Source organism: Mustelus asterias, chromosome 27 (genome assembly GCF_964213995.1).
Source record: "Mustelus asterias chromosome 27, sMusAst1.hap1.1, whole genome shotgun sequence".
NCBI classification, from domain to species: domain Eukaryota; kingdom Metazoa; phylum Chordata; class Chondrichthyes; order Carcharhiniformes; family Triakidae; genus Mustelus; species Mustelus asterias.
Window position 1 is genome coordinate 40106023 of NC_135827.1, and position 144179 is coordinate 40250201.

Below are 144179 nucleotides of genomic sequence, written 5' to 3' on the forward strand. Positions count from 1 at the left end.
CGGCCATGGTTGTGTTTGCACAGAGACTTCGCTGGACCATTCATGGCACATCTGTTCCTCATCCTGGTTGATGCACATTCAAAATGGCTGGATGTTCAGCTAATGAAGTCTACAATGGCCACAGCCACCATCAACAGGTTACGGCAGATCTTTGCCATTCATGACATCCCTGAGGTTTTAGTGTCCGACAATGGCACGGTATTTACAGCTGAGGAGTTCCACCAATTTGTCAAGTCAAATAAGATCCATCATGTTCGGTCAGTCCCTTACCACCAGCCTCCAATGGTTTGGCAGAGTGAGCCATACAAACATTTAAAGCTCTATGGAGAAGCAAGCTCAGAGCCACTGACTTTTCGTTTGACAGGTTTCTTCTTATCATCGGCCGAGGCATTGGGTATAAGAGTTGGGAAGTCATGTTGCAGCTTTATAAAACCTTGGTTAGGCCGCATTTGGAGTATTGCGTGCAGTTCTGGTCACCACACTACCAGAAGGATGTGGAAGCTTTGGAGAGAGCGCAAAGAAGGTTCACCAGGATGTTGCCTGGTCTCGAGGGTGTTGACTATGAGGATTGATTTCACTGGAAAGACAGAGGTTAAGGGGAGACCTAATAGAGATCTTCAAAATTATGAGAGGCATAGACAGGGTGAAGAGTCAGAGGCTTTTTCCCAGGGTGGAAGTGTCAATTACAAGGGGGCACAGGTTCAAGGTGAAAGGAGGAAAGTTTAAGGGAGATGTGCGGCGGAAGTTTTTCATGCAGAGAGTGGTGGGTGCCTGGAATACACTGCCAGAGGAGGTAGTGGAAGCAGGCACATTAGCAACATTTAAGAGGCATCTGGATGGGGACATGAATAGAGAGGGAATAGAGGGATACGGACTCAGTAAGGGCAGAAGGTTTTTTTTTAGTTTAGTTAGGGCATCATGATCAAGGCTTGGAGGGCCGAAGGGCCTGTCCCTGTGTTCCTGTGTTGTACTTTTCTTTGTTCTTTGTATAATACGATGCCAAATGCCAGGGTTATGCCAGCTGAATTATTCATGGGGCTTACGAACCCACTTGGATTTGGTGTTTCCAGATTTGTTGGGGAAGATGGAGGCCTCCCTGAGGAAAGGAGGCAGAGTGTTCGAAGTCGATGTCCTAGTCATGGTGAGAAACTTTGGCGGTGAACCGGCCTGGGTATTGGTAAGGATTGCGGAGAAAACAAGACCAGTTTCATACGTGTTGGAAGTGCGAGGTCGCCGTGTGAAAGAACATATGGGTCCTTTGAGGAAGAGAGGTGGGACTGATCCAGGGGATTAACTGTCCCGCTGTGGACCTATGTATGCCAGCTACGAAACCAGGAATACCTGCGACTTTTGTGGAGCCAAGGCTGCCTCTGACTTCTCTTGCATGCGTTTGGGTCTTCAGATTCTAGGAGTTCTCCGTTAAACTTGCTGTTCCCCAGGGTGAAGACTTGGAACACTATAGGCCTCTGTAATCCTTTGTGTCCACTGACTATAGCTCTGGTAGCTGTAGAAAGGCAGATTCACTGTGACTTATCTTCACAGAAGCCGATTTCACTTGTTCCACTCTACGTGGTGGCAATGTTACTGGACTAGCGATCCAGAGGCCTAGGCTAATGCTTCAGGGACACATGTTCAAATCCCACAATGGCAGTTGTTCAATTGATAAATCTGGAATTAATAGCTTACCTAATGGTGACCACAAAACCATTACTGAATGTTGTAAAAACCCATCTGGTTCACTTATGTCCCTCAGGGAAATAAATCTGCTGTCTTTGCCTAGACCTACACGTGAATCCAGACCCACAACAATTTGGTTAACTCTGGAATGGCGTAGTGAGCCGTTCCATTGTATCAAATTGCTACAAAGTCTAAAAAAGGTCAAAGTTCAATGGCAAAGCCCTGGGTAGTGATCCTCAGGTAGAGAGTTCAAAACCAACCCAAATTTCTGCCCACCATTGCTTCTTGAGCAGGGTCTTTTTCCGTTGCTGGTCCAGATGTTTGTGACTCTCTTCTTCAAAATACTACGTATTAAAGTAAAAGCAAAGTACTGTGGATACTGGAAATCTGAAATAAAAAGCTTCTGAGCTCCGAAGAAGAGTCCGACAGACTTGAAACGTTGGGCGTGATCTTACCAGCCATTCACTCCTCAGTCCCGCTGCAGTGAGGTCAGAGACCTTGGCGACCAGCTAAGTCTGCATTCACTGCAGCGGGATGGGAAAATCCCGCTGACATGAATGATGATAAGTTTCCAGCCGTTAACTCTGTTTCTCTCTCCACAGATGCTGCCAGAACTGCTGAGATTTTCCAGTATTTTCTGCCTTTATTCTTTATTAAGTCTCCTTATCATAAAAATAGTTCTGGCCATGTGACCAGCACATCTCTTTCCATTATCCTCCTAACTGGTTTTAGATGGCGAGGCCACCCACATCATAATAATTAATCCACATCCCATCTTAATAAAATATAATTTTTCACACCCATTTTCTGGATTTCAAATTGCAGGTTAAAAGTCTGTACCTGTATTGTGAAACCAATTTTTAAATTCATAGAATCACATAGAATCATAGAATCCCTACAATGCAGAAGGAGGCCATTCAGTCCATTGAGTCTGCACCGACTCTCTAACAGAGTGTCTTACTCAGGCCCTCTCCCCCACACTATCCCCATAACCCCGAACATTCACCACAGACAATCCACCTCACCTTTGGAGTGTGGGAGGAAACCGGAGCACCCGGAGGAAACCCACACAGACACGGGGAGAACGTGCAGACTCCACACAAACAGACAGTTGCCCGAGGCTGGAATCAAACCCATTAACCACAGTAAGAGTTGGTTGCACTTCAATGACTTTGTCAGGCATGTCCAGGCATGAGGATTAGCCAGGGTTCTTGCAATGCCATATGTAGTGGCAGAATAGAAAAGGCCGCCTGACCTCACAACTCCATTTTATTTTACAGAAAAGTATTTATTTCAGGTTTATACTTCAGAAGTTCAATTTTTACAGCTCAGAAGTTCGTATTGTGTAAGTGTGACAAGGGATTAAAGCTGGAAACATAAACAGAAAGAAAGAGCAAGAAACAAACGCGGAACAAGACAGTGACAGCAAAAGAGAAACAGAGGGATAGAGCGAGAGAAGGTGCATAAGAGAGTGCGGTGTTGGTAATCTTGAGTCAAACTCTGCTTTATCTTTATGAGATCCAGAGAGTGTATCCATGGTGACAAGATGGTGCTGTTTGTGTTCCTACAGTTTCTCCCCCTCCTGAGGGAGTTCTAAATGCTGTTAGATTTTTCCAGCTGTCAACACTGGCTTCACATAACTAGAGATTGTGTTTAAATGTAGTATTGTACCACATGGCTGCGTGCTTTGCTTCTGTTTGCCACATTCCAGCTCATCTGGTTCAACAGCAGTCTGGAATCCTTAATAATGTCTATCATCAACTGCACAAAACCCTCTGGTTTGATTTGTTGAGATCACTAATCAGATAAACAAGACTGTCTCTGAATACCAACTTCCAGAAAGTATTCAATAAGGTACCACTCAAATAATTATTAACAAATATAATATGAATAACATTAGAAACACAAGCACTGAGTGCATCAGAAGTGTGAGGACTGTACAACGTCTTGTTTTCAGATTCTCTCCTCTGCAGGGGCAATGGCTCAGAAATTCAATGGCACAGTGGTACGTTTTTCTCACTGTGCAAGTTTGATGCTGAAGTGGACACATTCTGTGGGATAATGACTACCCTGATCACATCATCTCGCGCTGTATAATCCACAAACTCATCAGGGTCTCAGGCTGTCACTTTTGGCCCTGGAAAGTGCCCAGTCTAACACAGGTTACGCTGGAAGGGCAAGGTCTCTCAAATGTGAGCAATGGATGAAGCTAGCTGTTTCCCGCTGGTACTGTGCAGGAGCAACGCGGGTGATATTCACCACCGACAGAATGCTGCCGTCAAGCCAAAAAGACATTCTTCCTCTAACACAAATAAATAACATGGTGCATGAACTTCAGTGCCAGTGTGCGCCTAGTTATGTCAGCTGTGGTTGTGCCAGGTAACATGCCCCTTCTGCTATTCACAAAGGGCAAGATACAGACTGTACCCAACCAGCCCCTGCTTGCAAAACGCAAAACACAAATTACACCAACAACCAATTTAATATTGTCAGTCAGGCTCACCGTGTGACACATTTGCTTCAATTAAAAGCTACATACGTTAACACACAGGGTCCTGTTCTTTGCACACAGAAAGAACATGTACACACATTGCACTGTTTCAACTAAACAATATAAGCAATAGCCAATCGCTGGATCATCCCACAGTGCAATGCCTTGACCAATCAGAGTCAAGCTGCCTGATTTAAATTTCAAACAATGCTTGGCAGTTAATTGCCAGTCGCCATCAACTGATGCATTATCCTCTACCAATCAGAGTCCACTTGCCAACCAATCAGCATCCTCTACTTGTACAATATAAAGTTGTTGTTTTCCCTGATACTGGTGTTCTTGATGTGGAGATGCCGGCGATGGACTGGGGTAAACACAGTAAGAAGTTTAACAACACCAGGTTAAAGTCCAACAGGTTTATTTGGTAGCAAAAGCCACACAAGCTTTCGGAGCTCTAAGCCTCTTCTTCAGGTGAGTGGGAATTCTGTTCACAAACAGAGCATATAAAGACACAAACTCAATTTACATGAATAATGGTTGGAATGCGAATACTTACAACTAATCAAGTCTTTAAGAAACAAAACAATGTGAGTGGAGAGAGCATCAAGACAGGCTAAAAAGATGTGTATTGTCTCCAGACAAGACAGCCAGTGAAACTCTGTGGGAGTTACAAATAGTGTGCCATGAACCCAATATCCCGGTTGAGGCCGTCCTCGTGTGTGCGGAACTTGGCTATCAGTTTCTGCTCAGCGACTCTGCGCCGTCGTGTGTCACGAAGGCCGCCTTGGAGAACGCTTACCCGAATATCAGAGGCCGAATGCCCGTGACCGCTGAAATACTCCCCAACAGGAAGAGAACAGTCTTGCCTGGTGATTGTCGAGCGGTGTTCATTGATCCGTTGTCGCAGCGTCTGCATAGTTTCCCCAATGTACCATGCCAAGCTTGTGTGGCTTTTGCTACCAAATAAACCTGTTGGACTTTAACCTGGTGTTGTTAAACTTCTTACTGGTGTTCTTGCCATCGTTCTGATGAGTGCAGGATGAAAATCTTTGACTAAATGTGTTTTTTTTTTAGCAAAATCATTTTTAGTGTACAATTGGCAAATACCAAATACTATCTTGGGAAAGTACATATACTCTAAAACCCTTATACAATTCTGATTCTGGACTCCCCTGCCATCAGGAACATCCTTCCTGCATCTACCCTGTCTAGTCCTGTTAGAATGTTATCGATTTCATGAGATTTCCCCCACCCAACCCCCTCCCCCGCCATTCTTCTAAACTCCAGCGAATATAATCCTAACCAATTTAATCTCTCCTCACATGCAAGTCCCGCCATCCCAGAAATTGGTAAACATTCACTGCACTCCCTCTATATCAAGAACATGCTTCCTCAGATAAGGAGGTCAAAACTGCACCCAATGTGGTGTGGCCTCAGCAATCCGCTGCATAATTGCAGCAAGACATCCCCGCTCCTGTACTTGAATCCTCTCGCTATGAAGGTCAGGATAACATTTGCCTTCTTTACTGCCTACCGTGCCTGCGTGCGACTGGTGTACTTCCAGCGACTGGTGTACAAGGGCACCCAGGTCTCGCTGCACAATCCACCTCTCAATCTATAATGGGCATTCAGAACCATCAAAGCACTCGGCCCCTTTGTATAGGAAAATAAGTGTCCTATGTCTGCTGGAGATTGCCACCCTAACTGTGTGAAAATAGCTGAAACAGGAAGACATAAATACAATTTCAGTACTGAACATCCCTGCAGGAGTCCCTCAGGGTAGTGCCCTCAGCCCAAACATCTTCAGCTGCTTCATCAATGGCCTGCCCTCCATCACTAAGTCAGAAGTGGGGATATCCGTGGATGATTGCACAATGTTCAGCACCATTCACAATATTTCAGAGACTGAACCAGTCCGTGTCCACCTGTAGTAAAACCTGGATAACGTTCAGGCTTGGGCTGATAAGTGGCGAGTAACATTCACACCACACAAGTGCCAGGCAATGACCAGCCCCAACAAGAGGGAATCGACCATCGCCCCTTGACATTCAATGCCAATACCACCACTGAACCCCCCATTATCATCCCGAGGGTTACCATTGACCAGAAGCCAAACTGAACAGCCAAATAATGTGGCTACAAGGGCAGGTCAGAGGCTGGAGATTATGTGATGGGTTAACTCACCTCCCGACTCCCCAAAGCCTGTCTACAATCTTCAAGGCACGAGTCAGGAGTGTGATGGAATAATCTCCACTTTCCTGGATGAGTGCAGCTCCAACAACACTAAAGAAGCTCAACACCATCCAGGACAATGTAGCTCACTGAATTGGCATCCCATCTTCAACATTCACTCCCTCCACTACCAACATACAGTGGCAGCAGTGTGTACTGTATACAAGATATACCATGGCCCTATTAACAGCATCTTCAAAACCCGCAAACTCCACCACCTAGAACAACAAGGGTGGCAGATTCAGGGGAACACCACCATGTGGAAGTTCCTCTCCAAGCCACAAACCATCCTGATTTGGAAATAGATCACTGTTCCTTCACAGTTGCTGGGTCAAAATCCTGGAACTCCCTCCCTAACAGCACTGTAGGCGTGTCTAGACCACATGGACTGCAGCAAGTTCAAGAAGGCAGATCTTCACCACTAAGTTCAAGGCGGCAGCTCACCACCACCTTCTCAAAGGCCTAGCCAGCGACTCTGGCATCCCATGAAGGAATTTTAAAAATTGCATCCAGCCTGGGCTTTTCAATTCTGCACTGACTATCCTATCACACACTCCTGTATATCAGTTGTAAACAGCATCAGGTGTGAGCTGGGAGACTAAACACTCGAATGAAACACTATCACCCCAGATAAATTTCTCCAAAATGTATTAGTGCCCAGGCCGAGAGTGATCATAGAATCCCTACAGTGCAGAAGGAGGCCATTCGGCCCATCGAGTCTGCACCGACCACAATCCCACCCAGGCCCTACCCCCACATATTTTGCCCACTAATCCCTCTAACCTACGCATCCCAGGACTCTAAGGGGCAATTTATTTTTTTTAACCTGGCCAATCCACCTAACCCGCACATCTTTGGACTGTGGGAGGAAACCGGAGCACCCGGAGGAAACCCACGCAGACACGAGGAGAATGTGCAAACTCCTCACAGACAGTGACCCGAGCCGGGAATCGAACCCGGAACCCTGGAGCTGTGAAGCAGCAGTGCTAACCACTGTGCTACCGTGCCGCCCGTGGGAGGGACATTCATTCCTTCTCTGGTTTCCACTATTTCCCAAGGTACTCATTACAGAAGCATGAGTTCTCTCAGTTGGAATGGTAGGTGAGCCACTGTATAACAGGGAAAACCATCCCTACTCACCCTACTAACTGATCCCAACTCAGCATTGATCAAGGAGAAGCCTGGGTCTGCTCCACTGTTCCAGCCATTGACTCTGCAATTCCCGCTGGTCTGTTCTATTCCCATATCCTGGTCATTGGGACCACACAACTTTCCCTAGTTTATTCCTAAGAGGGAATGAAAGCGACAGAAAATCTGAAATATAAACATAAAATGCGGGGAATACTTGTGACCTTCCTTCAGAACATAGAGAAACTAGAAATGGAGCCATAGAGTCATAGAGGTTTACAGCATGGAAACAACTTGTCCATGCCGCCCATTTTTTTAAACTACTAAGCTAGTCCTAATTGCCCGCATTTGGCCCATATCTCTCTAAATCCACCTTATCCATGTAGCTGTCTAAATGATTTTTAAAAGACAAAATTGTACCTGCCTCTACCACTACCTCTGGCAGCTTGTTCCAGACACTCACCGCCCTCTGGACCCTTTTGTATCTCTCCCCTCTCACCTGAAACCTATGCCCTCCAGTTTTACACTCCTCTACCTTTGGGAAAGATATTGACTATCTAGTGCTGACTATCCAGTCGCTGGAAGTACACCAGTCGCACGCAGGTATGGTAGGCAGTAAAGAAGGCAAATGTTATCCTGACCTTCATAGCGAGAGGATTCAAGTACAGGAGCGGGGATGTCTTGCTGCAATTATGCAGCGGATTGCTGAGGCCACACCACATTGGGTGCAGTTTTGACCTCCTTATCTGAGGAAGGATGTTCTTGATATAGAGGGAGTGCAGTCTATGTGCTGATCTATGCCTCTCATTATTTTATAGACCTCTATAAGTTCACCCCTAAATCTCCTGCGCTCCAGGGAAAAAAGTCCCAGTCTATCCAGCCTCTCCTTATCACTCAAACCATCAAGTCCCGGTAGCATCCTAATAAATCTTTTCTGCACTCTTTCTAGTTTAATAATATCCCTTCTATAATAGGGTGACCAGAATTGCACACAGTATTCCAAGTGTGGCCTTACCAATGTCTTGTACAACTTCAACAAGACGTCCCAACTCCTGTATTCAGTGTTCTGACCAATGAAACCAAGCATGCCGAATGCCTTCTTCACCATTCTGTCCACCTGTGACTCCACTTTCAAGGAGCTATGAACACGTACCCCTAGATCTCTTCGTTCTGTAACTCTTCCCAACACCCTACCATTAACTGAGTAAGTCCTGCCCTGGTTCAATCTACCAAAATGCATCACCTCACATTTATCTAAATTAAACTCCATCTGCCATTCATCGGCCTACTGGCCCAATTTATCAAGATCCCGTTGAAATCCTAGATAACCTTCTTCACTGTCTGCTATGACATCAATCTTGGTGTCATCTGCAAACTTATTAACCATGCCTCCTAAATTCTCATCCAAATCATTAATATAAGTGACAAATAACAGTGGACCCAGCACCGATCACTGAGGCATACTGCTGGTCACAGGCCTCCAGTTTGAAAAACAACCCTCTGCAACCACCTGTATTCAAGCCAGTTTTGAATCCATTTGGCTACCTCCACCCTGGATCCTGTGAGATTTAACCTCATGCAACAACCTACCATGCGGTTTTGCATAACTGGAAGGGGAGAAGCTGGGTGGGGAGAAGAATAAAAGGGATTAAGAGATGTTACTTAAGTGCATCCACTTTTGACTTGGGTGCATATTTGTTCTGTGTTTATTGCAAACATCACAAAATTGTGAATCTTTTTAAGTTCTTTGGTCAAAATAGTTTACATTGCAAATTTAAAAGGAATTTATGCAATACATCCCAGACATATGATTAAGCTTTTGAACTTCTAGTTTGCTAATGAGAAAAGTAGGAAATCTATTAGATCTACCATCAGTTAATGCATGAAATTGTAATACTGTTAGCTCGTTAATATTCTATTCAAAGTTAATTTCATGGAATAGAATTTGCTTTGTGTTATCGAGGAACGTATTGAGCTGAAATTGCAGAATCGCAGGTCGACTACAGTAGGGCAGTAATGAATATTGAATGTTTTTCCAATTCTAAAATTTCATTTGCATCTTGCGGGAAGAATCCCAATACAGCAACTTAATAAAGAATTTGCTGTGTAAAGTTATTGTCACAAAGCTAAATGCTCGAACTCAGAATACAAATTACATCAGTCTGACACACTTTGCTTTTTTCAATTCTAGAAATAGATCAGAATGGCTGTAACCCTCAGGCCCCAACTATTTATAATCTATATTGATGACTTGGATACAGGGATAGAAGGTACTAACACCAAATTTACAGATGACACTAAAATAGACGGGATAGCAAGTTGCAATGGGGAAATGAGAAATTTACAAATGGATATGGATATGTTAGGTGAGTGGGCCAAACGGTGGCAGATGGGGTTTAATGTGGATAAGCGTGAGGTTATTCATTTTGGTCGGAAACATGGAAAGGCAACTTATTATCTAAATGGAGAGAGACTTCGGGGTGCTTCCGTGCAGAGGGATCTGGATGTCCTTGTGCATGAGTCGCAGAAAACTGGTATTCAAATACAGCAGCAATAAGGAAAGCAAATGGAACTTTGGCATTTATAGCGAAAGGAATAGAGTATGAAAGTAAGAAAGTGTTGCTGCTACTGTACAAGGGGCATTGGTGAGACCACACCTGGAGTATTGTGCACAGTTTTGGTCTCCTTATTTGAGGAAAGGTGTAGTGGCATTGGAGGCAGTTCAGAGGAGGTTCACTAGATTGATTCCAGAGATGAGGGGTTTGTCGTATGTAGAAAGATTGAACAGTTTCAGCCGATGCGCTCCATAGTTTTCAAGAATGAGAGGAGATCTAATTGAGGAGAAATAATATGAGGAAGAGGATTGACATAGGAGACAGGGAGAGGATGTTTCCTCTTTTGGGGCAATCTGGAACAAGAGGATATAGTTTTCGGATGAGGGGTGGCAGATTTAAGACAGAGATGAGGAGAAATTCTTCTTTCAGAGGGTGGTGAATCTGTGCGATTCACTACCCCAGAGTGTGGTGGACCTTTGAGTAAATTTAAGGAGGGGCGAGATGGATTTTTAATGAGTAATGGGGTTGAAGGGCTATTGGGAACGGGCAGGAAAGTGGAGCTGAGGCCAAGATGAGATCAGCCATGAGCAGGCTCAAGGGGCTGAATTGCCTACTCCTGTCCTAGTTCTTATGTTCTTATGTACATAATTAACTACTGATTCCTTTCTCACAATTGTGGCTGTATGTTGTATATTGGCAAAGTGAGAAAACTCTCTGTTTGATCCTGAAACTTATTTAAAATCCAGCACAGGAGTTTCTATTTCCGATGTGATACTGAGTCAATGTAGGACAGACAACAAATCACGTCTGGTGCTGCAGGTTATCCTAATTCTAATGTTCTGAGTGAACTCCAGGCAGTGGGATTAATACATGGTTACAGGGAGAGAGTGGGGAAATGGGATTAGCTTGAGATTGATACAAGGCTAGGGAGAAGAAAATGGGATAGTGGGAAAAGTTTTGGATTGATTCAGGGCTGTCGGGGAGAAGGCTCGTCACTAAGGTCGGCACGGTAGCACAGTGGTTAGCACTGCTGCTTCACAGCTCCAGGGTCCTGGGTTCGATTCCCGGCTTGGGTCACTGTCTGTGTGGAGTTTGCACATTCTCCTCGTGTCTGCGTGGGTTTCCTCCGGGTGCTCCGGTTTCCTCCCACAGTCCAAAGATGTGCGGGTTAGGTTGATTGGCCAGGTTAAAAAATTGCCCCTTAGAGTCCTGGGATGTGTAGGTTAGAGGGATTAGCAGGTAAAATATGTGGGGATAGGGCCTGGGTGGGATGGTGGTCGGTGCAGACTCGATGGGCCGAATGGCCTCCTTCTGCACTGTAGGGTTTCTATGATTCTATGATTCTAAGGTTAGTTTGGAATTGTTCAAGCCGACAGCCGACACAGACACAACGGGCTGAATGTACTGTAAATATCTGCTTCTAACATGAATGCGTGGCAGGTCTGAGAAAATCAGGAAAACTAGATTCTCCAATGGAGCAGTGCAGGCAGTCTTGGGGGATGGAGGCTCTGCAAGGCACTGGACAGCACACGGACAAGGAGGAGCAGGCAGTGGCAACAGAAGGGGATAGGCAAAGCTGAGAGGCAATTGTATAGGACATTGGTGAGGCCACACCTGGAATGTTGTGTGCAGTTTTGGTGCCCTTATCTGAGGAAGAATGTCCTTGCTATAGAGGGGGTGCAGCAAAGGTTTACCAGGCTGATTCCAGGGATGACAGGTCTGTCATGTGAGGAGAGACTAAATCGGTTAGGATTATATTGACTAGAGTTTAGAAGAGTGAGAGGGGATCTCATAAAAGCTTATAAAATTTTAACAGGGTTAGACAGGGTAGACTCAGAAAGAATGTTCCTGATGGTGGGGGAGTCCAGAACCAGGGGTCATAGTTTGAGGATAAGGGGTAAACCTTTTAGAACTGAGGTGAGGAGAAATTTCTTCACCCAGAGAGTGGTGAATGTGTGGAATTCACTACCACAGAAAGTATTCAAGCCAAAACGTTGTCTGATTTCAAGAAGAAATTAGATATAGCTCTAGGGGCTGAAGGGATCGAGGGATATGGGGGGAAGGGGGGAATCAGGATATTGAATTCGATGATCAGCCATGATCAAAATGAATGGCAGAGTGGACTTGAAGGGCCGAATGGCCTCCTCCTGCTTCTAGTTTCTATGATACAATCAGCCCAAAAATAACAGCTCAGTGCAGGAAGCCAGACAAGGTAAGAAGATCAACCCACATCTACCAAGAATGTATATTATGCAGCATTACACACTGAACTCCCCTCGCAGGGCACTGTTAGCTGTCATTAGTGTCCAGGTGGCAGAGTGATGCCGTTTACACCATCAGCTTTCAGATAGTAATCTTCCTTCACTCAAAGCCTCGCTTGCATTGACGCCACTAAGTTTGGAAGCGACGCCCACCCCTGTCACCGTTCCGATTACAGGCTGCGTGTTGGCCCCTCAGGTTCCTTCCCATCGTGGTAAACAGAGAGAATTTTCATAAACCAGCTTCATGTCATTGACATGGACTCAGCCAGTTACAGCCTCACAACTGGTGGAAATGCCAATCCTGTGGGAGTTGGCTGGGGTGGGGGGGGAATACAGGAGTTCCTTCACAGAACCTACGCAGACACACGCCTTTCAGGGAATGGGCTAATCCCAGCAGATGGGCCTCGGGACTTCAGGCAGAGGATGGGAAGGATTCGTGCTTCTCTTGGTGCAACACAATTCAGCAGCATGGGCTGCTTTCTCCGGGTGTTTTGGGACAGTTTGGAGATTGGGGGAGAGATTCTCCGGCCTCTGACCTCCCAGCCGCGTGTTTCCCACGTGTTTCCCTGTCCTCAATTAGATCTCCTCTCATTCTTGAAAACTACAGCGTGTCTCGGCTTAAACTGTTCAATCTCTCAACATAAGACAAACCCCTCATCTCTGGAATCAATCTAGTGATCCTCCAGCCACTGTCAATGGGAATTCCCGTTGAGGTCACCCCATGCTGGCGGGAAACCCGGGGGTGGGGGTGCGCTGTCAGCAGGACCGGAGAATCCCGCTGGCGTGAATGGCAGGAGAATTCCAGCTTATTTATTAGTCTGACTGCTCAGCGCTCCATTCCACTGAGTGCAGGACCATTCTGTCTATCCATTCAGGTGGGTCTTACTCAAGCAGCAGGATTTATTAAAACTACTTTCCCAGCTGGTACCTTCATGACTCCTTTCGCTCTTTAGGAGACCCGTGTGTTGGCTCTGCTCCAAACACCCCTTTCAGCACACGATCTGCACCTGCTCTGGGTCCAGCCTTTGACCTGACAGAGCCTCCAGTTTAAGGACCAAACTTAAAGTGAATAAAATGATGGGGTCAGAACCCAATTCTGAAATCGTATTCATTCTCTAGCTGGCATTCACAAGCTGGGCGTCATGGCTCAGAGGAAACACCACACTGCCACTGCGTGCTTGAATTAGAGCCAACACACGGGTCTCCTAAAAGGTGGGTTTCGAGAGCGAAAGGAGTCACGAAGGTACCAGCTGGGAAAGTAGTTTTAATAAATCCTGCTGCTTGAGTAAGACCCACCAGAATGGATGGACAGAATGGTCCTGCACTCAGTGGAATGGAGCGCTGAGCAGTCAGATCAATAAATAGGCCGGAATTCTCTGGCTGTTCACGTCAGCAGGGTCCTCTGATCTCACCGCTGGGCAGCGTACCCTCACCCGCGGGTTTCCTGTCAGCAGGAGCAGAGAATCCCTCCTCCGGTGAACAACACACTGCCTTCCACTGCCAGAAAACACGTGGCTCGCAGGCCGAAGATTCTCTAGTTTATTTTCAACTATAATGAACACAGAGAATGCTGGGAGAAGCCCACCAGTCTGCAGCATCTGTGGAGACGGAAACAGAGTTAAAGGGTGAAACTTACCCCCAAAAATTACTTTTAGCGAGAAAACCGGTGTAGTTCGCTTGCAATTTTCCCAGACTCAGTTATTTTTTTGGGCAAGTGCTGAGTTTTGCATCGGTACGAAGGCCCAGCTTCACACCGGGGGCCGTTTTTAAAGTGTACTCCAAACACAAATAGAAATTGAGGAGTTCCCTTTTTCCCCCAACGGACATTGGGACCCCCTCCCCCCACCCTCTCCTCATTGAAGGGCTGCTTCCCCCGTCCCCCCTCCCCAGCAAAGATCACTGGCATTGCTGACTCCCCTTCAGAAATTAGCCTGACAGCGCTGGTGCTGAGGGAGAACTTGTGGAAAAGATTGAAAGGGTGCAGAGGAGATTTACAAGGATGTTGCCTGGATTGAGTGGCATGCCTTATGAGGATAGGCTGAGGGAGCTCGGTCTTTTCTCCTTGGAGAGATGGATGAGAGGAGACCTAATAGAGGTGTATAAGATGTTGAGAGGCATAGATCGGATGGACTCTCAGAGGCTTTTTCCCAGTGTGGAAATGTCTGCTATGAGAGGACACAGGTTTAAGGTGCTGGGGGGTAGATACAGGGGAGATGTTAGGGGTACGTTTTTCACACAGAGGGTGGTGGGCGAGTGGAATCGGCTGCCGTCAGTGGTGGTGGAGGTGAACTCAATAGGGTCTTTTAAGAGACTCCTGGATGAGTACATGGAGCTTAATAGGATGGAGGGTTATAGGTAGGTCTAGAAGGTAGGGATGTGTTCGGCACAACTTGTGGGGCTGAAGGGCCTGTTTGTGCTGTAGTTTTCTATGTTTCTATGTAACTTCAGTTGCAGGATTTTTTGTCTGCCCTCTCACCAAGACAGGCACAAAGAAAATGCTCTTTTCCGAGCTGGCAAAACAAGACTTTTCACAACAGATAAGAGTGTGGCATTTAGACAGGTTAGCCAACAAAGCAAAGACAAACTATTCTCTTCAATCCATTGTGGAAACCTACAAGCTGCAGGTGGTTTCTATTGGAGATAAATCTATGTTGGAGAATAGTTTTGAAAGAAGTTCACTTTATTTCTTTACAAAAGGTGCCAGGTCCCGGCGCCCGTCTGATTTTATCAAACTCAATTCATGGAAACGAAGGAGATAAATAAGCTGGAACGCAGTGAGACATGAGAAGCAATTGTATGAAATTAGTTTTCATCTATTTCTCATTATCCTTAGCTCATTTAACCTTTCAAAAAATGAATGTTCTTCACAGCAGCATCTCATTCAGAAAGCTCACTAAATATTCCAGGGTTTGTTGCTGCTTTATTTGGAGGGTGTTAATATAAAGCCTGTCTGAGCTGTTGGGGAGTCTGATGGGGTTGAGGCAGTAGAACAAAAAAAGCAAAGTAACAATGACCAGCCGAGGCTGGAGAAGCGGGAGAGAGATCACCGATCTGAACATTATTTGTCCTGCATTCTGACCAGGATGTGGAGATGCCGGCGTTGGACTGGGATAAACACAGTAAGAAGTCTAACAACACCAGGTTAAAGTCCAACAGGTTTATTTGGTAGCAAACGCCACTAGCTTTCAGAACAGGCTGTTCATTCGTCAGGTGGAGTGGGCAGATCTCCCACGCCACCTGACGAAGGAGCAGCACGCTCCGAAAGCTAGTGGCGTTTGCTACCAAATAAACCTGTTGGACTTTAACCTGGTGTTGTTAGACTTCCTACTGTTCTGACCAGGAGTCAGAGGGATGTGAGCTGAGCCTCCCAGATCTTGGGAGCAGTGTCCAGTCCATGGACAGCATTCAGTTTTAACAATTAAACTTCTTGGGTGAGAGTTCCAGCAACAAAGGAGATGTGGAGTCCTGGATTGGAAAGAAGAGTGAGGCTAAGAATGTTGCTCGGTTTTATGGGGAGGGAGAGGAGGAGAATGGTTTGGTCCTATCAGGGTTTGTGGATAAGAGCAGTGTGCTGAAGACACAGGTGTTTTGGTTGAGGTGGACTGCAGACAAGGTGTCATTGAAGTCCATGGAATTCCTGACTTCTCTCAGTATTCCCACACTCCTACAATCCACAGGCTTTCAAAACCCAAGCTTTGCATATTTTAATCGTGACTTGCTGATTTTCCTACTCATGAGGAAGTTCATTTCACATTTGGCCAAGAAAACAAAGCCAGGTGTCCCTGAGGGAATTAGAGCAGGAGACTGGGGCAAGTTTTGAAAGCTAATTTCTCAATCTATTTTCAGGGCTGCACCTGTTCCAAGGTATCGGGTCATTTCTTGTCATGCAGAATGGAAGTGCTGCTTTCCGAGTGTGCAGCTGTGAAGCTCACCAATAGGTGGGAGCACCTTAGCATCTCAAGGTGACGAAGCTCTGCCGCATTATTGTCCTGCTGCTCAAATGTCCAACCGTGAGCGTCTCTCACTCTGTTGTTGTGTCTATTGCAGCAACAAGGTTCTCATCACAATGTGCATCCCCTCACCTGAGCACTCACTGTCCCTCACTCACTGAGTGAGTGGGCTGACCTCAGAGGGTGCATGGACCCAGTATCCAGGTACAGCAGATAATAAGGAAAGCAAATGGAATTTTGGCATTTATTGCTAAAGGGATAGAATATAAAAGTAGAGAAGTGTTGCTGCTGCTGTACAAAGCATTAGTGAGGCCGCACTTGGAATATTGTGCACAGTTCCGGCTGGAGGCCTGTGACTAGTGGTGTTCCGCAGGGCTCTGTATTGGGACCTCTGCTGTTTGTGAAATAATGTAGGGAGGAGCTATACGATAAATGGCAGAACCATAAAGGGTGTAGATACGCAGAGGGACCTGGGTGTGCAAGTCCACAGATCCTTGAAGGTGACATCACAGGTGGAGAAGATGGTGAAGAAGGCATATGGCATGCTTGCCTTTATAGGACGGGGCATAGAGTATAAAAGTTGGGGTCTGATGTTGCAGATGTATAGAACGTTGGTTCGGCCGCATTTGGAATACTGCGTCCAGTTCTGGTCGCCACACTACCAGAAGGACGTGGAGGCTTTGGAGAGAGTACAGAGGAGGTTTACCAGGATGTTGCCTGGTATGGAGGGGCTTAGTTATGAGGAGAGATTGGGTAAACTGGGGTTGTTCTCCCTGGAAAGACAGAGGATGAGGGGTGACCTAATAGAGGTGTATAAAATTATGAAAGGCATAGATAGGGTGAACGGTGGGAAGCATTTCCCCAGGTCGGTGGTGACATTCACGAGGGGTCACAGGTTCAAGGTGAAGGGGGGGAGGTTTAACACGGATATCAGAAGGACGTATTTTACGCAGAGGGTGGTGGGGGCCTGGAATGCGCTGCCAGGCAAGGTGGTGGAGGCGGACACACTGGGAACGTTTAAGACTTATCTAGATAGCCACATGAACGGAGTGGGAATGGAGGGATACAAAAGAATGGTCTAGTTTGGACCAGGGAGCGGCACGGGCTTGGAGGGCCGAAGGGCCTGTTCCTGTGCTGTATTGTTCTTTGTTCTTTAAGGTCCCCTTACCTGAGGGGGGATGTAGTTGCAATGGAAGCGGTTCAGAGTAAATTTGAGTAAATTTAAGGGGGAGATAGATTTTTAATTAGAAAGGGTTTGAAGGGCAATGGAGAAGGGCAGGAAGATGAGATCAGCCATGATCATATTGGATGGTGGAGCAGACTCGAGAAGCAAAAATGCCTACTCTTGCTCCTAGTTCTTGTGTTCCGTCAGACCCTCCATGGACTGTACTGGAATACTCCGCCAGATCTGTCCAGGCATTGGAATTCAATCTTTAGGATGCCAATGGTATGTTGCAGCAATGCCAGGTCGCAGCATGAACATAACTGTATCTTCTCTGTGCAGAATCCTGTGGCTGCCACACTTCATCAGCCATGTACTTTGCGGTTACCCTTTGCTATCAAGGAGCTGACTGGATCCTGTGTGGTCACCCAAAGATGTCTGGGATCTGGGATCTACTCAAGCTATATGGATACCCCCTGGTGCAAGCCTGCATGGTATGTTTCTATTGGTCACAGACCGGCTGTACACTGGACGAGTAGTAGCCTTTCCAGTTGATATATCACAGTGCCTGTCGCCAGGGAGCCTTTATAACCACCGTGCGGTTGATGGCTCCCTGCAACTGTGGGGAATCTGGAAATCTCAGCAGAACCCAGTGTTCTGGCATCCTGGCTTGCTGGATCTCTGTTCAAGTTGGCATATCTGTCAGTCTTGGCAAAAGGGTGTCTGTGACCTCATGAATGCATTTGTGCGTGGAAGCTTGAGAGATCCCTCAGAGGTCCCGAATGGAGCGCTGGAAGGAGCCATTGACTTAGACATGCATTGTGACAGTTACTTTCATACCCACCAGTAATGGATGCCCTCCCAGCCCTGTGGCACTAATTCCTTGAGAATGTGGCAAACATGTGTCACCAGATCCCTGGACATGTGGAGCCATCACCTGTGCAGTAGAGATAAGGAGGTTGCTGATGGATATAGATAGGTTACTGTGGGAAAATGTGAACTTCTTCACTTTGGCAGGAAGAAATGTGACGTTAGTGTACCTTTAAGAAGGTTTTTTTTTAACATCATGTCCTCTTTAGCTAAAAGCCTCAGTTTACATCATTATTGCTGAGTTGTCTACGATGAGTCCTTTTATTGCTACTTCAATAGCTTAAATGGGGCTTATTTATTTTTACTCTGGGATCTTTTATGACCCTGCATTGTGAGGAGGAAGAATGATTGGCGGGTCAGCTGACAGGAGCTCTTTCGTTGAGCTGCTGTTTTAGTTTAGAAGGGACATCAAGCTGAAAAGAAGTGTTTCTCTCTCTCTCCCTGGTTTTGGAAATTCTGCTGGTTAGCTGAAAGCAAGGCTTCTTGCCTTCCTGCTGTTGGTGGCTCGACCAGAGTCTCTCCCTGGTGTTCTGGGAAGCTGTTCTGACTTCAAACTGTTCTGGGAATATCCAGAGGGATGCTGGAAGTTACAAGGCTGAGAAGTCAGGGTTTCAATTCTCCAATCGAAGGACTCAGTTCAGTATCACGTGAGCATTAGTCGTCACTGTGTTAAACCTGTGGAAAGCGTTTTGTCCATGGGAAGTTTTGTTTGATTGGAACATCTTAGATATATTTGTTAAAGGTTATACATTATTGTGGTTGTTTTGTTTTTGTTTGTAATCAATAAATGTTATTGCTAATTTTCTTTCCTTACATATTACCATATTCTTAAATAAACTTTGTTTGATAAAAGCTCCCGGGTGGGTCATTTGAATCATACCTGAGGTGAAAATATCATGCTTATCCGAGCCAAATCCAAACTGCAAAACTTATGATCCAGGTGGGCTTCATAAACATTTTGGAGTTTCTGACCTGAATTACAACAGAATAAAAAAGCAGAGTACTTAAATGGAGAACAACTGCAGAATTCTGAGGTGCAGAGGGATCTGGGTGTTCTAGTGCATGAGTAACAATAATTTAGTATGCAGGTAAAGCAAATAGTTAAGGAGGTTAATGGCATAGTATCATTTATTATGAGAGGAATTGAACATAAAGCAAGGATGTTAGGCTTCAGTTATTAAGGGTATTGTTGAGATCTCATCTTGAATACGGTGTGCAGTTTTGGTCACCTGACTTAAGAAAGGATGGGAATGTGTTACAGGCAGGTCAGAAGATGTTTGTTACACTCATACCTGGAATGAACGGGTTGACTTGTAAGGAAAGCTTGGACAGATGGGTGGGATTTTATGTCCTCTCTCATCTCAAAGCCATAAAATCCCGGCCGAGATCAATGGACCTTTCCATGGTCCGCCCCTCGCCTGCTCCGATTCCTGTGGTGGATGGAACGGGGAAGTTCCGACCACCGTGTTTATTTCCACTGGGGTTTAGACGGGTGAGGGGTAACTTGATTGAAGTATCTAAGATCCCAAATGGTCTTGTCCAAGTGGATGTGGAAAGGATGTCTCCGCTTGTGAGTGAGTCCAGTACTAGATGGCGCTGTTTTAAAATTAGGGCCCTTTTAGCACAGAGATGAGAATTTGTTGTTCTCTCAAAGGGTTGTGCAACTTTGGAACTCTCTGCCTCAGAAGGTGGTAGCGGTAGAATCACTGCGTATTTCTTGTTAGACAATGAATCAAATGTTGTTGGGATAGGTGGGAATGTGGAATTTGAAATACAAGCTGATCAGTCATGATCTCGTTGGACAGCAGAGCAGGCTTGAGGGGCCAAATGGCTTACTTCTGCCCTATTTTGTATTTTTGTATGTCTTGTTCCTCCCTTTAGCGAGCCAGGCACCTCCATTACCATCTTCACCTTCTCTCCTGCCTATAAGTGATATTGAAGCAGCGATAAACCCAGGCTCCATCTTCCCGATGGTCTCCTCTCTGCAGTGTCAATGAGAAATTAGTCTTCAAAGGTTCTCTGTCTGTCAATGTCTCAGCCGTGAATGTGGGTTCAAGGGCTTTGTTCCTGTGTCAGAAAGTCTTCATCCCTGAAATGATGGCCAGTGCGGGGTGTGTATCAAGGTCCCCAGAACATGACCGGCTGCTATGACATTGCTTTCAGCCCAGGCACTGGGATCTTTATTCTCTGCATTCAAATAATACGCCGTTTGGAATGAACATGAGAATAAATATTTAGTCAGGGTATGAGATTATTTGAAGGGGCTGAATGTTCCTCTTCTGTTAACTGTCCAACACCAACTTCCTTACAAGTTACAGAAGCTTGCCCAGTCATAAAACCGATTTTGGACTGTTGAGACTCAGGCCAGTAGATTTAGCCTACGTTTTTACATTTCACTCCAGATATGATTCAAGTGACCCACTAGAAAGCTTTTATCAAACAAAGTTTATTTAAGAACACAGGAAACTTGGCATCTCAGCTACGACTCTCACCGACTTTTACAGATGCACCATAGAAAGCACTCTTCCTGGTTGTATAACAGCTTGGTATGGGCTCTTGCTCTGCCCACGACTGCAAGGAACTACAAAAGGCCATGAATGTAGCCCAATCCATCACGCAAACCAGCTTCCCATCCATTGGCTCTGTCTACACTTACCACTGCCTCGGCAAAGCAGCCAGCATAATTAAGGACCCCACGCACCCCGGACATTCTCTCTTCCACCTTCTTCCATCGGGAAAAAGATACAAATGTCTGAGGTCACATACCAACCGACTCAAGAACAGCTTCTTCCCTGCTGCTGTCAGACTATTGAATGGACTTACCTTGCATTAAGTTGACTTTTCTCTACACCCTAGCTATGAGTGGAACACTACATTCTGCACACTCTCCTTTCCTTCTCTGTGAATGGTATGCTTTGTCTGTATAGCGTGCAAGAAACTATACTTTTCACTGTATGCTAATACATGTGACAATAATAAATCAAATCAAATCAAATCAAATCAGTTAAAATATAATAAGAAGAATTAGCATAACTTATACCAATTCAAGATTCAAATATGATATAGTATAAACCTTAACAGCTAGCTATCCCTGTTGTTCCAAGTGAAGCTGCATCCCACAGACATACTTGTGAGCAGCCCAGATAGCTGCACAAACTATAGCTAGTCTGTACTTCTTAAAGTGGAGATGCCGGCATTGGGCTGGAGTGGGCTAGACTTCTGTAGCCCAAAAGAGAAAATGCTGGAAAATCTCTGCAGGTCTGGCAAAATCTGTAAGGAGAGAAAAGAGCTGATATTTTGAGTCCAGATGACCCTTTGCCCCTTTTTTTAGACTTCTCTAGACTTGGCACAAAAACCAAGTATGCCCTCACGTGATTCTGGATTTGCAGCTTTTTAACACATGCTGTGATTTGGTCATTTGAATGTTGGATGAAATCTCTGAGGCTTCCCAATCCTGGAACTTTCAGCACCCTCTGATGAGAGAGACAGAGACACTGCCTGCCTCCACCAGCTTCTCACAGCAACTAAAGCGAAATGAAAAACTGGACTTTTCTGTGAAAACAAAACTGTCCCCAGGAATCACCTGACCTGCCAATCATCCCCAAATCAAACTCTAGTCAGCAATCCCCAGAGGACCATAAAACCCCAGAACACTGCATTAATCTAGATTAAAATCAGCAGGATGTCCATTATATTGTTTCAGTAACAATTAGAGGACACCGGTTACAGACATCACGGCACCAATAAAATGCTAGGATCTGCTTGAAAACCCTGCAGAGAAACATGATTAAAACATATTTCTTAAAGGTACAGTATCGTCACAGAACCTTCTAGCGACATAGTGCACACCCACACCATGATGCCTGCCATGAACATGAGCAGAAAGTCCTGGCCATAGAATCTGTGCTACTCAGGGCTTGTTTGGTTAATTTAGTGTTATCTCATTTGAATTTATACAGTATTTCTGTTATATTCAGTAATTTATTTTATTTTGCAAGTCATTCCAGATAGAAATGCACAGTTCTGCACATTTACAATACAGTATTTCAACTCGTACATCGTTTTTACTCGTACAAGAAATGTCTGAAGGAACTTAATTCTGGCTTTAACATTGACTCCTATGGAAACTCACAATTCCCTTAAAGTTATTTCACCTAAAGTCACAATTTTCAGGAATGCAGCCACAACTCCAAGTGAGGAGTTACTGTATTTTCGCTACCCTCAAAATAAAGAAGTTTACCAGAACCTTGGTTTATTAGTGGTTATCTTATATTTGTGACCTCTAGCTTTGGGCTCCCCCAGAAGTGAAAAGATCTTCTCTATGTCTACCCTCTCAAAACTCTGATCATTTTTAATGTCTCTATCATGTTACCCTTCAGCCTTTTCTGAGCAAAGTCAGTTTGGTCTTTTCTAATAAGTGTGACCTCTCAGTTATGGCATTATCCTTGCAAATCTTTTTTGATAAGAATTGCTTAGAAGAGTGAAACAAGCCACATTTAATTGGCCTTCAATAACATTATGCTAAAGTTGATAGTGTCAGACCCTGCTGAAATTAAACACAGTTCAACACATTCCCAGTCATTCCATGGCCGCAGGGCTTTTAATTCCACATGCAAAAAAAATATTTCATTTCCATGTAAAACTAAAATTTCTGTCTTATGAGGAAATGGTTTTTATCTGTAATTACTTTACACACAATGAGATTACTGCTAGATACTGGATAGCAAAAACCTGCTGAGCTCAAATCCTCAAATATAACTACAGGGAAATGGAATATCTATAATCATGATATCAGTACGGGAGAATTATTCCAGATCGGTGACCAGCAGATGTGAAATATGTATCCTAGCTGTAGTGACCACCACCTGACTCTCTGGACAGCTTCCAGACATAGGCACACTAGTCCAAGTTCCAGTCACCCACCATTCCTGTACTCGGTGACCTAAATTGATCATAGAATCCCTAAGGTGCAGAAGGAGGCCATTCAGCCCATGTACCGACAACAATCCCACCCAGACCATATCGCCGTAACCCCACATATTTACTCCACTAGTCCCCCTAACATTAAGGGGCAATTTATCATGGCCGATCCACCTAACCGGCACATATTTGGACTGCGGGAGGAAACTGGAGCACCCAGAGGAAACTCACACAGATACAGGGGGAACATGCAAACTCCACACAGACAGTGACCCAAGCTGGGAATCGAACCCAGGTCCCTGGCGCTGTGAGGCAGCAGTGCTAACCACTGTGCCACCGTGCAGCCCATCCAGTCCCGACTGATAAATAACCTCTATTTCAAAACAATTATCCTTAATAGCCTCACCCCTCCCTATCTCTGAAATACCTTCCAGCCCTTACATTCTTCTGGGATCTCTGTGTTCCTCCAATTCTAACTTCTCATGTATCCCTGATTTTCATTACTCCACCATTACTGGCTGTGCCTTCGGCTGTCGGGCTCTAAGCTCTGGAATCTTCCTGCTAAACCTCTCTGACTTCCTTTACCCCTTTAAGATGCTCCTTAAAAAATAGTTCTTTGTCTAAGTTATTTATTCCTCAACCAACATTGCTCATATCTGGTCATTCTCATATTGCTGTGTGCATATTGGCTGTCTTGTTTCCAACATTGTAACAGTGTCTATACTTCAAAGGAAGTACGTCATTGGTTGTAAGATCCTTTGAGATGTCCTAAAATCATAAAAGGCTCTCGATAAATGTCCTTTCATTCTTTTCTTGCAAGTTTATAATTGCTGGATTAATCAATGAATACCCCTAATGTCCTTGTCTTTGTACTTTCCAATCCTCTGATTTGTTTCTGAGCTGGATTATGCTGATACCAGGTTTCTTACTAAACCTTGCCTGACATTTTTTTCACCTGAAGGAATTGCTTCATTCATTATTTAACTTTAGAATTTGGGTTTCTGCTCTGCCCTTGGTATCCAGGCTCCATGATCTTAATGCCTACTGACAGCAATGAAATTGAGTGAGCCCGCACTCAGGTACGTGTGGGCATTTACAGTGGAAGGATTCAAAAACCCACATAGGATTCAGATAACCCCTTACTGCCCAGAACAGGCAAACAATTCTGTCTGGAGCTTTATGGGGGAGGGGTAATTATGATGCGATTAGGCAAGAATTAGGGAGCATAAGATGGGAACAGAAACTGTCAGGGAAAGGCAGAAATGAAAAGTGGAGCTTGTTCAAGGAACAAATACTGCATGTCCTTGATAGGTATGTCCCTGTCAGGCAGGAAGGAAATGGCCGAGTGAGGGAACCATGGTTCACAAAAGAGGTTGAATGTCTTGTCAAGAGGAAGAAGAAAGAGTATGTAAGGATGAGAAAACAAGGTTCAGTTGGGTCCATTGAGGGTTACAAGTTAGCAAGGTGTGAGCTGAAAAAAGGGCTTAGGAGAGTAGGAGGGGGCATGAGAAGTCCTTGGCGGGTCGGATCAAGGAAAACCCCAAGGCCTTTTACTCTTATGTGAGGAATAAAAGAATGACCAGGGTGAGGTTAGGGCCGGTCAAGGACAGTAGTGGGAACTTGTGCATGGAGTCAGAAGAGATAGGAGAGGTGATGAATGAATACTTTTCTTCAGTGTTCACCAAGGAGAGGGGCCAGGTTTTTAGAAACATAGAAACATAGAAAAACTACAGCACAAAACAGGCCCTTCGGCCCCACAAGTTGTGCCGAACATATCCTTACCTTTTAGGCCTACCTATGAACCTCCATCCTATTAAGTCCCATGTACTCATCCAGGTGTCTCTTAAAAGACCCTATTGAGTTTGCCTCCACCACCACTGACGGCAGCCCATTCCACTCGCCCACCTCCCTCTGTGTGAAAAACTTCCCCCTAACATTTCCCCTGTACCTACCCCCCAGCACCTTAAACCTGTGTCCTCTCATAGCAGATATTTCCACCCTGGGAAAAAGCCTCTGAGAGTCCATCCGATCTATGCCTCTCAACATCTTATATACCTCTATTAGGTCTCCTCTCATCCGACGTCTCTCCAAGGAGAAAAGACCGAGCTCCCTCAGCCTACCCTCATAAGGCATGCCACTCAATCCAGGCAACATCCTTGTAAATCTCCTCTGAACAAGAACAAGAACAAAGAACAGTACAGCACAGGAAACAGGCCCTTCGGCCCTCCAAGCCTGTGCCGCTCCTTGGTCCAACTAGACCAATCGTTTGTATCCCTCCATTCCCAGGCTGCTCATGTGACTATCCAGGTAAGTCTTAAACGATGTCAGCGTGCCTGCCTCCACCACCCTACTTGGCAGCGCATTCCAGGCCCCCACCACCCTCTGTGTAAAAAACGTCCCTCTGATGTCTGAGTTATACTTCGCCCCTCTCAGCTTGAGCACGTGACCCCTCGTGATCGTCACCTCCGACCTGGGAAAAAGCTTCCCACTGTTCACCCTATCTATACCCTTCATAATCTTGTACACCTCTATTAGATCTCCCCTCATTCTCCGTCTTTCCAAGGAGAACAACCCCAGTCTACCCAATCTCTCCTCATAGCTAAGACCCTCCATACCAGGCAACATCCTGGTAAACCTTCTCTGCACTCTCTCTAATGCCTCCACGTCCTTCTGGTAGTGCGGTGACCAGAACTGGACGCAGTACTCCAAATGTGGCCTAACCAGCGTTCTATACAGCTGCATCATCAGACTCCAGCTTTTATACTCTATACCCCGTCCTATAAAGGCAAGCATACCATATGCCTTCTTCACCACCTTTTCCACCTGTGTTGCCACCTTCAAGGATTTGTGGACTTGCACACCTAGGTCCCTCTGTGTTTCTATACTCCTGATGACTCTGCCATTTATTGTATAACTCCTCCCTACATTATTTCTTCCAAAATGCATCACTTCGCATTTATCCGGATTAAACTCCATCTGCCACCTCTCCGCCCAATTTTCCAGCCTATCTATATCCTGCTGTATTGCCCGACAATGCTCTTCGCTATCCGCAATTCCAGCCATCTTCGTGTCATCCGCAAACTTGCTGATTACACCAGTTACACCTTCTTCCAAATCATTTATATATATCACAAATAGCAGAGGTCCCAGTACAGAGCCCTGTGGAACACCACTGGTCACAGACCTCCAGCCGGAAAAAGACCCTTCGACCACTACCCTCTGTCTCCTATGGCCAAGCCAGTTCTCCACCCATCTAGCCACTTCTCCTTGTATCCCATGAGCCTTAACCTTCTTAACCAACCTGCCATGTGGGACTTTGTCAAATGCCTTACTGAAATCCATATAGACGACATCCACGGCCCTTCCTTCATCAACCGTTTTTGTCACTTCCTCAAAAAACTCCACCAAATTTGTAAGGCACGACCTCCCTCTTACAAAACCATGCTGTCTGTCACTAATGAGATTGTTCCGTTCTAAATGCACATACATCCTGTCTCTAAGAATCCTCTCCAACAACTTCCCTACCACGGACGTCAAGCTCACCGGCCTATAATTTCCTGGGTTATCCCTGCTACCCTTCTTAAAAAACGGGACCACATTCGCTATCCTCCAATCCTCAGGGACCTCACCCGTGTCCAAAGAAGCGACAAAGATTTCCGTCAGAGGCCCAGCAATTTCATCTCTCGTCTCCCTGAGCAGTCGAGGATAGATGCCATCAGGCCCTGGGGCTTTGTCAGTTTTAATGTTCCCTAAAAAACCTAACACTTCCTCTCTTGTAATGGAGATTTTCTCTAACGGGTCAACACCTCCCTCCGAGACACTCCCGGTTAACACGCCCCTCTCCTTCGTGAATACCGATGCAAAGTATTCATTTAGGATCTCCCCTATTCCCTTGGGTTCTAAGCATAATTCCCCTCCTTTGGCAATGAGAGGTCCGATTTTCTCCCCGACAACTCTTTTGTTCCTAACGTATGAATAGAATGCCTTAGAATTCTCCTTAATCCTGCCTGCCAAGAACATCTCGTGACCTCTTTTTGCCCTTCTAACTCCCCGTTTGAGTTCTTTCCTACTCTCTCTGTATTCCTCCAGAGCTCCATCTGTTTTCAGTTGCCTGGACTTAACGTACGCCTCCCTTTTCATTTTAATCAGATCCTCAATTTCCCTGGTTATCCACGGCTCTCGAATCCTACCTTTCCTATCTTTCCTTTTTACAGGCACATGCCTATCCTGCAGCCTTATCAATAGTTCCTTAAAAGACTCCCACATGCCAGACGCGGGCTTACCCTCGAACATCCTCTCCCAATCAACATCCACCAATTCCTGCCTAATCCGGCTATAGTCAGCCTTCCCCCAATTTAGCACCCTGCCCGTAGGACAGCACTCATCCTTGTCCATTACTATCCTAAAGTTAACAGAGTTGTGGTCACTATTTGCCACATGTTCCCCTACCGAAACTTTGACAACCTGACCGGGCTCATTTCCCAGAACTAGGTCCAGTATAGCCCCCTCTCTAGTTGGGCTATCTACATACTGTTCCAAAGAACCTTCCAGTACGCATTTTACAAATTCCTCCCCGTCCGGACCCCCAGCTCTCAGCACTTTCCAGTCTGTGCCAGGGAAATTAAAGTCCCCCACAACAACAACCCTATTTTTTCTGCACCTATCCAGAATTTCCTGACATATCCTTTCCTCCACTTCCCGTGGGCTGTTGGGTGGTCTGTAGTACACCCCCAGCAGTGACTGCACCCTTCCTGTTTCTGAGTTCCACCCACAGCGACTCAGTACATGACCCCTCTAAGTTGTCTACCCTCTGCACCGCGGTAATATGCTCCTTAACTAATATTGCTACTCCCCCACCTTTTTTAGCCCCTCCTCTGTCTCGCCTAAAACACTTATACCCCGGAATATTCAGCTGCCAGTCCTGTCCTTCTTTTAACCAAGTTTCCGTCACAGCAACCACATCCAAATTCCGCATAAGCATTAAGGCCCTAAGTTCGTCTGTTTTACCCGTTACGCTCCTCGCATTGAAGCAGATGCACTCCAGACCTCCAGGCCCAGTCAGGTCCTCCTCCTCCAGAGTGCTCCTCTTCTTAGCTAGCCTTGCCCTGGCCCCCAGCTCAACCCCAGCCTCAGTATTTACTGACCTCCTGTTTTGTTCCCCACCCCCCTGCCACTCTAGTTTAAATCCTGCCGAAACACTCTAGCAAAACTCCCAGCCAGGATATTTGCTCCCTTCCAGTTGAGGTGTAACCCATCCTTTCTGTACAGTTGCCATCCTGACTTGAAGATTTCCCAGTTATCTATGAATTTAAAACCCTCCCTCTTGCACCAGTCCTTTAGCCACGCGTTCAACTGTAGAATCTCCCTGTTCCGAGCCTCACTTGCACTAGACACCGGGAGCAGTCCAGAGATTGCTACCCTGGAGGTCTTACTTTTTAGCCTAGCACCCAACTCCCTGAATTTCTCTCGTATGACCCCCCTGCTCTTCCTACCTACATCATTTTCACCAATGTGTACAATCACATCCGTTTGACTACCTTCCTTTTTAAATATGCTTCCTACCCTCTCGGAGACATCCAGTACCCCGGCACCAGGGAGGCAGACTACCATCCTGGATTCTCGTTCAGTTCCACAGAAGCGCCTGTCCGTGCCTCTAACCATTGCGTCCCCCACAACTATCGCTCTCCTAAACCCCTTCTTTCCCTTCCGGACCCCTGAGCCTGTCTCCGTGGAGGCGATCTGGTCTGCACCCTTTCAATCTTTTCCACATCCTTCCTGTAATGAGGCGACCAGAACTGAGCACAGTACTCCAAGTGGGGACTGACGAGGGTCTTATATAGCTGCATCATTATCCCCGGACTCCTAAACTCAATCCCTCGATTGATAAAGGCCAGCACACCATACGCCTTCTTAACCACCTCCTCCACCTGCGGGGCCGATTTCAGAGTCCTATGGACCCGGACCCCAAGGTCCTTCTGATCCTCTACAGTACTAAGAGTCTTTCCCTTTATATTGTACTCCTTCATCCCATTTGACCTGCCAAAATGGACCACTACGCATTTATCTGGGTTGAAGTCCATCTGCCACTTCTCCGCCCAGTCTTTCATCCTGTCTATGTCCCTCTGTAACTTCTGACATCCCTCCAGTCTATCCAGAACCCCACCAACCTTCGTGTCATCGGCAAACTTACCAACCCATCCCTCCACTTCCTCATCCAGGTCATTTATGAAACATTTTTGAGGATGAGAGTGTGATACAGGCTGATAGGCTGGAGGAGGCGGATGTTCTGAGGAAAGATGTATTAGCAATTTTGAAAAACCTGAAGGTTAGTAAGTCCCCTGGGCCAGAAGAGATATATCCTAGGATTCTTTGGGAGGCAAGGGATGAGATTGCAGAGCCTTTGGCTTTGATCTTTGGGCCCTCACTATCCACGGGGATAGTGCCAGAGGACTGGAGAGTGGCAAATGTTGTTCCTCTGTTCAAGAAAGGAAATAGGAATGACCCTGGTAATTATAGGCCGGTTAATCTTACTTCGGTGGTCGGCAAGTTAATGGAAAAGGTCCAGAGGGATAGGATTTATGACCATTTAAAAAGATGCAGCTTAATCCGGGATAGTCAACATGGATTCGTGAAGGGTAAGTCTTGCCTCACAAATTTGATTGAATTTTTTGAGGAGGTAACTAAGTGTGCCAATGAAGGTAGAGTAGTTGATGTCATATACATGGACTTTAGTAAGGCATTTGATAAGGTCTCCCATGGTCGGCCCATGAAGAAAGTAAGGAGGTGTGGGATAGAAGGAAATTTGGCCGATTGGATAAGTAACTGGCTATCTCATAGAAGACAGATGGTGGTGGTGGATGGAAAATTTTCAGACTGGAGACCAGTTACCAGCAGTGTACCACAAGGATCAGTGCTGGGTCCTCTGCTATTTGTGATTTTTATCAATGACTTAGAGGAAGGGGCTGAAGGGTGGATCAGTAAATTTGCAGATGATACCAAGGTTGGTGGAGTCGTGGATGAGGTGGAGGGCTGTTGTAGGCTGCAAAGAGACATTGATAGGATGCAGAGCTGGGCCGAAAAATGGCAGATGGAGTTTAACCCTGATAAGTGTGAGGTGGTTCATTTTGGTAGGACAAATTTGAATGCAGATTACAGGGTCAAAGGTAGGGTTCTGAGGAATGTGGAGGGACAGAGAGATCTTGGGGTTCATATCCACAGATCTCTGAAGGTTGCCACTCAAGTGGATAGAGCCGTGAAGAAGGCCTATAGTGTGTTAGCGTTTATTAACAGGGGGTTGGGGTTTAAGAGCCGTGGGGTTATGCTGCAACTGTACAGGACCTTGGTGAGACCACATTTGGAATATTGTGTGCAGTTCTGGTCACCTCACTATAAGAAGGATGTTGAAGCACTGGAAAGAGTGCAAAGGAGATTTACCAGGATGCTGCCTGGTTTGGAGGGTAGGTCTTATGAGCAGAGGTTGAGGGAGCTAGGGCTTTTCTCTTTAGAGCGGAGGAGGTTGAGAGGCGACTTAATAGAGGGTTATAAGATGATGAGGGGGATAGATAGAGTGGACGTTCAGAGACTATTTCCTCAGGTGGATGTAGCCGTTACTAGGGGGCATAACTAAAAGATTCGTGGTGGAAGATATAGGAGGGATGTACGAGGTAGGTTCTTTACTCAGAGAGTGGTTGGGGTGTGGAATGGACTGCCTGCTGTGATAGTGGAGTCGGACACTTTAGGAACTTTCAAGCGGTTATTGGATAGGTACATGGAGCACACTAGGATGATAGGGAGTGGGATAGCTTGATCTTGGTTTCGGAAAAGGTTCGGCACAACATCGTGGGCCGAAGGGTCTGTACTGTGCTATACTGTTCTATGTTCTAGGTTCTATGTTTTATCCAAAAATCTGGGAACCAGAGAATTGGGTGAGAGGATAAGTTGGAGAAAAGGTGCAGAAAACATCGATCGTGTTAGAAAAAGTAAAAAAAGTTTTAAGTTTATTTACTAGTGTAGGCTTACATTAACACTGCAATGAAGTTATTGTGAAAATCCCCTCGTTGCCACACTCCGGCGCCTGTTTGGGTTCACTGAGGGAGATTTTAGCATGGACAATGCACCTAACCAGCACGTCTTTCGGTCTGTGGGAGGAAACCAGAGCACCCGGAGCAAACCCAAGCAGACACGGGGAGAACGTGCAGATTCCACACAGACAATGACCAAGCCGGGAATTGAACCTGTGCCACTGTGCCAGGAGAGGTAATGGTAAATTTATAGTGAGAGGAGAGGAAGACCAGGTGAGTAACATTTATTTAATATTGATTCTAATCTGTTGTTTATGTAAACTAAAACCTACTTTTGTAAATTTACTGATCATTCACTTCCAACATTCTAACTCCTGCAGATATCTCAGTAAATTCCTCACTGAACCAATTGGTCTTGTTTTAGTGTCATGGAACATCAACTGAAAAGTTACATTTTTCTGACACTTGCAAAAGCTGGTTGATCTGGATTTGTGAAAGTGCAGAGGAGGAAAATCACAGCATTGCTGCTACGAGCATAAGATAAAAATACCCTTCGAACACAAGTCTCCTCATCTCACCCAATATCCACTCTTGAAAATGTGCGAAACATGCTGCTGACTGACTGCACGTTCAACAAGGAGCCCAGGTCGCTGCACAAACTATAACTAGTCTCTACTTCTTAAAGTGGAGATGCCAGCGTTGGACTGAAGTGGGCACAGTAACAAGTCTCACAACACCAGGCTAAATTCATAAGACCTTAAGACATAGGAGCAGAATTAGGCCACTCGGCCCATCGAGGCTGCTCCGCCATTCAATCATGGCTGATATTTTTCTCATCCCCATTCTCCTGCCTTTTCCCCATAACCCCTGATCCCCTTATTAATCAAGCACCTATCTATCTCTATCTTAAAGACACTTAATGACCTGGCCTCCACAGCCTTCTGCGGCAAAGAGTTCCACAGATTCACCACTCTCTGGCTGAAGAAATTCCTCCTCATCTCTGTTTTAAAGGATCATCCCTTTAGCCTGAGGTTGTGCCCTCTGGTTCTAGTTTTTCCTACTAGTGGAAACACCATTTCCACGTCCATTCTATCCAGCCTCGCAGTATCCTGTAAGTTTCAATAAGATCCCGCCTCATCTTTCTAAACTCTAACGAGAACAGACCCAGAGTCCTCAACCGTTCCTCATACGACAAGCTCTTCATTCCACGGATCATTCTTGTGAACCTCCTCTGGACCCTTTCCAAGGCCAGCACATCCTTCCTTAGATACGGGGCCCAAAACTGCTCACAATACTCCACATCGAGTCTGACTAGAGCTTTATACAGCCTCAGAAGTACATCCCTGCTCTTGTATTCTAGACCTCTCCAAATGAACGTGAACATTGCATTTGCCTTCCTAACTGCCGACTGAACCTGCATGTTAACCAGGCTCCTTCATCAGGTGAGTGTGAGAAGTGCCACACTCACCTGAGGAAGAAGCAGCGCTCCGAAAACTCGTGATACCAAATAAACCTGTTGGACTTTAACCTGGTGTTGTGAGACTTCTTACTGTACTTCTTAAAGGCAATCTGCATCTTTAAAAGGGGACGTGGATTCTGGTTGCAGGAGGTGCTGGTCCTATAAGTGTTTCTCCGAAGGATGAAGGAGCAACAGGCCAGAGACAGTGCCGCTAGATTTTTTGATGCAATACTCCAGGAGGTGGAATAAAGAGACCATGAAGCCTGTAGGGAAGAGGATTGGAGCCGGCCAGCATGGAGGTCAATTCAAAGAATGCAGATCCCAGGACCTGCCTGCATTCCAGCAACAAGTACAATAGTGTACTGAGAATGGTGGTTAGATTGGAAATCCATGTGTATTTCTGTGAACAAAGTCTTGCAAGTGTATAAAGATTAGGCTCCATTTTCACTGTCAATTTCAATGATGGATGAATTTTAAATGGGCCTATACCCACTGGAGTTTAAAAGAATGAGAGGTGATTTTATTGAAATAAATAAAATTCTGAGGGTGTTTGACAGGGTAGATGCTGAGAGAAAGCTTCCCCTTGTGTGGAAATCCAGAATTAGAGGGCGTAACTTCAGAATACGGGGTCGCACATTTAAGATGGAGATGAGGAAACATTTATTCTCTTAGACGATTGTGAATGTTTGGAATTCTCTAACCCAGAAAGCTACGGAGAGTGTCAACTAATATATTCATCATTGAAATTGACAGATTATGGGTCACTGGCTGGCCAGCATTTATTGCCCATTCCTAGTTGCCCTTGAAACTGAGTTGTTAGGCCATTTCAAAGGGCAGTTGAGAGTCAACCACATTGCTGTGGCTCTGGAGTCACATGTAGGCCAGACCAGGTAAGGATGGCAGATTTCCTTCCCTGAAGGAAATTAGTGGAAGTTTTTCCAATAATCAGCAATGGTTTCATGATCATCAGTAAATTCTTAATTCCAGATATTTTTTTTGTTTTGAATTCAAATTCCACTATCTGCCGTGGTGGGATTTGAACTCGGGTTCCCAGAACTGAGTTTCTGGATTAATTACCGAGCGATAATACGACTAGGCCATTGCCTCCCCTGTAGCTGGTGGACATGCACCTTTTTAATTTGAGATTTCATTATTCTTTTTGTTACCAATCTTTTTTACATGGAGTGGGATTGAATCGCAGTCCCAATCGCGTGGATTTGAGATTCAGAGTGCCTGTCCTTGAATACATTATGGAACAGAAATCTCCATCTGTCGGGCACTCACTAATCCTTTCCAAACAACACCTGCTGACAGAAAAACATTCATTTCAGTCTTCGGAAAAGTTTCAAGAAAAGTGTAAAATTCAACACCAACACTTTAAATGTTACATTTTTCAAAGGTTCTGTGGAGGTTAAATTGGAAATGTCCTAATTCTACTTAAAATAAAATCCTCTAAATGTTGTATATAATTTTCTTGAAAGAACATTTTACTTTGAGATGGTTGCACTATAATTGTCTTGTCTGTCGGGATGGTGACGTGATCTATTCCTGGAAAGTGTTGAGTTATGAATATTGATAAATCTGTTGCAGGGAACATTGATTATATCCTTCCTGAACAGCTGTCATCAGCCTGAGATGGGGATTGTGAGAGCCCCCGAGCTTAGTGACAACCACACTCTAATCTGTAATGAACAAGCTAGACAAGCGCGACTACTGAAAGGCAAAGTCACAAGGCTGCGCGTCGGATCACTGAAGAAAATGATTAACAAGTCATAATGAATACAATGAATGAATTATGATAGATTATAATGAAGACATGAATAAATTATAGTGAGGCTGATTAAATTGAAGGCAAAAAATTAGGTAAAGATGTTATAGTAATGATAAGATGCTGGAAGATTTCTGATCGCTCACTTTTGTTTTCTGTTCTGCTTACCCTCTCATGTTTTCACTTTTTGAAGGTTACTTCTTGTATTTTCCTCCCCCTTCAGTCGGGTGAGTTAGGTATCTAAAGTCTTCGTGTAAAACAGAGAGCAGAACAATTGTGAAGAAGAAAACCACACATTTCTAACAACTCAGAGAAGTTGCATGCATTCACTTTCTAAGCGTTTTAGGTGAATGTAAAATAATTGAAGACATTGGCCAGAATTCTCCGGTCTCACACACCCTGCTATCACTGCTCGTGACAACAGAGAACTTGGCGCTAAGCCAAATCTCCGCTTTCAGCAGTGGGACCGAATAATCCCAGCCGCGAGCAAGGTCGGAAAACTTTGGCCATTATTTCAAAGATCTGTTCCATCCAAGTGTCCTGATCAGGATCTATCTCTCAAACAATATCTAAAAGAAAGGTCACTATCACATTGCTGTTTGTCGGAGCTTGCTGTACACATATTTGTTGCTGCATTTCCTACATATCAACAATCACAACACTCAGACTCTGCTTCGCTGGTTATAAAGTGCTTTGAACCATCCTGAGCTCATGCTAGATAAATACAAGTTTGTTTCTTTCCTGGACAATAATCTTTCCACAATCAACATGACCAAAATTGATTCACTGGTCATTCAATCCGTCAGTGTTTTGACTTTGCCTCACATTTACCAGTGGAGACTTTTATCTGCCACAGTTCTGTTCGTTTGAAAATGTTGTCCATGAATACTTCATCAAATAATACACTTGGTATATCTGAATTCTGATCACTTATTTAGATTGGGGCCCAGCACCGATTCCTGAAGCACTGCATCCCCGCAGGTCACTTCTTCTCCAAATTACTTCTTGCATGTTTTCTCAGTTTCAGTCAATGAGCAGTCAATCCACCAACTAGTTTTAACTGGGATGCCCTGAGGTTATCATAGAATAGAATCATAGAAACCCTACAGTGCAGAAACAGGCCATTCGGCCCATCAAGTCTGCACCGACCACAATCCCACCCAGGCCCTACTCCCATATCCCTACACATTTACCCGCTAATCCCTCTAACCTACGCATCTCAGGACACTAAGGGGCAATTTTAGCATGGCCAATCAACCTAACCCGCACATCTTTGGACTGTGGGAGGGAACCGGAGCACCCGGAGGAAACCCACGCAGACACGAATAGAATGTGCAAACTCCACACAGACAGTGACCCAAGCTGGGAATCGAACCCAGGTCCCTGGAGCTGTGAAGCAGCAGTGCTCACCACTGTGCTACCGTGCCGCCCCTTATTTATCAGCCTTTCATGTGGAATTTTATCAAAGGTTTTCTGGAAGTCCAGGGACATTATATTATCATCATCATGCACCCAGGCTAGCTGAGACAAAGTTAGATTAATGGTGTCAGCCCTGGCACAGTGTTAACACACTCTTGTCGCTGAGTCTGAAGATTTTGTGCTCAAGCCCCACTCCAATGATTTGAGCAATAATTTAACCCGGTACTTCAGTCCAGAGTATACACCAACTCATTTGATGAGGCATTAAACCAAAGCCTTGTCTGCCTTCTTAGGTGGATACACAAGATCGTACGGCATATTTCAAAGCAGGACAAGGGAGCTCTTCCCAGTGTCCTGGTCAACATTTACCCCTCCGCCAATGTCACTAAAAGCAGGTTTTGTGTGATTGTCAAATTGCTATTTATCGGAGCTTGCTGTGTACGCATTGGCTGCTGTATTTTCTAAATTACAATGGTGACTGCACTTCAGAAATACTTCATTGGCTGTCAAGTGCTTGAGGCATCCTAAGATTGTTGAAACCGTTGTATGAATGCATGTTTAATCAGTCTTTCTTTTCTGACTAACAATCCTTCAACAGCCAACATCACCAGATTAACTGGTCAGTGAATCCATTTGGTTTTTGGGACCTTGCCATTACAAAGTGGCTGGGGCGGTTACAGGCACATCTGTCACTGCACATTAAAAATAATTCACTTTGGGAAGCACTATAAGAAATGGAATGGCATTATTTATTTATTTATTCTCAAATATTCAGAGTAAAGTTCACAGGTATAGTGCATTTTAAAAGGAAGGGGCCAGATTTTGCTGTAAAGTAAAGTTTTAAAGTTTATTTATTAGTGTCACCAGTAGGCTTACATTAACACTGCAGTAAAGTTACTGTGAAAATCCCCTGGTTGCCACACTCCGGCGCCTGTTCGGGTACACTGAGAGAGAATTTAGCTTGGCCAATGCACTTAACCAGCACGCCTTTCGGACTGTGGGAGGAAACCGGAGCACCCGGAGGAAACCCACGCAGACACGGGGAGAACGTGCAGACTCCGCACAGACAGTGACCCAAGCCGGGAATCGAACCTGGGTCCCTGGTGCTGTGAAGCAGCAGTGCTAACCACTGTGCAACTATGTCCAAACGACGTGCTATTATTAACACATAATTTGATCAGCAACTTAAGTTGAGGCATGAATTGGAAATTGCCACAAATCATTTAACTGATTGCATCACTCCACTGTTTATTCTTGTGAAAACAACATCCCGTGTTTAAATTCCCCATGAGTTTCATGAAGGTCTGGATTTTTACATTACCCATTAAACTCACCATAAAATGTTTAATCTTATAATTAACAGCTAAAGGACCATTTAATGACATGGCAATTTTTAGTGATTGCCAAATAATCTCTCTTACCCAGAAAACGAACAATTAAAAACATGGAGTTGAATTTTTACACTGGGAGCAGGACTCCTGGTGTAGAGGTTGGGACCAGCCCATCCGCACTTGGCTGGTTCACCTTGCAGCTAGATAATGGCCATGGTGCCATTCATTGGGTTGACATGGGCCTTCCGTCCACATCAGAGAGGAAGTCCTGCTTCTGAGAGGAGCCAGCCACTCAAATGGCCAGCAACTCTCTTGACCCATTGACACCATTGGGACTGATGGCCATTCTCGGGACTTCAGTGAGTCCCCTAAAGAAGAGGAGCCATCGAGCATGGATGAAGGCAAGTTCAGGTCTTGCCAGGGTCAAGCTGGCAGGTCCTGGGCAGGGAGGTGGAGGGCAGGGTGTAATGAGGCTGCAGAGGCAGAAGTCCCTTCACCAAAATCCCTTTATTTACAAACTCTAACAGCAGTACACAGTGTGCTATCAGTCAGAGGAACTGAAACTCCCCGCTGAGTACAAGGCAAAGATTCCCTGATCGGCCCATCAATTGTATCCTTAATCAGGGAGCTCATATTACAATGGGCCAAACTCAATGGCGCCTGATTGAAGTCATTACACAGGGGTAGACCAGGCCGGGGGGGAGAGGCAGTGGGGGAGTGGAGAAGCATTTGTGGAACAAATAACTTGGGGAGGTGGTGGGCGGGTGGGCGGGGGGGGGTGGGGGGAGCTTCCTAAGGGAGCAGCAGACCCAAACAACAGGTGTTCCACCCCTCTACCTAACCACCAGTCTGCCGGCTTTCACTGGTGAGCTGGACACTTGACATTATCCTCCCCGGACCATGTGGAAAATCAGCGGTGGGAGGAGACTATTGTGTGGCCATTAATTATTCCACAGGTGTGGGGGCTCCCAATGCCTCCCCCACCGCTGATAGATTTGCAGAGTGGGGGGACAGTGGACACAGCATCACTGTCTTGGCATAAATCCCATCATCTCTAATCCTGCTGAGTTGTAAAATTACTGCCGAGGAGTCTCAATATTTCAGGTTGTGAATTCTTGTGGGATATTTTAAAATGTCAATTTAAGTTTATCTTTTTTTTTCAAACTCTTCCTTTATCTCTTTTTTTTCACTCCCTCTTAATCCAATTCACTCTCCCTCTCTTTATTTCTCCTTCTCTGCCTTGTCTGAGTCTAATTCACCTTATTCTGCTGTTTCTTTCTCAACCCATAATTCGGTGCCCCCCAAACCTTCTCCCAATCTGACCCCATTTTAATGTGAGTGACACAGAGTGAAAATGGGGGGTGGGGGAGGGATGTTTGGTGAATGCTGCTGGGGGGGTGTCCCGCTGGGGAGGGGGTGGGCAGTATTTTTTGACAAGGGACTGGTATTAAACGTTATTCAGCAGGGAGGTTTAAAATAGTCGGGTTTGGCCTAAAAAAAAGCAACAACTCACCTTTTTAGGCTGTGCTTGTAGCCGTTAGGCCTCACACAACTGGTGATGAAGCCATGGCCACCAATATAAAAAACCCACAAGAATTTAAAAGGGCCTCACAATTTAGTCTGAGCTCTCCGGTCGACATTGTTGCCTCAGAGTTCATGACTCGAAAATATTATCCTGCGACCCCACTGGGCGTTGCAAGCACAGTCTAGGAACCCCTGCCTTAACTAGAATAGAATCCCTACTGTGCAAACGGAGGTCATTTGGCCCTCGAGCTTGTACCGACAACAACCCCACCTAGCCCCTATCCTCATAACCCCATGGATTTACCTTGCTAATCCCCCTGACACTAAGGGGCAATCCACCTGCACATCTTGGAGTGTGGGAGGAAACCAGAGCACCCGGAGGAAACCCACGCAGAATAGGGGAGAACGTGCAGGCTCCACACAGACAGTGACCTGAGGCCGGAATTGAACCCGGGTCCCTGGCGCTGTTGACGAGTGTCACTCGTCTGGAGAAAATTTCAGTTCTGTCCATTTGTAAAGATTGCCCAGCACTGCTTCATCCGATGCTCACCATCATCTTCCCAAGGGCAACTAGGGATGGCAATAAATGCTAGCCAGCCAGCGACGCCCATGTCCCACGAATGAATTTTAAAAAGCCTCCACCTGCCCTCTCCAGTTTAGTATCATCCAGCAGTGCTAACCACTGTGCCACCGTGCCACCCTTAGAGGCTGTTAGTCCCCTTGTGTGTGTGGAGATGCCGGCGTTGGACTGGGGTAAACACAGTAAGAGTTTTAACAACACCAGGTTAAAGTCCAACAGGTTTATTTGGTAGCAAATGCCATTAGTTTTCGGAGCACTGCTCTTTCGTCAGATGGAGTGGATATCTGCTCTCAAACAGGGCATACAGAGACACAAAATCAAGTTACAGAATACTGATTAGAATGCGAATCTCTACAGCCGACCAGGTCTTAAAGATACAGACAATGTGAGTGGAGGGAGCATTAAGCACAGGTTAAAGAGATGTGTATTGTCTCCAAACAGGACAGCAAGTGAGATTCTGCAAGTCCAGGAGGCAAACTGTGGGGGTTACTGATAGTGTGACATAAATCCAACATCCCGGTTGAGGCCGTCCTCACGTGTGCGGAACTTGGCTATCAGTTTCTGCTCAGTGACTCTGCGCTGTCGTGCGTCGTGAAGGCCGCCTTGGAGAACGCTTACCCGAAGATCAGAGGCTGAATGCCCGTGACCGCTGAAGTGCTCCCCCACAGGAAGAGAACACTCTTGCCTGGTGATTGTCGAGCGGTGTTCATTCATCCGTTGTCGCAGCGTCTGCATAGTCTCCCCAATGTACCATGCCTCGGGACATCCTTTCCTGCAGCGTAGCAGGTTTTACCGCCACACCTGCCCCTGAATCGGGGCGGGCGAGTCTCGCAGAACGGAATTCTCTGTTGGCCTCAGGCGGGATTTTACGAGCCTCGTCCAAGCAAGGTCGTAAAATACCGGCCTACACTTTGCATCCTTGAAATCCGACATTTATAAAAATCAAGTCCCATTGTTCACAGAGGACTCGGGTGCCCTGATACATTCTTTATGAGCTCACATTTCCAGCAAGTTACAAAGCAAAGTATTTAAAGATGTGTATGGGTACAAGCAGATTTAAATAACTGGATACGTGTGGGACAGCCCCCTGCTCTCACAGAACCTTGCCCAAAACATTCTCATTTGACCTTTAATTTGGAAAGTAAAGGTGGAGATCATTCTGTGCCTGAGAGGCACCAACATGTTTCTGAATTCCATTGGAAGCTTTCCTGCAGCATCAGCTCTGACTCAAGGTCACCGACTGCCATCAGCATAACAGATAAGGCTGATGTTATTCAAGCTGTCAGCTTCATCTGACCATGCATTGCACTCGCTTGTTGCAGCTGGATAATCAACAGAACCTTGCTGAGGTCCAGTGTTGTACTTTGTCCCCCTCCCGGCAAACATGAAGCAGGGTGAAAGTGCTAACCACACAGTGTCACCTTTAATAACGCACGCTGATTCCCACACGGATATTCTGCCACTAGACCAAACTGCACATGGGACAATCAGTCAGGGTGATTGCACGCCGTGTATGATTTCCTGTGCATTCCAACCAGTCAGTTATTAATGTCCAAGTGCAGGAAAATACAATCTCTTCTTCTTAAACTCTTATGCTGAGGTGAGTGTGAGAACACAGCTTTGCACAGATGTGAATGTGAGGATGTGGCCTCACATCTGTCCAGAGGTGAATGTGAGAACACTCTGTAAAGAGGTGAATGTGAGAAGATGGTCCAGGAAGAACATGAGTACAGCATGCCATCTACTTTTTGTTTGAATGTGTAACACCTCACTCGTCTGGAGAGAATTTCAGTTCTGTCCGTTTGTAAATATTGCCCAGTGCTGCTTCATCGATGCTCGCCATCACCTTCCCAAGGGCAACAAGGAATGGGCAATAAATGCTAGTAAGAGTTTTAACAACATCAGGTTAAAGTCCAACAGGTTTATTTGGTAGCAAATGCCATTCGCTTTCGGAGCGCTGCTCCTTCGTCAGATGGAGTGGAAATCTGCTCTCAAACAGGGCACAGAGACACAAAATCAAGTTACAGAATACCGATTGGAATGCAAGTTTCTACAGCCAACCAGGTCTTAAAGATACAGACAATGTGAGTGGAGGGAGCATTAAGCACAGGTTAAAGAGATGTGTACTGTCTCCAGACAGGACAGCCAGTGAGATTCTGCAAGTCCAGAAGGCAAGCTGTGGGGGTTACTGAGAGTGTGACATAAACCCAACATCCCGGTTAGGCCGTCCTCATGTGTGTGGAACTTGGCTATCAGTTTCTGCTCAGCGACTCTGCGCTGTCGTGTGTCGTGAAGGCCGCCTTGGAGAACGCTTACCCGAAGATCAGAGGCTGAATGCCCGTGACCGCTGAAGTGCTCCCCCACAGGAAGCGCCGGCATCTCCACATCAATAAATGCTAGCCAGCCAGCGACGCCCATGTCCCGCAAAATATTTCCACCTGCCCTCTCCAGCTTAGTATCATCCAAAACAGAATCATAGGCTGGAATTGTACCGCCACACCTGCCCCAGAATCAGGGCGGGCGAGTCTCGCAGAACGGAATTCTCTGTTGGCCTCAGGCGAGATTATACGAGCCTCGTCCAAGCAAGGTCGTAAAACACCGGCCTACACTTTGCATTCTTGAAATCCGACCACTTATAAAAATCAAGGCCCGGCACTAATCCTTGAAACATCATGGGATGCATCTCCCAACCAGCCGCCCCTCTTCAAATCAATACCTCCTGTTTCCGCTGTTCCAGCAAATTCCATATACCCTTACGTTCAGTAACACCCTTTCATGTGGAACTTTATCAGTGTCTTCCTGGAAGCAAAAGTACTTCACTGGCTGCAAAGCACTTTCAGACACTCAAAGGCAATAAAGAGCATTACATAAACATCAAGCCTTCCATTAGACTCTGACATTTTGTTTGATTATAATTAGGGTATAATTAAACAAAAGATAAAATTTACGAAAGTCCCAGGGTGGAATAGGTTGGGCAGGGAGAACTTGATTGTGTTTTAAATATTGCCATTTATGTGATGTGCATTTAACATTAAATTTAAATGGAACTGGTAATGAGCTAATGTAAATTAGAAAGTGAACAGTAGCTAAGATTCCGGGTGGTGTATACATTCCATCCTGATACGGTCTATAACTGAATTACAGAGCAACTAATGGCCTAAATTACATCCTCTATTCTTGTTTACTGCTGTGAGATGATTGGAGCTCAAAACAAGCGACTGATGTTAACAAAAATTCAAACAAAAAGATTTGGCCAAATCCTGGCACCTTGATCATTCCTAATCTGTCTGTCTGCTTTCAGATTAATATGTTTATATATCTCCATCCCGTTAGAACAGGGATTACGTTCAACTGAGCAGAAGAGGGATTTACCTCAAAACCCTCATCATAAAAGAAGGAAGGAAAAGATCATAGAAAGAATAGAATACTGAACGAGATTGTTTATAATCACAAAGCTTTTCACAAGCAGCAAAACAAACCTTTTTTGATTGAAGCCCAGGGTGGAAGTGATGTATAACAAACTTGAAGGTTTTGCATCAACATTGTGGAATCCCAATTAATCAGAGCAATAATGACATCTGTTCCTCACACTGCACTCCCTACAACACTGGAGCAGACCTCCTGATAATCAACAGCGACAGAAACACTTTGGATCCTTTCAGATAGACACATTCATGGCCTCTGCCTCAACTGGATTTGTAAAAGGTGAGGAGAAGGAGAGGAGGAAGAGCACCTCCTCTTCAGATTAGGCACTTAAAACCTTCTGGATTTAATATTGAATTCAGAAAATGTCAGAACCGGAATACTGTCCTCCGGTTTGCTGTATATTTTCTGTCCCAGACCCCTCGCTCCACAAGGGCAGTCAGTAACTTGTTTTTATGTTTGTAATAACTCCACAGAGGTGAAAGTCCCGTCACCAAGTTACTTTATTTACACCATACATCTGTACACAGCCAGCTCTCCAGTTGCTCCCTGCTGAATGCAGGCTGGGTGTCTGACACACCTGCTTTAGATAGGGAGCCTGAGGCTCCCTGATTTAACCATCATTTAAGACTCATCAGGTCGTTCATCCTCTAGCAAGCCAACCTCATTAGCCTGGCTGAAGTCATCACAATGTTTTGCTTCTAGAGAGCACTGACCCTTGTTCTGTTATTAGGGGCAGCACGGTGGCACAGTGGTTAGCACTGCTGCCTCACAGCGCCAAGGACCCGGGTTCAATTCCTGGCTTGGATCACTGGAGTTTGCACGTTCTCCCCGTGTCTGCATGGGTTTTCTCTGGGTGCTCCGGTTTCCTCCCAAAGTCCAAAGATGTGCGGGTTAGGTGGATTGGCCGTGGTAAATTGCCCCTTAGTGTCAGGGGAACTTGCCAGGGTAAATGCATGGGGTTATGGGGATAGGGCCTGGGTGGGATTGTGATTGGTGCAAACTCGATGGGGTGAATAGCTTCCATCTGCATTGTAGGATTCTATGAATAACGCATTCTGCTCTCTTACCTTTATGCCACTAATAGCACCCGCCTTAGTCTTTAGCACATCATCACCACTCCCATTGTCTTGTGTACATGACCCCTTTGTCAAATTTCCCCTGAGTTTGCACCTGTACCTGACTTGCTATTTTGCTCTACCTACTTTATTCCTTCTCTCCAATATTATAAAACCCATCACATTTCTAACTCTTTTCAGCTCTGAAGAAGGGTCCTTTGGACATGAAATGTTAACTCTGCTGATATCTCTCTGCTGATGCTGACAGACCTGCCGTGTTTTTCCAGAATTTTCTGCTTTATAATTAGATCTCATCGTTGGATTCTGATCTCCTTATTTAAAGGGCGGCTCTGCTTCCTTTGTATCCCACTGGCCTGCTCAAAAGAGAGGTTTATCCAGAGAAAATTAAGAATGTATTGACCATCCTTAATGGTCCTTGAGAATGTGGTAATGAGCCACCTTCTTGAATGACTGAAGTTACACAAAGCTGCCAGAGAGGGAGTTCCAGTATTCTGACCCAGCAATAACAAAAGATCAGCGATATTCTGCATTTCCAATTTAGCGTGAGCCATTGGTTGTGGGTTCACTTAGCTCTGTCTAAAACATGCTGCTTCCACTGTTTAGCATGTAGTCCTGTTGTAGCTCTATGAGGTTGACACCTCACTTTTAGTTTTACCCAGAGCTGGTTCTAGATGCTGAGCGACACTCCTTACTGAGCCAGCCTTGGACGCCAGCTCAATGGCAATGGGAGAGTGGGGCCAGGAGGTTGCAGTTTATGGTGTACACAATTCTGTTTCTGAAAATGGCTTACTGTGCCACATGGATGCCCAGTTATGAGCTGCCAAATAGGTTCTAAAACTATCACATTTAGCTCGGAGGTAGTGCCAGTTAACATGTAGGTGAGTGTTCTCAATGTGAAGATGGTACTCTGTTTCCATCAGGACTATGTGGTAGCCACTCCTACCAATACTGTGATGGATAGATGCAGCAGTAACAGATAGCTTGGTTAGAACAAGGCCAATGAGGCTTTTCTCTCCTGTTGGTTCTCTCACCACCCGCACAGATCTGGCCTGGCAGCTATGTCCTTCTGGTCTTACCCAGAGTTTTACCCAGAGCTGGTTCTTGATGCTGAGCGACACTCCTTACTGAGCCAGCCTTGGACGCCAGCTCGATGGCAATGGGAGAGTGGGGCCAGGAGGTTGCAGTTTATGGTGTACACAATTCTGGTCTTGGCCAGCTCGGTCAGTAGTTGTACCACCATGATGTGGAGATGCCGGCTTTGGACTAGGGTGGGCACAGTAAGAAGTCTCACAACACCAGGTTAAAGTCCAACAGGTTTATTTGGTATCACGAGCTTTCGAAGCGTAGCTCTTTCATCAGGTGAGTGGAAAGTTGGGTTCACAAACAGGACATATACAGACACAGACTCAATTGCAAGATAATGGTTGGAATGCAAGTCTTTACAGGTAATCAAGTCTTTACAGGTACAGACAGTGTGACTGGAGAGAGGGTTAATCACAGATGTCTCAGAATCTTGTTCGAATGACCAATCAGAAATCTACTTAACTCACCAATCCATGGACTGAGGGCGGACTTCTCAGATTCCAACCAATTTCATTTCAAATTGTAAAAACCCACCAAAGAGGAAAAGAACAAAATAGTTTCAGAAATTCTAATAGCTCGCAGGCTTGGAGGGCCAAAGAGCCTGTTCCTGTGCTGTAATTTTCTTTGTTCTAATGGTGAATTCATTTCGAGTAAAGTAATGTAAGGATCTCCCTTTCTCTCCTTCCCCAGTCTATAGTTGACCTGTATCTGGCAGTTTCTGATTTTCAGTCTGGGTTATTGTGTGTGAGGAGCTGGCTGCACTTCTCCTTGTGTGAAAGAATATCTCCATTTATTCTGCTGTTTTCAAGTCTTTGCCAGAGGTTCACGGTCCCTGAAGGAATTTCACACTCCCATACACTCGCTTTGTAGAGAAAGGTCCCTCACATCTAGAGCAAGGCGACATTTCCCGGTGTATCTTTACACACTGAGAAACTCAGTGATTGGTCATCTGAACAAGATTCTGAGACACCGGTGATTATCCCTCTCTCCACTCAAAGAACAAAGAACAATACAGCACAGGAACAGGCCCTTCGGCCCTCCAAGCCCGTGCCGCTCCCTGGTCCAAACTAGACCATTCTTTTGTATCCCTCCATTCCCACTCCGTTCGTGTGGCTATCTAGATAAGTCTTAAACGTTCCCAGTGTGCGCATTCCAGGCCCCCACCACCCTCTGCGTAAAATACGTCCTTCTGATATCCGTGTTAAACCTCCCCCCCTTCACCTTGAACCTATGACCCCTCGTGAACGTCACCACCGACCTGGGAAAAAGCTTCCCACCGTTCACCCTATCTATGCCTTTCATAATTTTATACACCTCTATTAGGTCACCCCTCATCCTCCGTCTTTCCAGTGTGAACAACCCCAGTTTACCCAATCTCTACTCATAACTAAGCCCTTCCATACCAGGCAACATCCTGCTAAACCTCCTCTGTACTCTCTCTGAAGCCACCACGTCCTTCTGGTAGTGTGGCGACCAGAACTGGGCGGAGTATTCCAAATGCGGCCGAACCAACATTCTATACAACCGCAACATCAGACCCCAACTTTTATACTCTATGCCCCGTTCTATAGAGGCAAGCATGCCATATGCCTTATTCACTACCTTCTCCACCTGTGACATCACCTTCAAGGATTTGTGGACTTGCGCACCCAGGTCCCTCTGCGTATCTACACCCTTTATGGTTCTGCCATTTATCGTATAGCTCCCTCCTACGTTAGTTCTACCAAAATGCATCACTTCGCGTTTATCTGGATTGAACTCCATCTGCCATTTCTTTGCCCAAATTTCCAGCCTATCTATATCTTCTGTAGCCTCTGACAATGTTCCTCACTATCTGCAAGTCCAGCCATTGTCTGTACCTGTAAAGACTTGATTACCTGTAAAGACATTCCAACCATTATCTTGCAATTGAGTCTTTGTCTGTCGTACCACCAACTCACTATTGGCAATAGGCACTGAACCCCAACACAGAGTCCATCCTCTGTCCTTGCTATCCTCAGTGCTTCTTCCAAGTGGTGTTCAACATGGATGAGTATTGATTCATCAGCTGAGGGAGGGTAGTGGTTAGTAATCAACAAGATTTCTTTTTCCCATGAGACTCCATGGAGTCCAAAGTCAGTACTGAGGACACCCTCCTTATTGTATACCAACCAGTAGGTCAGTCCTGCTTGTAGGACAGGACATACCCAGAGACGCAGGTGGAAGAGTCCGATTTGGTGAGAATGACTTTATCAAATTGTTGCTTGACAGATCTATGGGGCAGCTCTTCTAATTTGGCACACTGCCCAAATATTAGTGAGGAGAATTTTGCAGAGTTGACTGGGCTGGATGTTCCTTTATCATGTTCAATGGGTCAGTGAATGCTGGTCCATCCCATTTTATCCTTATTGGGCTTTTTCTAACGGTCTGATAAAACTCAGTGCTTGGCTAGGCTATTTCAGAGACCCATTGCTGTGGGTCTGAAGTTCCATGAAAGACAGTTGGGGTAAGAATGGCAGATTCCCTTCCCGAAAAGAAATTAGTGGGCCAAATGAGTTTTTTCCGGTAATTCTGTAGATTCATCATCACCATCACTAATAATACTAGCTTTTAATTCCAGAGTAAGGAGCAGCACAGTGGTTAGTACTGCTGCATCACAGTGCCAGGGATCTGGGTTCAATTCCGGCCTTGGGTGACTGTTTGTGTGGAATTTGCACGTGGGTGTGTGGGCTTGGGTGAGATGTTCTTTCGGAAAGTCTGTGCAGACTCAATGGGCCGAATAGCCTCTTTCTGCATTGTAGAGTTTCTATGGGTGTCAATGGGAGTATGTGCCTGACTTTATTTAACTGCAGTAAGAAGTCTCACAACACCAGGTTAAAGTCCAACAGCTTTTGGAGTGTCGCTCCTTCTTCAGGTGAGTGAGGACTTGTGTTCACAAACAGGGCATATACAGACACAAACTCAATTTACAAGATAATGGTTGGAATGCGAGTCTTTACAGGTAATCAAGTCTTAAAGTCTTATTTAACTGCCCACTTGTAATAAGTCCTCAGAGGTAGAAGTCCATTCACCAACATCCCTTTATTTACAAGTCTGACAGCAGCATACAGAGCACTTTCCGTTAGCAGTTTACACTCGGAACCCCAGAGGAACTGACACGCCTGGTTAAGTACAAAGAAAGAGGCTCCCTGATTGGCCCATCAATTTGCCCCTTAATCAGGGAGTTCATATTCTAACAGGCCCACCTCAATTGCCTGATTAAAGTCACTACACCGCCCCCCCCCCCCCCCCCCCCAAGTCTGGCTGGGACAGTTAAAACATACATGGGGCAGGATTTTCCGGCCACATTCACCCCACGACCAGAAAACCCTGCCAGAAGTCAGCGGGCCTTTGCATGGTTCTGTCCCGCCCACTACAATTCCCATGGTGGGCGGGACAGGAAAATTCCACCCATGATCTGGGTTGATGAATGATCCCAACTCATGGTGAATGAGGACTACATGTGAGCGAAAGAGGCAGCAAGATAGTTAGAGAAGAGTGAGACAGACACAGAAATACGAAGCAGCAAGAGGGGAACTGGGACAAGAGGCAGAGCGAGCAATAGATAGAAGCAAACAGCCTTTGCATTGGCGGCTTGCATTTCTAGGGCAGTGATGGCATAGTTAGCATCTAACTCAGCCACAGGAAGTATAAACGCGTAGTGACAGGCGGCTGGGGGAATAACTCATTTTACACAGCCGAGAGAATGCTGAAGGACAGATTGAGCTAAATCAACCCTGACATTCACTGTTCCGTCTTCAGAGAGGGGGAGGTGTGTGAGTGTATTTGTAATTTTGAGTACTGAATGTAAAAGTTATAGGATATGTTATAAACAATAAATTATGAGAAATCAGATATTCTGTGGTTTATTCGATGAGAATAGTTCCACAAACTTTCAACTCCCATGTTCCATTCACAAGAGCAAAACTCAGAAATGGGATTCAGGAGTTTGGTTCCTGGGGTAAGAGCGTTCCCTAACAATGAGATGCTGAATAAGTTGCACCTATACACTCTGGATATTCGAAGAATGCGAAATGATCATTTCCAAACATACAAGATTGTTAAGGAGATTGACCATGATGTGGAGATGCCGGCTTTGGATTGGGGTGGGCACAGTAAGTCATCTCACAATACCAGGTTAAAGTCCAACAGGTATATTTGGTAGCACAAGCTTTCGGAGCACTGTTCCTTCATGAGGTGTATGAACCTGATACTCACCTGATGAAGGAGCAGCGCTCCAAAAGCTCGTGCTACCAAGTAAACATGTTGGAATTTAACCTGGTGTTGTGAGACTTCTTACTTAAGGAGATTGACAGGGTAGACACTAAGAGGTTGTTTCCCTTGTCTGTGGAACATGGAACAATCTCAGAATGAAGACTATATCATTTAGGACTGAAACGAGGAGGAATTCCTTTACTTGGAGAGTTATGAATCTTTGGGATTGTCTGTTCCAGAGGGTTGTGAACACTCCAAGGTTGAGTATATTTAAGACTAAGATTGAGGGAAATTTGATCTCACAGGGAATGATGGGATATGGGGAGCAGGTACAGAATGGAGTTGAGGGAGAAGATCGGCAATGATCACAGAAACATAGAAAATAGGACCAGGAAGAGACCATTCAACCCATCAAGCCTGCTCCACCATAACTAATCCTCCATTCAACACCACACTCCCATCCTCTCACCACACCCCTTGACATCTCGAATGTTTAGAAATCTATTTCTTTCTTAAATATATTCAGTGGCTCGGTCCCCAAAGTCTCCTGTGGTAGAGAATTCCACAGGTTCACCACCATCTGAGTGAAGACATTGCTCCTTAGCTCAGTCCAAAATGTCCTTGTTCTAGACCCCCCTCCCCCTCTCTCCTCCCCCCAGCCAGAGGAAACACACCCCTGCATCCAGTCTGTCCAGCCCTATCAGAATTTTATACATTTCAATGAGATCCTTTCTCATTCTTCTAAATTCCAGTGAATACAGGCCCAATCGACCCAACCTCTCCTCATATGACAATCCTGCCAACCCAGGAATCAGTCTGGTGAAACTTCACTGCACTCCCTTGATGACAAGTATATCCTTTGGTCAAGTTTTGGGGGTGGTGTGGGGGGAAGAGGAGGAGATTTGATATCTGGGGGCTCAGTGTTGCACTCTGATTTTAAAAACTGCTAAGATGACACTGGCGAGAAGTGAAGAGCAGAGATTGGCATTGCAGCCACCCCCCCTCCCCCCTCCTCACCCCCCCACTCCCACCCCACCCCACATTGAAACTAGGATTGTTCCTACGGACATCAAAACTGTACACAATATTCCAGGTGTGGCCTCCCCAAAGTCCTGTACAGCTGCAGTGAGATATCCTTGCTCCTGTACTCAAGCCCTCTTGCAATGAGGGCCAACATGCTATTTGCCTTCCTAACTGCTTGCTGTACCTGCTTGCTTTCAGTAACTGGTGTACTAGGACACCCAAGTCCCCATGTACATCAATGTTTCCACCTATCACCATTTAAATAATACTCTGCCATTCTGCTTCTCCAAATCACCTTGAATCCTCCTCACCGCTCACATTCCCACCAGGTTTTGTGTTGTCAACAAACTTGGAAACCCCTGGTCTGCATCACTAATGTACATGGTGAATAGCTGGAGCCCAAGCGCTGATCCCTGCGGGACTCCACCAGTCACTGCCGGCCACTTCGAAAAAGACCCATTAATTCCTGCGCTCTATTCCTGCCGAATGGTGCAGCAGGTTTGAAGGTCCAAATGGTCCATTCCTGCCCAAATTCATCTGTTCTTACATCCTAGGAAGCTGCAACAATGTGAATGCAATTTCCACCATGACAAATAAACATAGTCACTCATAAAAATACAAATTAACGAAGAATAACTGCTAACTGTAATCTAATGTAAATTTCCAATCTTATTTACAACCCTGTGAGGAGGCACCTCAGACCCAATAGCAGGAAGAGTAAAGCTCCTTCTACACAGTCCCCCATCAAATACCCTCAGAGCAAAAAAAGCAAGGTGTTAAATACAGAGTAAAGCTCCCTCTACACTGTCCCCCATCAAACTCTCTCTGGACAGGTACAGCACGGGGTTAGATACAGAGTAAAGCTCCCTCTACACTGTCCCCCCATCAAACACTCCCAGGACAGGTACAGCATGGAGTTAGATACAGAGTAAAGCTCCCTCTACACTGTCTCCCATCAAACTCTCTCTGGACAGTTACAGCACGGGGTTAGATACAGAGTAAAGCTTTTCTACACTGTCCCCCCATCAAACACTCCCAGGACAGGTACAGCATGGGGTTAGATACAGAGTAAAGCTCCCTCTACACTGTCCCCATCAAACACTCCCAGGACAGGTACAGCATGGGGTTAGATACAGAGTAAAGCTCCCTCTACACTGTCCGCATCAAACACTCCCAGTTCAGGTACAGCACGGGGTTAGATACAGAGTAAAGCTCCCTTTACACTGTCCCCATCAAACACTCCCAGTTCAGGTACAGCACGGAGTTAGATACAGAGTAACGCTCCCTCTACACTGTCCCCATCAAACACTCCCAGGACAGATACAGCACAAGGTTAGATACAGAGTAAAGCTCCCTCTACACTGTCCCCATCAAACACTCCCAGGACAGATACAGCACAAGGTTAGATACAGAGTAAAGCTCCCTCTACACTGTCCCCATCAAATACTCCCAGGACAGGTACAGCATGGGGTTAGATACAGAGTAAAGCTCCCTCTACACTGTCCCCCATCAAACACTCCCAGGACAGGTACAGCATGGGGTTAGATACAGAGTAACGCTCCCTCTACACTGTCCTCATCAAACAGTCCCAGGACAGATACAGCACAAGGTTAGATACAGAGTAAAGCTCCCTCTACACTGTCCCCATCAAATACTCCCAGGACAGGTACAGCATGGGGTTAGATACAGAGTAACGCTCCCTCTACACTGTCCTCATCAAACACTCCTAGGACAGGTACAGCACGGGGTTAGATACAGAGTAACGCTCCCTCTACACTGTCCCCCATCAAATACTCCCAGGACAGATACAGCACGGGGTTAGATACAGAGTAAAGCTCCCTCTACACTGTCCCCCATCAAATACTCCCAGGACAGATACAGCATGGGGTTAGATACAGAGTAAAGCTCCCTCTACACTGTCCCCCATCAAATACTCCCAGGACAGGTACAGCATGGGGTTAGATACAGAGTAAAGCTCCCACTACACTGTCCCCCATCAAATACTCCCAGGACAGGTACAGCATGGGGTTAGATACAGAGTAAAGCTCCCTCTACACTGTCCCCCATCAAACACTCCCAGGACAGGTACAGCACGGGGTTAGATACAGAGTAAAGCTCCCTCTACACTGTTCATCAAGCGCACCCAGGGCAGAAAAAGCAAGGTGTTAAATACAGAGTAAAGCTCCCTCTACACCCCTCAACGATAGAGGACCACCTGCTGCAATGGTGAGGTATTACCTCCTTTATACTTTTTATAATATGACCAGAGAAGGGAGTTCGAGACCTGATGGTGGGCTTGTGGCAGCTCTGGACTACACTCTGCTGGTTGGAGGTATGCTGAAAGAGTTTTGTTGGTTCTCTCTAGGTTTGTTGTCTCACTGCAGTATTGAGGATCTTCGTCATGTGATTGCCGTCAGACCAGTACTCTGAAGGAGCAGCTGTCCACCCTACTGTTGGTAACATAGTCCAGTGTGTCTGTGCCGTGTATCTCCAGTCACCCATGGCAGTTCCTGCGAAGGGGACATCAACTATTAACTCATCTTCAGATGTTGACAGCCCTGCTCAGTCTGCTCAACATTTATCATTTAGAAACAGAAGGTTTTGGAAATACTCCAGAGGTCTGGCAGCATCTGTGAAGAGAGAAATAGAGTTGTGTTTCGAGTCAAATATGACTCTTCTTCAAAAGTTCAAGGATTCTGAAGGTGAGACATGACATAGGGGCATCATGGTGGCACAGTGGTTAGCACTGCTGCCTCACGGCGCCAGGGACCTGGGTTCAATTCCGGCCTTGTGACTGACTGTGTGGAGTTTGCATGCTCTCCCCATATCTGGATGGGTTTCCTCTGGATGATCCGGTTTCCTCCCACAGTCCAAAGGTGTGCGGGTTAGGTTGATTAGCCATGCTAACTTGTCCGAGTGTCAGGGGGATTAGCAGGGTAAATACGTGGAGATATGGGAATAGGTCCTCGGTGGGATTGTGGTCGATGCAGACTTGATGGGCCAAATGGCCTCCTTCTGCACTGCAGGGATTCTATGATTCTATCCTACGAACTTGTGATGTTAAATCTGTTCCTCTCTCCACAGATGCTGCCAGACCTGCTGAGTTTTTCCATGACTTTCTGTTTTTATTTCAGATTTTCAGTGTCCATGAAGTTTTGCTTTTAGTCTTTGTTTGCTCTCGACCTCATCTAATCCTGGCATTCGCTGGAAATGAACTTGCCATGTAATCAATCGGAAATTCCTTGATAAACCCTCAATATTGACATCGCGGTTGTTCATTCCTGGGTCAATGGTTCAAGAAAATCAATTTCAAAGCTGTAATTTAATCTTAGAATTTTGGTAATAGATATAAACTACTCGATTTTCCATCTTCTCTGAATTTCTCTATTAGATTGCAGTCTGTTACTCACTCTGGATCTATGACTCACTGACCTGCAGTAAGAGTTTCTGTATACTGTCTACTGAGTGGATGAACATTTTGGAAATCTGAGCAAAACCTATTAAAAGTATCCAGTTATAGATTTAAATATTAAAAATTTTTTAAAACTGTTGCATACATTTAATTAACTGTTCCTGACTGGTTAAAGTTGAGGTATCCGTTAACTGTTCAATACTAATTATATTAAACCCATGTTGAATCTTGCTTAGACCCTACTTTGAAGTGCTGTGCACTATTCTGGTCTCTATAGATACAGACACTGGCATTGGGGATGCGATAGCCTAGTGGTATTATCATAGAAATCATAGAAACCCTACAGTGCAGAAGGAGGCCATTCGGCCCATCAAGTCTGCACCGACCACAATCCCACCCAGGCCCTACCCCCACATATTTTACCCACTAATCCCTCTAACCTACGCATCCCAGGACTCTAAGGGGCAATTTTTTTTTTAACCTGGCCAATCAACCTAACCCGCACATCTTTGGACTGTGGGAGGAAACCGGAGCACCCGGAGGAAACCCACGCAGACACGAGGAGAATGTGCAAACTCCACACAGACAGTGACCCGAGCCGGGAATCGAACCCGGGACCCTGGAGCTGTGAAGCAGCAGTGCTAACCACTGTGCTACCGTGCCACCCATTGCTGTGACTATTAATCCAGAAATTCAGCTAATGCTTTGAGGACCCGGGTTCGAATCCCGCTACGGCAGATGGTGGAATTTGAATTCAATAAAAAAAATCTGGAATTAAAAATCTACTGATTTGATCGATTGTCAGAAAAACCCAAAGGTTCACTAATGTCCTTTAGGGAAGGAAATCTGCCGTCCTTACCTGGACGACATGTGACACCAGAGCCACAGCAATGTGGTTGACTCTCAACTGCCCTCGGGCAACTCGGGATGGGCAATAAAGGATGGGCAATCAGCGATGCCCATGTCCCACCAACGAATAAAAAATAATGGTTATGTGCTGGAAAATGTACAAAATGGTTTACAAGCGGAATCAGAACTGAGAGTCTACACTGAGCAGAACAGACTGATTACACGGGCCGCACGGTGATTACATGGGCGGCACGGTGATTACATGGGCGGCACGGTGATTACATGGGCGGCACGGTGATTACATGGGCGGCATGGTGATTACACGGGCGGCACGGTGATTACATGGGCGGCACGGTGATTACACGGGCGGCACGGTGATTACACGGGCCGCACGGTGATTACATGGGCAGCACGGTGATTACACGGGCCGCACGGTGATTACACGGGCCGCACGGTGATTACATGGGCGGCACGGTGATTACATGGGCGGCACGGTGATTACACGGGCGGCACGGTGATTACATAGGCAGCACGGTGATTACACGGGCCGCACGGTGATTACACGGGCCGCACGGTGATTACATGGGCGGCACGGTGATTACATGGGCGGCACGGTGATTACATGGGCGGCACGGTGATTACATGGGCGGCACGGTGATTACACGGGCGGCACGGTGATTACACGGGCCGCACGGTGATTACACGGGCCGCACGGTGATTACACGGGCGGCACGGTGATTACATAGGCAGCACGGTGATTACACGGGCGGCACGGTGATTACATGGGCAGCACGGTGATTACACGGGCCGCACGGTGATTACATGGGCGGCACGGTGATTACACGGGCCGCACGGTGATTACATAGGCAGCACGGTGATTACACGGGCTGCACGGTGATTACATGGGCGGCACGGTGATTACATGGGCGGCACGGTGATTACATGGGCGGCACGGTGATTACATGGGCGGCACGGTGATTACATGGGCGGCACGGTGATTACACGGGCGGCACGGTGATTACACGGGCCGCACGGTGATTACATGGGCAGCACGGTGATTACACGGGCCGCACGGTGATTACACGGGCCGCACGGTGATTACACGGGCGGCACGGTGATTACATAGGCAGCACGGTGATTACACGGGCCGCACGGTGATTACACGGGCCGCACGGTGATTACATGGGCGGCACGGTGATTACATGGGCGGCACGGTGATTACATGGGCAGCACGGTGATTACACGGGCCGCACGGTGATTACACGGGCGGCACGGTGATTACACGGGCGGCACGGTGATTACACGGGCGGCACGGTGATTACATAGGCAGCACGGTGATTACACGGGCCGCACGGTGATTACATGGGCGGCACGGTGATTACATGGGCGGCACAGTGATTACATGGGCGGCACGGTGATTACATGGGCGGCACGGTGATTACATGGGCGGCACGGTGATTACATGGGCAGCACGGTGATTACACGGGCCGCACGGTGATTACATGGGCGGCACGGTGATTACATGGGCGGCACGGTGATTACACGGGCGGCACGGTGATTACACGGGCCGCACGGTGATTACATGGGCAGCACGGTGATTACACGGGCCGCACGGTGATTACACGGGCCGCACGGTGATTACACGGGCGGCACGGTGATTACATAGGCAGCACGGTGATTACACGGGCCGCACGGTGATTACACGGGCCGCACGGTGATTACATGGGCGGCACGGTGATTACATGGGCGGCACAGTGATTACATGGGCAGCACGGTGATTACACGGGCCGCACGGTGATTACACGGGCGGCACGGTGATTACACGGGCGGCACGGTGATTACACGGGCGGCACGGTGATTACATAGGCAGCACGGTGATTACACGGGCCGCACGGTGATTACATGGGCGGCACGGTGATTACATGGGCGGCACAGTGATTACATGGGCGGCACGGTGATTACATGGGCGGCACGGTGATTACACGGGCGGCATGGTGATTACATGGGCGGCACGGTGATTACATAGGCAGCACGGTGATTACACGGGCCGCACGGTGATTACACGGGCCGCACGGTGATTACATGGGCGGCACGGTGATTACACGGGCGGCACGGTGATTACATGGGCGGCACGGTGATTACATGGGCGGCACGGTGATTACATGGGCGGCACGGTGATTACATGGGCGGCACGGTGATTACATGGGTTGCACGGTGATTACACGGGCCGCACGGTGATTACACGGGCCGCACGGTGATTACATGGGCGGCACGGTGATTACACGGGCCGCACGGTGATTACACGGGCCGCACGGTGATTACATGGGCGGCACGGTGATTACATGGGCGGCACGGTGATTACATGGGCGGCACGGTGATTACATGGGCGGCACGGTGATTACATGGGTTGCACGGTGATTACACGGGCCGCACGGTGATTACATGGGCCGCACGGTGATTACACGGGCCGCACGGTGATTACATGGGCGGCATGGTGGCACAGTGGTCAGCACTTCTGCCTCACAGTGCCAGAAACCCGGATTCGATTCCCAGCTTGGGTCACTGTTTGCATGTTCTCCCCGTGTCTGCATGGGTTTCCTCCGGGTGCTCCGGTTTCCGGCCACAATCTGAAAGACGTGCTGCTTAGGTGCATTGGCCATGCTAAATTCTCCCTCAGTGTGCCCGAACAGGTGCCGGAGTGTGGCGACTAGGGGATTTTCACAGCAACTTTTCTCCAGCAAGGGGGCATGGATCTGATCGAAGCACCTAAAATTGAGTAAAATTACTCAAACAATTTGTTAGAGTCAACAAAGAGAAGATGTTTCCTTCTTGAGAAGCTAAAGCCATCTATCTGATAAATCCAATAAGGAAAAAAGGAGAAACTTCATTACCTCAAGAGTGGTAAGAATTGGAAACTTGCTGCCCCGAGGAGTGGGTTGAGATGAACAGCATAAAAGCATTTAAGGGGAAGCCAGATAAGAACATGAGGAAAAGATTGGAAAGATATGCTGATTGGGTGAGAGGAAGGTGAGAGGAAGGTGGCTTGTGCGGAACATCCACATTGGTATAGCCCTGTCTGACTGAATGGCCTGTTTCTGTGCTGTTACCTTGATGTAATACTATAGGCAGAATCTCCCAGAACCTGCCAGCGGCAGGAGTTGCGGCAGGTGTGGCACTAAATTTGGCGTGACGTAAAAATACCATCTTCCTGCCAAAGGGAAATCAGTTTGGAATTTTACTCTCTTGACTTTGATGGCAGGTTAAAGGTGGGTCAGGTTTCCTGCTGAGGGATCTCGGGGACCACGTTTGATTCTCATTAAAAAGCCACCTTGCCAGAGTTCAATGTCCTGTCCAAATTAGGGGCCCCACCAGTGGATAATTAGAACAGTCTGTTTCCCAGCCGTATATGTGGCAATGTTAGAAATGGAGGGGGTGGAGGAGTGCGGGGGCATGGGGTGGGAGTGGGGGGGGCAGTGTGGAGGGAGTATGGGGGTGGACGGGGAGGTGGGTCTTACGTAACATCGTGGAGTAGTGAGAGACTGTCCAAGGAAGTGAGAGAGTGTCCTGGTCTTAGGAAACGCTGTCAGGGGTAGATTGAAGAAACTGTCCTAGAGATGGGCCCTGCAGCCAGAGGCAGGAAGCAACCGTCCTGGGGCTGTCAGGGACATGTTGGAGGGTTCTGGATGCCACGCTTGTCTTGGTTCTGGTTTTGAACTGGGGAAGGCATCTCTGTGCAATGATGTTTATGCATAGCACAGTGTGCAGTGTTCAGTCAGTCACTTAATGAATTTGATCTTGGGGTTAGCACTGTGCGGCAGAGGGCACAGCCACACCCAGGGGTGGCATCAGGATCCTGTATGTCAGTAGCTGAAACATCATGGGGAACGGTATTGGATGGTCTCATGGATGGCAGCTTCTAGAAAGTCAGGGTGCGTGTGACCTCGAGAAAGGGAGGGTTCAGGCTGGCAAAGGGCAGGGGGACATCATCATTAAGAGGTCCGGGGAAGGAAAGGACTATCAACATTGATCATGATGTGTTCAGGAGTAATGGGGGAGGCTGGATAGTGATAGAAGGATTGGGAATAAGGCAGTGAGGATTGAGGAGGGTGTAAGGTACATGGTGGGTGATTGGGGGAGGTTGGAAGCTGGTCACTTCACAAAAGCCAAGAGCATCAATTTCGTATTCACCTCAGAATAATATAGTTTGAAAACAAGCTAGAAAGAAATGGGCAGGGAGGAGTCGCTGGGCATCTGGAAGGAGTCCATCACATCAAATCTGGAAAAGGCACCCAATTCAAACCACAGTTGTTGTAAACACCACCAGAGGACAGCTAACATAAGGCTGACTGCAGCTTCTAGGACTTTGGTCTTTTGACCTTGTTGTGAATGCAGAGTTACATCTGAGGGAAAAGCTGAGCTACCTGTTATCCTCCAGGTGATATCATCCTGCAAAGAAGGGGTCAAGGAATGGCAAGGGGCGGCACGGTGGCACAGTGGTTAGCACTGCTGCCTCACAGCCCCAGGGACCTGGGTTCAATTCCGGCCTCAGGTCGCTGTCTGTGTGGACTTTGCACATTCTCCCCATGTCTGCGTGGGTTTCCTCCGGGTGCTCCGGTTTCCTCCCACAGTCCAAAGATGTGCGGGTTAGGTTAATTGGCCATGCTAAATTGCCCCTTCGTTTCAGGGGGACTAGCAGGGTAAATATGTGGGGTTACAGGGTAGAGCCTGGGTGGGATTGTGGTCGGTGCAGACTTGATGGGCCGAATGGCCTCTTTCTGCACAGTAAGGATTCTATGACTCTATGGGCTCTATTTTACCATTTTGATTCTAAGTTGGCTGGACGGACTTGAAACTGGGAATGTTTCAGATCCGACTTTTAGACTAAAGGACTCAGTTCCAGTATCACGTGAGCATTAGTCTTTGCTGTGTTGAACCTGTAGAAGGGTTTTGTTTATGGGATTGGTTTGATTGAAACATCTCAGATATATTTGCTAAGGGTTATACATTATCATGGTTGTTTTGTTTTTGTTTGTAATTGATAAAAGTTCTTGCTAATTTTCTTTCCATACATGTTAACTATATTATTAAATAAACTTTGTTTGATAAAAGCTCCCTAGTGGGTCATTTGAATCATACCTGAGGTGAAATATCTCATGCTTATCCTAATTCAAATTCAAACTGCAAAACTTATGATCCAGACGGGCTCCAGAAAACACTTTGGAGTTCCTGACCTGACATAACACATGTGACAGATCACCACATCCTGACGTCCAATGGCAGCTTGGGACTCAGTATCAAGATGCAACGTCTGCATTAATCATGCTTGGGAGCAGGCGTTTGGAGAGATGCTGCTGTTTGGATGTAGCTCCCTCTTGCGAAGGTCAAGCAATAACCATTGACAAATGCTTTTCCTCTTGGAGCCGCCTTGCTGTTATACTGGCATGAGAGCATCAATGTAAGCGATCACGTTTCAGCCGCAATGGCCAGTGAATTGTTGGTGCCGCGGTTGGAAGGACTGCACTAAATGTAGTTGCTTAAGGTGCCCTAAGATAAAGAAAAAAATACTGCAGATGCTGGAATCAGAAACAAAGGCAGAAAATCCTGGAAAATCTCAGCAGGTCTGGCAGCAGCTGTGGAGAGAGAATAGAGTCGATGTTTCGAGTCTGGATGATTCTTCATTAGGATGTGCCCTGGTGGCTTCCGTATCTCATCCAAAAGTTACATGTGTATTGTCTAGCCATCATTTTCATATTGATGCATTCAAAACTTCTTAATTTTCCCAACCCTACTGCTATTTCCAGGTGCAGCCCTGACATCCACAGCAGAGATAGCCTGCTGACCAATACTGTTGTCTTGGATGATTTTGACGTGCGCCCTCTGGTGACCTAAGGCCCGGATGGCCACATTCAGGATCTCCTGCTCTCGGGCAGGTGTACCCTCCTTGGCCTGATATGCTCGTGTTGATGGGGCCACGGGCAGTGGGGAAAAGGATACAGAGGGGCATCCCAGCAGAGTCCAGGGCAGATGCACTCGGGCTGTCCCGCTGGCACTCCTCCTCCCTTTGGGTGCCCGAGAGACCTTCCAGACTCCTTGAGGAGAAGGGGTACCTGGAGGGAGTTCGGGGTGTCCCACTCCCGCTTCTTGCCTCGGCGCTGCGAGGGTGATGGAGTGCAGGTTTGAGCACAGATCTGACAGAAACTGCATTCTCCAAGGCAGCTTTCCCAATTAAACTACAATGCAGTCGCACGCTGGGACCCGGACATCAGGCAGAACCTGCACGGACTCCTTCACCCCTCACTCCAATCTGTTGTTGGCCTCTCAAATCCCTGCCTGATGTTCCCTTACCTGTCTCTGCATCTCCTACATTTCTGGGCTCTCAAAGAACAAAGAAAGTTACAGCACAGGAACAGGCCCTTCGGCCCTCCAAGCCTGCACCGACCATGCTGCCCGACTGAACTAAAACCCTCTACCCTTCCGGGGACCATATCCCTCTATTCTCATCCCATTCATGTATTTGTCAAGACGCCCCTTAAAAGTCACTACCGTATCCGCTTCCACTACCTCCCCCGGTAGCGAGTTCCAGGCACCCACCACCCTCTGTGTAAAACATCTGCCTCGTACATCTCCTTTAAACCTTGCCCCTCACACCTTAAACCTATGCCCCCTAGTAATTGACTCTTCCACCCTGGGAAAAAGCTTCTGACTATCCACTCTGTCCATGCCTCTCATAATCTTGTAGACTTCTATCAGGTCGCCCCTCAACCTCTGTCATTCTAGTAAGAACAAACCAAGTTTCTCCAACCTCTCCTCATAGCTAATGCCCTCCATACTAGGCAACATCCTGGTAATTCCTTTCTGCACTCTCTCCAAAACCTCCACATCCTTCTGGTAGTGTGGCAACCAGAATTGAACACTATATTCCAAGTGCGGCCTAACTAAGGTTCTATAAAGCTGCAACGTGACTTGCCAATTTTTAAACTCAATGTCCTGGCCAATGAAGGCAAGCATGCCTTCTCCTTCTCCACCTGCATTGCCACTTTCAGTGACCTTGCAGATGACACCAAGGTTGGTGGCATAGTGGACAGTGAAGAAAGTTATCTCCAATTGCAACGGGATCTTGATCAATTGGGCCAGTGGGCTGACGAATGGCAGATGGAGTTTAATTTAGACAAATGCAAGGTGATGCATTTTGGTAGATTGAACCAGGGCAGGACTTACTCAGTTAATGGTAGGGCATTGGGGAGAGTTATAGAACAAAGAGATCTAGGGGTACATGTTCATAGCTCCTTGAAAGTGGAGTCACAGGTGGACAGAGTAGTGAAGAAGGCATTCGGCATGCTTGGTTTCATCGGTCAGAACATTGAATACAGGAGTTGGGACGTCTTGTTGAAGTTGTACAAGACACTGGTAAGGCCACACTTGGAATACTGTGTGCAATTCTGGTCACCCTATTATAGAAAGGATATTATTAAACTAGAAAGAGTGCAGAAAAGATTTACTAGGATGCTACCGGGAATTGATGAATTGAGTTATAAGGAGAGGGTGAATAGACTGGGAATTTTTTCTCTGGAGCGTAGGAGGCTGAGGGATGACCTTATAGAGGTCTATAAAATAATGAGGGGCATAGACAAGGTAGATAGTCAATATCTTTTCCCAAATGTAGGGGAGTCTAAAACTAGAGGGCATAGGTTTAAGGTGAGAGGGGAGAGATACAAAAGTGTCCAGAGGGGCAATTTTTTCACACAGAGGGTGGTGAGTGTCTGGAACCAGCTGCCAGAAGTAGTAGTAGAAGCGGGTACAATTTTATATTTTAAAAAGCATTTAGACAGTTACATAGGTACGATGGGTATAGAGGGATATGGGCCAAATGCGGGCAATTGGGATTAGCTTAGGGGTTTTAAAAAAAAAGGGCGGCATGGACAAGTTGGGCCGAAGGACCTGTTTCCATGCTGTAAACCTCTATGACTCTATGACCTGTATACCTGTACACCCAGATCCCTTTGCCTGTCAATACTCTTAAGGGTTCTGCCATTTACTGTATATTTCCTATTTGTATTAGACCTTCCAAAATGTGTTACCTCACATTTGTCCGGAATAAACTCCATCTGCCATCTCTCCGCCCAAGTCTCCAAACGATCTATATCCTGCTGTATTCTCTGATGGTCCTCATCGCTATCTGCAAATCCACCAACTTTTTTGTCATCTGCAAACTTACTAATCAAACCAGTTATATTTTCCTCCAAATCATTTATATATATTACAAACAGCAAAGGTCCCAGCACTGATCCCTGAGGAAAGCCACGTGTCACAGTCCTCCATTCAGAAACGTACCCTTCAACTGCTACCCTCTGTCTTCTTTGACCGAGCCAGTTTTGTATCCACCTTGCAAGCTCACCTCTGATCCCATGAGACTTCACCTTCTGCACCAGTCTGCCATGAGGGGCCTTGTCACAGGCTTTACTGAAGTCCATGTAGACAACATCCACTGCCCTACCCTCATCAATCACCTTCATCACTTCCTCAAAAAACTCGATCAAGTTCGTGAGACATGACCTCCCCTTCACAAAACCATGTTGCCTCTCACTAATATGTCCACTTATTTCCAAATGGGAATAAATCCTATCTCGAAGAATCCTCTCCAATAATTTCCCGACCACTGATGTAAGGCTCACCGGCCTGTAATTACCTGGATTATTCTTGCTACCCTTCCTAAACAAAGGAACAACATTGGCTATTCTCCAATCCTCTGGGACTTCCCCTGTAAGAGTTTTAACAACACCAGGTTAAAGTTCAACAGGTTTACCTGTTGGACTTTAACCTGGTGTTGTTAAAACTCTTATTGTGTTTACCCCAGTCCAACGCCGGCATCTCCACATCATGACCTCCCCTGTAGCCAGTGAGGATACAAAGATTTCTCTCAAGGCCCCAGCAATTTCCTCCCTTGTCTCTCTCAGTATTTTGGGGCATGTCCCATCAGGCCCTGCGGACTTGTCGACCTTAATGTTTCTCAAGAACCCCAATACCTCCTCCTTTTGATCTCAACATCACTCAAACCATCTACACATCCTTTCCCAGACTCATCATCCACCAAGTCCTTCTCTTTGCTGAATACTGACGCAAAGTACTCATTTAATACCTCGCCCATTTCCTCTGGCTCCACGCATAGATTTCCTCCCTTGTCCTTGAGTGAGCCAACCCTCTTCCTGGCTACACTTTTGCTCTTTATATATGTATCATTCAAGCCTCTCAGGGCCAATTGAAAAGCTCATCATTGGACTCGGACTCAGCATGGGCCTGGTGTCCAGCAGTCCTCCAAGGGTCAGAGACCTCGGGGGGGTTGTTACTGCCTCCACCTGCTGTGGGCACATGTCTGTGAGCTGATCACCTGATTGTGAACCCAAGCCCAATCTAGAATCCAGACCCACTTGGGTGTGTGGACCTGCACTGGAGAAGGGTGCGGCTGAATGCAGTGATGTGTCTTCCTCCAATGTATACCCTGCCTCCTCATCAAACACGGACTGGGGCCAAGGTGCTTCTTACTGGGAGCTGGAATAGAGAGAAGAGATAATTAATTACTGACTAGGCAACCACCTACATTATAGATCACTCGCAATCACTGTCTGCATGTTGCCAATGTGTACAGCATGAAGCCTCACAGGTTTGTTGGGGGAGGAATGACCCCGCGCAGGAATGATCCCTGTCCTCACCATCCAGCGTGGCAGTCTGCTATTCATAGGAGGAGAACATCCTCACCTCCAGGGTGCCCCCTTCGAACCTCAATTTTTAAATTTAAATTTTTTTTTAGAAATGTATTTATTAGTGTCACAAGTAGGCTTACATTAACACTGCAATGAAGTTACTGTGAAAATCCCCGGGTCACCACACTCTGGCGCCTGTTCGGGTACACTGAGGGAGAATTTAGCACGGCCAATGCACCCCAACCAGCACGTCTTTCGGACTGTGGGAGGAAACCGGAGCACCCGGAGGAAACCCACGCAGACACGGGGAGAACGTGCAGGCTCCGCACAGACAGTGATCCAAGCCTGGAATCGAACCCAGGTCCCTGGCGCTGTGAGGCAGCAGTGCTAACCACTGTGCCGCCGTGCCGCCCTAATTTCAAGTTCTCCGGCTTATTACGAGCAAGCTTGTCCTGGATAAAGACAGATGGACTGAGTGAGTACTAAGGATAAATGATTAGTTCATGCCTGCTGTGTGTACTGAACCTTCCGTTGTGAGGGATTAAGATGCAGTTTGTGCATGATGTGATATGATCTGGGGATCATAAAGTGGCTGACAGAAATTCTGTGCTGATGTCCCATCTGCTGCTAGTGTGTGACATCCCTGTAGACGCGAATCTTTACACTGCCTGATGCCCTTACGAGAGTGAGTTTGGAGTGAGGAGAAGGTTGACTTACCCCAGCTAAACACATGATATCTTTTATCTTTTTCCTACACTGCAGTGCAGTCCTTTTTTGGTGCCACAGGCACTGGCCTCCCTGGGGACCTCCTCCCAGGCTGGCATGGTCATTTGGGTGGACCTCCTACTCCCATCCCAAGGAACGAAGCCTTTCCTAGCCAGGAGAATCTCCAGGGAGTCCTTGCTGAACCGTGGAGGGAGGTTTGGATTCATTTCAGGGTAATTGTTTTCCTTTTTGCCACACGCCCGGCCCGCAGTGAGGGAATGTCTATGTCGGTGCCATTTACATTTGCTGCCAGGACCTTCGACCCCATGAAATCATGGCAAAGCAGACGAATCACTGTCCACCCTGCCATTAAACTCAACAAGCTCCTCACCGAATCATAATTAATGATCTAAAAAGCAGAAGAAACTCACGAAACTCTCCCCTGTCACCCAACAGGAATCACGACACCACCGCACTTAGGGCGCAATCTTACGAAAAAGTGAGCGAGAAAACGGAGGGAATTGCGCTATTTCTTGCAAACCGTGAGTCACAATCTTTTGCATCCTGGCACTTTCTTTGCACAAAGCAAAGAAAGTGCCAGGATGCGATTCTCACCAGCAAGGGGCAAGGGGAGCTCTGGGGGCGCCATTGCGCAGTTGCTCCGATCTCCCAATGAACTGAGAGATCCCCTGTCAACCCCCCCGACTCTCCCAGCCACCCCCCACAGACATCGCTCCCCCCGCCTCCGCTGCCGATCGCCCCTGTGCCAATCTAACATGAACATCACTACCACACTCCCCCGCCACCAATCGCCAGTCCTGCAGAGTTCCCTCCCCCATTAACCCCTGCAAAGTTCCTTCCCCCCACCCCAATCTCCCACATCTCCCCATGCAGAGTTACCTCTCTTCCCAATCACCATCCCTGTGGATCTTCCCTCCTCTCCCGCTTCCAGTCATAGCCAAACCCCCACTCTGGCTCCACCACTACTCAGGCCCCATCTCCTTGGCACTGCTCTTGGCACAGTTATGGTGCCCGGTGGGCCTTGCCAAGGTGCCTAGTGGGCACTGTCAGTCTGGCACTGCCCAGCTATGCCCCGACCACCTGGGGGCTTCAATGGCCTCCAATCTCCCCAGCGAGGAAATCATGTCTGGTCCCCGTTGGTGAACCAAGCTATGATTCTCAAGAGTGAGAAGCTTGTCCTGAGCAGGTAAGGTCATGTGAGCTCTGAGCATAGTGTCTGGGACTCACTGAGCATCTAGAATGGACAAATCCACCTTGTGTCGGCACAGATATGGTGGGCCAAAGGGCCTGTTCCTGTTCTGTACTGTTCTTCTTGTGTCTTTTATTTTGGAGCTATCTCAGTCCTGGAGATCTGGTCTGCCTTCAGCACATGGGCAAAGCTTGTAATTGGTCCCCAGTGTTTAGCCAGCTGGAATTTTTGATTAACCGTGGGACTGTGCAGTCGTCCCAACCACAAAGAAACGAGGAACAATCCAGGAATCTCAGCTGGAGTTTGCCTTGCTTCTCCCAGTGAGAATGCGTCCGTGTGCACACAGATGAGCTCTCTGGCCTCTCCGTGGACCATATTCATTCCAGATGAGTGAATCACTGGCAGCCAATAGCCATCAACTTCTGCTGGAGTGAATCCTCACTGGCGAGAGAGGAACTATGCGGTAATGGTTCACGAATCACCAAGTACTCACTGAACCATAAATCAGAAATAAAATAAACCACCCAAGCATCAAACTCTGGAGAGCAATTCGACTTCAGTGTAGAAAGTGGCAGAGAGGGTAGTGTGTGTGAGTGTGTGTGTGTGTGAGTGTGTGTGGAAATGCATACGTGTGTGTGTTTGGTTGTCTGTTCCTGCACATGTATGTGTGTATGTGCATCAACCTGCGCATGTGTCTGTATACCCATGAATGTGTGTGTAAGGATCCAATTGTAACTGTGCAGGTGGATGGGTTTGAATGGGTTAAAATCAGGTCCTAAGCCTGGATTCTCACTGAGTCGTTTTGGGACTTTAAAAATGGCAGCTGGGTCCCGATGCCAGAGTTCCTGGGTCATGCGATTTTCTAGACTGCTTTTTAAGGGTGCAGACAGGTTTGGGTCAAAAGACTGCAACTGGCACTCCCGACCTGACCCACCTGATTGACATGTACCACTGGGCAGGGTTTTAAAGAATTGTGGTTCATGGCGTCTCAAAAACATCATTTAGCATCGTCTGAATGAGGGGCTCTTTTAAAAAGTGAGATCAAAAGGTCCTCCTCATGCCCCCTAAGCCAAGCTATGGGCTCCATCCACCCCCATAATCCCACACACCTCCGATGTTCGGTTATGTCCATCCACCCAACCCCTATAGTTCCTCATGCCTCCTTTGCCAAACTACGCTACTCCCATCTCCATTCACCCACAATAAACTATATCAAACCAATTGACCTTATAGTGACAATAGGATGTAGTAAAAAGATTTTTAAAGGCATTAATTACTTTCCACTATGTTAAAAAAGGCCTTTCACTACAGCCCAATGAAAGTGTCAATCATTTAGATCCTTTAAAGTATCAATAACAGACCTTGAAACCTCTTAACCTTATGTAAATAAACCTTATGCAATTGACAGCAGAGATCATAGAACAAGAGCTGTCATCAGGCAATGTTTTTCCTGGGGCTCAGGCGTTTCATCAAAGTAATGGATGCCTAAGTACATAAGAGGCTTGAATGAGAGCCCAGAACACAGGGACCATGGATGCAAGGGGATTGGGGAGGGGGGGGGGGGGGGGGGGATGGAGATGCTCCGGTGGCATAGATGGGGCATGGGAGTGTGTGAGGGGTGAGGGTGGGTGGGGGTTAGGGCTGGAAGGTTTAATTTATTTATACCTTTTTTATTTTAACTGGGATGAAGGTCCACAGCACTAAGGCGAGCCTTTTAAACAGCCTGCCTCCGAATCTGGCAAGCGTCTCTGATCTCTTTCCCGTGTCGGATGGCCCAACTCCTAGCTGACCCTGCACCCCCCCCAGCAATGAAGATCCTGCTTCTGCAGACACTTCCTCCTGAGGTGGGCAGGCCGACCAAGGCATTTTCCCCACTCCCGCTACCCAGGCCGATATGTAGGAGTGTCTGTCTGTGTACAGGAGAGAACTTGGCAGCCCCCTGTAGTGTATTTTCCAGTGGTGAAGGTGTCTCACCATTGGCCACTGGCAGGATCTTCCTGTCCTAAGAACAAACAAAGAACAAAGAACAGTACAGCACAGGAACAGGCCCTTTGACTCATCCAAGTCTGCACCGATCACGTTTACCTATCTAGACCAACTGCTTATATCCTTCTATTCCTCATTTGTTCATGTGGCTATCAAGATAAGTCTTAAATGTGGCTAACATAACTGCCTCAACCACCTCACTTGGCAGTGCATTCCAGGCCCCCACCACCCTCTGTGTAAAAAACTTGCCCCGTACATCTCCACTGAAAATTAATCTGTTTGGCTGCATTATGAACTCACCTTCCTTGGCCGCCAGTTCCTGGGTGGGACTCGAACCCTGAGCTGCAGTCTCAGAGGCAGGCACACTACCCACTGCGCCACAAGATCACCTGTCAAAGTCTACAGCATTTAACCTGGCTCGCCTGTCCCTCCGCTGGGAGACCTGGCGCAGAGGGTGGAGGGGGGTTCAAAAATCCCACCCAATGGAAAATTCCAATTGGAATTCCAATTGGAAAATCCCAAAATTGGGCTCTAACTTTTACTAGCTACTATAAAAGAGAAAGAAAGCTTCACCTTTTTACAGTATCTAACAGCTCAGGAACTATCAACCCACTTCATTGATAATTAATTACTTTGAAATGTAATGATTGTTGTTAGCGAAGAGTGTGTAGCCAAAAAACAATGATGCAACCAGCTTATCTTCTCCTGGTAGTTCAGGCTGAAGGAGGAGCTTTGACAGCAGAAGCATCCTGCTTTTCCTCTAATGCAGCAATAAAGTCATCATTACTATCCAATAACAGGCCCCGTGTCAGCTGGATGGTTCCACGCACAGATCCGGTCAGAAATTCTGCTCCAGAATCATCAGCACAAGTTCCATCCCGACATATCAGCTGGAATTTTACTGTTCTGCCCAGCACGGGAATCGGAGAGGGCGGGGGGGGGGAGGGGCGGGGGGGGGGGGGGGGGCGCGGGGGGACTATGGAAAGGTCCGTTGACCTCAGGCAGGATTTTCCGGTTTCGGGCACGCTCAGAGCTATAGGTCGAATAGCTTATACCAAAGTATTATTCAAAGAAGGGCAGGGGAGTTTTATCAGTGTCCTGGAAATATTCATTCCTCAACCTTAAAACTAGCGTGCAGCTACAGCAGATAATAAAGAAAACAAATGGAATGTTGACATTTATAACTAAAGGAATAGAATATAAAGGTGAGGAAGTATTGCTGCAACGGTACAAGGCATTGGTGAGGCCGCACCTGGAGTATCTTGCACAGTTTTGGTCCCCGTATTTGAGGAAAGATGCAGTGGCATTGGAGGCAGTTCAGAGGAGGTTCACTAGATTGATTCCAGAGACGAGGGGTTTGTCGTGTGAAGAGACATTGAACAGTTTAGGCCGATACTGTCTGGAATTTAGAAGAATGAGGGGAGATCAAATTGAGGTATTCAAGATGATAAAAGGTATGGATAAAGTAGACATGGAGCTTCCTCTTGTGGGGCATTCTAGGACGAGAGGTCATAGTCTTAGGATAAGGGGTAGCAAATTTAAAACAGAGTTGAGGAGAAACTACTTCTCCCAAAGGGTTGTGAATCAGTGGAATTCGCTCCCCCAAAGTGCGGTGGATGCTGGGACAGTGAGTAAATTTAAGGAGGAGTTAGACAGATTTTTAATTGGTAATGGGTTGAAGGGTTATGGGGAGAAGGCAGGAAAATGGGGATGAGGAGCATATCAGCCATGATCGAATGGCGGAGCAGACTCGATGGGCCGAACGGCCTAATTCTGCTCCTATATCCTATGAACTTATGAACCCACATTATAAAAGGCATTAAAAGGTCATTTATCTCACTGCTGTTATTAGAATCTTAATGTGCACAAAACATAAACTACAACTACATCACAACAGTGACGATACATCATTGGTTGTAAAGCACTTTGGGAGTTATGACAGTATGCAAATATAATTTTTCTCTTCCTAGAAGAAGCATAGCCCAGGTTTTCAGTTTCACATCACATACAAACATCAATGCAACACTCACTCAGTGCTGCGCTATGCTTAATTTAATTATGTGGAGTTTACAAAACAGAAACAAGCTATTCGACCTACAATCGTTTATGCTGCATAGGAAAATCCTATTCCTCTTCTCCTCATTCTATCAGCGTATTTTACAGTCCTTTCTGCCTCATGTGTTTATCTAGCTTCTCCGGAAATATGTCTGTACCATTTGCCTTAACATCTCCTTGTGGTAGCAAGTTTCACATTCTCACATTCTGGGTAAAGTTTCTCCAGAAATCCTTATTGGAATTATTGGTGGCCATCATAGAATCCTTACAGTGCAGAAGGAGGCCATTTGGCCCATCGAGCCTGCAACAACAACAATCTCACCCAGGCCCTATCCCTGTAACCCCACGTATTTACTTTGTTAATCCCCCTGACACTATGGGCAGGACTTTACGGCCTCACTAGTCCCAAAACCGTGAAATCCCACCCGAGATCAATGGACCTTCCCATGGTCCACCTCTTGCCCACTCCGATTCCTGTGGTGGACAGGGCGATAAAATTCCAGCCAATGGGTCAATTTAACATGGCCAATCCACCTAACCCATATATCTTTGGAGTGTGGGAGGAAACCGGAACACCTGGAAAAAACCCACACAGACATAGATTATCATCGACTTCAGGAAGCGTAGAGGAGAACATGCCCCTGTCTACATCAACAGGTATGAAGTAGAAATGGTCGAGAGCTTCATGTTTTTAGGTGTCCAGATCACCAACAACCTGTCCTGGTCTCTCCATGCCGATGCGATAAGCCCAAGAAAGCTCAAGAAAGCCCACCAACGCCTTTACTTTCTCAGAAGACTAAGAAAATTTGGCATGTCAGCTACGACTTTCACCAACTTTACAGATGCACCATTGAAAGCTTTCTTTCTGGTTGTATCACAGCTTGGTATGGCTCCTGCTCTGTCCAAGACTGCAAGGAACTACTAAAGGTTGTGAATGAAGCCCAGTCCATCACGCAAACCAGCCTCCCATCCATTGACTCTGTCTACACTTCCCGCTGCCTCGGCAATGCAGCCAGCATAATTAAGGACCCCACGCACTCTGGGCATTCTCTCTTCCACCTTCTTCCATCAGGAAAAAAATACAAAATTCTGAGGTTACGTACCAACCGACTCAAGGACAACTTCTTCCGTGCTGCCATCAGACCTTTGAATGGACCTACCTTGCATTAAGTTAATCTTTCTCTGCGCCCTAGCTATGACTGTAACACCACATTCTGCACTCTGTCCTTTCCTTCTCTATGTACGGTATTCTTTGTCTGTATAATGCGCAAGAAAAAATACTTTTCACTGCATACTAATATATTTGACAATAATAAATCAAATCAATTCAAATTAAACACAGGGAGAACGTGCAAACTTCACACAGTCACCTGAGGCCGGAATCAAACCCAGGTCCCTGGCGCTGTGAGGCAGCAGTGCTAACCACTGTGCCACCGTGCCGCCCCCATTTTACATTTATGACTCTTAGTTTTGGCCTTCCTATGAGTGACAACAACTTCTCTGTGTCGATCCTATCAAAATCCTTCAAAGGCGGAATCAGGATATTGAATTCGATGATCAGCCATGATCAAAATGAATGGTGGAGCAGGTGTGAAGGGCCGAATGGCCTCCTCCTGCTTCTCGTTTCGACGTTTCCATGTTTCTAATTTTAAAATTCAGACTATTCCTCAACCTTTTCTTTTAATGAGAGAATATCTGTAGCCTGTACAGACTTTCGAGATACATATATCATCTCAGTCCTAGATTAATACACCAACAACTATTGGATTTCACAGAATAATTGAATGATACAGCACTGAAGAGGGTTAGTTCGTGCATCCTGTCTGTGCCAACTTTAATTGACACACTGATCACAGGATGAAAAATTGTTTTTTGAAAATCCAAACAACACATTAATGCGTGTATAAGTCTCCAAACCTTAGAGTCAAATAATTGAAATGAACACTCATTTTTATGTGGAAGGGAAGGAATGGCAGTATAGTTCCAAGTCAGGGTGGTGTGTGAATTGGAGGGGATCTTGCAGGCAGTGGTGTTCCCATGGATCTGCTGCCTTTGTCCTTCGAGATGGTAGAGGTCGCAGGTTTGGAAGGAGCTGTCAAAGAAGCTTTGGTGAGTTGCTGCAGTGCATCTTGTAGATGGTAATCATAAGAAGGCAGCAGGAAAATATATCTGTGGCAGCCTCCAAGGCAATGAATTATGCAGAGTAAAAACCATCATCACATCTGAACATGGGGGTCATCAAAGGGCAATGGCCTAAAACGCAGCAACCGTCTGATTACGGAGCAGCAGCTGCTCTTTGTAACCATCCCCGCACACATAGAAAATAAACATGAAAAACACTGTCCTCTCATCATTATCCATGGCAAATTCTCATTTTGATTTTGTGCTTGTTCCTGACTACTTAACGAAGCAGCTGTGTGTCAGATTGCAATACAGGAATTTTTACAGAAAACATACTGGGGACATTTTGCGCTCATTAATCTGAAGTAAGTCAATGATGGAGAACATATGTCGACTTTGGTACCCAGACACTTTGAGACCAGGGTAACAAGGGGCGACCATGGAGAGGCAGCTCCAGAAATTCTGTGGCACCACACCGGTATTTTAGGTGTTAAACAGGTGTTTAAGTCTCCAATTTGGCAACCAGGAAGCCCAAGAAAACAAATGAAGAACAGGAAGGTTAGCAATAGCTATGGCTGCAATACACAACCAAAACCTGAAAAGTAGTTTTTGATAAGGAAGTGAATGCACATTTCAAATGCCTATTACTCAGAGATGTATGCAAGATTTGAACTTTTCTTCAATTACATCCTCAGGATAAGAGTCACTGGCAAGGCCAGCATTCATTGTCCATTCCCTAGTTGCCCTTCTGAAGGTGGTTGGCCTTCTTGAATGAGTCCATGTGGCAACAGTGCTTTCTCAAAGTTGTTAGGTATGGAGTTCTGGAATTTTGACTCATGGTTAGCACTGCTGCTTCACAGCACCAGGGTCCCAGGTTCAATTCCAGCCTCCAGCCACTGTCTGGAGTTTGCACGTTCTCTCCCCGTCTGCATGAGTTTCCTCCGGGTGTTCCGGTTTCCTCCCACAGTCCAAAGATGTGCGAGTTAGGTTGATTGGCCATGCTAAATTGACCCTAGTGTCAGGGGGATTAGCAGGGTAAATGCGTGGGGTTACGGGAGTAGGGCCTGGTGGGATTGTGGTTGGTACAGATTCGATGGGCTGAATGGCCTTCTTCTGCACTGTAGGGATTCTATGAAATGATGAAGGAACAGTGATATACTTCCAAGTCAGAATGAGGAACTTGGAGTTGGTGGTTCCATGCATCTGCTATCCTGATCTAGATAGTGAAGGTTGTGGGTTTGGGAGTTGCTGCCGGGGAAGCCTTGGTGAGTTGCTGTGATGCAACCTAGAGGTAGCACACACTGCAGCCAAATACCACTCCACCAATGGTATAAGAAGTCAATGTTTAAGCTGATGGATTGAATGCCGATTGAATGCTTTGCTCTGGATGGTGTCGCACTTCTTGAATATCACTGGTGCTGCATCCATACCGGCAAGAGGAAGGTGGTCCATGGCTTGTCTGGTTTATGTTTTATATGTGTGCTGGAGAGGCTTTGGGGAAATCAGGAGCTGAGTCACCTGCTGCAGAATAGCCTCCAAACCGCCCCACACTTCACATGGTCCAGCTCAGTTTGATCTGATTTGATTTGATTTATTATTGTCACAGTGTCCTTTGAAGACAGCTCACTTGGATATGCCAAGGATTTGATTTGATTTGATTTATTATTGTCAATATTGTTTCTTGCGCGCCATACAGACAAAGCATATTGTTCATAGAGAAGGAAAGGAGAGAGTGCAGAATGTAGTGTCAATGATAGAGAAAGATCAACTTAATGCGAGGTAGGTCCATTCAAAAGTCTGAAGGAAGCAGGGAAGAAGCTGCTGTTGACTTGGTTGGTACGTGACCTCAGACATTTGTATCATTTTCCTGATGGAAGAAGGTGGAAGAAAGTATGTCCAGGGTGTATGGGGTCCTTAATTATGCTGGCTGCTTTGCTGAGGCAGCGGGAAGTGTAGACAGAGTCAATGGATGCGAGGCTGGTTTGCGCGATGGACTGGGTGACTTTTTGTAGTTTCTTGTGGTCTTGGACAGGGCAGGAGCCATACCAAGCTGTGATACAACCAGAAAGAATGCTTTCTATGAAGCATCAGTAAAAGTTGGTGAGAGTCGTAGCTGACATACCAAATTTCCTTTTAGTCTTCTGAGAAAGCAGAGGCGATGGTAGTTTCTGATCAATGGTGTTGATGGTGGTGTATTTGGTGATGGTGTTGCCAATGGGGAGGTGGTTAAGTCTCTCTGGGTGTGTGGCTTACCACTCATCAATCCAGAATGTTGTCCAATCATCAGGGAACAGCACAACCTTTGACCTATGATGGAAGGAAGTTCACTGATGAAACAACTGAAGATGGTTGAAGCATGGACTCTGTCCTGAGGAACTTTTGCACAACGTTTTAAGGCTGATATGATAGACATCCAACAGCCAGAGTTAAGTCTGTCTCCCTGCAGTTTTCTGCATTGGATTGAGTTTATCCAGAACTCCTTAATGCCAGACTCAGCTGAATGTTGCCATATTGTCATAAGCAGTCACTCTCACCTCTGGAATGAAGCTCTTTTGCCTGGTTTGGACCAAAGCTGTGGGCTGAAGTCTAATGGTCCTGGCAGAACCCAAACTGAGTATCAGTGAGTTCATTATGCAGGAGTAAGTGGAGTTAGTGGCAGGTCTTTATATTTTATTCATTCATGAGATGTGGGCATCATTTATTGTCCATCTCTAATTGCCCTTGTACTGAGTGATTGCTAGGCTATTTCAGAGGGCATTAAGCATCAACCACATTGCTGTGGATCTAGGGTCACATGTAGACCAGACCAGGGAAGAACGGCAGATTTCCTTCCTTAAAGGACATTAGTGGACCAGATGGGTTTTTATGAGAATCAACAACGGTTTCACGGTCATTATTAGAGTTTTAATTCCGGATTTTTATTGAATTCAAATTTTACCACATGCTGTGGTGGGATTTGAACCCAGGGTCTCTAAACATTGCTCTGGATCTCTGGATTACCAGTCCAGTGAAAATACCACTACACCACCGCCTCTCCGTACTTACTAATCCTTCTATCACTTGGTTGATTGCATTTCTGTTTGCAGTTCATACTTGGATTGCTTTGGACAGGACATACCAGGACAATTTTTCACATTATCAGATAGATGCTAGTGTTGTAGTTAAGGAAACAAGTTAACTAAGCAAAGGTCTCCAGCATTTTCACCAGATTTTTGTCCAGAGCTTCTGTATCAAGTATACATAAGAATCAACTACATTGGTGTGGTACTGGACAGGCAAAGGTGGTAGGTTTTCTTCTCGAAAGGATGTTGATGGGCAGCATGGTGACACAGTGATTAGCACTGCTGCCTCACAGTGCCAGTGACCCGGGTTCAATTCCTGGCTTAAGTCACTACCTGTGCGGAGTCTGCACGTTTTCCCTGTGTCTGCGTGGATTTCCTCCGGGTTCTCCGGTTTCCTCCCACAGACCGAAACAAATGCTGGCTAGGTGCATTCATTAGCCGTGCTAAATTCTCCCTCAGTGTATCCGAACAGACGCCAGAGTGTGGCGGCTAGGGGATTTTCACAGTAACTTCATTGCAGTGTTAATGTAAGCCTAGTGCGACATAAATAAATAAACTTTAAACTAGTGAACCAACTGGATATTTTTTATAACAATCCAACAATTTTCATGATCCCAGCATTTTATTAAAACAATGAATTCAAATTCTCCAATGGTCCAAGATAAAATTTGAACCCCTGTTCTATGGAAGTATGAGTAAGGGCCCAACTTTGCCAATTCATTAGCATAACCATCATGCGACCAGGTCCCAGGGAGTTTTCAGCACGGGATGATTCACGTGATCCATGTTTCTTTTCAGAATTTCAGATTGAAGTGTTATTGAATGTGGACAGTTTCTAAGATTTGCTTTGATGTCAGACTCATAAAAGAGTGAAGACACAGTTCAAATATACAATAAACAGTAATAAAACATTTGAGAAAGAGCAGTGACAAATATTCCAGTGGATAAAAACTCTTGATTCACATAAAAAACTCATTAATCAACCTTTATAGTGCAACTTACTTATATTTGCATTTGTTAAAACCCAAATTCTTCCTCGTTAATCATTCGTCAGTAACTGAAATGGACGACTTCCGTCCTTTGTAGGATATCATGTTTAATTCTTGAAAGTTCAGCACATTTGAAATTTTATTGAAAATAAATGGACTGGTTATATTCCACATCCGTACCACTCACCAAGATCCACTGAAGGGAGAACAGGCTTCTGGGTGCATTGTAACCATGATTCTGGCTATGTGTTGGTAGGAATGATTTGGAGCTATGAAGTGTTCTTGGGGGGCAGAAAAGGAGACAACCGAACCAGAAAGGAAGATTTGTGTTCAAATAGTACCCTTCACAACCCAAGGCCGTCCCCAGAGTGTTTTACAGCCAATTAAGAACTTTCAGACTTTTCCAGCCACGCTCGCCCCAAAACCGGAAAATCCCACCTGAGGTCAATGGACCTTTGCATGTTTCGCGTCCCGCCCGCTACGATTTCCGTGCCGGGCAAGGTGGGAAAACTCATCCCGCCTTCACTGTTGTGGTATAGGGAATGTGGCATAGCAAAAACACACAAACAACAGCAACTAGCTAATCTCTTTGTAATATTGGTTGAGGGATGAACTCCACTGCCCTTCGAATGGGACCACGTGATGTTTTATATCCTGAGAGAGCAAGCAGAGCTTTGGTTTTAAGATCTGCCACTGGATTTACACAGTAAGAAGTTTAACAACACCAGGTTAAAGTCCAACTGGTTTACTTGGTAGCAAAAGCCACAGGCTTTCGGAGCCTTAAGCCCCTTCTTCAGGTGAGTGGGAATTCTGTTCACAAACAGGGCATATAAAGACACAAACTCAATTTACAGAATAATGGTTGGAATGCGAATACTTACAGCTAATCAAGTCTTCAAGATACAAACAATGTGAGTGGGGAGAGCATTAAGACAGGTTAAAGAGATGTGTATTGTCTCCAGACAGGACAGCCAGTGAGACTCTGCAGGTCCAGGCAAGCTGTGGGGATCACAGATAGTGTGGCATGAACCCAATATCTCAGTTGAGGCCGTCCTCATGTGTGCGGAACTTGACTATCAGTTTCTGCTCAGCAACTCTGCGCTGTCGGGTGCCGTGAAGGCCGCCTTGGAGAACGCTTACCCGAAGATCAGAGGCTGAATGCCCGTGACCGCTGAAGTGTTCCCCAACAGGAAGAGAACAGTCTTGCCTGGTGATTGTCAAGCGGTGTTCATTCATCCGTTGTCGTAGCGTCTGCATGGTCTCCCCAATGTACCATGCCTTGGGACATCCTTTCCTGCAGCGTATCAGGTAGACAACGTTGGCCGAGTTGCAAGAGTATTTACCGTGTACCTGGTGGATGGTGTTCTCACGTGAGATGATGGCATCTGTGTCGATGATCCGGCACGTCTTGCAGAGGTTGCCGTGGCGGGTTTGTGTGGTGTCGTGGTCGCTGTTCTCCTGAAGGCTGGGTAGTTTGCAGCGGACAATGGTCTGTTTGAGGTTGTGCGGTTGTTTGAAGGCAAGAAGTGGGAGTGTGGGGATGGCCTTGGCGAGATGTTCGTCTTCATCAATGACATGTTGAAGGCTCTGGAGAAGATGTCGTAGCTTCTCCGCTCCGGGGAAGTGCTGGACGACGAAGGGTACTCTGTCCACTGTGTCCCGTGTTTGTCTTCTGAGGAGGTCGATGCGGTTTTTCGCTGTGGCGCGTCGGAACTGTCGATCAATGAGTCGAGCGCCATATCCTGTTCTTATGAGGGCATCTTTCAGCGTCTGGAGGTGTCTGTTGCGATCCTCCTCATCCGAGCAGATCCTGTGTATACGGAGGGCTTGTCCGTAGGGGATGGCTTCTTTAACGTGTTTAGGGTGGAAGCTGGAGAAGTGGAGCATCGTGAGGTTATCTGTGGGCTTGTGGTATAGTGAGGTGCTGAGGTGACCGTTCTTAATGGAGATGCGTGTGTCCAAGAATGCAACCAATTGAGTTTGTGTCTTTATATGCCCTATTTATGAACAGAATTCCCACTCACCTGAAGAAGGGGCTTAAGGCTCCGAAAGCTTGTGGCTTTTGCTACCAAATAAACCTGCTGGGCTTTAACCTGGTGTTGTTAGACTTCGTACTGTGTTTACCCCAGTCCAACGCCGGCATCTCCACATCATGACTGGATTTACAGCCAGTCAGCAAGCCAAGCCCAAGTTGATTTTCCTCGCTTGACAAGGCCAACTCTGATCTCTGAATGCTGCACAGGCCCATACCTTGCTGACCTGAATAACACTATGCACAAGACCCTGAGGAGGTAGGAGACGCTCGCTTCTGATCCCAAAGCCCCTCCACGAATGCTGCAGGGAGTTCCAGATATAGCATTGTGTGGCTTGAGCTTGCAATGCCTCCCCCATTATTCTGTTTAAAATGTCATATAAAATAAATTGTTTTGACACAGCTCGGAGTAATTTACTCACATTCCAAAATAAATCTCTCTCTTTCTCCATTGCAAAGTGCTTTTCTTGTCTCCCCATCTCATGGTTACTCCACAATATTTACAAGGTTTGAATAACGATGCAAGCTTTTATTGAAATTCATTAGCCCCCCCCCTCCCCTCACATTTCTCACTATCAGTTTGGATCCTGGCTGTCCCAACTCATTGTTGTTTGGGTTAACTCTCGCTTTTTAGTGTGTCACGGTCGAGACGTGATGGAAAATATATCTATATATTCATCAGCTGCTCTCCTTTATTCTTTCCCATGCTTTTCAAAATGAGAAATTGCTGAGTTGATAAAGGCCTCCAGCTGGTTATCTGATGGCTCGCAGCAGGTTCAGAGTAATAATAGCCATGAGGACAGTGAATCTGCTTCAGCCCACTTCAAACAAAGGAAAGCCTTTGGGGGTCTTAATCCCCCATCATCGTGCCAGTGGTCTAAGCATTCGCAGTCCTAATACAATGGTTTCAACAAGAGAGCTTCAGTTTACCAACCCAAAACGAGTGTCTCCCAGAACAAAGGAATCCTGACTCCAGTTAAACACCTTGATGCCAGCTTTAGGATGAGACATCCTGCATCTAACATTGAAGAGGTATACCACACAACCTCCCCCTATCATAGTGTTTAGTGGAACTGAATTCAAGCAGTTATTTATTGACCTCCCACACCAACAGAAATCCAGGCAATATCCTGTGCTGTCTACCATCTAGTCAGTGGCAGCAAACCTGCCAATTGCTGGGACCTTGTAACGCATGACCAACTCACTACGTGCCTTCTCCCAATGTGGAAATCTTGTTCTGGAAAAATGGAGCACTCTATATTCAGTGAACCTTCCCTTGGAGGCATGGTGGTACAGTGGTTAGCCTTACAATGCAAGGGACCCAAGTTCAATTCCGGCCTTGGGTGAGTGCCTGTATGGGGTTTAAACATTCTCCCCGTATCTGCGTGGGTTTCCTCTGGGGGCTCTGGTTTCCTCCCACAGTCTGAAGATGTGCAGGTTAGGTGGATTGGCCATGCTAAATTGCCCCAAAGATGTGTAGCCTAGTGGGATTCGACATGGTAAATATGCACGGTTGTAGGATAGGGTGGGGGATGGACCTGAGTGAGATGATCTTTTGGAGAGTCGGTGCAAACATGATGGGCTGAATGGCCTCCTTCTGCTCTGTAGGGATTTGTTGGAAGGAACACTCCATTGACTTCTGATTCTGGACCCAACTTGTATGTTATTGTCATCACGCACTGAACCCTCTTCCTTTTTCCTTATCCCCCATTTATTGTGTGAGTGTAAAAGAGGTGTAAGTTGTAAAACTCATCTCGTGCACATGTATGTATGTGTGTACATGCATGCGAGTGTGCATGTATGTATAAAAACAAACCAAACCTTTATATTTCATCTTACCTCACGTTTGCTGTGAAAGTTATTAATAAAGAGTTGGAACATTCCAAACTTAAAGCTTGGGGAAAACACCACCATTTATAGAGGAATAAAAAAAAACCTTTCTGTTTATGGACGGGTAGAGGAGATAAGTTTATTTATTAGTGTCACAAGTAAGGCTTATATTAACACTGCAATGAAGTTACCGTGAAAATCCCTAGTCGCCACACTCTGGCGCCTGTTCGGGTACACTGAGGGAGAATTTAGCATGGCCAATTAGCCTAACCATCTTTCGGACTGTGGGAGGAAACCAGAGCACCCGGAGGAAATCCACGCAGACACGGGGAGAATGTGCAAACTCCACACAGACAGTCACCCAAGGCCGGAATTGAACCTGGGTCCCTGGTGCTGTGAGGCAGCAGTGCTAACCACTGTGCCACCGTGCCGCCCTAACCAGGGCAGCTTATATTGATCTGCCTCCAGTCTGTGACATCGGAATCAGAAAATACAAATATACTTGAAATAGATCGAATCATTTGAAGAGAAGGATGCTTCTACTATGCAACGCTTCAGATTTGTAATCTTTGTCAATTTCGTTGCTTCATCTTCGACAGCTGAAGGCAAAGCTGCCAATGGCAGGAGAAGGCAATTAGCAATATGCAAGAGATCAGAATTGGATGATCACAGAGATCTCAGAGTTTGTAGAGCTCGGTAATGATTATCATCATCAATCCTTCATGTCAAGGATGCTTCTTTTTTGCAGATGGCTGGGTTGAAGTGTTAGCTGTGGATTCACAGGTGGAATATGAGTGCTATTTTAGCCTTAGAAGCTTGTCCACAGTAAGCACTTTGGTTATCAGTTGGCAGTGGATTGTTGGCTCAAGCAGTTGACCTCTCTTTCCGCCTCCTCCACCATTCTCAGTTGACTGGCAGGTCTTGGCTCATTTTTCTGGATGGATAACCATTTGGTCATGTTTGGATATCTGCTGCCCATGTGTTGATGTTAATAGGGCAGAGCTTCATGGATGCGTTGAGATTGTCTTTGGAGCATTTCCTTTGGCCTCTGTGTGAAAGGGCTCCTTGGCATATCTCTGAGTGGAGCATCTAAGTCTTGAAGGCATTCTGAAGACATGTCCCATCTGTCTCAGCTGATGCCAAGTTATCATAGCCTCTAAACTTGGCATGGTCTGAATCTTGGAGGATGCTCGTGTTTATTCTTTTATCCACCCACTTGATTCATAGGATCCTTCTAAGACTGAGTTAACGATGTTATTCTAGGGCTTTGATTATGGAGGAGGTTTCAGAAATAGGGAGGAGGCAAGGCATTGGAGAGATTCCAAAACATGGACCAGGATTTTTAAATTGGCAGACAAGGAGCCAAAGTTGACCATGGAGTGATGGGTGAATGGAACTTGGCGTGTGTTAGGATGCAGAGTTTCGGATGGCTTTAGTTTATAGAAGGTACAAGGTGGAAGGCTGGAATGGAAAGCATTGGATTGGCCAAGATTGATGGTAATAAAGTAATGGGTGAGGGTTGCAGATGAACTATGGTGGAGTAGAGATGGGCACAGGAGAGCTTATTCAGAATGCCTTCTCTTGGTGCCTCTGACCCCAATCTTCATCATCTGCCTGACAGGTGAACTGCTGACTGGCAGCATTTAATCCAGGCCCAGTGGTTATAATCTGACAAGCCTCCAACAAAGACTCCGACTTGAGATTTACAACCCTTATCATCAAGAGCTTTATGATCTACCCGATAATATTTACAATATTTGTAAACTGAATCCCGGAGAAATAATCTCCTAGTCAATGGATGAAGTGGATAATGGTATAAGAACCCAATCTTCCTCCTCCTACCAATCCCAGGAATCCTCTTCCATTACACTAGGATTGCAAACTGGGCACAGTCCAGGTTACATCACAGACTCAGACCCCGCCAAAGATCTTGCCATCATTCATTTGTGACGCCCATCCTTTTAGACAACCAGTGGCACAGTGGTTAGCACTGCCGCCTCATAGCGCCTGGGATCCAGGTTCGATTCCTGACTTGGGTCACTGTCTGTGCAGAATTTGCACGTTCTCCCCTTGTTTGCGTGAGTTTCCTCCGGGTGCTCTGGTTTTCTTCCACAGTCCAAAAGACGCGCTGGTTAGGTGCATTGGCCATGCTAAATTCTCCCTCAGTGTACCCGATCAGGCGCCGGAGTGTGGCAACTAGGGGATTTTCACAGTAACTTTATTGCAGTGTTAATGTAAGCCTACTTGTGACAATATTAAATAAACTTTAAACTTAAGAGTAATGGAGTGTCTGTTACCTGATTGGATATACCATAACTGTTAATCAGCAATTTTCACACATTAATTAATAATAAGTGTTGAAGAAAAATTAAGAAGCATGATTTTTTTAACACTATCATTTTTTCTTTACTTGCAGTGTGGTGCTGAGGTTCACCTTTAAATCCTGGAGGTCACAGGACAACCCTGGAGGTCATAGGACAATCCTGGAGGTTACATAGCAATCCTGGAGGTCACAGGACAATCTTGAAGGTCACAGGACAATCCTGGAGGTCACAGGACAATCTTGAAGGTCACAGGACAATCTTGGAGGTCACAGGACAATCTTGGAGGTCACAGGACAATACTGGAGGCCACAGGACAATCCTGGAGGTCACAGGACAATCTTGAAGGTCACAGGACAATCTTGGAGGCCACAGGACAATCCTGGAGGTCACAGAGCAATCCTGGAGGCCACAGGACAATCTTGAAGGTCAGAGGGCAATCCTGGAGGTCACAGGACAATTCTGGAGGCCACCTGACAATCCTGGAGGTCACAGGGCAATTCGGGAGGTCACAGGACAATTCAATGTTCTCCATTCCAGCCTTCCACCTTGAACCTTCTATAAGCTAATGCCATCCGAAACTCTGCATCCTAACTCACACTAAGTTCCATTCACCCATTACTCCCTGGGTAAATGAACCATGCAATGTGGCATTAAGCCATATCAGTCAGAAGGCTGCGGTTAGTGCCGGGTTTAGCCGAGATACCTGTGGGATGGTGCTATCACTGGCCTCAGATCCCTTGGATACAGAGAGCTCAATGGCTCCATGGTTAACACTGGCTCCTTGTCTGCCAATCTGGATGTCTCCGAGAGGGTAGGAAGCATATTAAAAAGGGAAGGTAATCAAACAGATGTAATTGTACACATTGGCGAAAATGACGTAGGTAGAAAGAGCAGAGGGGTCATACGAGAGCAATTCAGGGAGATGGGTGCTAGGCTAAAAAATAAGGCCTCGAGGGTAGCAATCTCTGGACTGCTCCCAGTGCCTAGTGCTAGTGAGGCCAGGAACAGGGAGATTCTACAATTGAACACGTGGCTAAAGGACTGGTACAAGAAGGAGGGTTTCAAATTCATAGATCATTGGGAAGTCTTCATGAGAGGGTGGCACCTGTACGGAAAGGATGGGTTACACCTTAACTGGAAGGGCTCAAATTTCCTGGCTGGGAGTTTTGCTAGAGTGTTTTGGCAGGGTTTAAACTAGTGTGGCAGGGGGGTGGGGATCAAAACAGTAGGTCAGTAAGTACTGAGGCTGGGGTCGAACTGGGGGCCAGGGCAAGGCTAGATAAGAAGACAATTCTGGAGCAGGATGACCTGAGTGGGCCTGGAGGTCTGGAGTGCATCTGCTTCAATGCAAGGAGCGTAACGGGTAAGACAGATGACCGTAAGGCCTTAGCGCTTATGCAGAATTTGGGTGTAGTTGCGGTGACGGAGACATGGTTAAAAGAAGGGCAGGACTGGCAGCTGAATATTCCGGGGTATAAGTGTTTTAGGCGAGACAGAGGAGGGGCTAAAAAAGGTGGGGGAGTAGCGGTGTTAGTTAGGGAGCATATTACAGCGGTGCCGAGGGTGGACAATTTAGAGGGGTCATGTAATGAGTCGCTGCGGGTGGAGCTCAGAAACAGGAAAGATGCAATCACTATGCTGGGGGTGTACTACAGGCCACCCAACAGCCCTCGGGAAGTGGAGAAAAGGATATGTCAGGAGATTCTGGATATATGCAGAAAAAATAGGGTTGGTGTAGTGGGAGACTTCAATTTCCCTGGTATAGACTGGAAAGTGCTTAGGGCTGGGGGTCTGGACGGGGAGGAATTTGTAAAAAGCGTACTGGAAGGTTCTTTGGAACAGTATGTAGATAGCCCAACTAGAGAGGGGGCTATACTGGATCTAGTTCTGGGAAATGAGCCTGGTCAGGTCGTCAAAGTTTCGGTAGGGGAACATGTGGCAAATAGTGACCACAACTCTGTTAACTTTAGGATAGTAATGGACAAGGATGAGTGTTGTCCTAAGGGCAGGGTGCTAAATTGGGGGAAGGCTAACTATAGCCGGATTAGGCAGGAATTGGTGGCTGTTGATTGGGAGAGGCTGTTCGGGGGTAAGTCCACGTCTGGCATGTGGGAGTCTTTTAAGGAACAGTTGATAAGGCTGCAGGACAGGCAAGTGCCTGTAAAAAGGAAGAATAGGAAAGGTAGCATTCGAGAGCCGTGATAACCAGGGAAATTGAGGATCTGATCAAAAAGGAAAGAGAGGCGTACGTTAGGTCCAGGCAACTGAAAACAGATGGAGCTCTGGAGGAATACAGAGAGAGTAGGAAAGAACTCAAACGGGGAGTTAGAAGGGCAAAAAGAGGTCACGAAATGTTCTTGGCAGATAGGATTAAGGAGAATCCTAAGGCATTTTATTCATATGTTAGGAACAATAGAGCTGTCAGGGAAAAAGTCGGACCTCTCAGGGATAAAGGAGGGGAATTATGCTTAGAACCCAAGGGAATAGGGGAGATCCTAAATGAATACTTTGCATCGGTATTCACAAAGGAGAGAGACTTGTTGACTGGGAGTGTCTCAGAGGAAGATGTTGACCCGTTAGAGAGAATCTCCATTACAAGGGAGGAAGTGTTAGCTTTTTTAGGTAACATTAAAACTGACAAATCCCCAGGGCCTGATGGCATCTATCCTAGACTGCTCAGGGGGACAAGAGATGTAATTGCTGGGCCTCTGACGGAAATCTTTGTCTCTTCATTGGACACAGGTGAGGTCCCTGAGGATTGGAGGATAGCGAATGTGGTCCTGTTATTTAAGAAGGGTAACAGGGATAACCCGGATAATTATAGGCCAGTGAGCTTGATGTCCGTGGTAGGGAAGTTGTTGGAGAGGATTCTTAGAGACAGGATGTATGCGCATTTAGAACGGAACAATCTCATTAGTGACAGACAGCATGGTTTTGTAAGAGGGAGGTCGTGCCTTACAAATTTGGTGGAGTTTTTTGAGGAAGTGACAAAAACGGTTGACGAAGGAAGGGCCGTGGATGTCGTCTATATGGATTTCAGTAAGGCATTTGACAAAGTCCCTCATGGCAGGTTGGTTAAGAAGGTTAAGGCTCATGGGATACAAGGAGAGGTGGGTAGATGGGTAGAAAACTGGCTTGGCCACAGGAGACAGAGGGTAACAGTCGAAGGGTCTTTTTCCGGCTGGAGGTCTGTGACCAGTGGTGTTCCGCAGGGCTCTGTACTGGGACCTCTGCTATTTGTGATATATATAAATGATTTGGAAGAAGATGTAACTGGTGTTATCAGCAAGTTTGCGGATGACGCGAAGATGGCTGGACTTGCGGATAGCGATGAACATTGTCGGACAATACAGCAGGATATAGATAGGCTGGAAAATTGGGCGGAGAAATGGCAGATGGAATTTAATCCAGATAAATGCGAAGTGATGCATTTTGGAAGAACTAATGTAGGGGGGAGTTATACAATAAATGGCAGAGCCATCAAGAGTATAGAAACACAGAGGGACCTAGGTGTGCAAGTCCACAAATCCTTGAAGGTGGCAGCACAGGTGGAGAAGGTGGTGAAGAAGGCATATGGTATGCTTGCCTTTATAGGACGGGGTATAGAGTATAAAAGCTGGAGCCTGATGTTGCAGCTGTATAGAACGCTGGTTGGGCCACATTTGGAGTACTGCATCCAGTTCTGGTTGCCGCACTACCAGAAGGACGTGGAGGCTTTAGAGAGAGTGCAGAGAAGGTTTACCAGGATGTTGCCTGGTATGGAGGGTCTTAGCTATGAGGAGCAATTGGGTAAACTGAGCTTGTTCTCCCTGGAAAGACGGAGAATGAGGGGAGACCTAATAGAGGTGTATAAAATTATGAAGGGTATAGATAGGGTGAACAGTGGGAAGATTTTTCCCAAGTCGGAGGTGATGAACACGAGGGGTCACGGGCTCAAGGTGAGAGGGGCGAGGTACAACTCAGATATCAGAGGGACGTTTTTTACACAGAGAGTGGTGGGGGCCTGGAATGCGCTGCCAAGTAGGGTGGTGGAGGCAGACACGCTGGCATCGTTTAAGACTTACCTGGATAGTCACATGAGCAGTCTGGGAATGGAGGGATACAAACGAATGGTCTAGTTGGACCAAGGAGCGGCGCAGGCTTGGAGGGCCGAAGGGCCTGTTTCCTGTGCTGTACTGTTCTTTGTTCTTTTTTGTTCTCCCCAATGCCTTGTCTCTCCCCCATCTCTGGAACCTCCTCCATAACGCTGTCTTAGAAGGATCCTGTGAATCACAGGTGAATACTGGAGGCTTGACAATCCGACATTGGATAACTTTGTGTCCCTCAGCATTTGCAAAGCAAATTTTGCACAACATGATAGCCCCCTCCCCCGCCCGCTCCTTCAATGTAGAATGTTGTACCAATGATCAGAGAAAAGGAACACAGCAAGATTATCATTTCTGCTTCAAAGCAGGTGCAGTGATATTGCAAATGGTGCTGTGTGAGGTGTGTCTCTCTCTGCCACAGTATAATTTGGAGCCTGATTATAAAGTAACGATTATTACACTGAATTGCTGCTGCCATGGTGACGATCACATTTGTCAGTCTGGGAGGCCACAGTTCTAATGATGGGATCTGGATACTCCCTCTTCTCGTTAGCTGTTTGTTAAAAGATTCAAACTGTTTCACAGGTTGGCTGAGTGAAAACAGAGGTTCTGCAAATGGGCATTAGACATGTGGCCTTGTCTCGGCAGGAGCGAAGGAGATAAAATAAAATACAAAGCAGGAATGAATGTGAAAAAACACTCTTGGGTGCTCTCTCAAACTGGCTCCCTGGGTAAATGAACCATGCAATGTGGCATTAAGCCATATCAGTCAGAAGGCTGCGGTTAGTGCCGGGTTTAGCCGAGATACCTGTGGGATGGTGCTATCACTGGCCTCAGATCCCTTGGATACAGAGAGCAGGAGACGAAAAAGACTCAGAACCTCGAGGGATTTCACAGTAACTTCATTGCCGTGTTAACATAAGCTACTTGTGACTAATAAAATAAACTTTAAACGTTTAAACATAGAATTCCATCGAATGTGGAACACAGAAACAGGCCATTTGGTCCATTATGCTCCACCCGAGCCTCTACCCACCATTCATCATCTCACCCTTGCAACGTCCTTCAATGCTTACTCTTCCACGTATGTTTCCCTTAAATGTATCTCTGTTATTCGCTTCAACCACGCAACATAATAACGAGGTCCACGTTCACACCAGTTGTTGACTAAATAGATCAATTCTGAATTCGGTACTGGATTTATTAATGACTATTTTAAAGTTTATTTAGGCTGACAAGTAGGCTTACATTAACACGACAATGAAGTTACTGTGAACATCCCCCTGTGGCCACACTCTGGCGCCTGTTTGGGTACACTGAGGGAGAATTTAGCATGGCCAGTGCACTAAACCAGCACGTCTTTCGGACTGTGGGAGGAAACAGGAGCACCCAGAGGAAATCCACACATTTTCTGTCTTTGGCCTCTAATTTTGGATTCTCCCACAAGTGGAAACATCTCTACATCTAATTTTTCACACACCCTTGTCATTTTAAAGATCTTTAACAGGTCATCCGTCAGTCTCTTCTCGAGAAAAGGGCCCCAGCGTTTGAACCTTTCAGTGATCGGTAGAACCTCTCAGTCCTGAGGTCTTGTAAATCTTTATTTGCACATTCTCTCATGCTGCTTTATCCTCTTGGTGGCATAAAAAAGAAAAGCTTGTTTTTACATAGAGACTTTCATGACTTTCATAACAAAGCAGTTTACAGTCAATTAAGTACTTTTAAAGATCAGTCAATGTGTTAATATAGGAATCACAGCAGTCAATTTGGGCAAAGTAAACTCCAAAAAACAATGTGATAATAACCAGATTATCTGTTTGTATTGATATTGATTTGAGAGATAACTATTAGCCAGAATGCCAGGAATAACTCCCCTGTTATTCAAAGCAGTGCCAGGAGGTCTTTTACACTCACTTAAAGGAGTGCTTGGGGCCTCAGTTTTAAAGCTCATCTGTACAATGGGTGGGAGTCAATTAGCTCAGTTGGTTAGATGGTTAGAGTATGGTGCAGAATGATGCCAATTCCATGGGTCCAATCCCTGTAACGACTGTGGTAGTTTATGGAAGCCTGCTTCTGGTCTTTTCCCGTGTTTTATGTGGACAGGGCCCCTCAATCTATCCAGCAACTCATCTCTCTCTGAGAGCAAAGCCTATGGTCTCACAGACTATGGTTAACTACCACACCACTGTACAATGGCACCTCTGACCATGCAGCACTCCCTTGGTACAATACTGGCAGCATCAGCCTTATTTCTGTGCTCCAGTCTCTGGACTGAGATCTGAACATACAATCTCCTTATTCAGAGGCGAGTATGAACAAAGAACAAAGAAAATTACAGCATAGGAACAGGCCCTTCGGCCCTCCAAGCCTGCACCGACCCTGCTGCCCCACTGAACTAAAACCCCCTACCCTTCTGGGGACCATATCCCTCTATTCCCATCCTATTCATGTATTTGTCAAGACGCCCCTTAAAACTCACTATTGCATCCGCTTCCACTACCTCCCCCGGCAACGAGTTCCAGGCACCCACCACCCTCTGTGTAAAAAATCTACTTCGTACATTTCCTTTAAACCTTGCCCCTCGCACCTTAAACCTGTGCCCCCTAGAAAAAGCTACCAACTGAGTCATGACTGACACTCAAGTGGAAACCAGCACTGTGCTCCATGCTCTAAGCGTGGTCTGAACAAGGCTCCATACAAGCTTAATGTAATGGCTGGAATTCTCTAGCCGTTTGCGTTCCACCGCTGCTGCAAGGGAGGACAGAGAACTTGGCACTCAACCAAATCTCCTTTCACTGCAGCAGGACCAGAAAATCTGCCAGCGTGAATGGCCAGAAAATTCCAGCCAAAGTCCATGTTTCTATATTCTATTTTTCTATGTTTACACAGAATTGCATAGAAAGCACAGATAAAAAAAGGGAATTCGGCCCAACTGGTGCATGTTTACACTCTGTGCGAGCCTCCTCCATCTAACCCTATCAACATAACTTTCCATTTCTTCTTTCCTCATGTATTGATCTAACTTCTACTTAAATGTCCTTTTTTTAGATAATTTGATTGTCTGTACTTTGTTCTACTCCATGGAATATCTTAAAAAGGATTCACATTTTCTGCACACACTAAAAGAGCACTAATTATGTCCTGCATTGAACTTGACCCAAAGTGTATTGTGGGAGACACAAGTGAATTCATAACATAACTCAGTCAAAGGAAGAAATGAAAAGATTTGGTATTTCCGAAATCAAAATATACTAAAAAATCACAACAAAGTTACACTGAGAGTAACATCCTTACCCAGGGAGGTGATGGCCTAGTGCTGTAAGCGCTAAACTATTAATCCAGAAACTCAGCAATGTTCTGGGGCCCGGGTTCGAATCCCGCCACGGCAGATGGTGGAATTTGAATTCAATAAAAATATCTGGAATTAAGAATCTACTGATGACCATGAAATATTGTTGATCATCGAAAAAACCCATCTGTTCACTAATGTCCTTTAAGGAAGGAAATCAGAGAATCATTCAGCACAGAAGAGGCCCATCGAGTCCACACCGACACATTAGAAACACCTGAACTCCCACCTAAGTCCATCTGCCAGCACTTGGCCCATAGCCCTGAATGTTATAACGTGCCAAGTGCTCATCCAGATACTTTTTAAAGGATGTGAGGCCACCCGCCTCCACCACCCTCCCAGGCAGCGCATTCCAGATCCTCACCTCTGGGTAAAAAAGTTTTTCCTCACATCCCCCCTAAACCTCTTGCCCCTCATCTTGAACCTATGTCCCCTCATGACTGACCCTTCAACTAAGGGGATCAGCTGCTCCTTATCCACTCTGTCCATGTCTCTCATAATCTTGAACACCTCAATCAGGTCGCCCCTCGGTCTTCTCTGCTCCAACAAAAACAACCCAAACCTATCCAGCCTCTCTTCATAATTAAATGTTCCATCCCAGGCAGCATCCTGGTGAAACTCCTCTGCACCCCTTCCAATCACATCCTTCCAATAATGTGGTGACCAGAACTGCACACAATACTCTAGCTGTGGCCTCACCAAAGTTCTATACAACTCCAACATGACTTCCCTGCTTTTGTAATCTGTGCCTCAATTGATAATGGCAAGTGTCCCATATGCATTTTTCACCACCCTATTAACATGTCCTTCCGCTTTCAGAGATCTGTGGACAAACACACCAAGGTCCCTTTGTTCCACAGAACTTCCTAGTGTCCTACCATTCATTGAACACTTTCTTGTCAAATTACCCCTTCCAAAGTGTATCACCTCTCACTTTTCAGAGTTAAATTCCATCTGCAACTTTGACCATTTGACCATTCCATCTTTATCTTCTTGTAGTCCAAGACACTCCGCCTCACAACCACCCGTCCTTGGTGTCATCTGCAAACTTATTAATCCTACACCCACATAGTCATCAATGTCATTTATATAACTGACGAATAATAGAGGTCCCAGCACAGATCCCTGTGGTACGCCACTGGACACTGGCTTCCAGTCACTAAAGCAGCCTTCTGTCACCATCCTCTATCTCCTTCACACTCCTTTCCAAGATTTTGATTTAATTTATTATTGTCACATGTATTAGTATACAGTGAAAAGTATTGTTTCTTGCGCACTTAACAGACAAAGCATACTGTACATAGAGAAGGAAAGGAGAGAGTGCAGAATGCAGTGTTACAGTCATAGCTAGGATGTAGAGAAAGATCAACTTAATGCAAGGTAAGTCTATTCAAATGTCTGACAGCAGCAGGGAAGAAGCTGTTCTTGAGTTGGTTGGTACGTGACCTCAGACTTTTGTATCTTTTTCCCGACGGAAGAAGGTGAAAGAGAGAATGTCCTATGCCCATATGATACAAAATGCTTCAGGGGATTAGTCTGTATGTTGCGTTGTTTGTATGTAGTTTTGTATAATAAAGATAATGGGGATGGCTGCATAGTGGTCATGTTACTGGAATTCGGAGGCCCTGCTTATTGGTCTGGGAGGAATGAGTTCAAATCCCACTACACCAGTTGTGGGAATTTAAATTCAATTGATCAATAAATCGGGAATAAAAAGTTAATCTCAATAATAATGGTCATGAAATTACCGGATGCATAAAAATCCATTTGGTTCAGTAATGAGGGGATGAAATCTGCCATCCTTACCCGTTCTGGTCAACATGTGACTCCAGATCCACAGCAATGGCTTGAAGTGACATAGCAAGCCACCCAGTTCTCTCAAACTGCAATGGGGAATAAATGACTGTGGGTGCACATTCAGCACCTTCTAAAGAGCAATCAGGGACGGACAATAAACTCTGGCCTTGCCAATGACACTCAAATCCCTGAAAAGAAATAAAAAAGTTAAACTGATCTCAGCCACTACACTGAGATGGACCTATTAACACAGATAGATCCTTATGGGTAATCGTTATAAAGTTGTTGTCCAATGTCTTCGTTGTTTTAGGAATGGAAGTGTAAGTCACAAAGTGGAACTGGGAAGGGAAAAGCCAATGATGCCAATTGGCCCATCAGCCAAATCCTGCAGCCCCACTATTTTCCAGCAAAGATTCAGGCTGCACAATATCCAGCTCCTGCAAATCTCCTGGAGAATACAAATCATCACAAGGTGATGAAGATAGGATAGGCCAACAGCAGGTCAGTAATCCTTACACTGGAGACTTCAGGCATACGTTATATTTCCAAATTTCAGACAGAAATTTTTCAGCCTAATTATTTTCATAATTTCCATTATGCGATTAAATCTCCAATTCCCTCCAAACCGATTTTCAAGTTTGCTGATGACACCACCGTAGTGGGTCGGATCTCAAACAATGATGAGACAGAGTACAGGAATGAGATAGAGAATCCGGTGAACTGGTGCGGCAACAATAATCTCTCCCTCAGTGTCAACAAAACGAAGGAGATTGTCATCAACTTCAGGAAACGTAAAAGAGAACATGCCCCTGTCTACATCAATGGGGACGAAGTAGAAAGGCTCGAGAGTTTCAAGTTTTTAGGTGTCCAGATCACCAACAACCTGTCCTGGTCCCCCCATGGGACACTATAGTTAAGAAAGCCCCACCAGTGCCTCTACTTTCTCAGAAGACTAAGGACATTTGGCATGTCTGCTACGACACTCGTCCAACTTTTACAGATGTACCATAGAAAGCATTCTTTCTGGTTGTATCACAGCTTGGTATGGCTCCTGCTCTGCCCAAGACCGCAAGAAACAACAAAAGGTCGTGAATGTAACCCAATCCATCACGCAAACCAGCCTCCCATCCATTGACTCTGTCTACACTTCCCGCTGCCTTGGCAAAGCAGCCAGCATAATTCAGGACCCCACGCACCCCGGACATTCTCTCTTCCACCTTCTTTCGTTGGGAAATTGGGGCGGCACGGTAGCACAGTGGTTAGCACTGCTGCTTCACAGCTCCAGGGACCTGGGTTCGATTCCCGGCTTGGGTCACTGTCTGTGTGGAGTTTGCACATTCTCCTCGTGTCTGCGTGGGTTTCCTCCGGGTGCTCCAGTTTCCTCCCACAGTCCAAAGATGTGCGGGTTAGGTTGATTGGCCATGCTAAAATTGCCCCTTAGTGTCCTGGGATGTGTAGATTAGAGGGATTAGCAGGTAAAATGTGTGGGGATATGGGGGAAGGGCCTGGGTGGGATTGTGGTCGGTGCAGACTCGATGGGCTGAATGGCCTCTTTCTGTACTGTAGGGTTTCTATGATTTCTATGATTTCTATGAAATAGATACAAAAGTCTGACATCATGTACCAACCAACTCAAGAACAGCTTCTTCCCTGATGCCATCAGACTTTTGAATGGACCTACCTTGCATTAAGTTGATCTTTCTCTACACCCTAGCTATGACTATTACACTACATTCTGCACTCTCTCGTTTCCTTCTCTATGAACAGTATGCTCTGTCTCTATAGCACAAGAAAGAATAGTTTTCACTGTATGTTAATACATGCGAGAATAATAAATCAAATCAAATCAAGTAAGGCTTACATTAACACTGCAATGAAGTTACTGTGAAAATCCCCTAGTTGCAACACTCTAGCACCTGTTCGGGTACACTGAGGGAGAATTTACCATGGCCAATGCACCTAATCCGCATATCTTTGGACTGAGGGTGGAAACCGGAGCACCCGGAGGAAACTCATGCAGACATGGGGAGAATGTGCAAACTCCACAGACAGTGATCCAATCCAGGGTCTCTGGCACTGTGAGGCAGCAGTGCTAACCACTGTGCCGCCGTGCCGCCCCCATAAGCAACTGAAGAAACCACAATGGATTTTCTTGTTGTGTATTTAGATAGTTTATCTAACAGGTGCTTTGTGCTAAAGGTGAACCATTAATGTTGTGTTCACAGGGTGCTGTTTTGATATAAAGGGACCGAGGCCACATTGAGATGGATGAGAACAGAAATATCTTGTGGATAGGACTGATGTTTGCCAAGAAGTTTAATAAAGTTTACCATGTGCATGAGACATGATTAGAACCCTGGGTTAAGTTTCATATCTTCCTTAATTATAAGAAGTTGTGGAATGAGCCCTCTCGGAGGCTTTCTGCTGTAGGGCAGGCTTTGGATAGGCACTCAGCGATATGCTTTAGGCAACATCCGCATGAACTCTGTACATCACAGTGCATGGGAAACGCTGGCCTCAGCAGCATCTGAAGTCAGTGCAACGCTGAATGTGTAATAATTGACAAAGATAGGAGCAGGCTCAAATATATTATAAGCACAAACATGGACTAGTTGAACCAAATGGTCTGTTTCTTAGCTCTGCATCCTACCTAATCCTGTGCAGTCAATTTTAAAAACACTGAAAAATCAACCAATAAACAGTATTCAAAGCAGAAATTTATGAAGTTTGTTATTTTTGAGTCCTCACTTCACAAGCAAAACCCATTTGTTTATCTTCCTACTCTCTGAGGGAAACCCATTTCCCAGTCAGTTTGGTGGATCAATTCCTTGACTCCATCTGCCTGCTGAGAGTTTAGGGGTTTGTGAAACTTTGAAGTGATCTAAGCATCTTACATTGAAGAGTGTGTCCTTATTTCACAACCTACATCGGTAAAACTGCCCAGAGGTGTAAAAATTGTCTTCCCATCTAATTTGAATACTTTAGTTTTTCACATATCAGGGTTTCCAGTCTTGTCAAAGGCAAGCTGAAGCAACAGCTACTCAGATACAAATCGCTGAATCACTCTCCTACTCTTTCCCGTAACGCAGCAAATTTAATGCTTCAAGTATTTATTCAAGTTCCTTTTGAAAGGTCCTATTGAACTTGTTTCCACTCCCCTCTCGGACAGAGTGACTCTCGCTGCCTAAAGAAAGTTTAAGGCATTTTATCTCACAGCAAATGAATATACAGATTAGTTACTGCAGGACTCAGCTGATCCCAACGGCACGATTCCTTTTCATGTAACAATACAAAAATAATAAGCATACCAATGTTACTCTACATCAATTAGTCATTATGTTTCACTTCAATATTATCTCGTTCTGAATCTTGCAAAAACACATCTTCAACTCTTCCAGTTCAAAGAATTGACCCCCACTTACATCTCCATTTCTACTTTGTCTCTTTACACAGGGAAGGGTAGACAGATAAACTTCGCCAAGTGTGCTATACTGGCTACTCTCCAACACCTGTCCACTCTCCAACACCTGTCCACTCTCCAACACCTGTCCATTCACCAGCACCTGGCTACTCTCCAACACCTGGCCACTCTCCAACACCTGTCCACTCTCCAACACCTGGCTACTCTCCAACACCTGGCCACTCTCCAACACCTGTCCATTCACCAGCACCTGGCTACTCTCCAACACCTGTCCATTCACCAACACCTGGCTACTCTCCAACACCTGTCCACTCTCCAACACCTGTCCATTCACCAACACCTGGCCACTCACCAACACCTGGCCACTCACCAACACCTGTCCACTCACCAACACCTGTCCATTCACCAACACCTGTCAATTCACCAACACCTGTCCACTCACCAACACCTGTCCACTCACCAACACCTGTCAATTCACCAACACCTGTCCACTCACCAACACCTGTCCATTCACCAACACCTGTCCACTCTCCAACACCTGTCCATTCACCAACACCTGTCCACTCACCAACACCTGTCCACTCACCAACACCTGGCCATTCAGCAGCACTTTCTCACTATTCCCCTCAACCTCCATCTCTCTGCAGAATCCACTGACCTGACCAGCTGATTGATCTGATGAGTCTATTTCTCAGATAGGTTTGTGATGGGTATTGATTACACTGAGTCAGCCCTGAATAACACTGGCTCCTATTCTTCTAAACTAAAAGAATAACTTCAAAATGAAAAATACATTCATTGTAAGAAGAAATTTATTTCTGAAACCAGATTGGGAAGCAGTAATAGAAAATAAAGGCTAGATATACTCAAACGATTAAGCAACATCTGTGGGGAGAGAGAATCTGAGTTTATGCTACACCTGAACTGGAAAAGGACAAAGATGTAACAATTTTTAAGTAAGTAGAGCGTAAGGGAAAGGGAATAGGAGGAAAAACGAAGAGAAAGATCTGTGATAGGGTGGAAGGCAGGAGAGATTAACTGAACAAAGGGATAATAGTCGAGACAAAAAGGGTGACATTGGGACAAGTAAAAGACATAAAAGATCGGTGCAGAGAAGCTGTAAATGACAACAGCAAAATTATTACCACTATCTGCTGTCTGAAAAATGGGATTGGTATTTAGGAACGATATTGAGTCTGGAAAGTTATAAAGTATCTCGTTAAAAAATGAAGTGCTGTTTGTCAGAGGCAGAGTTGCATTTATGCTTCAAATACTGGAGAAACACTGCAGAACTCACTCCCTTATTTTTGTACTACCCACAATGATTTGGAGGAAAATGTAGCTGGTCTGATTAGTAAGTTCGCAGATGACACAAAATTTGGTGGAGTTGCGGATAGTGAAGAGGATTGTCAGAAGATACAGCAAGATATAGACCGGATGGAGACCTGGGCAGAGAAATGGCAATTGGAGTTTAATCCAGACAAATGTGAGATAATGCATTTTGGAAGGTCCGATGCAAATAGGAATTATACAGTCAATGGTAGGAGTATTGACAGGCAGAGATTTCTAAGTGTACATGTCCACAGATCACTGAAAATGGCAACGCAGGTGGATAAGGGAGTCAAGAAAGCATACGGCATGCTTGCCTTCATCGGTCGGGGCATTGAGTATAAAAATTGGCAGGTCATGCTGCAGCTGTACAGAACTTTAGTTAGGCCTCATTTAGAATATTGTGTACAATTCTGGTCGCCGCTCTACCAGAAGGATATGGATGCTTTGGAGAGGGTACAGAAGAGGTTTACCAGGGTGTTGCCAGCTATGGAGGGTATTAGCTATGAGGAGAGATTGGATAAACTAGGTTTGTTCTCACTGGGACAACGGAGGTTGAGGGGTGACCTGATAGAGGTTTACAAGATTATGAGTGGCACGGACAGAGTGGATAGTCAGATGCTCTTTCCTAGGGTAGAAAAGTCAAGTGCTAGGGGACACAGGTTTAAGGTGCGTGGGGAAAAGTTTAGAGGAGATGTGTGAGGCGAGCTTTTTTACACAGAGGGTGGTGAATGTCTGGAACGCGCTGTTCAGGGAGGTGGTGGGAGCAGGAATGATAGTGGCGTTTAAGGGGGAACTAGACAAATACATGAATAGGATGGGAATGGAAGGATACGGACTCCCTAAGTGCATATGGTTTTAGTTTAGGCAGGCATCGTGATTGGCACAGGCTTGGAGGGTTGAAGGGCCTGTTCCTGTGCTGCACTGTTCTTTGTTCTCATTGTTCTTTGACTTCCGTTGACTCAATCAGTAAGAAGTCTCACAACACCAGGTTAAAGTCCAACAGGTTTATTTGGTAGCACGAGCCACTTGCTGGTGTTGTGAGACTTCTTACTGTGTGTACCCCAGTCCAACGCCGGCATCTCTACATCATGACTCGATCAGGCCCAGTTTTCAACCCTCAGACACATCAGGAGAAGCACTCTCGAGATTAGAGAAACTGACTGCTGAGCTGGAGAGTAAGCTTTGGGCACGAGTAGTGATATATTAGATAAATTAGAAAAATAACATAATTAGTATAAACATGGAAAAGGACTGTTAGCTTCTGAGAGAAGCTAATATTTGATAATGGGATGTGAAATAACCACCTTATGGATTTTTATTTTGGGTTTACAAACTCTGTTTATCTTCCTTGTTGCTGCTTTTATTCTATAGGAAGGAAATCGATGGCATTCGTGGAACAACTGAGAGTTACAGTTACAAGTTGAAGCAGTGAGAGAGCTGCTGCAGATGTGCTTCCTATTTAGTGTTCAACCTCAGGAAAAATGTATTCTTCAATTCTTCACAATCAGAATAAAACTCTTGGTTAGCACTGCTGCTTCACAGCTCCAGGGACCTGGGTTCGATTCCCGGCTTGGGTCACTGTCTGTGTGGAGTTTGCACATTCTCCTCGTGTCTGCGTGGGTTTCCTCCGGGTGCTCCGGTTTCCTCCCACAGTCTAAAGATGTGTGGGTTAGGTTGATTGGCCATGCTAACATTGCCCCTTTGTGTCCTGGGATGCGTAGATTAGAGGGATTAGCGGGTAAAATATGTAGGGTTATGGGGCTAGGGCATGGGTGGGATTGTGGTCAGTGCAGACTTGATGGGCCGAATGGCCTCTTTCTGTACTGTAGGGTTTCTATGATTTCTATGATCATTCTCCCCGCGTCTGCGTGGGTTTCCTCTGGGTGCTCCGGTTTCCTCCCATGCTCCAAGGATGTGCGGGTTAGGCGGATTGGCCATGCTAAATTGCCCCTTAGCGTCAGGGGGACTAGCTAGGGTAAATACATGGGGTTGTGGGGATAGGGCCTGGGGTGGGATTGTGGTCAATGCAGACCGATGGGCCAAATGGCCTCCTTCTACACTGTAGAGATTCTATGATTCTAATCTTTCACTGGGCTGATTACAGAGCAAACAGAGTTTCATCCAGACTCGAAACATTGGCTCCATTCTCTCTCCACAGATGCTGTCAGACCTGCTGAGATTTTCCAGCATTATCTGTTTTTCTTTCAGATTCCAGCAGCTGTAGTATTTTACTTTTAACAGAGTGTTTGAGAATCGACAGTTAAATGTACAGGAACAATCTGTTATAATTCATTCATGGGCGGAGAGCATCACTTGCAAGGCCAACATTTGTTGACCAGCCTAATTCTGAAAAGGTGCAGTCAGTGTGACAAACCCGATAAAGGAGCTCCTGGGTTTTGACCGAACGACAATGAAGGAATGACAGTTTATTCAAGACAGTGTGCGACTCGCTGGCGATCTTGGATATGGTGATGTTTGATGTTCCCATGCAGTTGCTGCCCTTGTCCTTCTAAGTGGGAGAGTTCATGGGTTTGGCAGGTGTTGCCGAGGAAGCCTCGGTAAGTTACTGAAGTGCTTCTTGTAGATGATGCAGATGGCTGCCACTGCGTGCCAGTAATGGAGGGAGGGAATGTTTAAGGTGGCGGATGGTGTGCCAATCAGCTGCTTTGTCCTGGATGGACTGCAACTGCACTCATCCAGGCAACTGGAACACAATCCATCACACTCCTGACTTGTGTCTTGTAGATGATGGAAAGAATTTGGGGAGTCGGTGAGTTGTATGCCGCAGATTACCAGGCCGCTGACCTGCTCTTAGAGCCACAATATTTATGTAACTCATGCAGTTAAGTTTGTCTAAAATGTTGATGACAGGGGATTTAAAAATTATAATCTCAATGTCAAGGGAAAGTGGTTAGACTGTGCTGTTGCAGACTGCCTGGCACTGGGTGGCACAAATGTTCCACGCCACTTATCAACCCCAGTCTCAATGTTGTCCAGGTCTTGCTGCATGCAGGTAACTAAGAGGTTGTAAATGGAACTGAACACTGAAATCTTCAATGGAAATTCCCACTTTTGATGACGAAGCATCTGGCAGTGACTGGGCCCCGAACACGACAGCAACTCTCTGAGGCTGAGATGATTGGTCTCCAATAACCACAACACCTTCCTTTGTGCCAGATGTGACTCCAACTAGAGGTTTCTTTGATGCCCATTGATTTCAATCTTGAATGGCTCCTGGATACCACACTTGGCCAGATGCTGTTTTGATGTTAAGGGCGGTCTTTTTACTTCACTTCTGGAATTCAGTTATTTTGTCCAAGGCTGCAATGAACTGGAGCTAAGTGGTCCTGGCAGAACTCAAACTGAGCATTTGTGAACAGGTCATTAGTGAGTAACTGCTGCTTAGTAACACTGTTGACAACATATTCCATCACATTACTGATGATTCCGAACAGGCTGATGGGCAGTGTTAGGAGGGGGTTTGATTTAAACACCTCTGATTTCTCCTTTGACCACCCAGCTGCAAACAGAAAGTTTTGATTTTGATTTCTCTCTTGGTAAGAAATGGCGTATTCCCCAACCCCTTGGCTTTTCTCTGACCCAATTTCTATTAATAATCCCACAGCAAAAGGACACTAAGGGGCAATTTAGCATGGCCAATCCACCTGACCATCTGTGGCCTATTATAGTTGAGTATCGTGTGTTACGAAGCAGGGTTTACTTTTTAAAGTCTCATCGCTTTAGTGTAGATTTTTCTGTAACATTTGATTCAACATTATATTATTTTTTATTCATTCATGGGATGTGGGCGTCGCTGGCTGGGCCAGCATTTGAATCATAGAATCCCTACAGTGCAGAAGGAGGCCATTTGGCCCATCGAGCCTAAACCGACAACAATCCCACCCAGGTCCTATCCTCATAACCCCATATATTTAGCCTCAAAATCCCCCTAACACTAAGGGGCAATTTAGCATGGTCAATGCACCTAACCTGCACATTTTTGGACTGTGGGAGGAAACCGGAGCATCAGGAGGAAACCCACGCAGACACAGGGAGAATGTGGAAACCCCACACAGACAATGACCCGAGGCCGGAATCGAACCTGGGTCCCTGGCGCTGTGAGGCAGCAGTGCTAACCACTGTGCCACCGTGCCGACCCATCCCATGATTTGTTGCCCATCCCTGACAGCATTTAAGAGCCAAGCACATTGCTGTGGGTCTGAAGTCACACGTAGGCCAGACCGGGTAAGGACGGTAGATTTCCTTCCCTATTAGGACATTAGTGAACCAGATGGGTTTTCACGACAATCGACAATGGTTTCATGGTCATTACGAGACTTTTAATTCCAGATTCTTTATTGAATTCAAATTTCACCATCTGCCAGAGTGGGATTCGAACCCGGGTCCCCAGAGCACTACCCTGGGCCTTTGGAAGGCTAGTCCAGTGACAATATCACCACACCATTGCTACCCATTGGATTAAGATTAGATTGCAGGCTCCAATCACAGCCTGTTAAGTTAGTTTTCTAATTTTTGAAACTTCCTTTAAATACACTGATTATTGCTAAGCTATACTGTCCCACAGCCTTCCAACACCCTACCAACTGGCCATTCTTCAAAAGTAACGTAGTCATTGCCACTAGGCTAATCATGTGAGGGTGTTATAATTGAGTCTGATCCTGTCCTTAACTGGAATCTACAGGTTTCTTGGGCAACACGGTGGCACAGTGGTTAATTCCAGTGTCGGGTCACTGTCTGTGCAGAGTCTGCACATTCTCCCCGTGTCTGCATGGGTTTCCTCCGGATGCTCCGGTTTCCTCCCACAGTCCTAAAGATATGTTGGTTAGGTTGATTGGCCATGCTAAATTCACCCTCAGTGTACCCGAACAGGCGCCAGAGTGTGGCAACTAGGAAATTTTCACAGTAACTTAATTGCAGTGTTAATGTAAACCTATGTAAACTTGTGACTAATAAATAAACTTTAAAAGATAATGCAGTATGCAAGGCGATGATCACACTGTTGTAGTAGCTGGGTTCAGTTAAACAAGTACAGACAGAAGACAAAATCTGCAACCTTCTGCTACATACCATAGAATTATAGAATCCCTATAGTGCAGAAGAAGGCCAATCAGCCCATTTAGTTTGCACCAATCACAATCTCATCCAGGCCCTATTCCCATAACCCCACATATTTACCCTGCTAATCCCTCTGACACTAGGGGCAATTTAACATGGCCAGTCAACCTAACCCGCACATCTTTGGAGTATGGGAGGAAACCGGAGCACCCGGAGGAAACCCACGCAGACACTGGGAGAACATGCAAACTCCACACAGACAGTGACCCAAGGCCGTAATTGAACCCGAGTCTCTGGCGCTGTGAGGCAGCAGTGCTAACCACTGTGCCACCTTCGTCAGGTTAGTTCAGGAGACAGCAGCAAGACCTTTAAAGATTAAAAACCCTCTCACTGCACAAACTCACTTTCTCACACACACACACACACACATTGACACACACTCACACATTGACACACACACACACACTCACACATTGACACACACACTCACACATTGACACACACACACACTCAATCACACTGAACATCCTGTACATGTTTGCATGTTCCACAAACTCACAGTGCTAACCACTGTGCCACCGTGTCGCCTCTAAGGCTTAAATCTGTATTCCAATGACTATTACATAATCTCAATCCTAAAAGGTTTGCTTAGTATCTTTAGACTGTGACCCTTGATTTTGGACTCCCCCACCATCGGGAACATCCTTTCTACATGTATTCTGTCTGGGTCCTGTTAGGATTTTATACATTTCTATGTGATCCCCTCTCTTCTTCTGAACTTCAGTGAATATAATCCTCACTGACTCAATCTCTCTTTATACTTCAGTCCCGCCATTCCACTAATCAGTCTGGCAAACCTTTGCTGTCCTCCCTCTATAGCAAGGACATCCTTTCTCAGATAAGAAGGCCAAAACTGCACACAATACTCCAGGTGTGGCCTCACGAATGCCCTATACAATTGCAACAAAACATCCCTATTCCTATACTCAAATCCTCTCGCTATGAAGGCCAACATACCAATTGCCTTCTTTACTGCCTGCTGTACCTGCACTCTTACTTTCAGCGACTGATGCACGAGGACACCAAGGTTTCGCTGAGTATCCACCCCTCAATTTACACCCATTCAAATAATATTCTGTCTTCCTATTTTTGCTTCCAAAGTGGATCTGCCATACACATGCCCACACACTCAGCCTGTCCAAATCACGCTGAAGCATCTCTGCATCCTCCTCACAGCTCACCCTCCCACCCAACTTTGTATCATTTGCAAATTAGGGGATAATACATTTAGTTCCCTTATCTAAACCATTAATATATAATGAGAATAGTTGGGGTTCTACCACATATCCCTGCGGTACCCCACTAGTCACTGCCTGCCAATCGGAAAAAGACCCATTTATGCCAACCCTTTGCTTCCTCTCTGCTAATCAGCTTTCTATCCATCTCAAGACACTCGCCGCAATCCCATGTGCTTTAATTTTACATGGTAGTCTGCTGTGTGAGACCTCGTTATAGGCCTTCTGAAAATCTAAATAAACCACATCCACCATTTTTCCCTGGTCAATCCTACGAGTTAAATCCTCAAAGAATTCTAGTAGATTTGTCAAGCATGATTTCCCTGTTGTAAATCCATGCTGACTTTGACTGAATATGTGCTAAGAAAATATTTTTAAAGTGGATGCAGATAGATTCTTATTAGGCAAGCGAATCAAAAATTATTAGGGGTAGATGAGAAGTAGAATTAGAAACATGAACAGATCTGATTGGCACAGGTGGCACAGTGGTTAGCACTGCTGCCTCACAGCGCCAGGGACCCAGGTTCGATTCCCGGCTTGGGTCACTGTCTGTGTGGAGTCTGCACGTTCTCCCCGTGTCTGTGTGGGTTTCCTCCGGGTGCTCCGGTTTCCTCCCACAGTCCCAAAGACATGCTGGTTAGGGTGCATTGGCCATGGTAAATTCTCCCTCAGTGTTACCTAAACAGGCACCGAGGTGTGGTAACTAGGGGATTTTCACAGTAACTTCATTGCGGTGTTAATGTAAGCCTACTTGTGACACTAATAAATAAACTTAAAAAACTTAAACTTGAAGAATGGTGAAGCAGGGGGAAGGGGTTGAATGGCCTATTTCTGTTCCTATTTTGTATGTTCGTACATATTTAAGTTTATATGTCTGCCCTGCCTTTTGTACTGACATTGTGGGCTTTGCCATCACAGGATGGGGATATGCATGGAACCCCTTCCTTCTATTAGTTGTTTAATTGTCCAGCACACTTCATGGCTCGATGTGCCAGGACTTTGGAGCTTTGATCTGATCCGTTGGTTAACAGGCAAATCAATATTTACCTCTGTTTTCATGTTTATAAATGAACCTACATAGAGACAAATTTATAGACAAGCCATAAATATACCGCTAAATATGACACAGAGCGAACTGCATACACAGATAAATGTATAACCCAAATAAATTTATAGACACAGAGACACAAAAAGACAAGTAAAGTGAAAGTAATTTTCTAAGTAAGCACCAGTGGTGAAGAGTACTGCTCATTGAGAGCGGTTATCCAAATGGTGCTGAAATAATTCCAGTGAAGAAATCTTAGCTGATAGGTGAGGTAAGCTCAGGAGCAAACATTTAGTTCCAGTTTTAAGGGGTGTCGGTGTGGTGAACCATCGTTGGTTCACCACTGGGGTTGTTATTGTATTACTGTTGGGCTAGGGTGTTGTTGTTATGGGGGTTGTACTATGTTGTTGGGATAGGGTGTTTACCTGTCCTGGGTGTTATCGTGGCACACTCCAGTGGGGTCCCGCCTCCGGTGGCAGGGTATAAGACCCCCTGCTCCGGCAGGACCCCTTCAGTCTGAACGGGTGAATTTGTGTTAGTAGTTTCATTGTTAATGTATTAAAGCCTTCAGTTCTAAAGCCTTGTTTCCGGGTGCTCATTGAGGTGCATCAATTTAATACATTAACTGAGAATATGGAACAGATCCTAAAACCGGATCGTCTGACACTGGACCCACGTGCGGTCGGTGCAGCTAACACGTTCGAACATTGGTGGAAGTGCTTCGAGGACTACCTGGCAGCCTCGGTAGCTATCACTACAGACAGTGATAGACTCCAGGTCCTCCACGCAAGGGTAAGCGACACGATTTACCTAGCCATTCGTGCAGCTTCCACTTACCAGGGTGCCGTCGAGCTCCTAAAGAATAGGTACATTACGTCACCCAACGAGATTCACGCTCGTTATCTCCTCGCTACACGACGTCGGCAGTCGGGCGAGACCATAGAAGACTACGCCAATGAACTCCTGCAGCTTGCCAGGGGTTGTGACTGTAAGGATGTCTCCGCCGAGCAGTACATGCAAGACCTCGCCCGAGACGCGTTCGTAGCAGGGGTAGGGTCCTCGTACATCAGACTTAAATTATTAGAAAAGGGGAAACTCAACTTGACCCAGGCAATGGGGATGGCCGTGAGGTTGGAGGCGGCGTCGAAGAGCTTGGCGCTGTACCCCGAGGACCACGTGCAGTCAACGTGGTTGGAGCAAGCTCTGCTCCCTCCTCGCCCCGCGAACCCGCGCTCCCAGATCGATTCAACGACGGCGGCAGCTCCAGGTGGCCAGCGATGCTATTTTTGCGGTGGGGCCAAGCATCCACGGCAACAGTGTCCGGCAAGAACGGCAATCTGCAGCCAGTGCGGTAAAAAAGGCCACTACGGCAAAGTCTGCAGGTCCAAACCTAAAAACGGCAGTGCAGCTTGTAACCCTCCAGAACGGAGACCATCTCTTTCGGCGCTGCAGTACCCACGAGGTCCGACCACGTGCGATCTCAGGACGGCGCCATCGTGGCAGACAGAGGAGGAGGAAGACCACCAGGAGTCGCTGCGCTTGGAGCCCTCGGCCACATGCGATTCATGGGGGCGGCCATCATGGTCCACGACGACTAGGAGCGACCAGCAGGGGTCCTCAGCATCCACATCGGCAGCATGCAGCAGCGACCAGCAGGGGTCCTCAGCATCCACATCGGCAGCATGCAGTGACACCCAGGGGCCAACGGTGGCGTCGATCTCTCTGGATCAGACCAGGCATTACAGACTGGAACATTCCATGATGGAGGTAAAGGTTAGTGGCAGAACTGTAAATTGTCTGTTTGACAGTGGGAGCACTGAAAGTTTCATACACCCTGAAACTGCTAAAAGGTGTGGACTCCGGGTTCTCCCTGCCAAACAGACAATTTCCATGGCATCACAGTCCCGGTCTGTACCGATCCAAGGACGATGTATGGTAACTCTTGAGGTACAGGGCACAGTTTACGAGCAATACAGGCTCCTTGTGCTACCTCACCTTTGCGCACCAATTCTCCTCGGACTAAACTTTATGGCCCACATGAGGAGTGTGATCCTACAGTACGGTGGGCCACTCCCTTCACTGGCAGTAGGGAACCAGCCGCAGCCTCCAAATTGCCCAAAGCGCCCCGCGTGCAATCTATCCACCCTGAAGATCACGACACCATCCCTTTTTAAAAATCTGGTACCTGGCTGCAAGCCCATCGCTACTAAAAGTAGGCGTTACAGCGCTGAGGACCGGATCTTTATTAGATCTGAGGTTCAGCGGCTCCTCAAGGAAGGGATCATACAGGCCAGTGCTAGTCCGTGGAGAGCGCAGGTCGTGGTAGTCAAAAGCGGGAACAAACCTCGGATGGTCATCGACTATAGTCAGACCATTAATAGATACACGCAGCTGGATGCGTATCCTCTCCCGCGCATTTCTGATATGGTCAATCAGATTGCGCAGTACCGAGTGTTTTCTACCATAGACCTTAAGTCCGCCTACCATCAACTCCCCATCCGCCCAGAGGACCGACAATATACGGCTTTTGAGGCGGATGGTCGTCTATACCAATTCCTCAGGGTTCCATTTGGTGTCACCAATGGGGTCTCGGTCTTCCAGCGTGCTATGGACCGAATGGTGGACCAGAACGGGTTGCGGGCTACCTTCCCGTACCTGGATAACGTCACCATCTGCGGCCATGACCAGCAGGACCACGACACGAATCTCCAACACTTTCTACGCACTGCATCTCGCCTGAATCTGACCTATAACAGGGAGAAGTGCGTATTCCGTACGCGTAGGTTAGCCATCCTCGGATACGTGGTGGAAAACGGGGTCATTGGCCCTGATCCAGACCGTATGCGCCCACTCACTGAACTTCCCTTGCCCGCTAGCACGAAAGCACTGAGGAGATGCCTCGGGTTCTTTTCGTATTATGCACAGTGGGTCCCCAACTACGCGGACAAAGCTCGTCCGCTCATTAAGTCCACGACCTTCCCACTTACGCCGGAGGCCCAATTGGCCTTCAAGGTTTTGAAAAGCGACATCTCGAAAGCCACGATGCACGCGGTGGATGAATCCATCCCTTTCCAGGTGGAGAGTGATGCATCGGACTTCGCCCTAGCCGCCACACTAAACCAGGCAGGCCCGTCGCGTTTTTTTCCCGCACCCTTCAAGGCCCAGAGATTCGGCACTCAGCGGTGGAAAAGGAGGCTCAGGCCATTGTGGAGGCAGTCAGACACTGGCGCCATTACCTGGCAGGTAAGCGGTTCACCCTGATCACGGATCAACGATCCGTGGCGTTTATATTCAGTAACACGCAGAGGGGCAAGATCAAGAACGATAAGATCTTGCAGTGGAGAATTGAGCTCTCCACCTATAATTACGATATTATGTATCGTCCAGGGAAGCTCAATGAGCCCTCGGATGCCCTCTCGCGCGGAACATGCGCCATCATGCAGGAGGACCGCTTGAAGGCTCTCCACAATGATCTGTGTCATCCTGGAGTCACCAGACTCTACCACTTCATAAAAGCCCGCAACCTACCCTACTCGGTGGAGGAGGTCAGGTCAGTTACTAGAAGTTGTCGGATTTGCGCAGAATGCAAACCACACTTTTATCGACCAGACCGGGCACATTTGGTCAAGGCCACTCGCCCTTTTGAGAGGCTGAGTGTAGATTTTAAGGGCCCCCTTCCCTCAACGGATCGGAATGTCTATTTTCTTAACATAATAGACGAATTTTCCCGGTTTCCGTTTGTTTTCCCCTGTGCGGACACGTCGACTGCCACCGTCATCAAGGCATTCAGTGAGCTTTTTACCCTGTTCGGGTACCCCTGCTATATTCATAGCGACAGGGGCTCGTCGTTCATGAGCAACGACTTGAGGCAATTCCTGCTCTCATTCGGGATTGCCTCTAGTAGAACCACGAGCTACAACCCTAGGGGTAACGGACAGGTGGAAAGGGAGAATGCTACAGTCTGGAAGGCTGTCCTACTGGCACTGAAATCCAAGGGCCTTCCAGTCTCCCGGTGGCAGGAGGTCCTTCCAACTGTGCTCCATTCTATCCGCTCCCTCCTGTGTACGGCAACCAATGCTACTCCCCACGAGAGGATGTTCTCATTCCCTCGGAAGTCGTCCTCGGGGACCTCATTGCCAGCCTGGTTGACGTACCCAGGACCCGTCCTTCTGCGGCGCCATGTGAGGGCTCGCAAGTCCGACCCCTTGGTCGAACCGGTCCAACTCCTCCACGCCAACCCTCAGTATGCCTATGTGGCATATCCTGACGGGCGAGAGGACACTGTCTCCATTAGAGACCTGGCGCCCGCAGGGGACGTAGCAACTCCTGTCGCTCCTATTCCCCCAGTCACAGATCCACTACTCCTCATTACTTCCCCAGACGTGGCGCGGTCAGCACCGGGACCAGTGCATAACACTTTTACTCCCATGTACAGCTTGCCTGAGACTCGGAGATCGGCGCCACCATCATCACCACCACCACCACCACCAAACATAGAACATAGAACATAGAAAGTCACAGCACAAACAGGCCCTTCGGCCCACAAGTTGCGCCGATCACATCCCCACCTCTAGGCCTATCTATAGCCCTCAATCCCATTAAATCCCATGTACTCATCCAGAAGTCTCTTAAAAGACCCCAACGAGTTTGCCTCCACCACCACCGACGTCAGCCGATTCCACTCACCCACCACCCTCTGAGTGAAAAACTTACCCCTGACATCCCCCCTGTACCTACCCCCCAGCACCTTAAACCTGTGTCCTCTCGTAGCAACCATTTCAGCCCTTGGAAATAGCCTCTGAGAGTCCACCCTATCCAGACCCCTCAACATCTTGTAAACCTCTATCAGGTCACCTCTCATCCTTCGTCTCTCCAGGGAGAAGAGACCAAGCTCCCTCAACCTATCCTCATAAGGCATGCCCCCCAATCCAGGCAACATCCTTGTAAATCTCCTCTGCACCCTTTCAATGGCTTCAACATCTTTCCTGTAATGAGGTGACCAGAACTGCGCGCAGTACTCCACCACCAGGATCCCCTACACCATCGCCTCATCAGGGCCGGCCGGCCCGGGAGTCTTTGAGGGGACAGCCAGATGTTGTTTTGAGAGAGCCACCGCAAGCACCTGCTCCGGTTTCGCAACCGGTGTTGAGAAGATCGCAGCGTCGGTGTGGTCCTCCAGACCGTCTGGACTTGTGAATCCTGTTATTTTTTTTGTCATTGTCTGTTTTCATCCACCCCGCCACCTTTGGTTCCTAAAGGAGGGGTGAATGTGGTGAACCATCGTTGGTTCACCACTGGGGTTGTTATTGTATTACTGTTGGGCTAGGGTGTTGTTGTTATGGGGGTTGTACTATGTTGTTGGGATAGGGTGTTTACCTGTCCTGGGTGTTATCATGGCACACTCCAGTGGGGTCCCGCCTCCGGTGGCAGGGTATAAGACCCCCTGCTCCGGCAGGACCCCTTCAGTCTGAACGGGTGAATTTGTGTTAGTAGTTTCATTGTTAATGTATTAAAGCCTTCAGTTCTAAAGCCTTGTTTCCGGGTGCTCATTGAGGTGCATCAGTCGGCAATGAACAATTGGCAGGAGTTTAATTTAAAAGGTCGGGGACATTTAAAATCAAATTAAAATGAAGGTATAAGTTCTGAAGGGTTTGAACTGCTGATAAAACTGTTGACGGCCTTTGCCAAGGCTGGATGGAGAGGGGGCCAAGAGGTGCCAGGCAAAACATTAACTGGATGCAATGCCCACTGAGATCTTGAGTGTTTCGTTAAGTATCACAGGCACTGCGGGCTACAATTGGTTCACCAGTTATCATGCTTACAGTGTCACAAGCAGGCACCTTATGCCACAATTGTTTCTGTAATAGGCATGTTTAGACAAGTTTCAGACACTTGGGACAGCAAGACTCTCTGACCTGCTGTAACACGCAGCTCAGCTCCAAACCATTCCATCTCCTCAAGCCCTGTCAACACAACAAAGGGCAAAGAATACAATCCATGTGGAGCGGATTAGAAACCCTGCAGCAATTTGCACGCGGTGTTTCTCTATAGTGGAATGCTGAGTATCCGATTGTGGTTCTTGTCTGTCTCTGCTTGTGGCCAGCCTGGTTAAATTATCCGTACAATGATCACCTGTACCTAATTAAATCTGAACGATCTCCATTCTGTCCAAGAAAACACACAAATGACTGCAAATTAATTAGTTTTACACCACTGGCTCCAAGAATTATTCCCTAGTGACCAGTCAGCTCCAGTTTATTGAGCAAACTACCAGATTGAGGGAATCATCTGATGGGATAGGAGATGTGTTGTGAGTGATGAATTAAACGTCAGTGTTACAGGACTATTCAGCTAAGCACATGTTTTACTTTAGCCACGTGGAATCATTGAGTACAGAGGGAGGGAATTCTGCCCATCATGCCTGTGCTGGTCCTTTGAAAAAGCTCTCCAATTAGTCCCACTCCAGGACAGTTAAGAGATGACAGAACATTTGATGAAACCAATCAGACCCGGCATTCCCACTGGCACACTCCTTAGTGTGGCAGTGGGTGGCACGGTGGCACAGTGGTTAGCACTGCTGCCTCACCGCGCCAGGGACACGGGTTCAATTCCCGGCTTGGGTCACTGTCTGTGTGGAGTTTGCACATTCTCCCCGTGTCTGCGTGGGTTTCCTCCGGGTGCTCCGGTTTCCTCCCACAGTCCGAAAGACGTGCTGGTTAGGGTGCATTGACCCAAACAGGTGCCGGACTGTGGCGACTAGGGGAATTTCACAGTAACTTCATTGCTGTATTAATGTAAGCTTTACTTGTGACTAATAAATAAACTTTAACTTTAACTTAGTGTGTGCAATTGGGTTGAAAACAATCTCCATGATTTCTGGGGCAGAGGGTTTGGGAGAAGGGTTAACAGTGCCTGATTGGCCATTGACAGGATTGATGTCAAGCTGTCTAACTGTGTTCTACGTGCGACTGTTGAAAAGTCTCCATGATGTAAACTGGACATTAAGAGGCTGGTTGAAAATGTAGATTCTGCATGTTTTATATTCATTTCTGTGTCTCATGGTGTACACACGGGCTTCACAGCTTCCAATCTTAGTCCTGATGCTTACAGATGCAACTTGCCCTTCCCAGAACTGTGCCCAATATCTGCTGCTCACTGCTCTGCCCCCACTCACTGACACATGGAGGATACAGCACAAGAGGCCAATCAGCCCATTGTATCTGTGCCAGCTCAGAGAAACAGCTATCCAATCAATCCCAGTCTCCTGCATTTCCCCCATTGTCCTGTAATCTTTTCCAATCAACTATTTATCTTGTTCATTTTGAAAGCTCCCCCACCGCCCTTTCAGGCAGTGCACCTTAACAACTCACTGCCTAAAAATATTAATATCTTCCCTACGGCCTTTAGGCTGGATTGTACGTGGATGCTAAGGTGATGTGGGTACAAAAGGGGTCACTTGTCTGTAGCACGGGAGTTTTCTCCTGGGTGTGGGCAGATATACAGCATCAAAGATCTGGTCAGTGTTATCAACAAGCTTTTATTGTTGTTAGCTCCTGGGCGCCGGTTATTGCAAACAAGTACTTTTTACTAATGGACACATGTTCAATACTGCCAACCAAAAATGGAATGAATCTATTCAGTCATATACCACAACCCTAAAAGATCCTAGCAAAAAATGTTCGTTAGGCACCCTCATGGACGAACTTGTGCGAGATCGCATTGTGTGTGGGGTCCATAAAGGTATTATTCACAGCTTCACACATATGTTGGGGGGGGGGAGCGGTTTGCCTCAATGCCTTTATAGTGGGGGTGGTGGTATCCTGTTATCTGTGGTGGGGGGAAAGAGGGGTCACTTGTGTGGTGGGGGGAGGGGCCTTCCGATATAGGTGTAAGGGGGGAGGGGATGTTGAGCGTGTCACCCCGATGCCGTGGTGGTGGGGTGGGTGGGTTGTCCGGATGCTTGTGTGGGGGTCCCCCGGGTCCCTGGGGGCTGGGAGCGAGTTTATTTATATTGCAGATCGGAGCGCCCTTTACAGATGGCACCCAATCTCCGTGGAGTCGGCATTGCTGGCCCTATCAGGGCCCACCCCACCACAGTGACGGCGAAAGTCACGCCCCAGATCGTTTTTGCACAGAGTGCACTGAAATTTGGAGAGAAAACCCGGCTACGCGGCTGGAGAGCTACATGCTGTTTTCCCACCACAGCCAGCACTCTGTGTGCTGATGAAAAGATTCCATGATCTTCCCTCCATTGTTGGTCGGTGCTGCATGGTGATTTGTCCGTATACCACCACAGCACTTTGCTCACTCACCCATGGAAACAGCTGCACTAACAATCGGGCATCTTCAGCCTGTGATGACATAAATATTTTTATTTCTCATAAGCCTTTTGAATTTCAGATTATCCTGTGGGCCTCCCTCCCTCAACAGCCCTGCCCTGTTGCCGACACTTTAGGATCCCTCCCTTCTCCTTTTTTTTCCTTCCTTCTTAGGAATTCCCACTTGCTCCGCTGCCTGGGACCGCTCCACGAAGCCTCTTGTTATGGTTCATGGTTGAATGGGGGAGCTGTAAATGGAAGCTGTTGTTTTTGAAATGAGTTTAAACAGCTGGACACTGAACTCACAGACAGATTTAATTCCTTTGCTTAAAATTTGAGATTAAATAATTCAGTGGGGATAATGGAGGGATTGTTTTTGATGAGCTTGGCAGCGAGCTAAAACATGAAAGAATTTTGTGCAGATTTAAGGAAAAGTAGGGAGGAGATTTCAGTTTGCTTTCGATTCACAATGGTGTGGATTTATTCAATAACTCTACGGTCACAGAATCTAATATAATTTAAATAGAAGAATTCTACATTCAATTCTTTCTCATGCTAATCGTGGATCGAGAAGGGAAATCAGAGTTTTGTGATTCACACAGGAATGGGCTGACTATTGAATTCCAGAACAGTGACACACAAAATACTGATAGCTAATCCCTGCAGGACAGTGGTGGTTGGAGGGGTGGGAGGTGGGGGGGGGGGGGGGGGGGGGGGATTGTTCTACTCTCCATTTTCCTTCAGCAGGTATGAAATTGAAGTGGTTTTTCTAAGTCAAAGTTCATGAGGAGCGGCCTGGTGTTCCGCACTGTGCCAACTGATTATATATTAACTAAAGACTCCAATTTAACAGCTCATTATGATAATTCAGAAGCATTCTGTTGACAACACTGTGGCTCTGCTGATTAATCATTATGCACAATGATTAGTGGGAATGTCTACGATGATTATTCAGTGCTCCCGCTGATTGCTCACTATTATGCTGCTCTGATTGTGTATTGCCACACTGATTGCTTAGTGCCTGTGCTGATCCCTCACTGCTGCACTGCACTTTCCTATACATTCACTTTGCGCTGTTGGCAATGATGACAAGGTCAACATTTATTGTCCATCTGATTTGATTTGATTTATTATTGTCCCATGTATTAACATACAGTGAAAAGTATTGTTTCTTGCGCGCTATACAGACAAAGCATAACGTTCATAGTGAAGGAAAGGAGAGAGTGCAGAATGTCATGTTATAGTCACAGCTAGGGTGTAGAGAAAGATTAACTTGATGCGTGATAGGTCCATTCAAAAGTCTGATGACAGCAGGGAAGAAGCTGTTCTTGAGTCAGTTGGTATATGACCTCAGACTTTTGTATCTTTTTCCCAACGGAAGAAGGTGGAAGAGAGAATGTCTGGGGTGCATGGGGTCCTTAATTATGCTGGCTGCTTTTCTGAGGCAACGGGAAGTGTAGACAGAGTCAATGGATGGGAGGCTGGTTTGCGTGATAGATTGCACTTTGTGCTGTTGGCAATGATGAGAAGGTCAACATTTATTGTCCATCCGATTTGATTTGATTTATTATTGTCACATGTATTAGTATACAGTGAAAAGTATTGTTTCTTGCGCGCTATACAGATAATAGCTTACCGTTCATTGAGAAGGAAAGGAGAGGGTGCAGAATGTAGTGTTACAGTCATAGAGAATGAATTTTTAAAGGATAAGACAAGAATAAAATATAGAATTAGAGGGTATGCTGGGCGCAGCTTGCAAGAAGTCCCCTCGCTCCGGTGCCATCTTGGATTGATCTTGAGAATTTGATGGCCAATCATTGAAATCCCTATGGTGTAGGTACACCCACCACGGCATCAGGTGTCATGATGATGGATCTTAACCTCGAATTGTATACGGGCACATTGAAATTTTAAGCATGACATGTGTTTTCAGGAATGGACAGACAAGTCAAACGTGGCTGAGAAAGTAAATTCTGAGACTACAAAGTAATCGTTCTCTGCAATACCGAAATGGATTATACTCAGCCTTGAGAGAGACAAGGGAATGTCGCACCCTTTTTTTGCATATCTTTTGGCACTTTCATCCCAAGCACAAAAAGCCAATTCAAATTAAATCCAATTCATGGTCCCCACGTGATGGACTGAACAAGATCCAAGCTGAGAGGGTGAGGCATTGCGCCCCCTCCTGGGCTGGATCTAACGCTTCATCTTAAACAAAAGGCCGAGATAGCTTTAAAAAATTGCATCAGGTAAAGCCTCAGTTTAACCTCATTGGCTACCCTGATCCTTTACTCTGCCCTAGTCTGGGCAAACCACAATAGTGGGCGACAGCAATGGGCCAGCCAGTGCAATGGGCCAGCCTCAACCTGCCTGATCACCGTTTCACCCCTGCCAGTTTCAGACAGAGACTTTGCAAAGGAAGGGGGAGTGGCGATGAAGAAAGTGAACCTCCTGTGATAGCTGCAACTACGACCATCCTGTAAGCTATATCCCAGGCCTGTTTGTGGATTTCCCCTTTGCAGGAATGCACAGGGAGCTGGGATAAGCAGGCAGCTGCTGACCTGATTCGGGTGTACTGGTGCTGGGACATTAAGAATGTCTAACACCGAAACTCGATGAGACAGCAGTCCGTCACCCCTGCACCTCACAGGTAAAAGATCTCTCTCCGATTGTTGGGAAAAAGTCAAGTCAGCGAAACCACTTATGAAAAGAAAACAAAACAACTCCTCTCCGCTAAACTGCGGAACCAATCTCACCAAACAAACAGCTCAACTGAAATCAACACGACCGGAATCACTGAGTTAACAACCACAACATTTCACCACCTACTCCTCAGACAAGTCAAAGGCTGATTCGAATAGCTACTGTTAAATTTTTATTGTTTGAATCACTTCATAGAATCCCTACAGTGCAGAATGAGGTCATTCAGCCCATCGAGTCTGCACCGACCACAATCCCACCCAGGCCCTATCCCCATAACCCCACACATTTACCCTGCTCATCCCCCTGACACTAAGGGGCAATTTAGCATGGCCAATCCACCTAACCCACACTGTGGATTTGGACCAGGGAGCGGCACGGGCTTGGAGGGCCGAAGAGCCTGTTCCTGTGCTGTACTGTTCTTTGTTTCTTCTTTGTGGGAGGAAACCGGAGCACTCTGAGGAAACCCACACAGACACAGGGAGAACGCGCAAACTCCACACAGACAGTGACCCAAGCCGGGAATCAAACCCGGGTCCCTGGCGCTGTGAGGCAGCAGTGCTAACCACTGTGCTACCGTGCCGCCCATTTCTAATCTATGTAAGCTATGTAAGGCAGCTGCTGACCTGATTCGGATGTACTTGTGCTGGGACATTAAGAATGTCTAACACCAAAACTTGATGAGACAGCAGTCAGTCACCCCTGCAGCTCACAGGTAAAAGCTCTCTCTCTGATTGTTGGAGAAAGTCAAGTCAGCGAAACCAAAGAAAACAGAACAACTCCTCTCCGCTAAACTGCGGAACCAATCTTGCCAAACAAACATATTTGGCTGGATTCGATGGCCTCGTTCGTCCTGAAACCGTAAAATCCCACCCGAGGCCAACGGACCTTCCCATTGTCCGCCCCTTGCCCGCTCCAATTCCCGTGGTGGGTGGGGCAGTAAAAATCCAGCAATTGTGTTTAATTATTCGCTTCTCACATTTCAGTGAATAGGGGAGTGATCTTCCCAAAAACATTCTAAGTCCCAAATGAGCATGAAAGCGGGGGAGATTTAGATCTGTTTTATTGGCAAAGCGACAAGTCCAATCTTATGCCACTCCGTGCAAAAAAAGTTACGAACTCTGTTTCCTGCCAGGAGGGGGAGGGGGCGGGGCCTGAGCGCACTGGAAAGCCGGCAGTTCACAGCAGAGGGTGCAATCACACATGCACTGATCTCTCTGTTCTGTGTGCAACGGCACAGGGATCTGACAGTCACCTCTCCTCCCTTCGATATTGGGTACTCCCCCACCGCGATCGCTGGCCTCCACGGCCAATCGGCCCCCCTCCCCCTGGATATCACCCCCCCACCCATCATCGATCAGTCGCTTACACCCACCCCCCAACCCAGGAGATCACCCGCCACCCACGGTCCAGCCTGGTCGGTCACCATCCCCTCAGTCAATCATCAGCTACAGAGTGCACAGCAGTCCCCATGTCCGCCTCCCCTTAGGCCCCACAACTATCCAGGTCCCGCCCCTCCCCTTAGGCCCTGCCCCCCTGTGAGCATGGCCAGTGTGCCAGACTGGCAGTGTCAGGGTGCCTGGTGGCTAGTGCCAGGCTGCCAGGCTGGCACAGCCCAAGGGGCACCTCCTCACCCCTGACTTCCCAGGGGTGTCTCAGTGGCCTCCAGTCCTACTGGTGAGGCCATCACAACGGATCCGATTGATGGGAACCACACGTCATCCTCACTGGTAAGGGCCTTCACCGGCGAGGCCATCAAGGCAAGCGAGCCAGGACGATTACGTCTTGGGCTCACTAATAATATTTAAATCAACATTTGCATTGATTTAAATATTGTGATCAGTCTCGCGCCCAGTAGGATCATGAGAAATGAGAAATCAGGTGCAAAGCCAATTTTACACCTCTCTCGTGATCTTACCAGCTCACCCCGCCCATCGCTAGCAGGGCCAGAAGATAAGAACATCCCCAGAACCTCACTCACAGAAAGCCTGGTTAACTTGTTCCTTTTCCAAAGAATTGCTACAATGCAGAAGAAGGCCATTCGGCCCATCGGGTCTGCGCCGACCACAATCCCACCCAGACTCTAACCCCATGCATTTAACCTAGCTAGTCCCCCAGACACTAAGGGGCAATTTATCATGGCCAATCCACCTAACCTGCCCATCTTTGGACTGTGGGAGGAAACCGGAGCACCCGGAGGAAACCCACGCAGACACGGGGAGAATGTGCAAATTCCACACAGACAGTGACCCAAGCCGGGAATCAAACCCAGGTCCCTGGCACTGTGAGGCAGCAGTGCTAACCACTGTGCCACCGTACCACCCAAAACTTAAGTACAATTAGACTGGGAAAAGGTATCCACAAGGGAAAGAGATCCTTTTCAAATTAACCTGGGACTGAATTCTCCCATGGCCCCGCTGGCAGGGGGAAGGGTGTGGGAGAGAATATGGCAGAAGTCCAAAAGTTTGTTTTAAGTTGATGTTTCTTCTGCTGGTGCCCACCATGGTGAATTGGGAAGCCCACCGGAAGCTGGCGTGAAACTGGTTTGAGTCCTGCTGATAGGATGCAGACCGGAATCTGCCATCCATGCCCAATTCGCCGCAAAGCCAGCGGGAAAAGATGCTGGTCCAGAACATGCCTGGAACAACATGACATGCAGAAGCTGCGACTCACCTGAGGTTGGAGCTGCCTCCGGAGTTATTGGTGGAGACTGCCAGAAACTCTTTACAGAGGTATCTTCCAGATTCGGGGTCATCGGGAAGGTCCATCTTCCAGCCTCAGTGTTCCTGGAGATCCAACCTCTTTTTTGGAGGTCCATCTTCTTTCCTCAGTGATGTTGGGTGCCTTTTCAATATGGCACCCTGACATGATGGCTGAACGAGTGCCATCATGTCCACCCCATTACAGAATACAATGCTGAACCTTCCCCCACCAGGTGCATGATGAATAATGTCGGATCCGGAGATGGTTTCCTGCTGGCCTCCAAAACAGAAAGCATTGCATTTTTCTGCTCCCTCCACAGGATCGAGCCCCAAATGGGAAAATTCTGCCCCTTGTTGCAACTAACCAAGTTGAATAAAGGAGGGGAGCCAGTCCATCCCTCCTCACCTGGGAGTGGAACCATTGGGGGGTATCACATCCAGAATCATCGCAAACTGGGGCTTGTGCTGAGCCCGTTCCCACGGAGGGTAACAAATCTGGGGATCTCATCTGGTAACCAGTTGTACCATAAGGCGAGTTTCCAGGATCTTGACCCAATGACAAGGAATGAACAGAAATGTATATCTAAGTCAGATGGGTTTTGACCTGGGGGAACTTGCAGGTGGTGGTGTTCCAGGTGCTCTCTGCCCTTGTTCTTCGAGGTAGATATTTTCTGTGGAGCCTGCAGTGCTTAGCTTGCACCTTCCTCTCTTTGTATTGGCAGTAATGATGCTGACTGAGTTTCAGTCTTCAGTTACATTTATAATTTTGGCACCCCCTCTGGCTCCTGCCTGGAACCTGTTTAAAAGTGGGTGGAGAATATGCTCAAACCTCTTTGTCTGTCAACTTGCATCCTGACTGACAGCTGCACAAGGAATATGCTTGCAAACTACTATGCCAGACAGTTAACCTATTCACCTCACAGTCACTGCAAGTATTTTCAGTGGCTATAAAATGTATCGCGCCCACTTGTGTGCATCGTGCACAGTGTGTAAGCGTAATAAGTCTTCGGCCGCAGAAGTCCCTTCACCAAAAACCTTTATTTACAATTCCAACAGCAGTACACAGAGTGCTATCAGTCAGCAGTCTACCTCCGGGGGTGCCAGAGGAACTGACACTTCCGGCTTAGGACAAGGCAAAGAATCCCTGATTGGCCCAACAATTGACTCCTTCATCATCTTCCAATAGGCCAACCTCAATGGTCTGATTGAAGTCATTACAGTAAGTGCAGGCATTATGTGAATGTATGTGAAGTGTACATTGTGAGTTTTTTTTATTCATTCGTGGGACATGGGCATCGCTGGCTGGCCAGCATTTATTGTCCATTCCTTGTTACCCTTGTCCAGAGGGCAGTTGAGTTTCAACCGCATTGCTGTGACTCTGGAGTCACATGTAGGCCAGATCAGGTAAGGACGGCAGTTTTTCTTCCCTAAAGGACATTTGTGAACCAGATGGGTTTTTCCGACAATTGACAATGGTTTCATGGTCATCAGTAAGTTCTTAATTCTAGATATTTTTGACTGAATTCAAATTCCACCATCTGCCGTGGCGGGATTCGAACCCAGGTCCCCAGAACATTAGCTGAGTTTCTGGATTAATAGTCTAGTGATAATGCCACTTGGAAACCAGCTCCCTGTTTGTGGAACATGCAAACATGTACAGGGTGTTCAGTGTGATTGAGTGTGTGTGTGAGTGTGTGAGTGTGTGTGTGCGTGTGTGTGTGTGTGTGTGAAAGTGAGTTTGTGCAGTGAGGGTTTTCAATCTTTAAAGGTCTTGCTGCTGTCTCCTGAACTAATCTGACTAAGGCGGTACGGTGGCACAGTGGTTAGCGCTGCTGCCTCACAGCGCCAGAGACCCGGGTTCAACTCCAGCCTCGGGTCACAGTCTGTGTGAAGTTTGCATGTTCTCCCCGTGTCTGTGTGGGTTTCCTCCGGGTGCCAGTTTCCACCCACAGTCCAAAGATGTGCGGGTTAGTTTAATTGGCCATGCTGAATTGCCCCTTTGTGTCAGGGGGATTAGCAGGGTAAATACGTGGGGTTACAGATGTGGTCCCTATATTCAAGAAAGGGAACAGGGACAGCCCGGGAAATTACCGACCGGTGAGTCTAACCTCAGTGGTTGGTAAGTTGATGGAGAGGATCCTGAGAGACAGGATTTATGATCATCTAGAGAAGTTTAGTATGATCAAAAGTAGTCAGCACGGCTTTGTCAAGGGCAGGTCGTGCCTTACGAGCCTGGTTGAGTTCTTTGAAAATGTGACCAAACACATTGACGAAGGAAGAGCGGTGGATGTGGTCTATATGGACTTCAGCAAGGCGTTCGATAAGGTCCCCCATGCAAGACTTCTTGAGAAAGTGAGAGGGCATGGGATCCAAGGGGCTGTTGCCTTGTGGATCCAGAACTGGCTTGCCTGCAGAAGGCAGAGAGTGGCTGTGGAGGGGTCTTTCTCTGCATGGAGGTCAGTGACCAGTGGAGTGCCCCAGGGATCTGTTCTGGGACCCTTGCTGTTTGTCATTTTCATAAATGACCTGGATGAGGAAGTGGAGGGATGGGTTGGTAAGTTTGCTGACGACACCAAGGTAGGTGGTGTTGTGGATAGTTTGGAGGGATGTCAGAAGTTGCAGCGAGACATAGATAGAATGCAAGACTGGGTGGAGAAGTGGCAGATGGACTTCAACCCGGATAAGTGTGTGGTGATCCATTTTGGCAGATCCAATGGGATGAAGCAGCAGTATAATATGAAGGGTACCATTCTTAGCAGTGTAGAGGATCAGAAGGACCTTGGGGTCCGGGTCCATAGGACTCTTAAATCGGCCTCGCAGGTGGAGGATGCGGTCAAGAAGGCGTACGGCGTACTGGCCTTCATTAATCGAGGGATTGAGTTTAGGAGTCGGGAGATAATGCTGCAGCTTTATAGGACCCTGGTTAGACCCCACTTGGAGTACTGCGCGCAGTTCTGGTCACCTCATTACAGGAAAGATGTTGAAGCCATTGAAAGGGTGCAGAGGAGATTTACAAGGATGTTGCCTGGATTGGGGGGCATGCCTTATGAGGATAGGTTGAGGGAGCTTGGTCTCTTCTCCCTGGAGAGACGAAGGATGAGAGGTGACCTGATAGAGGTTTACAAGATGTTGAGAGGTCTGGATAGGGTAGACTCTCAGAGGCTATTTCCAAGGGCTGAAATGGTTGCTACGAGAGGACACAGGTTTAAGGTGCTGGGGGGTAGGTACAGAGGAGATGTCAGGGGTAAGTTTTTCACTCAGAGGGTGGTGGGTGAGTGGAATCGGCTGACGTCGGTGGTGGTGGAGGCAAACTCGTTGGGGTCTTTTAAGAGACTTCTGGATGAGTACATGGGATTTAATGGGATTGAGGGCTATAGATAGGCCTAGAGGTGGGGATGTGATCGGCGCAACTTGTGGGCCGAAGGGCCTGTTTGTGCTGTGGCTTTCTATGTTCTATGTACAGGGATAGGACCTGGCTGTGGTTAGTGTCATAGAGGTTTACAGCATGGAAACAGGCCCTTCAGCCCAACTTGTCCATGCCGCCCTTCTTTTTTAAACCCCTAAGCTAGTCCCAGTTGCCCGCATTTGGCCCATATCCCTCTATACCCATCTTACCCATGTAACTAGCTCAACGCTTTTTAAAAGACAAAATTGTACCCGCCTCTACTACTACCTCTGGCAGCTTGTTCCAGACACTCAACAACCTCTGTGTGAAAAAATTGCCCCCTCTGAACACTTGTGTATTTCTTCCCTCTCACCATAAACCTATGCCCTCTAGTTTTAGACTCCCCTACCTTTGGGAAAAGATATTGACTATCTAGCTAATCTGTGCCACTCATTATTTTATAGACCTCTATAAGATCATCCCTCAGCCTTCTACGTTCCAGAGAAAAAAGTCCCAGTCTATCCAGCCTCTCCTTATAACTCAAACCATCAAGTCCCTGTAGCATCCTAGCAAATCTCTTCTGCACCCTTTCTAGTTTAATAATATCCTTTCTATAATAGGGTGACCAGAATTGCACACAGTATTCCAAGTGTGGTCTTACCAATGTCTTGTACAACTTCAACAAGACGTCCCAACTCCTGTATTCAATGTTCTGACCAATCCCAGATCCCTGAAAGTTGGCACCCAGGTTGATAGGGTTGTTAAGAAGGCGTACGGTGTGTTAGCTTTTATTGGTAGAGGGATTGAGTTTCGGAGCCAGGAGGTCATGTTGCAACTGTACAAAACTCTGGTGCGGCCGCATTTGGTGTATTGCGTACAGTTCTGGTCGCCGCATTATAGGAAAGATGTGGAAGTGTTGGAAAGGGTGCAGAGGAGATTTACCAGGATGTTGCCTCGTATGGTGGGAAAATCGTATGAGGAAAGGCTGAGGGGCTTGAGGTTGTTTTCGTTAGAGAGAAGAAGGTTAAGAGGTGACTTAATAGAGGCTTACAAGATGGTCAGAGGATTGGATAGGGTGGATAGTGAGAGCCTTTTTCCTCGGATGGTGATGGCTAACACAAGGGGACATAGCTTTAAATTGAGGGGTGAGAGATATAGGACAGATGTTAGAGGTAGGTTCTTTACTCAGAGAGTAGTAAGGGGGTGGAATGCCCTGCCTGCAGCGGTAGTGGACTCGTCAACATTAAGAGCATTCAAATGGTTATTGGATAAACATATGGATGATATTGGAATAGTGTAGATTAGAGGGGCTTTAGATTGGTTCCACTGGTCGGCGCAACATCGAGGGCCGAAGGGCCTGTACTGCGCTGTAATGTTCCTATGTTTCTATGTTCAATGAAACCAAGCATGCTGAATGCCTTCTTCACCACTCTGTCCACCTGCGACTCCACTTTCAAGGAGCTATGAACATGTACCCCTAGATCTCTTTGTTCTGTAACTCTCCCCAACGCCCTACCATTAACTGGGTAATGGTGCAGGGTTTGATGGACTGAATGCACTGCAGGGATTCTATGGCTATTTTGCTAAACTTGATAAAAGATAGCTCATTTTTAAAAACTTTATTACACTTCTATGTTTCTATGTTCTCTGATTTCCACAAATCCTAAAATTAATCCGAGATTATGCTGTAAAAGCTATCACCAGTTTTATTGGATTTTCAGAAATATTCAGATTTTTATCTTTTTGTCGTGAATCTGTCCTGCTCAGATGGTAACTTCGAACAAAGTGTTTCAGACAGAATCAATGATGTCAACAAGCACAGGGTGGGCAGATTGCAAACTGCTCAAAATATCTCATAACATGCTCCTGTAATGCTGACAGTCAGTTTCTCATTATGTAGACCTGCCCTGATCCTCCTAATGCTCTGTAAACCCAACTCATGACTGTGAAAGATGAAATCAGGTCCAATCTGCATGATTTCAGTACAAATCAGCGGCTGCAATGAAGGATTCTAAATAAAGTAACAGTGAAGAGAAAGAGCACTGACTGAAATGTTGTATCTCACAGACAATCACCCACAGCCCTTTCCAGCAATCTTCCAAATGCTGCAATACTGCACTAACTCATTTACAAAAGCTTGTGATTTATTTTGCCAACATCAATGTTATTAAAATGTGCGGTTCCCCTGTGCAAAAGCAGGAAAAAGGGGAAGGGGGCATGACTTTTAATCTCTGTCCCCTTTACATCAACCTGGAGCTTTCAGGGCTATTCCCAAGGGATACTGAGACCAAAAGAGTCACAAATGCAACACAGCACAGTGACCAGTAATATCACGCAGCACAGAGATCAATAATATCACACATTTTCTTTTGCATTCAGCGCCTGGCGCCCAGAAGAAATTGGTGTTGGTTCTTGTGCTTATCCTCAAATGATCAAAGGATTTGGTCAAAGCATGAATGTTTCCAGAGAAAGAAACATTTCCATCTTTATAGCACTTTTCATAATCTCAGGACATTCCAAAGTGCTTTTGTCAATGAAATACTTTTGGAGTCTGATCCTTGTTTTACTGGTTGGAGTCATACCTGGCACAAGAGGAGATGGTTGTGGTTATTGGAGGTCAATCATCTCAGTTCCAGGATATCATTGCAGGAGTTACTCAGGGTTAGTGTCCTAGACCCAACCATCTTCAGCTGCTTCATCAATGACCTTCCCTCCATCATAAAGTGAGAAGGGCAGATATTCACTGATGACTGTACAATGTTCAGCATCTTTCACAATTCTTCAGATACTGAAGCAGTTCATGTCCAAATGCAGCAAGACCTGGACAATATCCAGGTGTGGGCTTACAACTAACATTTGCACCACACAAATGCCAGACAATGACCATCTCCAATGCAAAATAGAATCTAGACATTCGATGGCATTACCATTGCTGAATCCCCCATAATCAACACCTTGGGGGTTACAATTGACCAGAGAGTGAAGAGGACAGGCCATATGAGTACTGTGGCTACAAGTTCAGGACAGAGGCTATGAATCTTGTGGCAAGTAACTCATATGGGCGGCACGGTGTTACTGTGGTTAGCACTGCTGCCTCACAGCACCAGGGAGCCAGGTTTCATTCCCAGCTTGGGTCACTGTCTCGGCAGAGTCTGCATATTCTCCCCATATCTGCATGGGTTTCCTCCGGGTGCTCTGATTTCCTCCCACAGTCCAAAAGCCGTGCTGGTTAGGTGCATTGGCCATGCTAAATTCTCCCTCAGTGTACCCGAACAGGCGCTGGAGTGTATCGACTAGGGATTTTCACAGTAACTTCATTGCAGTGTTAATGTAAGCCTACTTGTGACACTAATAAATAAACTTAAAACTTAAACCTCCTGACCCCCCAAAGTCTGTCCAAAAGCCTGTCTACCATCTACAAGACACATTCAGGAGTGTGATAGAATACAATCCACTTGCCTGGATAAGTGCAACTCCAACAACACTCAAGAAGCTTGACAGCATCCAGAACAAAGCAGACTGCTTTATTGACACCTCTACAAAATTCACTCGTTTCACCACCAACTCACAGTAGCTGCAATGTTTACGATCTGCAAGGTGCACTGAAGCAACTCACCAAAACAATGACCATTACCATCTAGAAGAACAAGGGCAGCAGACGCATGGGAACATCACCATCTGGAAGTTGGTGGTGTTCTCTCCAAAGCATTCACCATCCTGACTTGGAAATATGTCACCATTCTTTCACTCACTGGGTCAAAATCCTGGAACCTCCTCTCTAACAGCACTGTGGGTGCACTTACACCACATGGACAGCAGCCGTTCAAGAAGGCAACTCACCAGCACCTACTCAAGGGCAATTAGGGATAGGCAATAAATGCTGGCATAGTCGGCGACAACCACATCCCATGAATGAATAAAATATTCTGTAGGAAGCTTGGAAGCCAATTTACTCACAGCAAGATCCCACAAACAGCAAAGTGAAAATGGTCAGATCTACTTTTGTAATGTTGCTTTTGTTGCATTAGGCCTTTAGGAGACAGCAGCATGGTATCACTGCAGGGGGAATGTGACATGTATCTAGCCTCAGTTTCACTTTGACCTGTGAGCAGAACACAGCGCACACAGCCCTGCTGCTGATGTCTTCCAGTTTTCTTTCCAAGTATATATGCTTTCGTGTGCCTAGTTTACATAAAAGAACGCACAAAGTGTTTACACAATTGTTCATGAGCGATGGGTGTCTTTTTATTATAGTAAAACATATCCAATTTAGGGATAAATATTGGCTGGAGGGACACTGAGGAGAACAGTGCCACAAGATCATTTGTATCTACCCAAGGAGTTAGAATTTTCCCGTCCCGCCCGCCACGGGAGTCGTACCGGGCGGGGGCAGACCATGCAAAGGTCCGTTGACCTTGGGCGGGATTTTCCGGTCTAGGGGCGAGCACGGCTGGAAAATCCCGCCCAGGGTGCCTTGAATTAATGTCTCATCTGAAAGACAGCCTCCAGAATTCTCCAGCCCCACCACTCCTGCCAGCAAGAATGGAGAACTTGGCACTCAGTCAAATCTCCATTCATTGCAGCGGGATCGGAGAATGCCAGCCACGGGTGAGGTTGGAGAATCTGGCGCGGCATCACACATTGTCTCAGTTCCAGCATTGGAAATGTCAGTCTGGACTATGTACTCAAGTTGCTGGTGTTGGACCTGCACCCATTCAGAGGGAAGAGTTCTATCCACTAAGCCAGAGTTGGTTAGAAGACTATTAGGGTTGAAAGCCTTTCACATTTACACATTGTTACCTCTTTCCAGAAACATTCCTTTACCCGGGCAGTACAGAGCTCAGAAACCTCAGCAACTCCGGTTTAGTTAGACTCAGGGAACTTCAAGAAAGTTCCATTTGACCTGCATGGAGACGAGGGAATGTCAGGAAAATAGCAAAGCGGAGGGGCACTGTCGTTCAGAAGCATCCATCTTGAAAACCAAAAATATAGGAAAAATTGAAATGAGAATTTTAATCATTTCTTCCACAGAGCACACACCATGTTTCCTATCATGGACAGTAACCATTGACTTAATCCCCTTCACAGTAAGAAGTTTAACAACACCAGGTTAAAGTCCAACAGGTTTATTTGGTAGCAAAAGCCACACAAGCTTTCGAGGCTCTGAGCCCCTTCTTCAGGTGAGTGGGAATTCTGTTCACAAACAGAACTTATAAGACACAGACTCAATTTACATGAATAATGGTTGGAATGCGAATACTTACAACTAATCCAGTCTTTAAGAAACAAAACAATGGGAGTGGAGAGAGCATCAAGACAGGCTAAAAAGATGTGTATTGTCTCCAGACAAGACAGCCAGTGAAACTCTGCAGGTCCACGCAACTGTGGGAGTTACAAATAGTGTGACATAAATTCTGATTCTAGGATCGCATGATAAAGACTCAGGAGGAAAAAAGCAGAAATATTTATGTGAAATAGTGTGACATAAACCCAATATCCCGGTTGAGGCCGTCCTTGTGTGTGCGGAACCTGGCTATCAGTTTCTGCTCCGCGACTCTGCGCTGTCGTGTGTCGCGAAGGCCGCCTTGGAGAACGCTTACCCGAATATCAGAGGCCGAATGCCCGTGACCGCTGAAGTGCTCCCCAACAGGAAGAGAACAGTCTTGCCTGGTGATTGTCGAGCGGTGTTCATTCATCCGTTGAATGACAACGGATGAATGAACACCGCTCGACAATCACCAGGCAAGACTGTTCTCTTCCTGTTGGGGAGCACTTCAGCGGTCACGGGCATTCGGCCTCTGATATTCGGGTAAGCGTTCTCCAAGGCGGCCTTCGCGACACACGACAGCGCAGAGTCGCGGAGCAGAAACTGATAGCCAGGTTCCGCACACACAAGGACGGCCTCAACCGGGATATTGGGTTTATGTCACACTATTTCACATAAATATTTCTGCTTTTTTCCTCCTGAGTCTTTATCATGCGATCCTAGAATCAGAATTTATGTCACACTATTTGTAACTCCCACAGTTGCGTGGACCTGCAGAGTTTCACTGGCTGTCTTGTCTGGAGACAATACACATCTTTTTAGCCTGTCTTGATGCTCTCTCCACTCCCATTGTTTTGTTTCTTAAAGACTGGATTAGTTGTAAGTATTCGCATTCCAACCATTATTCATGTAAATTGAGTCTGTGTCTTATAAGTTCTGTTTGTGAACAGAATTCCCACTCACCTGAAGAAGGGGCTCAGAGCCTCGAAAGCTTGTGTGGCTTTTGCTACCAAATAAACCTGTTGGACTTTAACCTGGTGTTGTTAAACTTCTTACTGTGTTTACCCCAGTCCAACGCCGGCATCTCCACATCATTAATCCCCTTCCACAGTCCATGTACAATATCCCCCATCGCGGACTCCATCCAGATACATTAACCCATGATCACCCGATTACGTACTCAGTTTTACAGTCCCAGGATACTGTACCCAGATTACACTGGCCCAGGACAGTGTGTTGGTAAAATGTCTGATTGTACAAATCCCCTTACAGTAAAGGATGTCCCAACATTATTTGTATAAGAGAACTTGGAGTGAAACTTTTCTAATCTTCTCACCATTGTGAGTTTACTCTCAGGAGAGCAACAATTAAGCTGTCCAAGTCAAGTAGAGTTGAAGGATACAAATGCTCTTGTAGCAAACAGTAAACTGAGAGAATGTAATTATATCAATAATCCCACTTTGATGTTTTCTGAACGTATTTTCGCTGTTAAATAGCATTGTTGATTTTTTTCTATCTCTCTTAAGTTAGCTTCAGTGCTGCTAAGATCCTTAGGCTGTCTCTAAAACTAAAAGGAAGCCGACAAGTCCTCACTTGCCAACACCGTCAATTACAATCCTCCCCGCTTGTCTGTGATTTATTTAATGCCTACATCAATACAGCAGCATTTCTCTAAACTGCGAGATGAACAACTTGAGACATGACACTGGTCTAATCTTACACTCCGGGAGGGTCATTGCTGCAAGCTGATGATTCAATCCTTTGCTTTGATCCTCAAAAGAAAAAATTGCATTTCTTTCGCACTTTTCACAGTCTCAGAACTTCCTTGGTGATAATGTGCATTGGGAAATACTTCATGCATTACAACAGTAGTGATGCAGGAAAGGAGGCACCAATTTGCATAGAAAGCTCTCATAAACAGCAATGAGATAATGACCATACAATCAGATTTATTTGGTGACATTGGTTGAGGGATAACTATTGGCCAGTACGGTGGAAGGAACTAGCCTGCTCTTTTACAAAATAGAGAATGTTGAGGTCAATCTCAGGGGGAAGGCAGGGCTTCAGTTTAATATCTACCAATCAGATTGCGCTTTTACACTGTGGTTTAAACATCCAGGGATTAGTGAGTGAATGGGCGGGATTTTCCAGCCACGCTCACCACAAAACTGGAAAATCCCACCCAAGGTCAACGGACCTTTCCATAGTCTGCCCCTCGCCCCCTCTGATTCCCGTAGTGGGTGGAACAGGAAAATTCGCCCCAATGTGAACATCTTGAGTGAAATCTTCCATCTGCGTTTGCGGCTGGGATTTTCCAGTGCTGCTGAAAGTTAATGGAGTTTTGGCTGGAACGCCAAATTTTCCATTCTCACTCGCAACGGATCCCTCCATGGAAAAGACCAGGGAATCCTGCTCCGCCCCCATCTCCCTCTCTCACCGAATCACTCTCCTGTTTATTAAGATATGCTTCAAAACAAGTTACAATTAGTTAGCACCTCCACACAGAAACATCCCAAGGTGCTTCACAAGAGTCTGAGACTGACACACATGAGGAGACATTGGGAAGGATTTTACCAGCCCACCAAAAGCATAAGGATCAGTTCCCATCCATGTCCCACCATCAGGAAGGAAGTCGATAGGCTTCCCACCACAAGGAGGCGGGTAGTTAATTGGAATATGTAAAAGCTCTCTCAAGGGTCTTTCTCACCCTTTCCCTCTGGCTCCCTCCCACCTTTTTCCATCTGTCCCCATCCCTCTCTCTCATAGTCTCCCTGTCTTTCTCTATTCCATCTCTTCGTCTCTCTCTCTGACAGTCTCTGGGTGCGATTTTACCACCTCACTGCACCCAGCAAACAGCACGGCAAGCCAGGAAACTAGCATGCAGCACTAAAAATCTGATTGGTGCACGGCACCAGATGGTTTGCATTGTTGCAGACCCCTCTCCACTGGCGCAAACGACTTTGCATAAGTAAAGTAGCATTTCAAAATGTGTAGCCCATTGGAAACCCAGTGCAAGGAATCTTCCAGCCTTTGGGTGCGGCTCCATAACAGCAAGAATTATTACTGGTTTCCACTACGGCAGACCTGGCATGATGGTCATGCCAGGGGGCTTGGAGGCCATTGAGGTCACCTGGGTGGTTGGAGGCTGGGCAGTGCCCGTCAGGCAGTGCCCACCTGGAGGTGCCCACCAGACACCCTGGCGGTGCCCAGCATGCACCCCAGCAGTGGCCAACAGGCACCTTGGTAGTATCAGACAGGCACTGCCAGTGTGCCAGGAGCCGTACCAAGGGATTGGGGCCTAGGTGGGGGCCATAACAGGAGGGGGGGGCTATGCGTACGGGGTCATACAGGGGTAAATCATGGAAGGGGTCATGATGGTGGTCAAGTGGAGGGTCCGGCAGGAGCACCCACCCTGAGGGCCTTGATGCCCCCTGTCTGGTGGGGGAAGCATGCTGCCAATGGGGGGTGGGGGGCGTCGCGGGGGGGGGGAGAATTCTGATGTCTGTCGGGGGGGAGGAGGTCTTCCTGTGCACTGTGAGATCGGGGCATCATTACGAAATGGCGCCCAAGCTCTCTGCAGCTGGCTCACTGGTGCATTTAGTCCCTGTCCCTCTCAGTACCAGCGCACAACTCACCACTCTCCAAAAAAGCGACTGCATGTCGAAAGATTGCCATGTGGAGCGCAGCCGAGAGACCAACATGGTTTACCCCATTATTCTCGCCATTATGACAAAACTCTGCCCTGTATCTTTTGTTATATCTAAAAGGCATTCACTTTCACTCACCATTACTCCGGATGTTTAAACCACAGTCTAAACGTTACAGCAATAGGGTTGATAAACACATCATCGGGCAATTTATTGCTAAATGCCATAATTAATTAGCTGGCATTCAAAAGCCAAGAAAGAATTGTAATCACTTGTGTGTTTGAGCTTCTTTTCTCTGCTGTAGAGTGTGGGGAACCACTCCCAGAACCTGCCTGCCCTTCAGGGCACAGCCTGGCATTTTGCCAATGGCTGATGAGGATTGGGGAGGGAGGTTTGTTTTAAACAAAGAGGCGCTGCAAGGAGAGAAGCCCCACAGCCATAGCACTTACCTCGGATACTTTCCCCCTCCATCAGTGCTATTTTAAAAATTATCTTTGGCCCACTAGCTGTAGGCTTCTTCATCTGCAGCACTTACCATTCCTGGTGATGTCGCTGAGGTTCCTCAGCTGGGCCTGGCAGCTCTCAGTGGAGTTGCAAAGCCTGGTAGCAGCTTACTCATGAACTGCCACAATCGCCCGTGCATGCCACTGACACACCTCCAGCTGATGTCTGGACCTTGCTGATTTTGGGAAACTCCAGCACATTGGTTCATAAGACCAAAGGTTTGATCAAAGAGATAGATTCTGAGCAGTGAGGATAGTGAGGTAGAAGGGTTTAGAAGGGCAGAAGGGTTTAGGGACGGAATTCCAGAGCACAGGCCCTCGGTGACTTAAGACACAACCAGCAATGCGTAAGCAATTAAAACGCGGACGTACAAGAGTCCAGATTCAAAGGAGTGCTTGGACCTTGCAGGTTGTGGGGCTGGAGGAGATTACAAAGATCAGAATGGCATGGCACGGAGTGATCTGAAAACAAAGATGAGAATTTTAAAGTTAAGCCAATGCATATTAGTGAGCGTAAGACCGACAGAGGAACAGGATTTGCTGTGTAAGACATGGGCTGTAAAGTTTTGGATGACCGCAAGTTTATGAAGAGCAGAATATAGGAAACTGTTGTAATAGACCTTAATGGGATAATAGCGACATGTCATTATTTTAAGGAAAGTGTGTCATGTGATCCAATCTCGGTTTCACTTTGACCTGGAGTTTTCTATCCGTGGAAATGTTCACAGGTGCCTAGAATTAATAAATGACCCCCCCAACGTGTTTACACAATCCCTTATATGATTGTTGCCTTTATATCATTATTAACAACACCACAGAGAACAGCAGGAGGATGTTGCAATAGTTATGAGTGAAGATAATGAAGGCAAGAAGGAGACTTTCAGCAGCAGATGAGCTAAAGTAGGGGAAGTCGGGAGAAAGCTATTTCTCAACAAGTTCTTTTTGGTATAACAAAAAGAGATAGACAGAAAAAAGCATCAGAGAGAGAGGGAGAGATGGAGATAGAGACAGACAAAAGAGAAAGACATGGGGAGAGCAAGGGGATGAGAGAAGGAGCAAGAGATGGGGTAAGAAAGAGTGGTGGGAAAGGAGAGAAATGTGCAGAGAGGGAGAGACAAGGGAGAGAGTGAGAAAGAGAGAGGAGTGTTGAGAAAGAGAAAGGGAGAGAGAAAAACAAGCAAGAGAGAATGAGAGAGACAGAGGGAAATGGGGTGGAGAGAGAGCAATAGAAAGATAGAGAGATGGGGCGAGAGAGAGAGAGAGATGAGAAAAGAGAGAGACGGATAAAGAGAAAGTGACAGGAAAAATAAGACGGATAGAGTGAGAGACAGAGATTGAGCGAGTCACAAGCAAAGGAGAGACAGACAGAAATCAAATAGAGAGCAGTATCTAACCGCAACAGCAAGAACACTGACCAGTTTCTGAGGCCCCTCATTAAGAAATACAAGAAGCCTGTTTAAGGCAGCCTTGTGTATGGGACACATCCGGTAACAATAGAACTGACTTCTTCTTGTTTCACAACTGACATTGGGTGCAATGAAGTCTAATTCCTCTCCCACTGAATCCGGTGACTGTTATCTCAGGTTGGAAATGAGGGAGAGTCACAGACTAACTGGGAATCTTGGTAACTATTTTTGCATTCCGCACAGACAGAGACAGATGTCAGATCAGCTATTAAACAAAAAAAAATCAGAAATATTGCTGAACTCCAAGCAAAGAGGGTAATACGTAAATGTTCCAACAACCAAACTGAAAGCAAAGCAAACTGAAAATTTTAATTACAAACAAAAGTCAGAAATCCACATCTGACCCATGAACTTGACCACAGACTATAGTGTGCCCCAGGCAGATGCACAGATAACCACCCCAGATCCCATCATTAAAAATATAATTTATATACAAGTTGCAATCCTGAATGAGCATAGTTCACTGAATGCAAAATTGTCCAGCTTCAGATGAGAATTCGCTTAAAATAAAGAAGGGAAAATATTAACGAATTATCTCTGGCCTACAATACCATGTAAGGAGTCTAACAACACCAGGTTAAAGTCCAACAGGTTTATTTGATTGCAAATGCCACTAGCTTTTGGAGCGCTGCTCCTTCGTCAGGTGAGTGGGAGTGACAGTAATTTGGACACTACTCATTTCCAAAGGATGCTGGCTGTTGTTTGCTGTTGACACATTACATTAGAGGGGAGACCAGATAGAGGTCCACAGAATCATGGGAGGCATAGACAGGGTGGATGGTCAGAGGCTCGTTCCCAGGGTGGAAGTGTCAAGTACAAGGGGACACAGGTTCAAGGTGAGAGGGGGGAAGTTTAAGAGAGATGTGTGAGGGAGGTTTTTCACGCAGAGAGTGAAAAACATGATATGCATAGGCAGCTGGGATCAAGTGAATCTCTTGAAGAGTATAAGGGGTGTAGGAGTAGAGTTAAGAGAGAAATCAGAAGGGCAAAAATGGGACACGAAATTGTTTTGGCAGATAAGGCAAAGGAGAATCCAAAGAGCTTCTACAAATACATAAAGGGCAAAAGGGTAACAAGGGAGAGAATGGGGCCTCTTAAGGATCAACAAGGTAATCTATGTGTGGGTCCAAAAGAGATGGGTGAGATCCTAAATGAATATTTCTCATCAGTATTTACTGTTGAGAAAAGCATGGATGTTAGGGAACTTGGGGAAATAAATAGTGATGTCTTGAGGAGTGTACATATTACAGAGAAGGAGATGCTGGAAGTCTTAAAGCGCATCAAGATAGATAAATCCCCAGGACCTGATGAAGTATATCCCAGGACGTTGTGGGAGGCTCGGAAGGAAATTGCGGGTCCCCTAGCCGAGATATTTGAATCATCGATAGTCACGGGTAAGGTGACTGAAGATTGGAGAGTGGCAAATGTTGTGCCTTTGTTTAAAAAGGGCTGCAGGGAAAAGCCTGGGAACTACAGGCCAGTGAGCCTCACATCTGTGGTGGGTAAATTGTTGGAAGGTATTTTGAGAGACAGGATCTACAGGCATTTAGAGATGCAAGGACTGATTAGGGACAGTCAGCATGGCTTTGTGAGTGAAAAATCATGTCTCACAAATTTAATTGAGTTTTTTGAAGGGGTAACCAAGAAGGTAGATGAGGGCAGTGCAGTTGATGTTGTCTACATGGACTTTAGCAAGGCCTTTGACAAGGTACCACATGGTAGGTTGTTGCATAAAGTTAAATCTCACGGGATCCAGGGAGAGGTATTTAAATTTATACAAACTTGGTTTCTTGACAGAAGCCAGAGGGTGGTTGTAGAGCGTTGTTTTTCAAACCGGAGGCCTGTGACCAGCGGTGTGCCTCAGGGATCAGTGCTGGGCCCACTGTTATTTGTCATCTATATTAATGAATTGGATGAGAATATAGAGGGCATGGTTAGTAAGTTTGCAGATGACACCAAGATTGATGGCATAGTGGACAGTGAAGAAAGTTATCTCCAATTGCAACGGGATCTTAATCAATTGAGCCAGTGGGCTGACGAATGGCAGATGGAGTTTAATTTAGACAAATGCAAGGTGATGCATTTTGGTAGATTGAACCAGGGCAGGACTTACTCAGTTAATGGTAGGGCATTGGGGAGAGTTACAGAACAAAGAGATCTAGGGGTACATGTTCAAAAACTCCTTGAAAGTGGAGTCACAGGTGGACAGAGTGGTGAAGAAGGCACTCGGCATGCTTGGTTTCATCAGTCAGAACATTGAATACAGGAGTTGGAATGTCTTGTTGAAGTTGTACAAGACATTGGTAAGGCCACACTTGGAATACTGTGTGCAATTCTGGTCACCCTATTATAGAAAGGATATTATTAAACTAGAAAGAGTGCAGAAAAGATTTACTAGGATGCTACCGGGACTTGATGGATTGAGTTATAAGGAGAGGCTGAATAGACTGGGAATTTTCTCTCTGGAGCATAGGAGGCTGAGGGGTGACCTTATAGAGGTCTATAAAATAATGAAGGGCGTAGACAAGGTAGATAGTCAATATCTTTTCCCAAAGGTAGGGGAGTCTAAAACTAGAGAGCATAGGTTTAAGGTGAGAAGGGAGAGATACAAAAGTGTCCAGAGAGGCAATTTTTTCACACAGAGCGTGTTGAGGGTCTGGAACAAGCTGCCAGAGGTAGTAGTAGAGGCGAATACAATTTCATCTTTTAAAAAGCATTTAGACAGTTACATGGGTACGATGGGTATAGAAGGATATGAGCCAAACGCGGGCAATTGGGATTAGCTTATGGGTTTTAAAAACAAAAGGGCGGCATGGACAAGTTGGGCCGAAGGGCCTGATTCCATGCTGTAAACCTCTATGACTCGATGAGAGTGATGGGTGCCTGGAATGTGCTGCCAGAAGAGGTGGTGGAAGCAGGCACATTAGCAACTTTTAAGAGGCATCTGGGTGGGTACAAGAATGTGGAGGGAATCGAGGGACATGGGCTGAGTAAGGGCAGAAGGTTTTTTTTAGTTTAGTTAGGGCATCATGATTGGCACAGGTTTGGAGGGCCGAAGGGCCTGTCCCTGTGCGGTACTTTCCCTTGTTCTTCTTTGTTCTTTGAAAAAATGACATAACAAAATGAGAGATTGACAGAGAGTGAACATTAGGCATTATAACTCTTTCATTAGCCCATGCTAACTCATACAAGCTGGGGCGGCATGGTGGCACAGTGGTTAGCACTTCTGCCCCACAGCGCCAGGGACGCGGTTTCGACTCCCAGCTTAGGTGACTGTCTATGTGGAGTTTGCACGTTCTCCCCGTGTCTGCGTGGGTTTCCTCCGGGTGCTCCGGTTTCCTCCCACAGTCCAAAGATGTGGGGGTTAGGTTGATTAGCCATGCTAAATTGACCCTTGTGTCAAGGGATTGGCAGGGTAAATAAGTGGGGTTATGGGAATAGGTCTTAGGTGGGATGCGGTCGGTGCAGACTCGATGGGCCGAATGGCCTCCTTCTGCACTATAGGGATTCTATGGACTCTAACGCTCTCAATAAGCCATATTAACTAACATTAGCTTTCATTAACGTCCACTAACCATGCTACGACATATTAACTTGTACTTGTCCACACTAACCCATGCTAACTCACACTTGTCCACACTAACCCAGGATAACTCTATGCCACCTTCCTTTTATTTCTTCTCCAGACCAGGTCAACGATAGTGTTATTTGAGATGATGTTCTTTGGATAATTACATAATTAAAAATCCTTGAAATAATTAGGAAAAGTCACTCAGAGACAAAGCAGTAAAAGTTTTCATCCAGCCATGATTTTAAAGAGAAGTTTTGCACAGAAATTAAAGCCAAAAATTCAAAGGACAACCAGCATTTGAAAAGAACAATGACAGACAGACGACTTGGGTGGTGACTCTTCATCAGAATCCCTGATCTGAGAGCTAGATGATAGACTCCATGGACTAGGTGTGGCACAGAGTTCACACCATTCATTATACATGATACGCATTTTTAGCTAGCGCATATCCAGGAGTCAATAATTATTGCTTTTCTAATGCCTCTGTTCAGTTTCCTGGGACCTAGAACCAGTGAAGAAAAGCTTAACATTGCTCAACACACCCAGATTCAATTTGTGTGCGGGATGTGTAACAGGTTATTATTTGCTGGCTCTGGGCGTGATTAGGAGACAGTTTGTACTCCTTTTGCAATAAGAATGTGGTGACCCACCCTTGTATCTGAAACTTACCTGAAAGGAATCCAGCAAGCTGGGGCACGAGGACATGAGATGTAAGAATGGGAGAGCTTCAGTCACTCTCTGGGCTAACCTCAGGAAATGTAAACAGAAAATGCTGAAAAAACTCGGCAGGTCTGGTGGCCTCTGTGGAGAGTCAAACAGAGTTAAAGTTTCAAGTCAAATATGACTCTTCTGTGGAACCCGTTGAAGAAGAGTTCTGTTGGACCTGAAACTGTCACAAATGTGTGGTTTTGATATTGTCAATGTTGTGAAAATCCTTTTAAATGGACATAAGAAGCCATAAAGATGTCTCCCAAAAGTCCCCTTAACTTTCACAACTGCAATGTGGTCAAACTTGCAGAAGGTTCCAAGTGAATTGCAACTAGATAGACATTTGAAACTCAATGTGCATTTCCACAAGGATTAATAGAAATGTATTCAACAATGGCTTCACTGGAGATGTGAATAGCTCTTTCCTACCGCACCAAACCTGGGAGAATGGGAACCATTCAAGTTAATGGCCGAGACATTTAAAGGTTAATTACCTCAGCTAAAAAGACAATGGGGAGGGATTTTCTGGCCCTCCCTGCTGCCCGGACCATCTGGTCCTGCCGAAAACCAATGGACTTTTGGCTGCACTGCCAAATCTGCCACGGCAGGTCCTGCCAAGACAGGGTTGGAAATTCCCAGCCGGCGGATGAGACTATGCCCTCCTACTCCAACTGGGGCGCTGATCCAACACCTCATTTGGAAGCCTGATTTGGCAATTTGGAATAGCAGCCACTTTTGTGTTTTTTGATTGTAAAAAGGACATTTTGTGTGAGAGGCGATAGCAGCAACAACACACAGCTGAACCAGCCATCAACACACCTGAGAACTGCCATCCGGAGTCACAGAGTAAGCCATCCAGAAAAACATCCCTGGGCTGCTGGGAAGAAACCAGGCCATCTTCCGGTGTCGATACTTGCAATCAGCAGTAAGGAAGGGAGTCTTTACTCTCTTCCAGCATCAGATCCAACCGCAGATTTGATTTGATTTGATTTATTATTGTCACATGTATTAACGTACAGTGAAAAGTATTGTTTCTTGTGCGCTATACAGACAAAGCATACCGTTCATAGAGAAGGAAATGAGAGAGTACAGAATGTCGTGTTACAATCATAGCTAGGGTGTAGAGAAAGATCAACTTAATGTGAGGTAAGTCCATTCAATAGTCTGACAGCAGCAGGGAAGAAGCTGTTCTTGAGTCGGTTGGTACGTGACCTCAGACTTTTGTATCTTTTTCCCGATGGAAGAGAGAATGTCTGGGGTGTGTGGGGTCCTTAATTATGCTGGCTGCTTTTCCCAAGGCAGCGGGAAGTGTAGACAGAGTCAATGGATGGGAGGCTGGTTTGCGTGATGGATTGGGCTACATTCACGACCTTTTGTAGTTCCTTGCGGTCTGGGGCAGAGCAGGAGCCATACCAAACTGTGGTACAACCAGAGTCCACCTACGAAGGAAAACTTCAACCCTTCAACTTCACAAGCCATGACAGCTGCTAAACCAAACCTCAACTTCCAACCCCTTCACCTGGGAAAGTAATAATTCAAGCAACAGGCCAGATATCTCAGAGATTGCTTTAAAATCTAATCTCGTTAAGTATGCTTTGTTCTTTATCTGCATTTTAATCTTTGTATCTGTATTTTAGTTAACAACTTTATTGCATTTACTTAAGTAACTTTCAGCAATAGTTTGGTAATAAATTAACTTTTATCTTGTTTGAAAATGAAGCTTAAGGTTATTTTTAAATTAAAGTATAAGCAAATTAAAAGGAAACTACATACACACATATACAAACATACACACAGAAACAGACAAATGCAGTAAGACTTGGACAATTTCGAGGCTTGGGCTGACAAGCAGCAAGTAACATTTGTGCCACACAAGTGCCAGGCAATGACCATCTCCAACAAGAGAGGATCTAACCATCACCCCTTGGCATCCAACAGCATTACCATAATTGAAGCCCCCAATATCAACATCCTAGGGGGAGTTACTATTGACCAGAAACTGAACTGGACTGACCACATTAATACAGGGGCAACCAGAACTGGAAAACGGGCACATGCTGAAGCTGAGTCCAATGAAGAGACTCTTCTGCAGTGCTGGAGATGCAGAGACAGGCAGCGGGAAACCTGCCAGAGATGCAAGTGTCACTCAGCAGACGAGAGCAGGACCAGGAGTCTGTCTGCATTCTGTCTGATATTGTCACTCCGATAGCCAAGTGCCTCACAGTCACCCTGAGAATGGTGATGGCCACCTTGGAGACTTTGGTCCAGCAAATATTGCCAGATTTGTGCTTGGAGCTGCACTCCATGGCTATAGGCTTTGGTGAGATCCACCAGTGGCGAGGCAGGAATGCCACCTTTACTTCACTGTAGGTAGCCCTTCTCTTCAAAGAATCAGGGAGGGGTCCTCGGGCTCAGGGTGGATGAGCGTCAGTTGGACACCCTGGAGACCTCCACACGGGACATTCCAATGTTGTCCAGCAGCTCAAACTCCCCTCTGCCTGTGACTCCATCCACACCAGCTAGTCAGGCCAAGGAGGGTGCATCTGTCCTTGAGTAGGAGACCCTTATCAGGCTGGAGCCCCAACAGGAGATATCTGAAAAAGGTCATCACAGACAAGAGTGTGCAGCAGTCAGCAGGCTGCCTCCACCTCTGCTGCCAAGTCGGGGCTATGCGCAGGCGTAGAGGTAGGGTTTGCAAAGTTAGGAAATATTAACATCATTTCTGGTCCTGTACAAATCTTGTAATTTTGTAAATACACTTTGAGTCAACGTGAATGCTTTATTCGTTTGAAGACATCATACATATTCACAATGGCACGAATGCTGCACTAGAGAACTTGATGCAGTTATGGCCACCTTAGGGGCAGCACGGTTAGCACTGCTGCTTCACAGCGTCAGGGACCTGGGTTCAATTCTCGGCTTGGGTCACTGCCTGTGCGGAGTTTGCACGTTCTCCCTGTGTCTGCGTGGGTTTCCTCCGGGTGCTCCGGTTTCCTCCCACAATCTGAAAGACGTGCTGGTTAGGGTGCATTGACCCAAACAGGTGCCGGAGTGTGGCAACTAGGGGATTTTCACAGTAACTTCATTGCAGTGTTAATGTTAGTCTTACTTGTGACTAATAAATAAATAAACTTTTAATGATAAACTCCAGTGGACAGTGAGATGAGTGCATAGTTGGAGATATCATCATCTCATCAGGTCGTGTGCTTTGGCATTGCCACTGAGGGGACATAACTGTAGCTGTCCCGTCAGGCTGCGGGCTGGCTCTCAGACAATGTTGTCTCACACACAATAATGGTTAGAAAATCATTCAGCACATTCTTCCAATCGAGATTTTGACACATCTCCCTGACATCAAACAAGGCTCTGGTAACCAGCTTGAGTGAGGTTAACCTCACATGAATGTGAGGCTCACATAGGGAAGTGATCACTGAGTGGGAGCATGGCTCTCCCTTGAAATAACGGGGCACATAAATAGAAACATAGAAGAGACATAGAAGACTAGGGTAGGAGGAGGCCATTTGGCCCTTCCAGCCTGCTCCACCATTCATCACGATGATGGCTGATCGTCCAACTCAATAGCCCAATCCTGCTTTCTCCCCATCATTCATATGAATATATCGTTTCCCTGAGTAAACACAACCAGGGTTCACCACTGACCTTCCCAGAGATCATGGCCTGGTGAGCCATGAGGGTTGAAGGGGCAAGCTGAACTTGCTGTTGATGTGAGTCATAAATCCCTGTCAGAGCAATGGCATGGCGCTAAGGGACAGGAGAAATGTGGCCGTCTTCCCGGCACCTTACTCCTCCTGGAATCTTGTGGCTATCGATGTGTTTCATGCACATCTTCCATGCCGTACCTCCACAGGAGCATTATCATGAGCAATTGTCCCCCTCCTCAGGTTTCTGGCCCTCCTGCTGTTCATTGTCTAAGAAGCTCCCAACCTTCTCCACTTCTACCTCTGGCAAGCAATCACCTGTTGGAGTGCCAGGTTGTGTAGGACACAAAATACCTCCCTGGAGTGTCCTGCAGAGCCCCAGCTGAACACTCCAAATATCAGAAGCACATTGTGTAGAGCTATGAGCTGCATTGAACCTCACCTCCAAGGCACCCTGAGGATGACACATGCTTCGTTTGAGCGGGTACCCCTTATCCTCAAACAGTCATCCCTTTACTCATTGAGGCCCTTCAAATATGTGAGTCACCGGGACTTGACTCAGAATGTTCGAGTCCTAGGAACTCGCAGGGTACCTTGCACAAACATGCGTCATGTGCTTCTGATGATCACACACCAGTTGAACTTTGATGGAATGGAACCCTTCCCGGTTGATGAATGTCAGGGGCTGATGTCATGGAACTTTCAAAGCCACATGTGCACAGTCGATTGCACCTTGTACTCTAGGGAAGCCTGAGATAGCTGCAAACCCATTAAATCTAGCAGCCTGGCTAGCTTCATCAAGTGTGAGTTCACATATTGATGAGCTTTACCGCAGAGGGCATGTCACATTCTTGATGCATTTATGTGTGGCAGACTGCAAGATGCCTCACAGGTCCCCTGTGAATCCCTGGCACGAGCTACAGGTAACAAAATTAAGCAGAGCCATGACCTTCAGGGCTGCAGGCAGGCGATGTCCTCCCACTCCACAGGGTGTTAGGTCCTCTTGCAGAGTGTGGCAGGTGTGTTCCACCAGGGCTCTGGACAATTGTCTCTCACTCATCTGCAAATAGGAAAGTCTTTTTCAGTAGACACTTGGTTCAGCGAGTCACTCCAGGATACGGGTCTATCCTTCTGATCGTCTGGTTCTAGCCGAGGCTCCCCTGGACCTCAGAAGGGGTGTCCCTAGAAGCTGCACTCAGCAGCGCTCGACCCTTCTTCTCCCCCTCCAGTCCATGAGAACCCTCACGAAGGAACATTGAGTCCAGGATCCGTTCTTGTTTGCTCCTTCTCTCTGTGAAATGATCAATATAACGGAATCACGGGAACAAAATAAAGGAATCATGGAAAAAGGTGGCAGAGCTAACGCTCCTGAAAAATAAGCTGGTGTCATGGCTTTGACCTATGCCTGTGTGACTAGCTCTGTCACTGAGACACAGACTCACAGGCGAGGTGAACGAGATACCAATCCTGACATTTAACAGGACATTAATCCCAGAGGTTGAAAGAAATTTGGGCAGATTAATGACCGTACCAGTTTACCAAACTCACTCTTCCAATCTCAGATCTGGCATCGTACTTGGTGGGTTTCCAGTTTTTGGCCTCTCTCTGAACCTTCTGGCCCGGCCATCATGAAATCTACTGCGAACCAGATGAAAAATTCCACCCAAGGTGTCGATCATTTGGGACTTAGATGAAGAGGAATTTCTGCAAAGAGTTGGGAGACTTTGGAAATCTCTGCCTCAGGAGGATGTGGATGTGCCTGAGTGTATTTCAGGTTGACAGAGATAGGTTTTTGGTCTCTTGGAGAATAAAGGGATTTGGGGAGTGGGCAGGAAGGTGGTGCTGAAACCCAAGATAATCTGTGATCATAATGAATAGCGGAGCAGGTTTGACAGATTGTGTGGTCCACTCCAGCTCCTATTTCTTGTGTTTATATTGTTTATGGGTCATTTCTATGTGCAAATTGACTGTCACAGCCTCAGCCCCCCTCAACGCCCCCCCTCCCACCCCACCCCCCTCAGCCCCCCTACTCCCCCAGACAATACCGAGTACACTTCAAAAGTACTGCAAATGTGATTTGAGGAAAGACCTTTTCACCCAGTGAGTGCTTCAGGTCTGGAATGCATTGCCTGGAAGTGTGGTGGAGGCAGGTTCAAACAAAGCATTCAAGAGGACATTAAATAATGACTTGAATAGAAACAATGTGCAGGGGTACAGGGACAAGGCAGGGGAATGGCACTAAGTCATGATGCTCATTTGAAGAGCTAGTGCAGACATGATGGGACAAATGGCCTCCTTCTGCACCGTAACAGTTCTGTGATTCTTAATTGACTGTAAAATGCTTTTGAGTGTCCTGAGTGTGTGAAAGGTACTCTATAAATGCAATTTGTTTCTTTCTTTTAAGATGAAACTTACATTGTTTAAGAGAGCAGAGTTAAGGCAATGGAGGTTGCAACCGTGTACAGAAATCACAGTGTTCACTGAAATGTATTGATGGTTATAATGGTTGCCTTGTGTGGACTGTGTGTACAAAGCGTGACTAACACAGAGCAGCCTGCGACATGCATTCCTTCAACTTATTAGTTCTAGTTAATATTGCTTTTACATTCCTCAGTATTTCCACAGCTCCTGGTTTTGGGGTTTAATCATCAAACTATAAATTATAACATCAATGTTTATCTTTACAAGATGAACAGAAAACCAAAAATTACCCCCAAATAGCACACATGCCCGATCTGCCTTATCAGATCACATTCTGTCTTATCTACAGCTGCATCTCGAGTGTAATTAGGAGAGACATTTGAATAAAGGCTTTGAAATAATTATGTCAACACACACAGCTTCTCTCCCTCCACCTGGTTCTGACTCAATTGAAAACACCAATTTTAACATCTTGTGAACATTGTGAAACACACAAAGGGATTTCCTTGTAGTTATGTTGGAAGAGTGGGAAATGTACTGAGGGAACTGCTGGTGGAAAAGATCACCAAATTTAATTAATATAAAACAATATCTGCACACTGGAACCAGAAAAAACAAACTCCAAAAGTTTATTTATTTGTCACAAGTAAGGCTTACATTAACACTGCAATGAAGTGACTGTGAAATTCCCCTAGCCGCCGCACTCCAGCACCTGTTCAGGTCAATGCACCTAACCAGCACGTCTTTCAGAATGTGTGAGGAAACTGGAGTACCTAGAGGAAACCCACACAGACATGGGGAGTATGTGCAGACTCCACACAGACAATGACCCAAGCTGGGAATTCAACCCGGGTCCTTGGCACTGTAAAGCAGCAGTGCTAACCACTGTGCTACTGTGCCGTGCAAACCCAGGGAATCCAGGATACCTTCCATTGTCACATCAAAGATGAATATTTGGGGCGGCACAGTGGCACAGTGGTTAGCACTGCTGTCTCACAGCGCCAGGGACCTGGGTTTGATTCCGGCTTGGGTCACTGTCGGTGTGGAGTTTGCACATTCTCCCCGTGTCTGCATGGGTTTCTTCTGGTTGCTCCGGTTTCCTCCCACAGTCCAAAATGTGCTGGTTAGGTGGATTGGCCATGCTAATTTGCTCCTTACTGTCAGGGGGATGAGCTAGGGTAAATGCATGGGGTTATGGGGATAGGGCCTGGGTGGGGTTGTGGTCGATGCAGACTCGATGGGCCGAATGGCCTCCTACTGCACTGTAGGATTCTATGATTTCCATTTGCTATACAAAGATCAGATGATGCCTTGTTCCAAACTTTTATTTTAATAGCAGTGACCAGAGCCATGAGATGGACTGCAGATTCAAGAAAGCGGCTCACCAACATCCACTCAAGGGCAATAAATGCTGGCCTTGGCAGCGACACCTCTATATAAATGAAAACAAAAAAAATTCTGGCCCAACAATTTCAAACAGGGGTAAAGCTCATAGGAGTTCATTTCCTGAGTTTGATCTCCCGTCAGGGAGCCTCATCTTTGTATATCACAGGTCCGGAATTGAGATAAATTGGCAAATGCCTTGTCATTCATTCATTTTTGAGAGCTGGAAAATATCCTAATCACTGATATGTGCCACAAATGGACAAAGCATAAAGTTAAAAATGGGCGGCGCAATGGCACTGTGGTTAGCACTGCTGCCTCACAGCGCCAGGGACCCAGGTTCAATTCCCGGCCTCGGGTTACTGTCTGTGTGGAGTTTGCACATTCTCCCCGTGTCTGCGTGGGTTTCCTCCGGGTGTTTTGGTTTCCTTCCACAGTCCAAAGATGTGCGGGTTAGGTTGAATGACCATGCTAAATTGCCCCTTAGTGTCAAGGGGATGAGCAAGGTAAATATGTGGGGTTACAGGGATAGGACCTGCGTCGGGTTGTTGTCGGTGCAGACTTGATAGGCCGAATGTCCACCTTCTG